Source organism: Phocoena phocoena, chromosome X, assembly GCF_963924675.1.
Source record: "Phocoena phocoena chromosome X, mPhoPho1.1, whole genome shotgun sequence".
NCBI classification, from domain to species: Eukaryota; Metazoa; Chordata; class Mammalia; order Artiodactyla; family Phocoenidae; genus Phocoena; species Phocoena phocoena.
The window spans coordinates 125,148,385-125,286,268 of record NC_089240.1 but is presented as its reverse complement, the minus strand read 5'-3'; the positions used below and the strand labels follow the sequence as shown (position 1 = coordinate 125,286,268).

The following is a 137,884-nucleotide window of genomic DNA, read 5'->3' as shown; positions in this document are numbered from 1 at the left end:
ACTGTGGAGCAACTAAGCCCATGCGCCACAACTACTGAGCCTGCGCACCACAACTACTGAAGCCCACGTGCTGCAACTACTGAAGCCCATGCGCCTAGAGTCTGTGCACTGCAACAAGAGAACCCACCACAATGAGAAGCCCGCACACCTCAACAAAGAGCAGCCCCCACTCACTGCAACTACAGAAAGCCTGTGTACAGCAATGAAGACCCAACGCAGCCAAAAAAAAAATTGGACAAAAACTGATACTACTGAAAGAAGAAAAGGACAAATACACAATTACAATCAGACTTCAACACTCCTATCTCGGCAACTGACAGAACATGTAGGCAGAAGATTAGTAAAGCTATAGGTTACCTGAACAGCACTATCAACCAATCTGACTTAGTTGATATGTGTGTGTGTATAAACGCCACTCAACACATTATTCTCAATTGCACATGGAACATTCATAAGGATCAATCATATTATGAGCCACTAAAAGAAAAAAACCTCAATGAATTTTAAAGAATAGTGATCATTAAAAGTATGTTTTCAGAACATACTGGAAATCAATAAAAGATATCTATAAAGGATACTGCTAAAAATAAAACTACCATACGACCCAGCAATCCCACTACTGGGCATATACCCTGAGAAAACCATAATTCAAAAGGATACACGTGGGCTTCCCTGGTGGCGCAGTGGTTAAGAATCCGCCTGCCAATGCAGGGGACACGGATTTGAGCCCTGGTCTGGGAAGATCCCACATGCCGCGGAGCAACTAAGCCCGTGCGCCACAACTACTGGGCCTGCGCCCTAGAGCCTGTGAGCCACAACTACTGAGCCTGTGTGCCACAACTACTGAAACCCACATGCCTAGAGCTTGTGCTCCACAACAAGAGAAGCCACGGCAATGAGAAGCCCGTGCATGGCAACGAAGAGTAGCCCCAGCTCACCGCAACTAGAGAAAGCCCGGGCACAGCAACGAAGACCCAACGCAGCCAAAAATAAATAAATAAATTAATTTTTTTAAAAAAGATACATGCACCACAATGTTCACTGCAGCACTACTTACAATCGCCAGGACATGGAAGCAACCTAAATGTCCATCGACAGATGAATGGATAAAGAAGATGTGGCATATATATACAATGGAATATTACTCAGCCATAGAAAGGAGCGAAATTGGGTCATTTGTAGAGATGTGGGTGGATCTAGAGACTGTCATACAGAGTGAAGTAAGTCAGAAAGAGAGAAACAAATATCATATATTAATGCACATATGTGGAACCTAGAAAAATGGTACAGATGAACAGGTTTGCAAGGCAGAAATAGAGACACAGATGTAGAGAACAAATGTATGGACACCAAGAGGGGGAAAGCAGGGGTGTGGGTGGTGGTGGTGGGATGAATTGGGAGACTGGGATTGACATATATACACTAATATGTATAAAGTAGATAACTAATAAGAACCTGCTGTATAAAAAGTAAATAAAATTCAAAAAAAAAGATACATGCACCACAACGTTCATTGCAGCTCTGTTTACAATAGCCAGGACATGGAAGCAACCTAAGTGTCCACTGAGAGATGAATGGATAAAGAAGATGTGGCACTTATATACAATGGAACATTACTCAGCCATTAAAAAGGAACGAAATTGAGTTATTTGTAGTGAGGTATATGGACCTAGAGTCTGTCATACAGAGGGAAGTAAGTCAGAAAGAGAAAAACAAATACCGTATGCTAACGCATATATATGGAATCTAAAAAAACGGTACTGATGAACCTAGTGGCAGGGCAAGAATAAAGACACAGATGTAGAGAACAAACCTGAGGACACAGCGGGGTAAGGGGAAGCTGGGACGAAGTGAAAGAGTAGCATTGACATATGTACAGTACCAAATGTAAAATGGATGGCTAGTGGGAAGCAGCCGCACAGCACAGGGAGATCAGCTCGGTGCTTTGTGACCACCTAGAGGGGTGGGATAGGGAGGGTGGGAGGGAGGGAGATGCAAGAGGGAAGAGATATGGGAACATGTGTATATGTATAACTGAGTCACTTTGTTATAAAGCAGAAACTAACACACCATTGTAAAGCAATGGTACTCCAATAAAGATATTAAACAAAATAAAGGTCACTGTTAAGAGAATGAAAAGACACAGACGGGGTGGGGGGTAAAAATCTCTGCAAATCACATACCTGAAGAAGGACTTGTATCCAAAATAGATAAAGAACTCTCAAAAATCAACAATACAATAATCAAGACAGTGTGGCAGTAGAGGAGGTGTAGACACACAGATCAGTAGAACAGAACAGAGAACATAGAAATAGATCCACACAAAGATGCTCAGTTGACTTTTTACCCAAAAAAAAGTAAAAATTGATAAATTATACCTCATCAAATCTAGAAAATTTTGCTCTGTAGACCCTGTAGAGGAGATGTAAGGACAAATTATAGACTGGGAGAAAATTCTGCAGATTATATATCCCACAAAAGATCTGTATCCAGATTATATAAAGAACTCTCAAAACTCAACATCGAAAAAACAATCCCATTAGAACATGGGCAAAAGACATGAAGAGACATTTAACCAAAGAGGATATACAAAGGACAAATAAGGACGTGAAAAGATATTCAACATTGTTCGCCGTCTAGAAAATGCAAATGAAAACCACAATGAGATATTACTACAAGCCTCAAAGTGGCTAAAATAAAGAATTGTGGCAACACCAAATGCCAGAGAGGATGCCGGGAAAATGGATCACTTACATACGCTGATGGTTGAAATACAGAATTGTGCGGCCACTCTGGAAAATAGTTTGGCAGTTTCTTTAAAAACTAAAAATGAACTTATCAGATGTCCCAGCAATTGCACTTTGGGGCATTTATCACAGGGAAATCAAAAGTTACGTTAGTGCAGAAACCTGTACATGAATGTTCATAGCCACTTTATTCGTAATAGCCAAAAACTAGAAACTATTCAAATGTGTGAATGGTTAAATTGTGGTACATCCGTACTATGAAATAGTATCTAGCAATAAAAAGGAATGAACTACTGATACGGGCAACAACTTGAATGAACTTCCCGGGAATTATGCTGAGTAAAAAAACCAAAAATCCAGTATCAAAAAGTTGCACACTATAGTATGATTCCATGTATACAACATTCTTGGAAAAACAGAATTATACAGATAGATAGAAAACAAAACAGTGGATTCCAAAGGTAAGGGATGTGAGGTAGGAAGTGCTGGAGGCTATATAAAGGGGTGCGTATGAGGTGTGATGATCATATAGTGATGGTAATGATGTCTCAGTTTTTGTTTTTTTTTTTGCGGTGCGCGGGCCTCTCACTGCTGTGGCCTCTCCCCTTGCGGAGCACAGGCTCCGGACACGCAGGCTCAGCGGCCATGGCTCACGGGCCCAGCCGCTCCGTGGCATGTGGGATCTTCCCGGACCGGGGCACAAACCCATGTCCCCTGCATCGGCAGGCGGACTCTCAACCACTGCGCCACCAGGGAAGCCCAGATGTCTCAGTTTTGTACCTTGATTGTGGTGGAAGTTACACAAAGTCACATGTGTGATACAATTGTATAGAAACACACACTTGCATGTGTGACTCATAAAATCTGAATAAGCTCTGTGAACTACACCAATGTCAATTTCCTGGTCTAACGTTATATTCTAGTTTCGCAAGATGTTCACACTGGGGGAGGCTGAGTGAAGGAACGTCCCTGTAGGTTTCTTTGCAACTTCCACTAAATCTATAATTATTTCACAATAAAGTTTATAAATTTAACAATAAGAAAATAAGCACCTTTAGACTCAAGTTTGAGGAGTACTGGGTCCAGAGCGGGGAACAGGAAACTACGTTCTTCTGTAGACCAAATATGACCCACTGCTTGCTTTTGTAAGCAAAGCATTATTGGAACACAGCCATGCCCATTCGTGGCTGCTGAAAAGGAAAAAGGAAAGGAAAGGACCACTATTTTGTAAGTGGGCAAAAGATCTGAACAGAAAATTCACCAAAGAAGTTATACGGATGGCAAATAAGCACATGGAAAGATGTCCAACATAAGTAATCATCAGAGAAATGCAAATTAAAAACCACAGTGAGGGCTTCCCTGGTGGCGCAGTGGTTGAGAGGCCGCCTGCCGATGCGGGGGACGCGGGTTCGTGCCCCGGTCCGGGAAGATCCCACATGCCGCGGAGCGGCTGGGCCCGTGAGCCATGGTCACTGAGCCTCCGCGTCCGGAGCCTGTGCTCCACAACGGGAGAGGCCACAACAGTGAGAGGCCCCCGCAAAAAAAAAAAAGGAAAAAAAACCCCACAATGAGATACCACTACACACCTCAGAATGGCTAAAAAAAAGAAATTAGCAATACCAACTGCTGGAGCAACTGGCATCAGCAGGATGTGGAACAACTGGCACTCTCACAGCCTGCTGGTGGGAATGCAAAATGGTATAGCCACTCTGCAAGAGTCTGGCAGGTTCTTATAAAGGTAAACATTCACTTACCATGTAACCCAGCAATCCTGCTCCTAGATAGTTACTCAAGAGAAATGAAGACAAAAAACCTGTATACAGATATGTATAACAACTTAATTCATAAGAGACAAAAACTGGAAACAAACCAAACGCCCCTCAACTGGTGAATGGATAAACAAAATGTGGTACGTCTATACAGTAGACCACTATCCAACAATTAAAAGGAGTGACCTGCTGATACACACAACCACATGGATGAATCTCAAAGGCATTTTGCTAAGTGACAGAAGCCAGACCCAAAGGACTACATACCATATGATTCCATGTAATTGACAATCTGGAAAGGGTAAAACTATAGGGATAGATATCAGACCAGTGGCTGCCAGGGTTTAGGAATGAGGGAGGGGTGGAATACAAAGAGGCAGCACCAGGCAATTTGTGTGGGGGGGTGATGGAACTTTCTGTACCTTGATTGTGGTGATGGATACACGGCTCTGTGCTTCAGTCTGAAGTCATAAAAAAGTATACCATAGAAGTTTGCTCTATGTAACTAAATAAACCAAAATAAGATCCCCCTGCACACCCACCTAAGTGAGAGCATGTGCTACCAAGGATGTAACGGGAACTCACACACTGCTGGTGGTAGTGTAAATTGTTACGGCCACTACGGAAAGCTACTTGGCACCATCTGCTAAAATTAAACATGTACATCCTGCAAATCATCAATTCCACCTCTAGACATATATGTAACAGAAACATATATTTACCAAAGAAACTAAATACCAGGCTATTCATAGCAGCTTTATCTGTATTAGCAAAAACCTGGACACTACGCCAATATCCGCAAACAGTGGAATAGATCAATCAATCATAGTCCAGTCATAAAACGGAATACTGTATGGCAATGAGAAGAAAGGAAAGGCTGCTCACGAGACAACCTGAATGGATCTCAAGCAATATTAAGTATGAGAATCCAGACAATAATAAGAGTACGTAATGTAGGATTCCATTTATGTAATCAAAGATGTTACAAGTCAGAATAGTGGTTACTCTTGGGCAGAAGTAGTGACTTGGAAGGGATCACACGGGAGTCCTAGCAATGTTCTATTACTTAATATAAATGCTGCTCATTGGTGTGTTAACTTTGTGAATATTCATTAATCTGTTCACTTAATATTTGTGCATTTTCCCTGTTTGCAACGTGTACTATACTTCCATTTAAAAAGGTTTAAAAGCAGAGTATGTATATTTCATTTTCTTTCCTTTTTAAAATTTAGGTTTGCTGATCAAAGATTCTTTGATTCCAAAGGCAAGGACCAAAAATCAAACAAGAAAACCTTTGTTCCTGATTGGACAGAAGGATGGAAGCAACTTTTGATTACTTGCTCTATCATGAATCGTGCCAGGGGCTTCACAACAACCAGTAGAGGTGAGAATTTTATTTCCATTTTTAGAGATGGAGAAGACCCAAGGACAAGAAGATGAGTGGTTTCAACTATGATTTGTGATTCAGCATTTCTAGAATGATGATCTTTGGGAACATCAGAGAGAGAAAGGCCTCTAAAGAGCATCTAGTCCAGCCTCTTTATTTTACAAAAGGAGAAAATGTGCTCCAGAAGAGAAAGGGGTCATTCAAGATTATCCATCTACTGAAAGAGAAGGGACTAGAGCGTCAGTCTCCTAAGTGCCATCCAGTGTATGTCCAATGCATCATGGCCATCGTTTACAGACAAATCATCAAAACCCTTTAAGGAATGGAGGGAAAAGCATTAAATTGGGAGTTGAAAGATCTGGATCCTATCCCAGTTTTGCCAAGTAAGCTTGACTTCCCCCTTTGGGTTTTAATTTCCCCACCCGTGAAATACGAGGTGACAATACAAAATCAACAAGAGATAGCAAGTCTTGGATCCATGACAGAGGTAGATCCAGGTTTTGTGGGACCTGAAGCTTCATAACACTTGAGGCCCTCGTTAAGGATAAGAATACAAAATTACCAATACAAAATCAGGAACAAAAGTAAATATTTAAAATGAAAAAAGAAATACAATAGAGTACACATTTGAAAAAGTCGACGAATGTTAGACATATCTCAAAATTCAGGAAAAATGACAATAAACTAAAGCATATTTTTATTAATTGCCTGAGAAGCCTCTGTAATATATTATTCCCACTTTTCTGTTATAGTCGGAGACTCACAGGACTCAGCACATAGTTTTCCTCACAGCTAAGATTTAGTACAGCAATGTAGCAAGGACACAAAGGTGGATCACAAGGGGGAAAGATACAGGCAGAGCCTGGAAGAATCCACGTGCAGACTTCCTTATGCTCTCTCCTTCCCATGTGGAGCCACACAGAGGACACTCTTCCCTCAGCAGAGAAAATGCGGCGACGTGTGTGATGTTGCTGCCCAGGGCAGCCCAGATTCAGTGCCCACGGCTTTTCTTCGAGGCTGTTCACATAGACAGCGTCTGCCTAGCGTGCACCTTCTGGGAGAATTCCAGACTGCCAGAAGGAAAGCAGGGGTCCAGCGTCAAGCACACTGTATGTATAAACAGTCTAAGCACAGTGAGCCGTTCTCATCAGTTTTCCATTAACTGGGGACACTCTGAGAGCCATGATGCCAGATGCCAGCAGAAGGCCACCCTTACAAGCAGGTCTTCCTAAGCACGGCAGTCTCAGGCCTGCTACATTAACTTCTGCACACCACTCAACGTTTGGGCTCTTGTTTCGTGTCTGTGCTCACAATCTCAGGAATTCTGAAGAATGCCATTTCACACAACCTTGGTGTTCGTTGAGTTTACACATCTGATTCATGACTGGAAGACTTTCCCACAGACTAGCTTCTGGCTCCATATCTTGTGAACCTTGATGCTCTTCCACTGTCAACATACTTCTGGTACCTAGTGCTGTAAAGCACAGTGACATCACAACGTTCCCTCCAGCCTCACACCTCTTGTCCTGGTACCGTGCGCATTGGCTCGGTAAGCAGGAGTATTCCTGGAAGCAATTTCAATACAAGACGGCTAGCAATAACTTGGAACATGTACAGAATTGGTTGGGAGCCCCTTAAATATGTCTCTCCAAATCCAAACTAAGTGTATCCCAATGTAATGTCCCCTCAGCCAGATTCCCAATATGCCCATGGCCACTGTATTGTCACCCAACATAAGAGCAGGAGTGATGGAGACAGCAGAATGGAAACAGATGCTCTGAACCAACTGTGGCTAAAATACCTTTTGTAGATTTTACAAACCATACGACTAGCACATACCACAATGCTAGGGCCCCTTCCAGGCCTGTCAATGCCAGTGACTCTGAAGCTTGATCTTGAACTTCATTAGCTTCGCTGTGCATCTCTGGTCCAGAGAGTTACAGAAGGGGAACCAACACTGAGAAAAGGCTTGGGACCCAGATAACCAGGCAGAAGGGACGAGGGTACCTAACCAGAAGCAAAGATAAGGCAATCAGGATGAATTCCAGATAACCAGAGCGCAAAAGCACCTGGGAACGAGTGATTAGCATGTGACCTAAGGGATGGAAAGACAGCCTGAACTGGGACACAACACAAGGAACCCAAACTACAGAGCTGTCTTTCCTCCATGGCTGAGGCAAGAAATCTAGCATGAGGTTGGTAGACACTGAGTGGGCAGGACGAGGAAGCAGTTCAGGGGAGGCAGGCTTCTTGAACCACCAGCAGAGAAGAACTGTGCTGGGCCAGCACACAATCGAATTGAGCAACGCGGAAACCAACAAGATGGCTGAGAAAGACAACCCTGTGAATAGGTCAAGACTGAACTTCCAGATGGAACAGTCACAGCATCCAATGTTTCCTGAGCTTGAAAGGGCCTTCTAGGTCCCATGTTCCACCCACCCCCCTGTGGGGACAGGGAGCAGGTCAGCGGTGTAGGAGTCAGAAGGACTGGTTGAGTCCTGCCTCGGTCGCTTACTGTGCCAGCTGAGGTAAATCACTTCCCCTCTCTGATTCTCAGCTGCCTCATCTCTAAAACGAAGAGAATGATAACGCCTTCCCAGGAGCCCAGGGAGAATCCAGTGTGATACTAGGATGGGGAAAAGGATCTGGAGAGGCATTTTCCTGAACTGGAACACAAGGACCGGCAGGCAAGCCTGCTGTGAAGTGCAGAGCTTTGCAGGACCGTTAGCTTCGCCACTACCGCAGCGCAGACGGCAGCACAGGAGCTGTGCCCGCCCACCTCTCTGCAGACAGTCGGGTGGCTCGGAACACGCCGACTCTTGCTGACCCTCCCTCTCCTGAACGGATAAGCAATTTGAAACTGCGATCTTGGTGCTATTTAGTGGGAAATTGACAGCACTTCTTTGGGATTAACTTGATACGAATAACAGTCATTTTCCAAATAGGATGTATTCTGAGAAGTAGTTTTGCTAAGAAGGGAGAAGGAAGGAGGGAGAAGCATCGAAATGTCTGAAAGAGAGGGAGGAAAGCAAGGGCGGATTTGCTGTGATGGCAGACGACACTTTCACTCCCTCACGTCCCCACCGACCCTGGTCCACGCCCTACTCTATCCTGGCAGGAAGATGTATATGGAAGGGATTGGCAGCAAAGTAGGCCTTTTTCGAAGTCACATGGCTTTGGACTACACACAGGAACAAGTGACAGACTTGATGAAAACTCTGGTACCCTGGTTATTCTGGAGAATCCATCAGTGAGACCCTCAAGTGTGAGGACACATATAGCCGCTGGATTTGGCAGCACTCAACTGCAGTACCAGGGATTAAAATTTAAGGATGCTGCTTCTGGACGGCTGCGGCACACAGCAGGCCCTGAACCTCCCCTCTGATTCGGCCTCCCCTTACATTCAAGAGAGCACCAGCCCCAGGTGAGCGAGCTGACCCTTCGGGTGCCATCAGGAAGTATATATACCCTGTGAAACGCATACTCCTGGTTCACGTGCAACAGCTCCCCGCCCCGCAACCTGAAGGAAGCTGTGGACCTGCTCACGAGCAACACGATTCCAAGTTCCTAAGCCACACTGCATGGGAGCTGGAAGGAGGTGAAGTGGTCAAAGCAGTGAGGCTGAGCCCCTTGCCTTGGAGATGTGTAGCAAAGGGACTTGGCCAAGAACACATGCAGGGCACAGGGATGGCCCCACACTTCAGAAGCATAACTCAGGGCAGCAGCCAACAGCCTGGGCACCAGGCTCGGAGTGTCTATCCTGTGTCCCCACCCTGCTTGGTGGCCACACAGACCCTGGGTTGGCTGAACCTGTATTTGAATCCCATCTCTCCCTGGGCCAACTGGGAGAGCTCAGCCGAGTCCCTCGGCGTCTGCGCTCTTGGTTTCCTCATCTGCCCGGTGGGTCTAACAGCACTGGTCTTGCCAGGCTGATTCCAGGACTGAAGGAGATGAGATGTGGGCGGCACCTTGGCCCCAACTCCTCTGCCTGGGCTCTTCTTCCTCACCGCCTCTGATCTCCTGTCCTCCCAACTGAAAGCTCGCCTCTCAGGAGTGGACTCCTATATCACCTCCTTCCAAACCCTGCCCACTCCTCGGTGCACAGCTCAGAGCCCGCCTCCCTCTGGAGCCTTCCTCATCTGCCAGGGAGATGCATCCCGGACTCTCCTGAGGCCTCACAGCACTTCAGATGGTTCTGTGGAGAGGGTTTGGTCCTACCTGCAATGAGATTACTGACACACCCGCCTTGCTGACCCACCTCGCACATGCTGACCCCCAGGGCAGGGCCGATCTCATCACCTGCTGAGTCCAGGGCAGCACAGCAGCGTGTCGTGGCATCAAGCCTATGAGCGCCGCGTGGCGATGAACAGAACTGTTCATCACCACCATCTGTCAGCATCTAGTCAGTGTCTCCTCGGGCAGGGGCAGGCTCTGGGGACGGTACCAAGGTGACCTGGGTGGGATCGTTATCCTCAGAGGGATTGCAGTCCAGCTGGGGTAACAGGGCACACACACACACACATAAAACAGAAACCGCCCAAGGTAACCTTGCACAAAAAGAGCACAACAGACAGGGTTCTGGAAGGTTGGAGAGAAGGAACGGTCCTGAAGCCAGCCTCAGAGGCTTCAGGAGGACACAGAAAGTGAGGAGGGAGGGCACCTGCCGTGAGTGAGCAGCGTGGAGGACTGGGGACCGGGAGAGTCAGGCTGCGGGAGTGGACGGTGCGGCCACTACCAAGGATGCAGGAGAGGGCCGCCGTGAGGAAGGCCACGTTAGGGTCACAGCCTCGTGAAGTGTACAGAGCAATGGCTGAGCCCGGGCCCACTGAGGGCTCATCGTCACCCCACGAGTTGAGGACTATTTTTATTGTCCTCATTTGACAGATGGCAAGCTGAGGCCAGATAGGTGCAGGCATTTGAAAGCCAAGCTCTGGGAGCCAGGGGTTGCCCCGGGCAAAGCTGTGTTTTAGGAAGCCTGGTTATGCTACAGGGGAGGCTGGGGTGACAGGGGGCCGGAGAGGGATTAGAAATCTGCTTGTGTCACGTGAGCAAAGGCCCCAGCTTTAAGAGAGCTCAGGAAACACCAGAAGAACAAGATGTTCTTCCAGAAACTTCTTCTCCTTAAGGATTCTATCTGCGGCTCCTCTACTCCTCACTGCTACTTTTGTAACGGGGGTAGGGGTGGGAAACTGAGTGGGAGAGGGGTGACGGGGAAAAGAGATTCTTGTGCTTTGTAAAAGGTGTCCGAGGAAGGCTCAGGCACAGACCCTCCCGAGGTAACCATGGTGAACTGAATATTCTGGGGAAGAGTTCACAGCCCCAGCCTCACCATGCCCGGCCACAAGTTATGCCTCCCTCCTCGGAGATTCCAGAACCTATGAGATGCACCTTTCTTAAGGCCCCTCCTGCTTTCCACCTGTCTGTGGTTTGTCAGCAAGTTCCCTGTCTTCTCCATCTCTGTAGACCCAATGCCTGGCGCCAAGGAGGTGCTCACACACCAGAGAGTGAGGGGATCAAGGAAGGAAGGAAGGAAGGAACGAGGGTGTCCGATGGCCACTGACAGAGCTATTGATGGACGAGTCACCACATGGTCAGCTTCTGGAGGAGGGGAAGTTGGGCACACTCCCTCTTTGTTTCCCACCCGCCTGATGCTAAAGAAGCTCATTGACAAGCCCTTGGAACACACATCTACTATAGACTGTTCACCTCACCAACTGAGCACAAAAAGAACACCTCTGTGCTCGGATCCAGCCTCCCTGGCATTCAGTCTCCCCTCGCTTCCTCAGACGGTGCACGTGCCACCTCTGCCCCCACGGGAAAGCTTTCATCCTTCTTAATGAAGGGCTTGGGCAAAGCCACAAAGAACATTCTGGTCTTCTGCCATATTCCACATAGGACATGTGGCATTTAAACACACTCGCTACTCTAGCAGTTGAGCTTTCGTCTCGTTGCTGAAGTGGGTTCCCCACCTTAGCCATGACATTACTGAATTGAAACAAAGGCTGACAAGCAAAGCTCTATGGTCTGGTAAAGCAGCTGGTCTACTGGACACACACAGGAGGAGCCCCAGCAAGGAGTGCAGAAGACAGAGCACTCTACCAACACTGAACCTGGGGCACTCAACACAGCACTGGATAGAAAGGATGGAGGCCATTTACATGAAGGCTTCTTTCTAGGTGCCACGTCATTAAGATTATCAAGAAAGCACATGGATGCCAGACACACCGACAGCTGTCCACAATTCTAAACCTTCACTTAGACCTAGAGCGTGGAGACAGGCCTCGGCCAGGGTCTGAAAGCAGGTCATTTGTTTCTGCCAGAAGTTCCCTTAGAAAAGTGTCCATTAACTCTCAAAATGAGACTTCCTTATGATCCAGCCTGCAACCAGACCAAAGTGCAACTCTTCTTAACAAAATGCAACAGCTTCTTAACCCAAATTGTGCTCTTTACAAAATATTTTACAGAGGCTTCCATCACCCAAAGTTGGGAAACAAATACATTCTGTCTACTTCATCCTTCTCCTCCTCCATCCCAGGTCAGTTTCCACATCTGTATAATTGATAATTTTGCCCTCAACGGAAACCACTCATTCTACACAAATTTTCAATTTGTAATATAATCAGAGTATCAGTAAGTAAAGAACTCAGAATCAAAGGATGTGAAACATCAAAGGCATTCTGTGATCAGAGCCTTGCTTTTCAAAATGATAGCCATGGGCCAACAACTTAGGCATCAACTGGGACCTGCTGAGAAGTGCAGAATCTCAGGTCCACGCCAGAACTTCTGAATCAGAAGCCACATTTGACAAGATCACCGAGGGATTTGAAAGCACACTGAAGTTTGAGATCTAGATCACTGGGTTTCAAACTCGGTTCTGTGGAATGCTTCATGGGCCTCTGAGACGAGTGGGCCAGGAAGAGACTGGGAAGAAGGGGTATAAGGGTCCGGGGTGTCTGCCTCTGATCTCTTTGGGAGGTTGAACCCCCAGCCAGCCTAAGATATTCCATGGGCACAAAGGTTGGAGAATCCCTATTCTAGACCAATCATCTCATTTTCTACATGGCACAACTGAGATCTTCCAAAGAGCATAAGGGAATTTTACCAAGGGAATCAAGCAAAATCTTCATAGTCATTGTTGCCGGAATAACCTCTAACCTGCAAAAGTAGAAGCAAAGACAGACCCCAAGCCCCAGTGGAAGAGGACATGACGTCCAAGGCTGTGCCCTGGAAAAGCCCTGTGACATTAGTGGCATTTTGCGTCACCTGGTTTTCAGGAGAGGAGAGAGACACACAGAGATAGTAAGTGCCGAGGCTACACAGGAAAAGAAGAGCTGACATCCAAACGCAGGTCCCCGGGCCCCAAAGCCCAGGCTCTGGATCACATCATTCACATTGTGAGCACACACTGGCAGCCCCTCTGTGTGCCCCATGCACTGGCCCAGCCTATGAGCTACATGGACACACATCCACTCAAAAAACAGGGCAATCCATCCTCACGGACCCATAGGATACAAACAATGGGCTCCCTTGCCAATGCCTGGGCTCCCGGCATAAGCCCTACACACGGAAAATGCAAACTCAGTTGCTATATCTTCATGGTAACAAGCATTAAGAATCTGTTTTAATATACATTGTTATGTATCTGACATCTCTATGCCTTGGGAAAGGTAGAAAGATCAAGAAGGCAGAAATGGTCAGAGGGGGAAAAGGAGAAGAAATACTTTACAACGTACTGACATATTAGTTTCAGCACCTCGTTTTTACATTCATACCCCCCAAGCACTGCATAGAGCTTTCTGCCATGGAAGCTCTTATTACCGACCATCTTTAATTAAAACTGAAGTTGCAAAAAAAAAACAAACAACCCAATCAAAAAATGGCCAGAAGACCTGAATAGACATTTCTCCAAAGAAGATATACAGATGGCCAACAGGCACATGAAAAGATGCTCAATGTTGCTAATTATTAGAGAAATGCACATCAAAACTACGAGGTAACACCTCACAAAGGTCAGAATGGCCATCATGGAAAAAATCTACAAACAATAAACGCTGGGGAGGGTGTGGAGAAAAGGGAACCCTCCTACCCTGTTAGTAGGAATGTAAATTGCTGCAGCCACTATGGAGAACAGGAACAGTATGGAGGTTTCTTAAAAAACTAAAAATAGAGCTACCATATGATCCAGCAATCCCACTCCTGAGTATATATCTGGAAAAGACAAAAATTCTATTTTGAAAAGATACATGCACCCCAATGTTCATTGCAGCACTATTTACAATAGCCAAGATATGGAAGCAACCTAAATGTCCATCGACGGATGGATAAAGAAGATGTGGTACATATACACAATGGAATACTACTCAGCCATGAGAAAAGAATGAAATAATGCCATTTGCAGCAACATGGATGGACCTAGAGATTATCATACTAAGTGAAGTAAGTCAGAAAGAGAAAGACAAATACCATATGATATCACTTAAAAGATGATACAAATGAAATTATTTACAAAACAGAAACAGACTCACAGACAGAGAACAAACTTACAGTTACCAAAGGGGAAAAGCTTGGGGAGGGATAAATTAGGAGCTTGGAATTAACAGATACACACTACTATGTATAAAATAGATAAACGAAGTCCTACCGTATAGCACAGGGAACCATATTCATTATCTTGTAATAAACTACAATGGAAAAGATTCTGAAAAAGAATAGTTGCCGTACACCAGAAACTAACACATTGTAAATCAACTATACTTCAAAAAAAAGCTGAAGTTGGAAAAGCTGGCCAGCAGATGGCACAATGAGCACGCAGCACATTACTAGCGTCAAACCCTAGTGTTATTTCACCCAGAAAGCTGGCCCCTTTCCCAAAGCCTCCTCGGAGTATCATCTGGGAACATTCTAGTTGGGCGATGCAACACACCAAGGCCACCCTCCCACAATGTCTTGTCTTCACCGCCTGCCCTCCTCCTTCAAATGCGGTAGGTCCAGAGGCAGTAAGCGAGGGGCCCACATGGCTACTTCCTCCTGGCACTGGAGGCTGCCACAGCTCAGGCCATCGGTGAGCTGCTCTGGGGAAAACCCACACCACGTCTTCTTTCTCTGGGTCAGCAGCAGCAGCAACTCCGCTCAGCCTGGGCAACTCTGGGTGCCACATGGGGCAAATCAACCTTCTGGTGTGAGCCAGGAGAATCTGGCCCCAATGCCTGCACCCCCACTAAGAAATAACCCTCAGAACATAAAGACCTACCGGCGTCTCTCTAATCTTCTTTCTGAAGTCAGGAACAAGAATTGGAAACCTCATCACAAGCCAGGAAATGGAGGCCGCCTGCAGAGAAAGGCGCACGTGTCCAGATCGGCAAGGACAAGCACCTGTACACGGAGCGACGCCTTAGCCACCCGTGGGCCCCTCTTCTCTAACTGCTGCCTGGCCTGGGAGGCGCACAAACGTTTGTCAGATCATCGACTAACCAAATGAGTGAATCGACGAGTTCTTCTCAGGGAGAGAAACAGTGGTTTGCCTTTAAAACCGCAAGTGAGGGCATTGATCTACTGTACGCAGGGCACAGGCCTGGCTCCTTACGGTGGCCTCTGAGTTGAACCCAGTCTGCTTTCCCAGCTTCCTCTCCCATGAACTGGCTCCACAAGCACCTGGACTCAGTCCCCTGAACGTGTCTGGCCCTTCCAGGGGGCCCGTCCCCCATCTCCCAGCTAAGGAGAGCCTTCTCACTTCAAGACCCAGCCCAGACGGCCCTCCTCTCTGAAGCCCTCCGCAGCCCCTGGCTCTGAGTCAGGGGTTCCCCGCTCTTCACGTTCCCCTCCTTCTGCCTCGTTTCAGACTCTGTGCTTTACAGGTCTGCCTGGAAGGTGCCCCTCCCCCACCAGCCCTGAGTAACCCAAGGGTGAGTGGACACCTGTGTCCCTGCACAGTCCAGGACCCTCTCACAGCACGGACGTCTGCAGACTTAAATGGGCTTTGCCTTACGATGCCTGGTATCCAGATCTGCCCTCTCCCATCGAGCTGCGCTGACACCGATGACGCTAACCGACGGCCAGTCAGCCAACGCCCTGGAAGCACGTCCCCTGCCCAACCCAGCGGTTGTCTGATGCACAAGAAGCCAAAGCACCTCCCGCCAGGCCGGCCGCAGGGCAGAGCAAGGTGCTGCCCGGGCAAAGGCAGCGGGCGCCCCGTGCGCGCACGCAGCCACCCCTCGGGCACCACTTCTGGGTGTTGGTTCTCCCGGACAGTCGATGTGGATCGCAAGGCCTCGGGCACTGCGAGGGCCTGACCACTGGGGCCCACCGCGGGGACCTCTAATGCCCGTCCGTGCTCTGCAGCTCCCCGACGGGCTGGCAGAAACCGTCAGGTCGACATCGCAGGTTGAAGGGACACCCTGCCCGACCCTGCTTGCTCCCTGTCCCCTTAGTGGGTGTGAGTCCCCAGACAGCCTTTGGCACTAACCCTCTCCCGGGATCAGCTTCCCGAGGGACGCAACCCGAGCCGGCCGGCCCTGGAGTGGTCCAAGGAGCAGGTGATGAGACGGGGTCTTGGTACGGGATTGTCATCACCCGCCTCACTGGCCATGAGGGCCCCACCCCGGGGATGGGTGGTGTGCGGGCGGACAGCCCCGGCCACAAGGCCACAGCCCAGTTGCTAGAACTTTCATGCTAGAATTTTCGCTGGGCTGGCAGGGGGAGAGGAATGTCCTGGCAGGTGAGAAGATCCAAGCGTGCGGAACGTGGGGGGCACAGGGGGAGGTGACTTCTTTGCTTTGCCGACCATAGGGGATGAGCAGCTTAGGGTGAAGAGCAAAGTGAGAAAAAAGGGGGCCCCAGGGTCTCCCCAGTACCTTACAAAGGAGCCCCCATCTCAGGCAGCGGACAATCGTCCACCCCAGGATTCGAGAGAAGTGGCCGAACCTCAAAGACGCTGAATGTTCAACCAAGGCACGCCCGTCCCACCAGCATCGGAAGCCCACTTGGGCAAACCTGCATCCTTGACACGAGGACCAGGGAGACTGGGAGGAAGCCCCAGAAGAGCGGGACTCCCCAGATGTCTCTGAGCTTCTGAGCCTGAGGCAGCGGCACACCCCTCCCCCTAAAGAGCTGGCGTCCCCAACTCACCCCCGAGGGAGCAAACAGGACCCGTGTCCTTCCCCACAGGTGCCCTCCGTCCCAGGAGACAGGGTAGCCAGCCGCCCCGGTTTGCTGTGGGACCTGAAGCGCTACAAGCAGGAGAGTGCAGGAAAAATGGGGAGAGGTGGTCAGCCCACTGCCAGGCCCCCAAGCAGAGCGAAGTCACCTCACAACACAGGCCGGGCGCGCCAGGCCTGGTGAGGGAGGAAAGGGACGAGCCCCTGCCCTCCCCCGCCGCCCAGGGACCGCAGCAGAGGTCGTGGGGCGCCACTGAGCGGCCAGAAACCAGGGGCTATGACGATGGCCGCCACTGACCAGGAGGCCTGACCCACCGAGCGGGGCAGGTGGTCAGTACCACACGGCTTCCCGGGGACTCGATGGATGGGCAACCAACCAAGATACAGTCTAAGACGGACACTCAAAAGAGCAAGGACGGACGGCAGGAGGCCGAGGGCAGCCGCCCCAGTGAACAAGTCATGATCCCTCGCCCAGGTTCTGCCCCCGAGCCAGTTCTCAGACGTGGAACCGCGGACCAGGGACGTGGCGGGTCCCCGGGGGAAGGACGCTGCAGCACCACGGCAAGCAGGCACTGGAATGACCCCCCCAGACCCTCCCAAAGGGACCTCGGGCTCCGCGCTGGGTGACCCAACACCGGGAAGCGGGACAACCAGACAGCTGGAGGCTGGTGGACACCGGGCCCAGCTTGACCCTGATGTGGCAGACGCGATAAACTCTGTCTCTGCGGCCGCTTCAGGAGGACCCCTGGGCTGGGGTTTCTGAGCAGAGGCTGTCACTGGTCCAAGGTACGCAGGGCCGTTCCCGAGGGTTTGTCAGTTGGTCTTCAGCAGGGAGAGGCTGCAATCCAGTATCCTCCGGAACCAGGCGCAGGGCGTAGTGAGATGTCTGCCGAGGAATCCTTCAGAACCTGGGATAACCCTTAAGGGGAGTGAGAAAACGTAAGGCCCAATGGTAACCCTGCACGCACTCCAGCGAGTAAAGGAGAAACGTGTAGAAAAAGAGCAGGGGAAACACGCCCCAGTCGTGAACTCGTGAACCTTCTTGCCTCCAGGTGATGCCTTATGGGCGTCCCTTGCTCCTGACTCTTCACATCCTCTCTGTACTTTGTAAAGTCGCCACAGAGAGCACACGGATACTCAGGAGGCGGCTGAACGGGCCCTACAGGCACAGAGCACATCAGTCCTGTCACCCAAGCCCTGTGACCACGGTTACGGGATGGCAACACTCGCTCCAGACCCCCACCCCCGCACCCCGGCCCCACTCCTGAATCTCTCAAACAAGGAAGCTGGACCCATTCACTGGGCCACGGCCTGATGTCGGGAAGGCTCCCTCCAGCTGCAGAGGGCCTGGGGCCCGGGTCGTGGCTGATCTGCCCAGAGACTGAGGACGCTGAAGAGCACGTAGACCCGAGAGCTCAGGAGTGCCGCAGACGTGGAGATGAGCATCTCCCGCCCCCAGCCAAAGGCGATAGAACCGTCTGTAACGTGAATGCAAGTGGGGGCATCGCCAGAAGTGCACAGGAGGCCCCCTGTGCCGTGCCACGTTCCCTGCGCAGGCACCACCCCGAGCAGTGGCGGCCAAGTGGCTGCTCACGTCTGCAGGTCCCCTGCGTGCAGCTTCTCCCCGAGGTCCTGCAGCGCCAGTCACTAAGACAGAATCAGAAACACCTGCGGTTCTCAGGCTGGACCCCTCGATCTGGGCCGTGTGGAGAGGGACACGGCCAACAGGAGCTGCCCAGGGGACAGAGGGGAAGGAGGGGGCAGGGGAGCACGTCTTAGAGACAGGCCAGATGTGGGGCGGCAGGAGGTAAACCGGGAGCTGGGGCAGAGAAAACAAGGCCGGCCGTCCTCCTGCAGCTGCACGGCTGCCCCGGGGCTTGCCCTGCGTGAGTCCAGGGCAGGGACTAAAGCCAGGCGGTGACCGAGTGACTTACCCAGTCAAGAAGGATCCCTTTCTCACGGGCAGAGCGCTGGACGCCAGGGCACCGGCTCCTCGGGGACCACTAGCCCCAGGGGGCGGGCCTGGGAGTGGGCCGGCGGGACACGCCCTGACGTGTGGGGCACTTACAAGTCGGAGAGGGTGTAGGCGCATGCCGAGTCCAAAGCTGGCCTTCAAAGAGAGGAGGAAACCAGCCCCCAAGGGGCAGGAGGAGGCATCTGAAACACAAACAACCAGGGCGGGATTAGTACCCGGACCCCGAAAGGAGCTCCCACGACTCGGCACGAAAAGGACACGCAGCTCAGTGGAAAGATGGGCAAAAGGCGTCGCAGAGAGGAAACCAGCCCTACCAAGGAGGACACTAGGGAAACTGAGACTTTGGGTCGAGCCCGTCCCACACCGGTGGTGCCCCCAAACTGGAACCCTCTCCGGGCCTCAAAGACGCAGTTGGGGTGGGGGGCTGGAGGGACCCAGGCCACCGGGGACGAGAAGGGGACACAGCCGCCAAGGCAAGTGCCCAGATGGGGCTCAGGGACAGTGAGGTCTGCTGGTGCCACGGGCGGGGGGTCAGAAGGGGAAGTGGACTCAGAGCAGGTGCCCTGGGCTCCGAGAGGAGACGATGTCCTGGGGGCACCGCCCCCCAAAGAGCAGTGGCGCAAACGACGAGGACTTCCTAGAAGGAAGATGGGGTGCCTCACGGGGACAGAAGCGTGTCTGGGGAGGAAGCGGAGCTTGAGGAGGAGACTCCCTCCTGGGATGTGGGCTGCGGCCCAGTCACAGGGGCCGGGAGGAAGCAGCAGCCCGAGCAGCGGAAGGCGGGAGCGGCCAGGCTGGAGGCCCGGCTGACACCCAGGTGAGCAGACAGGAGGGAGAGAAGGCCTGTTCCTGCCCTGCCGGGACCTTGCTCCTGGAGGGTGTGGGAAGCAGCAGGTGGAGAAAGTGTCACCGGGAAGTCAGAAATCAGATGGTTTTAAGGCTCGGCGCTGACTTAGCTGTACTGAAGATCAAGGCTGAGCTGCAAAGGGGTCCCTCTCCCAGGGGCAGCCACACACCGTCCCACGCCCACCTGCAACACGGCCAGGCCATTCCTCCTGCGCCCGCCCACCCGGCGGCGAACCGGCCTGGCAGCCGCTACCCCGGACCTCCCCCGCCCCGGGGGACCCGGGGCTCCCCGCCTCTCAGCACACACGGGAGGGTCAGAGAAAGGAGTCCTTACGGAGCGCCGTCACAGCTGTCCCCCAACCAGCAGCCACCGATCGCGTGCCTCTAGCTCACTGGGCAAGTTCTAGTCCTTCAAAACCGGGATTCGGGAGGAACGCCAGCAGCCCACCCACCATTCCCGGGACCCTCCCTCACGATTTGAAACCACTCCGACGAGGTTCTGGGGTGTCTGGACGCAGCTCGCAACCACTCCTGGGGCGACGAGCCGAGGAGGGGACTCCGGCATGGAGGGAGTTGGACCTGCTGATCGCTCAGGTGCCCCGCAGCCCCGAGGCCTCACATCCACGAAGGCACCCTCTGCTCCTCACCTCGGGGCCGGCATTCCTGTTTCCTCAGGCTTCCGCGAGGAGAGAGGAGGCCAGCTCGCTGGAAGAGAGAGCAGTGCTCTGTTGAGCCAACGTCCCCTCAGCAGCAGCTGTGTCAGGCGCCCGGCTTAAAGGAACGAGTAAGAGCCTGTCCTTGTCTTCCCGGGACTCCTGGAGAGCAGCTCCAGCCCGGGAAGAAGAGCCCAGCGAAGGAAGGCAGCAGGAAGGCACAGGGCGCTGCCAGAACCCCGGACAGGAGCTCCTGACGCTCGCGGCGGGCGGAGAAGGGGACGTTACAGTTGTGCCTGGGAGGAGGACAGGAGCTTGCCAGGACAAGAGGAACCAGGGCTCCAGGAGCGGGAACCGCACGTGCCAAAGTGTAGAGACGCGCAGAGCGCGTGCGCGCAGCGTGCACGGACAGCACAGGCACCCAGGGTGTTGGGCGACAAGGACGGAGAGCTGGGGCCACTCGAAGGCCCTCCCAGGGCACCAGGGGGGTGTTGGGGCTTAAACAGGAGAGGGCTCGGCAGGGTCTTCAGCCCGGGCTTGATGAGGACAGATGTGCGGTGTGACACGGAACCGATGGCCTGTGGGGCACCCACTGGAGGAGGAGAGACAGGAGGCGTCCCGGCCGGTGGGGAGACTCAGGTGACAGCAGCACCGGCCCTGGGTCACGAGGCCTGAAGTCAGCCAGTAGCAGTGGGGACAGAAAGAGGAGCATTTATTCTCATCAGGCACTTGGGAGGCAGGGACACCGGACTTGGTCACCAAGGAAATGGGACGGAGGGCCGCCTAAGCAAAGCAAGGAGGAGCAGAGCCAGGTGGGCGGCACTGAGTGGGCTGAGGCCCCGCCCCCCGTCCCCCCACTGGGAGGAAGAGGACAGGAAACAGCTCTGAAGGGGAAGTTGGCTTTGTTTGGGACATGCCAGGTCCCAGGCGCGACAGGAAACCGAGTGAGAAATTTTCTTCTCACCTCAGAAAAGGCCAGATAAAGACTGTCCCTCAGGACTCGGCCAGCAGTCCCAGGATGGCTTGGACGGGAGGTGGCCTGGGCATTCAGCCCAGAGGTGCAAGACTCAGCCCAGAGGCCCCGCCCTCTCCCCCGCCCTCCCCTTCCCCTCTCCCCCCCCACCCCGCATCCCTGTCCCCTGGGGTCCATTCTGAGGCTCGGATTCGGTCGCTAAGGACCCTGGGTCGCTTCCACTTTGACCCTTGCCGACTGTTGCGGCGCGGACTGGACGCCTAAGGCAAGGGACTCAAAAGGGCACTGCCTGGCCTCCGCCACTGAGCTGGCCTCGCCCACCCTCCATGGGTTCCCAGGGGCCCAAGCTCCATCCCTGTCAGCTCCGCCCCCGCCCCGCAGCTGCCCGGCTTTTTCCTCAGCTCGGCCCCACTCCTCCTCAGTTCTGCCTCCTTCTCCAGAAGCTCCTCCGCACCCAGCTCTTTCCCACACTTCAGCCCCAAATACTCCTCCCCCCGTTCCTCCCACCTCCGCCCTGCCCCTCCCCCAGCTCCTCCCCAGCTATTCGCCACAGCCCCGCCCCTTCTCTTCCGACCCGCTCCCCCGCCCACTTCCTGGTCCTCCTCTGGGTGCCGCTCCACGCCGCCGGTCTCGGACCTCCGAGCGGCCTGGCCTTCCGCGCGCCGCATGGCCTGGCGCCTCCTACTCTGTCTCCTAGCGGCCGGAGCCTGCGGCAAATGCGCGATTGTTCGTAAGTGCGTGTCTACGTGCCTGCGTGCGTGCGTACGTGCGTGCGTACGTGTGTACGTGCATGCGTTCACCCCGGAAATAAGGAGCGTCAGCGCTTGCGGGCGCGGCTGCCTGTCACCGGTCCCGGTTCCCCGAGGCGGACGACCGTCCTTCCCGGTGGCCGCAGCCGGGCCGTCCCACCGCGCCCGCGACTCGCCCCGCCCACAAGGAGCCAGGACCCGCCGCGCCCGCGGACGGTACCTCCGGGCGGGGGTTTCCCGGGATCTGCGTCGGGGAGCGCGCGCGGGGCGGCCGAGGCTGCACCTTCCTGTCCCCTCCACCGCCACCGTGCCCGCCCGCCATCCTTCCACGTGTGCGTCCCGCGATGCGCTGGTCCACACGCACCAGCCGCCCGCAGTCCTGCCCTCCCGCCTCCCACGGGCACCGCCCCCACCCCCCAGCCCCCACAACCCACCCCCCACCCCCCACTCCCCACCCCCCACCCCACCCACCTCCCTGCCCTGCGGGGCTCAGCTGCTTGTCCGCGGCTCCCCTCTCGGCGGGGCCCACCCGGGAGTCCATTGAGGGTCACGGAGTATGGGGCTCTCCAGATCCTTCCCGCGTGGCACTGTGAGGAGAGGTGTCGTTTTCTCCTGTTGGATGCGGGAGCTGCTGGGCTGTAAGGTCACCATCACTCCTGTGGGATGGGCTTCTGTGCTGCGGGCTGAGGCATCGTGGGGTCCCCGACCCAGCCGGGCGGGGACAGGGCCGGGCCGTTGCCTTGATGAGCAGAACCAACCCTGAGGGAGGAGGCACGTGTGTTTCTCATCGGTTGGGCCCTCCTGGGTCCTGGTGGTCTCCGGTCCCTGCCGAGAAGAAGACCGTTGTGGTTCCTTGGCCGGCATTGCTGTCTTGTGGCTGATGACTTTTCTCCTTGTCCCTCTGGTTCTCGTGCAGGTGAAGACGCCCAGACAAGTGGAAGAGTGTTTTCTCCTCTGGCCACCAAGCAGGCACCCTCTGCGTCGAGAGGTAGGAGGGCACTCAGCCGCCTTCTTCCCGAGGGACTCTCCCCAGGGATTCCGCCCGCACGGTTCGGGTCCCGTGGTTGTGATCTGGTGGCGCCCGTGAGGAAGGGGCAGGCTGAGAAGCTGAGGGGCGGAAACCGCAGGCGAGCCTGGGATCCAGTCACACACCCCAGTAGGAGCCAGAGAAACGGCCAGGCCCCAGGGACTGGCCAGCCTCCCTCGTAACTAACCCCAATGCAGTGAGGAGGGCGACCCTTTGTCACCCGTCAGGTTGGCAGAGGTTAAGCGGGGTGATGATGCTCGGGGGCCCGCCAGTGCGTGAGGGCACGGCAGCCTCGCCCGTGGCTGGCAGAGTGTACGTGGGGGAGCCTTTGCGGAAGGCCGTTTGCTGGCGTGTGTCAGCATCTCGGGATGTGTGCCGTGTGACGCGGGCCTCCTCCGACCCGGGGCTTCAGTTAGCGAGTGTGTGGTCGTGTTGAGTGTCTAGAGGGGCAGAAAGTGCCAAGCAGTCTGTGAGTCCCCTTCGGCGGGGGAAGAGTCAGTAACCTGTGGGACAGCCGACGACGGGGTACCGTGTGGGCGGTGAAAATAGGACAGATGGAGACGTCCGGACGTGAAGCAGTGTCCCCGAGGTGCTGTGAGCGGAGAAGTCATCCCCCACCCCCGCGTGCAGAGGTGTCCAGGACAGGGCTGACCCTCTGTGATCGCTCGCCCGGGCAGTCGTGTCAGAGTCCCACGGCCTGGGTGGCTTGAACTACAGAACGTATCGCCTTGCGGTTCTGGAGGCCAGAAGCCCGAGATCTAGGTGCCGCCGGTGGTGGCTCTTGTGAGGGCTGTGGAGGGAATCTGTCCCATCCCGCCCCCCTCACTCCCGGGGCTTTGCTGGCTCTCCTGTGTGCCGGTCTGTCTCTAACTGGCCCCTTTTTATGGGGACATCAGTCCTGTTAGAGGAGGGTCGACCCTAATGAGCTCATCGGACCTTGATCACCCCTGTGAAGACCTTTGCTTTGTAGGTAGGGTCACACTCTGAGGAACTTGGGGTTGAGATTCCAGCACGTGAATTTCAGGGGCACGGTGTGACCCCTAACACTCTCCAAAGGCTCTGAGGTAGGAGCACACGTGGAACGTTCCAGGGATGGAAGGAAGGCCTTCATGGCTGCAGGGGGTGAATCCAGGGGCAAGGAGAGCAGGCAGCCAGGGGGAGGAGCCAGACCATGTGGAGCCTCATGGGCCCTGGAGAGAAATGTGTCTCTGCTCTGCTCGGGGAAGGAAAGCCCTGGAAGGTCCTGGACTGGCTGCCTTTGCGGCCTTGTCCCCCGTCCTCACAGCCACGTGGAAGTGGAGGCTCCGTGCGGTGCCGTGACCCGGCTGACTTTCAGGCCCGCGGCTCCCCTGCTCCTCTGTCCTCAGCGAGCAGGGACCCTCCCCCCAGCCCCCCAGGTACAAGGAAAGCGGGCGAGGACGGGGGTGCGTGGAGTCAGGTCCCCTGGAACCATGCGCTGTCTCTCTATCCTTCGGCGCCTCCTCAGCTGCAGAGCGGGGTGACGGTAACCTCCCGGGTTATTTGAGGATTGAATACTATGATCCCTGGATGGTGCCCGTCCCAGGTGCTGGCGTGGAGACGGAGCGCGCACCAGTGCCGGTAGTTCCTGCCGTCACGTATCCTTTCTCGGGCTCCGGGCCGGGGTGGAAGCGGTGGTGCGGGAAGGGGTGGGAGGAGGGTGGCTCCCAAGGCGCGCGGGGAAGAGACACCTGGCAGGGCCATGTGAGAGCCAGGGCATCCCGTCCCCAGGGCCGAGCCAAGGTTGGTTGCCAAGGATTTGCACTCAGCGGCCCTGGGGTAAGATGGGGGATCCGCGGAGCATGGGCAGCGGCAGGGCCAGGGAGCTGCGGGGCCGGGGGCAGGGGAGAAGCCAGGCCCAGGACTGTCCCTGTCTGTGCCGGGAGAGGGCCAGAGCCCGGCCACTGGGCTGTGAAGCCAAGGAGCCCTCCCTCCCTCCTCTCTGCCGCCCGGGGCCCAGTGCCCTCTGTCGTGGAATTGCCCACACGCCTCTCTCTCGCTGTCCCGGCCTCCCTTGTGAGCTCCCCGCGGACACCATCTGATGGACGGATCCCCCCGGTCGGCACCCCCTGTCAGCTGACGGGCGCGGAGACGGATGGAAGGGGCTGGCGCCCGGGGGGCCCACGGGGCTGAGGTCAGGCCCACGGGTCGTGAGCTCGGAGGCCGGCACGTCAGGCTGCTTGACCGTTCCGGTTCTGTGTTTCCACAGGCGCGTGAGGCCCTGGGAGCTCTGGGAGATGAAGTTCGGCTGCCTGTCCTTCCGGCAGCCTCATGCGGGTTTCATCTTAAATGGGGTGAAGACCCTGGAGACGCGGTGGCGGCCCGTGCTGAGCGGCCACCGGCACCGCACCCTGGCCGTCCACATCGCGCACAGGGACTGGGAGGACGCGGCCTGGAGGGAGCTGCTGGCCGAGAGGCTGGGGATGAGCCCCGCGCAGATCCAGGCCTTGCTGCGGGACGGGGAGAAGTTCGGCCGCGGAGTGATAGCCGGCAAGTGACTGACGATCGCCTCCCGGGGCTGCCCCCCAGGGTCTCACCCGGGGCTTCGGCGCCTCGTTTTCTTTTGAACCGGTCGGTGTGGGGTTAGGGTTCGTTTTCCTGAGGCACCTCGCCTTCGGAGGGGCCGGGAAGGTCCCCTCCCCGCCACTCTGGGCCTCAGTCCCCCTTTGTGCTCCGAGAGGCAGAGGCGGGTCCGGCTCTGCCCGTGGCGCTCGCCTCCGTGTGTGTACGTGTGCGCGCGCACGTGTACACGCGTGTGTGTGCGCGCCGTGGCAGAGCCCGCGGGAGGCAGCACGGCAGCCAGAGCTGCGTGTGAGGGGGACCTGGGGACTCGGGCTGCCCGCCCGGCTTCGCGGGCCCGCCTCACCCCCGCCGCCCGCGGCATCCTGAGGAAGTCCCCTAAAGCCCCCGGCGGGGGCAGGTCCCACATCAACCGCTGGCCCCCGGTGGATCGCTCAGGGACCTGATTGCCCGTAGGCTCCCCGCAGCGGCGGCCCGGGGCCCTCCTGACCTGTACCTGCTGCCTGCAGCGGTCGGGCCTTGGTGGGGTCGTGGGGGACCAGGCCTCTCCTTTTCATTGCTCTCTCCCTCCCTCCCTCCCTCCCTCCCTCCCTCCCTCCCTCCCTCCCTCCCTCGGCCTCGCCCCCAATTCCCTGAACCGAGGTTGGCGGGTGGGAAGTGCTCGGCCAGAGGGACCCAGTTCACCCCGGGTCCCCTCGATGACGTGGTCTTGGTCTCTAGCGGTCGTGATTTGAATCACCTTGTTCTCCATCTGTGTGCTTCTGCCTTTGTGCACAGGGCTGGTTGACATTGGGGACACTTCGCTGTGCCCGGAAGACTTAGGTCCCAACGAGGTCGCGGAGCTGGAGAATCGAGCCCTGCTGCTCAACCTGCAGCAGAAGTACCTGACTGCGCTTGCCAACCCCCGCTGGCTGCTGCGGCCTGTCCCCGGGAGAGGCGGGAAGGACGTCTTCCAGGTGGACATCCCCGAGCACCTGATCCCCTTTGGGCAGGAGGCCTGACCAGACTGGGCTCTCGAGAGGAAGGTGACCGAGAGACCGGCTCGTTGTGCCACCGTCCACTCACCTTCACGCCCTGGACGTGCACGTCTGGTTCGGTCCGAATCGGCCCTGCCCCGGGGAGCGCTGCCCGCTCCGTGCTGTTCACGGAGGCAGACGTGCCCACCTGGTGCAGGGGCGGGGGTCGGGCCTCTCCTTGTGCGATGCCGCTCTGGGCTCAGGAGCAGAGTCTCGAGGACTCTGACCTTTAGGAGAAGATCGCAGTGCCACTCGTTTTGGCCCTGCTGGTTCTGGGTGGTTGAGAGAAATGTGTTTTGAGGGGACCGGTTAGCGTTCTCCCCTCTTTGGCCTGGTCAGAACTCCCAGATGTTTGGACTGCGTCTGGGGAACGAACGATGGGGGAAGGCCAGTGGCGGGCCTCGTGCACGCGGGAGAGGACCACAGGCCCAGAAACAGGGCGCGGTCTGTCCTTGCAGGTGACCCTGGCCCTGTTGTAAAGCGTCCCTTGGCTCACGAAGCGTGTGTGTTAGACGTGCTGCCCGGCCACTTCACGTCCAAAGACAGGCTCCTAAATACAGCTCTGACGGCAAAGTGAAAAGGGCTGGCGCTCGCTTTGTGGAAATCTCTTACTTCTCTGTGGGGTTTGGGGCCATTTGTCAGCAAGCTTTCTAGGGGTTGTCACCTCTGAAGGTGCTGGGCTGTCCCCCAGGTGTCGGCTGGGAAGGGCCCGTCTCTTCTGAGGCAGACGGCAGTGTGCACGCCTACCTTGGTGGGTGGGATGGCCCTCCTTTCCGGCGGGCCTCTTTGGGAGGCCCCTGGATGGTGGGCTGGACACACGCTCAGCTGCGGATCAGAAACTTGTGGCATCGTAGGGGGACCCAGGAGGAGGCTCCTTCTGCTTCAGGATGCATGACTAATGGAAGGTGACACCCCTGAGGTCAGGAGCCAGGCTGCGCTGCCTCCCGACTAGCAGGCAAGGCCCAGGGACCAGCCTGTCCTGGGCTGGCCTCAGCGCTCCCGAGCCGCGTCCCTGGCTGAGCGTGGGAAATGCTGCTGCTTCAAACGAAAGGGGACGGCGGGGACCAAAGCCTGCCGGGGCTGTGGGTTTCCAGCCTCGTCGGGCCCGTCCACTGAGATGTGTGAATAGTACGGACAGTTAGAAAGGACACAAGACTCGCACTTCTCGTTCGATTCTTCATTTACTCCCGTGGACTTTGGCTTTTCTTTATTAGAGACAAAAGTAGATTCTTGGTTATGAGATGGGGCTTTTTGTGTGTCCCCAGGGGCCTGCGAGCTCAGGGATCGCAGTGGTCCTTGCACTGTTCGCGGAGAGCACGCCTGCAATCTGAGGAGCCCCCCTACTCCTCGTCCACCTCAGGGACCTTGTTTGGGGACGTAGCTAAAAGGGCCCGCAGCAGGAGGGAGAGACAGCTGTTGTACAGAGACATCGCCGAGCCATAAGCCGGGTAAAGCGTGGGGCTGGCGGGCAGTTCCCTGGTGCCATACCGGGGGCACAGAAGTGACATTCCAGGGAGTGCCCTGCCCACTCAGGCCGCCCTGCTCACTGGGGGGATGGTGTTCCCTGGCCCATCGCGCTCCACCGCTCGTAGAGCACGTGCTAGAGGACAGGAAAGACTGGGTAGCGCTGGGCCCCTGAGCACCCGGGGCTTTCTTCTGGGTGGTGGAATCGTTGTAAGGGATCTGTGGGGAGCGTCTAGTAGCAGCCACCGGCTTCTTTCCCTCTGGGGCTGTTGCGCTGGTCCCGGGCTGATCAGTTGCTCCCAGCTTGCATTCCCTCTGAATGTTCTCGATGAGCAGAGGCTTGTCTCTCTGAAAGTTGGAGTTGCAGAAGATCTGAAATGAAACGAATCACTTTAGCCATTCTGGGAGAAAATACCCACTCCTCCCCGCCCACCCCCGTCCATCATAATGGTCTTATCTGACTGTGGAGAAAAGGTCTCTTTAAGTTCCTGGCGGGTTATTCCGCCCTGGAGTGTGCGCTCCCTAGAGCTCCCCGAGGCGAGCCTCGGTCGAGGTGTTACTGTCGCTACCTGACATCTCGTGGCCTCTCGAGAGGGTCTGTAGGCACACCTGCAGGTCCCCTCTAAGGGGCTGTGGCTGAATACCACAGGCTCTACTTTCTCATCTTTCCTTAACTACCTTCTCACGTGAGGAAAGTTACTCTCCGAAATGAAACCCGTTCAGCACGTGGCCCATCTGGCCTCCCCGGGAGGTGTTCGAGTAACAAGAGAACATGGGCAATGGAAGGGCTTTCTACTTTACCATCAGCCTCTTTTTCCCTGGAGAGTGGCTGGTCAGGCATATTTTGCTGAATCCGTACCGGTTCATTTGGCGGATGAAAGTCGTCAAGCTGTCTGTGTTGAAAATCCTGTCTGCGCCTCTGCGGTGAAGAACCTCCCTCTGGAAGAGGTCTTCCTTGATGATCACCATATCTCCCTTGTCATTCCAGCGCACAGAGGTGAAGGCGGGATCCTCCACCATCCTCCAGAGCTTTCTTGGGAGGGAGAGCTGAAGAATACTCTGGTTGGCCACACCGTAGTCTGCGCCCTGTGGTGGCGGGTTGTCTTGGGAGCCGGGATCTGGGCTCTCGGCTTGGTCACCCTGCTTCTCCGAACTCTCCCTTGAATCCACATTGGGATGCGGAGACGCACGAGAGGGGACCCACGTTGCTGGCTCTGCGTCAGCCGATGGGCCCAGCATGGCTGTACACAGCTCATCGCTACTCTGACTAGCCATGGAGCCAGTCTCGATTGGGAGCATTCTCCACCCGAGACCGTATCACTGAACTCTCAGGGCAGAAATGCCTTGGACCAGAGCGGGGATGCCCAGTAAATACTGTCCGCAAGATTCTAGAATCTCGGTAGTGGGGCAGCCAGCCACTCAAGTCGCAGTCTTCTTTATTGGTCGCGTGATGTCACCGAGGCGGTCTGGAGAGGGAGCCCTGGCCAAGTGTAGGGGAGGGGATGGGGACGGGGTCCCAGGCGCCTGGCTGTTTTTCTAAAAGTCTCGAAAAGCGTGGTTCAAGTTCCCGGGAAAGACTTCCGTCTGCCGCCAGGCACCTTGTTTCAAGGGGCCAGGCCCCGGATGGGTTGAGAAACGTGATCCTGTCTCCACTCCCATCCCTTGATGCTGGCTTCCGATTTGCTCAAGGGCCAGGCCCTGGCGAGGCGTAGCTTGGCTGCCACTGAGGCCACAGGGATCACGTGGGCCCCTGGCGACTCTCCCTCCCAGAGGATGGGGCTCCCTAGCGGGCTGGTTGGCCTAGCCTGAGTCGGTGCCCATCCCCCTTCCGGCTCTGGTCGCTTGCAGCTGCTCCTGCCAGCTGGTCGGTCCCGCTCAGATGGGCCCAAACAAAGGGTCCTGATTTCCTGCCTCCCAGGTCAAGCTGTCCCCAGAGTAGGGCTGTGCACGACCTCACATTCAACTCGAGTGTTCCCCAAGCACCTCAGACACAGCCCTGCCCACGACGCCGCGTGGGAGGGCATAGCCACGTGCCCTCCGCTGGGCATCGAGCCTCCTTTTGGGCTCTGCCTGCCCCCAGACCTCATCCCTGTGCGGATCACAGAGGGATTGTCTTCAGCGTCCATTTCTTCCCGTAGAAGCCCTTCTCGTGGCCCAAGAGCCCTCACTTTTGGAACACCTGCGTGCGTCCTTCTCCCATCGCCTTCCCAGACCGTCGGATTCAGCCTCCCTGGAGGCTGCCTCGAAAGCCCTGTTTCCTTTCCGCAGTGGGGTGGTTTGGCTTCTGCTCCCCTCGATCCTGGCCTCCCACGTCCACCTTGGGTCTCCGTGGGTACTTGCCCTTTGAAGGACTTGATCTGGGGCTTCGGCGTGTAGCCTGTCCCATTGAAAGCAAGCATTTCACTGGTGCGCGCCCAGGCCAGCCCTGCTCTCCTTCCTCACGCCCGCCCCTGCCCCCCTCCACCCCCACCCCCCGGGGCCCTGTCCCTGCTGTTACCTTGAGGATACATAGAATGATCTTGTTTGCTTTCAGCTTCGACGCTTTTGAACGGGCCTACGTGACACAGACTCAGTCCCAAGGTAATTTCCTACTTGCCGACCTAGACGTGACCGGGAGAAGCCCCCGTCCACGTGCATTTGGAAATAGATGAGGGTCTGGGTGTCGGACGCGCCGAAACCCGAATGAGAGTCGTCTGTCTTCACCGCAGGTGGGAGGATAGGATGGTGGGTTTGGTGATGCGTGTTCTCTGGCCGTTGTGGGCGACTTTGTCCTTCATAGTCACTGTGTAGGGGACAGAGCGGCACCTTGGAAAGGCCCGTCTGCGAGGATCCTAGGTCCCTGTCCCAGCTCCGCCACTAAGCAGGGTCATCTGCCCTCTGTGAGCGCCGCTGCCCTATTTCTGAAAGGGGAGAGCTAAGAGGGTGTGCGGGAGGATCGCCCGAGGTGCCTTTCAGCCTAAGGACTGGCATCCTGGATGGAGCTCCCGGGCCTAGATTCGGGCCTGCTCCCTGGTCTTTATGCTTCTAAACTGGTTTACAAAGCATTCTTCAGGTCAGTTCCTCCTGTAGGGACATGACCTCGGAGGCTGCGAATTTTGGCGGAGGCCGTCGGTGGCTCCTCGGAAGGGGCCCAAAGGCTGGGGCCTCCTCGGGCCGAGCCTGCCTGTGTGGCCTTGCCTGCTGCCCCCCTCCTCGGGCCCTCCCTCGCCCCCTGGGTCCCGTAGGAACTGCCTCCTTCCTGGTCCCCCTCCCTCCCAGGTGCCAGCTGGGCCCCGGCGGTGGGTTTGTGTGGCACCGTGGGGTCTTTCTCAGCCGGGTCTCGGGACCCTTCAGCTGGGCAGGCACAAGCCCTGGCGACGTCCAAGGCCTGCCTTTCCCAGCCTCGCCCTCCAGCCCCTGCCCTTGGCTTCCGTGCCCTGATGCCCCCAGCCCAGAGGCCCCCCAGCCGCTCCCCTCCCTCGCTGCCGCCAGGGTCTCGGGGTGTCTGCCGGCGTTAACTTCCCTCCAGTATCTGAGGAGGCTGCTGCAGGGGCCTTATCCCAGTAGGCACTGGGGCCTTACAGTCAGTCCCAGGCAGTCTCAGTCCCTCCCTCCCCGTGGCTCAGCCATGAGCAGCTCAGCAGGCCAGGTTCCCGTTGGACAGGAGGGCCCCAGGGCAGGAGCAGGGACAGGGCGCCGTCACACGGGAAGGTGCCGGGACTGGACGGAAATGCCGGCACCTGGCGGTGTCAGATCTCAACAAACCACAGACGAGCCCCACACTGTCTCTGCTTCTCCTTGGCACCTTCCTTTCTTGGGCCTGCTTTTTGTCAACTGAAAGACGCCGTGTGACACTGAGAAGAGCAATGAATCGCCAGTCAGAAGGTCAGCCACGGGCTGGGGTGGGTGGGAACAGCGTGTGCTCGAGAGGAATTCAGACCAGGGCTCTGGTCCCCACGCCGTCACTTACCAGCACGTGATCCTGGGAAGATTCCCAAGCCCCGTGGCCTCAGGTTCCTCACCCGTGAAGCGAATGGGTGTGATGAGCCCTGTCTCGGGCTGCAGGGATGTGTGTGAGCTACGTAGAGCGGCTCACAGGGCCTGGCGTCTGTTGGAACTTCGATGATTGGCAGGTATCTCTCATATTGTTCGGCCTCAGACCCTTCCCCTCTCTCCTCTGGCGTTTGGTTGGGCGGTTTCTTGTCCCGGTCATGTCAGAGAATATGCAGCTCAATAGGATGTGGAAAAGCTAATGAGCCAAACAAGATGTTTCATCAATAAAACTAAGGAAATGTTCCCAGTTAGAGGGTGTGTTAAATTCGGGCGCGGAGGGGTGTTCCCAGCGAGATACAACACGGAGCTCCAGGAAATAGAATCAAGGAACAAGGCTTTGCATCCCTCCCAGATGCTCTTCCATCCAGACCGTTCCTTTGCTTCATTTCAGCCCCGCCAGACATCGAGTCCTTGATTACAATTGCCAAAGTACAGTCACGATAACGATTAAAGCTAATTAGCACCTTGGGTTCTGGTTCCCCCAAGAACAGGGAAAAGAGGGCCTGTCCACGGACTTCTGGGCATCACGTCAAGGGAGTGTGACCGCGTTTCTCCAGCTGTTGCATATATAACACCTACTTCTTCACTATGGTCAAGTGCAATGCGACCAGAGCCGGGACCCCTTCCTTCCTGCCCGAGTATGAGATTTCTCTCGGGTTCATCCGTGCTCCAGAAGGACACCTCACGGTAATGTCGCATTTCAGACTTTCCCCCCAAACCCAAGTCACACCGCCTGCAGGTCTGGCTGCTGCCACCACCCAGCTTCATCACCGTCACCTCCCCACAGAAGGAAGCCCCGCTTCCCAAAGCCCCAAAGTGCCCTGGCTCGGGGCACTTAACACTCCAGGGCTCGCTCCTGGAGCCCCACCGCCTCGTCCCATGTGGACTTGTTCTGTGGGACTTAGGGGACGTCTCACCACCTTCCTCATGAGACAGCGGCTCCTAGACCATCACTCTACGTGTGAGTGTGTCCTGCTTTTCCTAGCGTTCCCGCTAGTAACACAGGGCCTTCCGGAGAGCAGAGGCTCCGTGGAGGTCTGCCGAATAAATAAGCCAGAGAGCAGGGGCCTTACTTACTCAAATCAGTTTTTTCATACTTTCGTAAATCACCATGCAAATCCAACTAAACAGAGATAGCTTAGTTTTACAGAATGACAGACAGGCAGGATAAGAAGCAAAAACTCACTACGATTACTTTTATTTTTCTAATTCTTCCCCCATCTACATTACTGCTAAGTACTTTCACATTTCCAGAGCAGTTCTGATTCCAATTCCGTGTTATCTGCTTCAGGGTCACAAAATGAAATGGGAGATTTCCCAGTCTCTTTTACAAAACAGCAAAACTCTTGTTCTTAAACTGGGTAATTATAAACACATTCTAGTCAATGTCATTCACAAAGTTAGACACTGAAGCTTGTTTACTCTTCCATTAAACGGAATACCATTTTAAAAACTCCTAAAGAAAACACAGATGATATTCCATGTCATCTTACACAACAGGAACCCAAAGATGCTACACACCATGTTCCCCCCACTCGCAGGGGCCCTCACTACTTGGAAACTCGACCGCTCTCTCTTCAGACTCAGAGTGAAGGACCAGCCTCACTTGCTACCAGTGAACTTGGGCCTGGAAGGAGCCTGGCTGCTGCTCTGGCTCAGGCTCCCTCTTCCTCGTCGCTCACACCCTCTGCACACAGGGATGGGAAGGACCTGGGATCCAAGCTACTGACCCTGAGCAGATGCTCCAGGACCTGCCACTTGCTGGTCTCCGCGTAGGCCCGGGCACCCCACAGGAACTCGCAGCGGGCAGGGTCGCTGTGGGGCACCTGCCGGTCCTCCAGGTAGCCCTCCTGCACCCACACTTCGGTGAGCAGCTCCCCGGGCTCCCCATAGATGCAGCCCTGACGAAGGCCACTTACAGGTCTCCTCTTAAGGGCTGCCCTCGGGCCTCACAGGGGCGCTCCTATTGGGCAGCCTGTCCCCTGCCAACCTGAAGAAGGAAGTGAGGGGGTTCCTCAGGGTGCAGCCAGCACGGCCCCAGGTTCTGGGGCTGACAGGGCAGTGGGGTGACTTGGGTGTAGTGCGGTCCCCTCTGTTCTGGGGGGGAGCCCCTGGGTACACACTCAGGGCACGCACCTCCCCTTGACTCCTGGCACTGCCTGGGCCTCCTCTGCTCTGTACCCCGAGGACACGGTCCTCAGACCTGGGCCTTCGCCTCCCGGTTCCTGGAGCCCCTGTAAGAGGAATGGAGGGCGCACCTCTTGTGTAGACTGTGGCACAGCTCTGGGCCTCGGTGCTGGTAGGAGGATTGGGCCGGACTCTGTGAGGTCCCCCCAGTTCTGAGTTCTGGGGTGGGTGGTCCCCTCGGGGCTCGCTCGAAGTGCTCACTGTTCCCCTTAAGGGCCTGGACCCTCCCCTTTGCAGGCCGGAGGAGAAACTCAGAACAGGACCCCGAATCTGAACAGAAAGCAGTGAGGGGGCCCCACAGGTGGCCGCACCTGCCCAGGACCTCCCGACGGTCCTAGGACGGGGAGATTCTGGGTCCTCACCTCCTCCTCACATCCTGCCTGGCCTCCCAGCGCTGACCACAGGGGCAGGTTTCTGTTGAGGCCCCTGTTCCAGGGCTGGGGGTCTGCTCAGTCCTCCCTCGGGGTCCTGGGAGTCCACCCTCTGCGGACCTGAAGGCTCACCCCTCACACCAAACACCTGACCTCCTGAGGACCCCGACCCAGAGGTCAGGAAACATCTCATCTGCTGACCGCGCTCTGGCGCTTCCAAGGCCCCCGCGGAAGGGCGAAGGATCCCTCCCTGTGTTGGGGTCTAACGTCCTCAGTCCTTCCTTCCTCGCGTGCAGGCTGGACTCTGGGCAGGACCTGGGATTGTCCCGTCTGCCAGTGTGAGTCCCTGCTCCTTATACCAGGTCTCCAGTCTGTCAGAGACCCTGACGTCAGGACAGGCCTACCGTGCTCATCCCGCCCCGGGGCCTCCCACGGCCACCTGCAAGGGTGGTGATCTGGTGGGTCCCTTTTCTCCTCCCTCAGAGTCCCCTCAGTCCTGCCTAAGGGCCCTAACCTTAGTCCACCAGGGACCTGACATTTTACCCTCTGCGCTCATGAGACCCCGCCCCTTATCCCAGGTCCCCAGCTTCTCTGAGACCCGGAAGTCAGGAAGTGCTGATGTGTTCATCCCGCCCTATGACCTCACTGGGCCAACTCTGTTCTGGGGTCCACGTTTTCCTCAGTCCTCCCTCAAGGCCCTCACCTTGAGTCCACGCAGGACCTGGGGTCTAGCCATAGCACACCTGAGACCGGACGCTTATACCTGTTCCTAAGCCTCTCTGAGACCCGGATACGTAAGTGAGGACTCGCTGCCAAGTGCTCATTCCACCCCAGGGCCGCCCAGGGCTGAAGGCAGGGAAGGGTATAAGGGTCAGGGTGTCACAGAGACTGCGGTGCGGGTATAAGGGGTGGGGTCTCATAGAGGCTACGGAGGGGTATAAGGGGCGGGGTCTCAGGCAGGAACAGGAGAGAATCCCAGGTCCTGCGTGGAGTCAAGGTGAGAGCACTTAGGGAGGATTGAAGGGAGCCCGGATCCCAGAACAGAGCTGGTTGTTGGAAGCTATACAGTGGGATGAGCACATGTAGCACTTCCTGACATCCGGGTCTCAGCGACCCTGGGGAGGGGGTGTAAGGGGAAGGGTCTCAGAGAAGCTAGGGAGGGGGTATAAGGGGCGGGGACTCAGGCGGGCACAGGAGAGAATCCAGGTACTACGTGGAGCCAAGGTGAGGGCCCTGAGGGAGGACTGAGGGGACCCTGGACCCCAGAACAGAATTGGCCCTGGGAGGACATACGGCGGGATGAGCACACGCAGCAGTTCCTGACATCCGGGTCTCAGAGACGCTGGGGAGAGGGGGCACGGGGCGGGGTCTCAGAGAGGCTTTTGTGGCGGTATAAGGGTTTGGGTGTTTCGTGGGCATGGGAGAGAATCTCAGGTCCTGTGTTGATTCAAGTTGAGCGCCCTGAGGGAGGACTGAGGGGAGTCTGCACCCCAGAACAGAGTTGGCCCTGGGAGACCATAAGGTGGGATGAGCACGTGCAGCACTTCCTGACATCCGGGTCTCAGAGACACTGCGGAGGGGGAGCACTGGGCGTGGTCTCAGAGAGGCTGCGGTGGAGGTATAAGTGTCTGGGTGTCTGGTGAGCATGGGAGAGAATCCCAGGTCCTGCGTTGAGTCAAGGTGAGCACACTGAAGGAGGACTGAGGGGAGCCTGGATCCCAGAACAGAGTTGGTCCTAGGAGCCCACAGGGCGGGATGAGCACGTGAAGCACTTCCTGACATCCGGGTCTCAGAGACTCTGGGGAGGGGGAGCACGGGGCGGGGTCTCAGGGAGGCGATATAAAGGTCCGGGTGTCTCGTGGGCTCGGGAGAGAATCCCAGGTCTTACGTTGAGTCAAGGTGAGTACCCTGAGGGGAGCCTGGACCCCAGAACACAGTTGGCCTTGGGAGTCCAAAGGGCGTTATGAGCACGTGCAGCACTTCCTGACATCCGGGTCTCAGAGACGCTGCGGAGGGGGAGCACGGGGCGGGTTCTCAGCCTGGGGAGGTGGTATAAGGGTCGGGGTGTCTGGTTAGGACGGGAGAGAATCCCATGTCCTGCGTTGAATCAAGGTGAGCGCCCTGAAGGTGGACTGAGGGAAGCGTGGACCCCAGAACAAAGTTGGCCCTGGGACGCCATAGGGCGGGATGAGCGCACGCAGCAGTGCCTGACATCCGGGTCTCAGAGACTCTGGGGAGGGGGAGCACGGGGCGGGGTCTCAGGGAGGCGATATAAAGGTCCGGGTGTCTCGTGGGCACGGGAGAGAATCCCAGGTCTTACGTTGAGTCAAGGTGAGTACCCTGAGGGGAGCCTGGACCCCAGAACACAGTTGGCCTTGGGAGGCCATAGGGCGGGATGAGCACGTGCAGCACTTCCTGACATCCGGGTCTCAGAGACACTGCGGAGGGGGAGCACTGGGCGTGGTCTCAGAGAGGCTGCGGTGGAGGTATAAGTGTCTGGGTGTCTGGTGAGCACGGGAGAGAATCCCAGGTCCTGCGTTGAGTCAAGGTGAGCACACTGAAGGAGGACTGAGGGGAGCCTGGATCCCAGAACAGAGTTGGTCCTAGGAGCCCACAGGGCGGGATGAGCACGTGAAGCACTTCCTGACATCCGGGTCTCAGAGACTCTGGGGAGGGGGAGCACGGGGCGGGGTCTCAGGGAGGCGATATAAAGGTCCGGGTGTCTCGTGGGCACGGGAGAGAATCCCAGGTCTTAGTTTAGTCAAGGTGAGTACCCTGAGGGGAGCCTGGACCCCAGAACACAGTTGGCCTTGGGAGTCCAAAGGGCGTTATGAGCACGTGCAGCACTTCCTGACATCCGGGTCTCAGAGACGCTGCGGAGGGGGAGCACGGGGCGGGTTCTCAGCCTGGGGAGGTGGTATAAGGGTCGGGGTGTCTGGTTAGGACGGGAGAGAATCCCATGTCCTGCGTTGAATCAAGGTGAGCGCCCTGAAGGTGGACTGAGGGAAGCGTGGACCCCAGAACAAAGTTGGCCCTGGGACGCCATAGGGCGGGATGAGCACACACAGCAGTGCCTGACATCCGGGTCTCAGAGACGCTGGGGAGGGGAGCACGGGGCGGGATTTCAGAGAGACGAGGGAGGGGGTATAAGGGGCGGGGATGTCTGGTGGGCACTGGAGAGTATCCCAGGTCCTGTGTGGAGTCAAGGTGAGGGCCCTGAGGGAGCACTGAGGGCAACCTGGATCCCAGAACAGAGTTAGCCCTGGGAGGCCGTAGGGAGGGATGAACAAATCAGCTCTTCCTGACATCCGGTTCTCAGAGAAGCTGGGGGTCTGGGATGAGGGGCGGGGTCTAATGAGGGCAGAGGGTAAAATGTCACGTCCCTGGTGGACAAAGTTTAGGGCCCTTAGGCAGGACTAAGGGGACCCACCAGATCATCACCCTTGCAGGTGGCCGTGGGAGGCCCCGGGGCGGGATGAGCACGGTAGGCCTGTCCTGACGTCAGGGTCTCTGAGAGACTGGAGACCTGGTATAAGGAGCAGGGACTCACAGTGGTAGACGGGACAGTCCCAGGTCCTGCCCAGAGTCCAGCCTGCACGCGAGGAAGGAAGGACTGAGGACGTTAGACCCCAACACAGGGAGGGATCCTTTGCCCTTCCGCGGGGGCGTTGGAGGCGCCAGAGCACGGTCAGCAGATGAGATGTTTCCGAACCTTTGGGTCGGGGTCCTCAGGAGGTCAGGTGTTTGGTGTGAGGGGTGAGCCTTCAGGTCCGCAGAGGGTGGACTCCCAGGACCCCGAGGGAGGACTGAGCAGACCCCCAGCCCTGGAACAGGGGCCTCAACAGAAATCTGCCCCTGTGGTCAGCGCTGGGAGGCCAGGCAGGATGTGAGGAGGAGGTGAGGACCCAGCATCTCCCCATCCTAGAACCCTCGGGAGGCCCTGGGCAGGTGCGGCCACCTGTGGGGCCCCCTCACTGCTTTCTGTTCAGATTCGGGGTCCTGTTCTGAGTTTCTCCTCTGGTCTACAAAGGGGAGGGTCCAGGCCCTTAAGGGGAACAGTGAGCACGACGAGCGAGCCCCGAGGGGACCACCCACCCCAGAACTCAGAACTGGGGGGACCTCACAGAGTCCGGCCCAATTCTCCTACCAGCACCGAGGCCCGGAACTGTGCCACAGTGTACACAAGAGGTGCGCCCTCCATTCCTCTTACAGGGGCTCCAGGAACCGGGAGTCGAAGGCCCAGGTCTGAGGACCGTGTCGTCAGGGCACAGAGCAGAGGAGGCCCAGGCAGCGCCAGGAGTCCAGGGGAGGTGCGTGCCCTGAGTGTGTACCCAGGGGCTCCCCCTTCCAGAACTGAGAGGACCCCACAACACCCAAGTCACCCCACTGCCCTGTCAGCCCCAGAACCTGGGGCCGTGCTGGCTGCACCCTGAGGAACCCCCTCACTTCCTTCTTCAGGTTGGCAGAGGACAGGCTGCCCAATAGGAGCGCCCCTGTGAGGCCCGAGGGCAGCCCTTAAGAGGAGACCTGTAAGTGGCCTTTGTCAGAGCTGCCCAGGGTGCCTTTCTCCGCCGAGGCCGCTCACACCCCCTCTCTTCCTCAGGTATGAGGTCCACGCCTGTCACCCGTGCCCACACTCCCGTGGGCGGCTTGACCCCAGTGATCAGGTCCCCGGTCGAGATGAGTGAGCTCCGCCAGCCTGAGGCCGACCCTCAGGCCCCAGTCCCGGCCCAGGGTCCGGTGGAGGCGTCGCTGCTGGGGGCTGCGGGGGAGGAGGCCGCATCCCCCTCGTCCTCCGCCTCCCCTGGCGCCCCCTCCGTCTCTGCCTATGCCGAGCCCTTGCCCCAGGAGGCACTTGGTTCGCTGATGGTTGACCTGGTGGTGTTCCTGCTCCTCAAGTATCGTAGCGGGGAGCCGACCTCCGAGGTGGAGATGCTGAGTACGGTCCTCCCGGAGCATCGGGACCACTTCCCCGAGGTCTTCCGCCACGCTTGCGAGTGCCTGCAGGTGGTGTTTGGCTTGGATGTGAGGGAGGTGGGCCCCCGCGATCGCACCTACGTCCTGGTCCCCACCCTGGGCCTCACCTGGGATGCAGTGCTGAGGGCCGGGCAGCGCACGTGCGAGGACGGCCTCCTGGTGATGGTCCTGACCATGATCACCCTGTTCGGTGAGCGCGCCCCTGAGGAGGAGTTGCGGGGAGCGCTCAGCAAGCTGGGGTTGCGTGCCAGGAGGGAGCTGCTCACCGAAGTGTGGGTGCAGGCTGGCTACCTGAAGTACCAGCAGGTGCCCCACAGCGACCCTGCCCGCTACGAGTTCCTGTGGGGTCCCCGGGCCTACGCGGAGGCCAGCAAGTGGCAGGTCCTGGAGCATCTGCTCAGGGTCAATAGCATGGATCCCAGGTTCTTCCCATCCGTGTCTGCAGAGAGCGTGAGCGATGAGGAAGAGGGAGCCTCAGCCAGAGCAGCAGCCGGTCCCACGTCCAGCAGCTTCTCCCGTGGGGCAGGAAGGGGGGCTGACCCTTCACTCTGAGTTTGAAGAGGGAGCGGTCAGCCTTCTAAGCAGTGAGAGCCGGGCGAGTTGGGGGAAGCCGGCGTGCAGCATCTTTGGGTTCCTGTTGTGTATGTTGACATGGACTTCCATGTCTGTTTTCTTTAGGAATTTTTCAAATGTTGGTTCTTTGAATAGAAGACTAAACAAGCTTCAGTGTCTAACTTTGTGTATGACGTTAATCCCACAGGTATTTGCACTAATTCAGGTCAAGAACAAGAGTTTTGCTGTTTGTAAGAGAGGTTGGGAAATCTCCCAGTTCGTTTTGTGACCGTGTACAAGATAACAGGGATTTGGAATCAGAACTGCTCTGGAAACGTGGAAGTACTTAGCAGTGATATAGATGGGGGAAGAAATAGAAAAATAAAAGCCATTGTTGTTCCAATTCTTGCTTCCCTGTCTTGTCTGTCATTCTGTAAATAAAACGAACTATCTCCGTTGAGTTGGATTTGCACGGGTATTTTAAGAAAGTAGGAGAAGGTTCATCTCTGTCAATAAGCCCCCTGCCCACTGGCTTGTTTGTTCCGCAGACCTCCACGGAGCCTCTACTCTCCGGAAGGGCCTGTGTTAGTAGCGGGAACGCTAGGAAAAGCAGGACACACCCACACCTAGAGTGATGGTCTAAGAGCCGCTGTCACATGAGGAAGGTGGTGAGACGTCCCCTAAGTCCCACAGAATAAGACAACATGGGACGAGGCGGTGGGGCTCCAGGAGCGAGCCCTGGAGCGTTAAGTGCCCCGAGCCAGGGTACTTTGGGCCTTTGGGAAGTGGGGGTTCCTTCTGTGGGAGGTGATGGTGATGAAGCTGGGCGGTGGCAGCAGCCAGACATGCAGGGGGTGTGTCTTGGGTTGGAGGGGAAAGTCTGAAATGGGACATTGCTGTGAGATGTCCTTCTGGGTCATGGATAAAGCCGAGAGAAATCTCGCCCTGGGGCAGGAAGGAAGGGGTGCTGGCTCTTGTTGCATTGCAGTGGGCCACAGTGAAGAGGTAGGTGTTTCATACCCGCCATCTGCGAGGATTTCCAGAGAAATGAGGGTCTTGCTCTTTGAAGCCCTGCTCGGTATTCCCGGGGCTGGCCCTCCTCTCCCTGCCCTGGGAGAGCCAATTACCAACCGTATGGAAACGACCATTTTAGTCACCTGGAGTTTACTTTGGCCACTTGTGAGCAAGGTCTAGATTTCAGTGGGATGAAATGGATGAAAATAGGGGGTTTGGAAGAAGAGAGGCTGCCAAAGTGGAAAGGAGTCGCCGTGTGACTGGAATCCTGGGAGCTTTGCGTGAGCTGCCCCCAGCTGGGGAAATCACCACCCTTCCCTCCATGCCGACAGACACACACACACACACACACACACACACATCCAAATTGAATAATATATCCTGCAGGAGTTAAACACACAGAACAGCAATTTTGACTGGTTTTCTATTCCGTTTCCTATGGAGCTGCAAATTCTCTGAGATGTCATGAAAAGAAAGCAACTTCCAGAGGGGAGAAGGACAGAGTCTGGGATCAGAATAATACTAGAAATAAGTCCTAGCCACTAAGGAGCAACGTCCGCCAGTGTCCCCGCGTTCAGGCAGGTGCAGAAATATGGCGGCATCAGAGACCCACAGGTTTGGGCTGTGACCTGGCATCGAAAGGAAGGAGCAACTTCTGGGCCTAATGGGATTGGGAGGTCACTGCAGTGGGAGGTGCAGACGGGGCCGGGGGCTAAAGAGGCGGCCCTCCCTGCTGAGCGCCGTACGACAACGTGAACCTTACGTGGGATCCTGGATTTGAAGCACCTGCCATATAGCAGGTGGGCACTTGGAAAAGGTGGAGAATTTCAGGGCCAATGTAACCTGCTCAGACACTCCTGCCGGAAAAGAAGGGGATTTTGTCATCACAAAAGGTAAGCCCTGCTTTTGTTGAGCCTCTACTAGGCAGTGTGGCATTGGAGAGCCGTCAGGTGCTCGTCCCCATCTTGTCTTCCTCTCCTCCCCGCACAAGTGGGGACACAGCACTGCCAGCGTCCTCTTCACTTAGGAGGGGTCAAGGGATGACCCTTTGCCACTGAATTCTGAGCAGAAGCAGTTTTGTCACGGCCATCTGTATCGAAGGCACACCGGGGTCGGGGGTTAGTCCTCAAGCCATGACAACACAGACACAGACCACTGTGCTTCCTCCCCCAGGGTCTTAAGTCCGGCGCCTCTGCCCCTTAGATGTGAGACGCCAGACTCTGTGCCTTTAAGGCCCTGGGCAGGGTTGGAGGTGCTCCAGAGAGAGGCTGCCCCACAGGGAGCTGGCGGAGGGCATTTCCCTCAAGCAACCCGCACCCATCCGTCCCCGCGGGGCTGTGCTGAGTCTGTCAGGAGGGCAGCCGCCAGCTGCCGAGCGGCCCCGTTGGGGTCGGGGGCGTCCTCGTGGGGCCCAGCCCCGAGTCCCCCTCAGGGTGACCCTGCTGCCCACAGCGCCCACTCTGTCCGGAACCTGTCCCCCGACTAAGAGCCGCTTAGGCCCCGGTCCTGATGACCTCGTGCATGTATGTGTATCTGAAAGTCCCAGAGAAGCATCCCCCACCCCCCCCACACCAATATCATGGTTCGGGTGGAGCTGGCAGGACGTGATGCAGCCACTCGGCGAGCCTCCTCGTGGTTGGTAAGTGATGATCATTGCCGCGGGGATGTGGGGCGAATCTCTGTGCTTCCGACTTATTTTGAAATCATTCCCTACGTAATGCCCAAATGTTTGAGTACACTGATGGCCTTCTGAATGTGACCGTGAGGTTTTGGTTTTTGAGCCTGAGTGCGAGAGGCACAGGCGTGTCCTGTCAGCCACCCGCAGAGCCGCCTAGGACTCTGGTGTCCCTGATCAGGGTGTTTGAGCAGAGGGACAGGCTGTAGCAGATGGCAGGGGTGGTCCCCAGGACGCTCCCCCAGGCCCCAGCCACCCGCAGACCCGCATGAAGGTTTGGAAAGGAGCCAGGCAGGAGAGGGCTTTGGGGTCCCGGTGATGCAGGCTGTGAAGAGGGTCCGCCGCCCCAGAGAGGTGGAAGGAGCAGCACCCACCAGATCCCATCTGACCTGCCCTGGGCTGCCCGGGGGAGGCAGGTGGGAGCAGATGCCTCTGCCGGTGAGCTGCAGCCCTGGACCCCAGCAGGAAAGGGGTGCTCTTGGGACAACGGGTGCTCCAGGACCAGAGCCCCGTGGGGCACTGCCGGGGGAAAGCAGGGATTCCTAGTGCCCGTTCGTGCAGTGAACTGACTGATGGGGGACAGTGCTAGCCCAGGGACGGCCGTGGCAGGCAGCGCAGCAGCGGCCGGGACACGCCAAGAGCGCCCCAGGGACATTCAGGGAGGCACTTTTCAGGGGGGCAGCAGCACCCTCCCCAGTAGACTCTGGACGAGCACACACCACCCCGGCACCCAGCCAGTCCTGACCAGGGCGGGGCAGGGCACACGGGAGCTGCTGCCCGTCAGCGGGAAGCTCTGACGTTCTCTACGTGCGCTGAGCCTGCCCCCTGAGGGGCTGGTGTGAGTTGTCTCAGCCGTGGCCCTGTTTCCCGAGAAGCCCCCATTCCCCAGCCCCAGCTAAAGTCTGCTCTGAGCTCCAGCCTCCTCGGCAAAGGGCTGACCTCCTGCCTGGCTCTCGCCTACCCTCCTGTGTGGCAAATATCGCCGGCTGCTGCTTTAGGGGCCTTTGTGAGCAAGCGCGGGGGCCCGGGCCTGTGCCTGTCCGTGGTCCCTGAGCTGGGGCTGGGCACAGGCATAGGGCTGGGTCGGTGGCGGGATGCAGGGTGTGAAGCCAAGTGACATTCAGAAGACAGCAGCAGGGTGTAAAGCCACGTGTGAGCAAGCATCCAGGAGGAGGTGCATCCGCAGGGCCCTGAAGGGCACAGACACTCACGCCCCGTGGGGATGTGGAGAGTCCGCCGGCCCGGCGGTCCCCGTGCTTTGAATGCAGGCTTGCCGCCTGCCTGACAGCCAGTGTGCCCGGGGAAGTGAGCCTGCAGGAGAACGTGGGGCCACCACGCCGCTGGGACAGAAGGGAGCAGAGTGGGCAGTGGAAGGAGAGAGCAGGGCCCAAGCCTGAGCATAGGAGCCGCCTTCAGAGGGCCGTGCCTCGGACCCCCACGTCCAAGACCCTTCTCCATCCTCACGCCCTCAGTCTTAGACCCTCACCCTCCTCCCTGGCCCTCGTGTCCATTTCACGAGAGATGGTGACCTGATGGGGCTGGGGAGGCCACGGGGGCAGAATCCAGTGTCAGGCTCTCATGGGCACTAATGCCTGGCTTCCCTGTGTTTTCTCCATTATGTGGTCTGAGGCATCAGCTAGTAGGACCCCGTGGAGGACAGCTGAATCCCCCTTGACTGTTGGGGAGACAGGTCAGGCCAGTGCGGGGATGGGGCTTTGCACGCATATGATGTGTAGCTTGAATAAGAGTCCTTCTAGTGACAAGCTGATCAAATCATGGAGACTCCCTATGCCTCGATTTCTCCATCTGTAAAATGGGCCTCCTAATAGTACAAGGCAAAAGCATTGGTGTGAATTTCCCCATGATGTGACCTGCTTGTAAAAAGCCTGGGCCAAATGAAGTGGTCGGTGGATGTAGCTCTTGTTACTGAGTGTGTAAGAAAGATGCGCCCTCCCCCATGTAGTGAAGGTTCCCAACCAGTACACGTCTTGTGATCCCCGCGTACGTAGATTAGCGCAGTTTTTCTTTTCTCGTGAAAATTTGTTGTCAGGATGCTTGGACTCACCTTCCTCTTCTTCTCGCTTGTCCCTCTTCAAGATGAGGCTGTTGATTTGAGGTGTCACCTCCATTGGAACAGGGGTGTTTGCAGCTTTAGGTCCCAAGTGCCTCTTTGGCCGTGTGCCATAAGTCCTGGGGGCTTTGGTATGTGTTTTCTTCATTTCAAAGTATTTTCTAACTTCCCTTGTGATGCCTTGTCCGGTCCCTGGGCTATTGTTATGGACTGAACTGCGTCCCCCCAAAATTTGCATGTTGAAGCCCTAATCTCCTAGAACCTCAGAATGTCACTGTGACTGGAGTTAGTGGTTCTTAGGTTGAAATGAGGCCATTAGGATGAGGTCTAATCCAAGATGGCTGGTGCCCTCGAGGGAAGAGCGGATCAGCACACACAAGGAGAGAAGGCAGGGGCTGGGGGTGCGTGCACAGAGGGTGACCACGTGAGGGGCGGTAAGAGCACGGCCACCTGCAACCAAGGAGGCCGGCCGCAGTACAAGCCACCCCTGCTGGACCCTCTCTCTCGGCCTCCTGGTCAGAACCACTGTGAGAATCTGTGTCTGCTGTTTCAGCCCCTCACCCTGTGCCGTGGGATTTGGCATCGTCCCAGACTAATGCGGGTATTTGGGGACGCACGGCTGAATTTCCCTCTCTTTGCAGATTTCCCACATTTCCTTCTGTCATTGAGGTCTAATTTCACTCTCTTTTGGCCAGAGAACATACTTTGTATGATTTCAGCCCTTTTGTTTGTATCCCCTTAAGTTCACTGGGGGATGCTGTGTGGCCTGACACGTGGAGTACCCTGGAGAACGTTCTAGGTACGCTTGACGAGCACGTGTCTATTCTGTTCTTGGGGCTAATAGTCTACACATGTCATGAGACCTAGTCTTTGCACAGTGCTGTTCAAATCTGTGATTCCCTTACTGCGGTGCTGTCTGGTCGCTGGACCCATAATGAAAGCAGGCTGTGCTAGTCTGCTTAGAGCTGCCATAGCAAGGTCCCACAGAGGAGGTGGCCAAAACTACAGAAATGTACTGGGTCCCAGTCCTGGTGGCTAGAAGTCCAACCTCAACTTGCTGGAACGTGCAGTTCCAGGTGAGGGAAGGCGTCTCGTCCTGGCTCGCACACAGCTGGTTTTCTCTTGGTCCCTCACTTGGCTGCTTCCCTGCACAGGTTGGGGGGGGGGAAGGGAGGGAGGGAGGGAGGGAGGGAGGGAGGGAGAGAGAGAGAGAGAGAGAGACAGGATGGAGGGAGGAATCAAAAGCAAGAGAGAGAGGGACGGCGGGAAGGAGAGAGAGAAGGGGAATGAGGGAGGGAGAGGCGGTAGGGAGTGAAGGAGAGAGGAGAGAGAGAGAGAGAGAGAGAGAGAGAGATGGAGGGAGTGATAGAGGGGAAGGGAGGAAGGGAGAGAGAGAGGGGAAGGGGGAGGGAAGGAGGGCAAGAGGGAAGAGGGGAGGGAGGGAGAGACAGGGAAGGGAGAGAGAGATAAGGAGCAGGGAAGGAGGGAGAGAGGGGGAGGGAGGGAGAGAGATAAAGGGAGGGGGGCGAGGGAGGGAAAGAGAGAGGGGGAGGAAGGTAGGGGGAGAGAGAGAGAGGGAGGGAGCGGGGAGAGGGGGGCAGAAGGGGAGGGAGGAATGGAGAGAGAGAGGGATGGAGGGAGAGAGAGGGAGGGAGGTTGGGAGGGTGGAAGAGAGGCTGAGGGAGGGAGGGAGGCAGGGAGATCTTCGGTGTCTCTTCCTCTTTTCCAAAGGACACCGCTCTTGTCGGACTAGGGTCCCACCCTTGTGACCTCATTTAACCTTACTGACTTCCCCAAGGGTGCTATCTCCAAATACATGCAGCTTGGGATTAGCACTGCAGCAGGTGGACTTAAGGGTTGGGGTGGGAGCTGGGGGATCCATTTGAATCCATCACAGGGGGGACCGAAGTCTCCCACTTCTATTGTAGACCGGTTTCTTCCATCCCTTCTGTCCATTTTTGCATCGTTCATTTGGGGCACTGCTGTTGGGCTGCTCAAGAGACCCCCATGACGTGCACTAGCTGTGGCATTGTGACAGACGGGAGCGGCAGATGGGACCACCCCTCACCCGGGCAGACCCGGGGCTCCTCTGGCTGCTGGTGCTTGGATCATTCCTGGTACCTTGGGTCTACTTCCCCTCCTCCCCCAACCCACCTTTTTTTTTTTCTTTTCTGTGTTTTTGGCCACCCCACAAGGCTTGGGGGATCTTAGATCCCCGACCAGGGATTGAACCCGGGCCACCGCAGTGAAAGCATAGAGTCCTAACCCCTGGAACTCCAGGCAATTCCCGCTCCCCGCCCCCTTCTTAGCAGTGTTTGGAAGGGGATGTCGCCCTATCGCTGTGACAGCCACAGAGTCCTGGCCAGGTCCCCCAGCACATCCCCCACACGTGGAGGCAGCAGCTGTGAGCTGGGGGTGTGCCCTGGCCTTCAGTGCTCTGTACACACCACTGGGCGCTGACCACAAGGACTCGCGGTATAAGCTCGACACCCCAGCGCCCAGAGGGTGGTGGAGCATGGCGCCCTTGAAGTGTTTAGCTCGAAAGGCAAGGAAAAGAGAAGCAGGAAAATGTCTCCAGACGCAGGACCCGCAGTGAAAAGCAAACCTCAATCCTGCTGTCCAGACACCAGAGAGCACCCCCAAACTGAACACCCGCAGGCCCCTGCCAGGGACCGTCACCTCCACACCTGTGCGTCTCAGGACAGGAAGGGCTCTTTTCAGACCTCTGACCGGGGAGGCCTGAGCTCTTCTCATCTGTCAAATCGAGACCCTGCTGGACACGATGCCCCCGCAACTGTGAAGCCGCGGGTGCCAGGGCCTTCCTTGTGCTCGTCCAGCCCTTCAAGGGTCTTTCTAGTGAGTGGACACAGGGCGTCTGAGGGGCTTCTCCAGGTGTCTGCTAGGTGCCCGCACCGTGCCGGGGGTGGGCTGTCACCTGTCATCGTTTCCTGCTGAGGGGAATCAACTGCTCAGCCACGCCCAGGACGGAGGCGCCAAACACGTGTTGGGTGGAACATCGCTCTCAAGTCCCCGTGCTCTTTATTGCCCTGCAAGGTTCTGGCCGCGTCACCACCTCCGTGTGTCTGCAGGGTCTGCCTGGTCAGGGTCCTCTGTGGGCCTGCCTGGAGGGGCCGGCTATTCCAGGAAAGAGCGGGAGCCCACGCAGCGATGGCAGAAGTGGCTCAGCGGCCAACGGATCAAGGTCAGGGGGGCGGCAGGCCTGGCGGCCACCTCAGGCATCCAGGGTGCGCAAGAGGCAGCAGCGCGGCCCCCGGGAGCTGCGCGGGGTGGGGGGGCAGGCTGAGGACTTGGCGGGGTGCGGCGGCCAGGCCCGGCACGGGCCAGGGAGGACTCATCTGGGCGGGAGGCCAGGAGCAGCAGAGCCAGGGGACCTCGGCTGGCTGGGCCACCTCTGCCAGGACAGGGACTAGAGGGACCAGAACCTGCATGCTGGGATGCGGCGCGGGGGGCTCGGCTGCTGTCCGAGGAGGGGCTGGAGCGACAGAGCCAGTCCTGGCCAGGGCGGAGGCATGGTCGACTTGCGGGTAGCTCGGGGTCCCCTGGATGTGCTCAGGATACGGTGGGAGGCCGTCCTGCGGCTCCGCGGCGCTGGGCGCCGGGAGGTGCCCCGGGGCTGCCGGCTCGCCGTCCACCGGCCCGGATGCTGGTTTAGTGCGCACTCTCGGCTTCATCCTCACCAGGAGGTGCGGGCAGTCTCTCTGAAACAGGGGACTGTGGTAGAAGTGTAACTGAGGTCGCAGTTGAGAGAGAAAAGGAAACCCCGAGTCACAAAAGAGTTGCTCGCAAGCAGCAGCCGCCTGGCTGGGCCCCTGGGCGCCCTCCCCCAGCCGACCCAAGGCCTCTTTGGAGAAAGCGGGACCCGGTCCCAGCAGGACGCTGTGCCCCAGCTTTTACATCCCCGAGACTCGCTCACTCACCATCACCTTTCGCCCTAGGAAAATGACTGAACATGGCCCCTTAGTATGAGTACAAGGCCCACGAAAGGGGACTTGGCGTTTGCAGGTACGAGACTGCAACAAGGTTCGGTAGCTTTTTAAGGAAGTGTCCGAATCGCCCCCTGGCCAGCACCTCCAGGGGCCAGATCGGGGACGCTGACTGCTTCCCAGGAAGGGACCTGCGCCCCAACTCAAGTGATGCTCTGGAGCTATGGGAGTCAAGGGGGCATACAGACCTCTGCCCTCCCCCCGGCGGGCCACTGTCCTCGAGCAGGAGGACGGGAAGGGCCAGCGTTGCAGCAGTGTCCTCTTGTTCCTCGGTGTGACTGCGTGTCAGGCGCGAGCGGCACTGCCCACGTGTCAGGAGTACAGGATGACGCCTTGCCCGCGTGTGCTGTGAAATGATCACCACAGGGGGTCCAGTTCACACGCATCACCTCACACAGACACACCAAAGGGAAAAGGAGGAGGGAGAGAAGTGACGTCCCTGTGCTGAGAACGCTTCGGGTCCCCCCATAACAACGTCCCAACACAGCGCGCGGCACTGCCAGCTCCGGCCGTCACGCCGGTCCCCAAGTACCACCTTTAAAGGAAGCTCTCCTGACACGCCTGCCGCCGTCCCAGGCGGCCCCGGGGTTGGCACCCGCCCCCCACCCCCACCCCCGGGCCCAGCGGCTCAGACCCTGGAGAGGGCTCCTCCCCCGCCATCCCCCGCCCTCCTTACCTCGCTCAGGACGTGGGCGGGCCGCTCCTTCGTGGACAGGTTGGTCACGCAGAGGGACGTGTGCATGTCCTGGTGCACTTTGCTGAATCCGTAGCAGTTAAGCTGGCGGGTGAAGCTCTTCATACATTCTGTCTTGAACACCTTGTCTAGGCCGTCCCTGTCCAAAACCTCCTTTTGAAACAGCGGCCTGTTGATGCCTATGCAAGTCCCGTCTTCATTCCACCAAATGGACGCAAAGCGACTGCTGTGGACGATCGTCCACAGCTTCCTGGGAAAGGGGTGGAAGAGCAGGCTGCCTTCCCACACGGCCTCGCAGGCGGTGCGGGGCCCTTTCAAGAAAGGCTCTTCCGTCAAATCCTGGAAAGCGGCTTCTCCAGGCAGCAGCCTGAGGTCGGGGTGTCCCGCGGGCACGGGCTGGTCCAGGGCGAGGGACTGGGGGGTGCAGCTCCCTGAGCCGAGGGCCGGAGCCGCTGTGTCGGGAGGAAGAGGCGCCTCGCCGAAGCCGGGCGCCCTGCCCGCGGCGGGGCCCTTCTCGTCCGCAGCCATGCGGAGCGCGGCGGGGCCCTTCTCGTCCGCAGCCATGCGGAGCGCGGCGTGTCCCTCCGCCACGTAAACGGGACAGTGCAGCGCGGCCGGCAGCACCCTGGGCTCACACTCCCGCTCAGCCCCTCACAGAAGTGCTCCGGTGGCTCGGGGGTGACATCACAGCCCAGCCAGCAAGTGACATCATAAAGGGCAGGCCCGTCAGCACGTCAGCCTCCTGCTTCACGCCCGTCATCGCAGGGGGCACGAAGACACTCGTGCACGGGTGCAGAGCCACGGGCCGAGCGCTCGTGCAAACCGGGCACGGCCTTCTGGTCCCGGAGCCCCCGGGCCAGGCAGACGTGCACGGACCCACGTGTGGCCCACGAGGTCAGAGGTCCTCCTGTGTGACCCCTGGCCTTCCGGGCCGTGCACAGCACCCATGATTTCAAGCACGAGCATCGTCCGAGACGCGGCCCACGGTCAAGGGCGCTAAAACTTTACAATTCACCTGTGAACTGGAAGAAAAACCCTCACGATGTCTGGGTCTGCAAAGTGCCTACCTTACCCTCTCCCTGGAGAGGTGTCCCATGGGTGCTGAGCAGGAATCGGACTCTGGACCCCCGCCCTCACCCGCAGCAGCCCTTTCCCTCCATTGCCCACAGCAGAGGCCAGACTCAGATGAAACGTTCAGGGAAATTTATTAAACAGAAACATTGACTGAAACCATTGAAAAGAGGGCATAACAACACACAGAGGAACTTCTAACGGCCACCAGAGCCCACGGGTCCCGCCCCCCCCCGGGTCCTCAAAAAGGTGCCTCCGCTACACCCCACCCGGCGGCCCTCCGTCTCCCCACAGTCTCCCTTCCTGAGGGCCCCGCGGGTGGCCTCTCGCCAGGAAGATGGGCGCCGGCCATGCCCGCTCCCCGCAGGGCAGACCCTCCATTTCCGGCCCACATGCCCGGGGCCCGGCCCTGCCCTATGGCGGCCACAGGACAGTCCCACAGCAGGGCACGCGCCACCGAGCCGGGGACGTGGAGTCCCGAGGAACAACGGGGTGGCCCAGCAGAACACAAGCCCTGGGGGGCCTCCCGCAGACCTCCTGCAGCCCCGGTCAAGGTCTTCCTTCCCAAGGTCCCAGGTGGGATCCCAGGTCCTGGGGTGGGTGCTGGCTGTGACCTCGTCCATCCCGTCCTTCCTGCCGGCTCCTGGGACTGGGCTCGGGGTCTCCACGCCGCGCAGGGCTTGGGGGAACTGCTCAGAGGAGAACACATGCACATTTCCACAACAACAGGCAGCGCTGGGCCTGAATCTATGCCCAGAAAGCACACGTCGAGCTCACGACACTGGCCCACAGAGACCAGAGCCTTGGCTGGCACGTGGCGCACCTCAGGGCTCTGCGGGGGGTCGATGGCTAGGGTGTGTGTGTTGGGGGGAGGGGAGCGGGGGCTGGGGGCTTCCTTGACACCTGGGTCCCTCTGGGGCCTACAGGGACACATTTGGGCTTGCCAGTACAGGGAGCAACCTGCCCCAGGGGATGACGAATAGGGGTCCCCTCTCAGGAGGGAGGCCCAGGCACCTTGAGTAGCCCCTAATATGGGGCCAGTAGGCTGCCGGGCCTGGCCTCCCCCTGCCTCCAAGCCTGGGGGCCCCGGGACCTGCTGAGCCTACTGGCCCGAGGTGGACCCCGGGGGGCTCATCTCTGCAGCCCCGTCTTCATTTCCCGGCTCTTCTGGGATGGGCTTGAGCCCCTCCTCGGGGCTCTCCTCGGCCTCCTGGCCTCCTGCCTGGGCGAGGCCCTCTGGCTCCCAGCCAGGACCTCCTGGGGCCACCGGGGAAGCACTGCCCATCCGGCCAGGCATGGGGACCCTGGGGGCATCTGAGGGTCCTGCCTGACCTAGGCCCGCAGGGGCGGCAGCACTTCCGTCTTCCTGAGTGGCCGCGGATGCCTTGCTGGTATCCCCAGGGCCAGGGGCTGCCCTGGCGGCACCATGGTCTTCAGGGCCCGCCTCGCCAGCCTTGGCAGTGCCGGCAACTGCCCCACTGGCCTCCTCACGTGCCGGGTGGTCCTCGGCGCTCCCTTCCTTGGAACGGGCGGCCTGGGCGGTGGTATCTTCACCGGCCGGGGAGGCCTTGGTGCCATGTGCAGTGGTGCCTGCGGTGATGGCCTCATGGGCCGCGGCGGCCTGGGCGGCTGCTGCCAGGCCTCCAACGTCCACAAGGGCCTCTTCCTGCCCTGGGAAGTGCTCCCTGCTAGCCGGGTCGGCCTCCCGGGCCTCGGTCTTCTGGATGAGCCGCAGCATCCCCGCAAAGCCGGGAGGCCTCCTCATCAGCCGCATCGTCCTCAGCGTGTCCCGGAGCGTGTCGTTCAGCCGGGCCCGCATCAGCACCTGCCGGGCGCGCGCCTGGTCCGCCATGGCCGGGTGGATGGCCCTCTTCTCCAGGGCCGACTGCAGCAGGCCTTCCAGGCGCATCACGTACGCAGAGAGAGTCTCCTGGGGCCGCTGGGCACAGGTCACGAACTTCAGCCGAGCACTCCCCCGGGGGTCCTTGTTCCCAAACACCTGCACCAGCGCGGCCAGGCAGTCCTGGGCAGCCAGCTCGGGATCTTCCGCCAGGAGGCCGCGCAGGAGGTCCAGCGCGGGGCCGCGCAAGCTCTCCACCAGCCTCCTCCTCCTCTCCCTCTCAGACACGTGGCGCCACAGGTGCAGCATGTCGTTGGCCTGCTCCAGCCAGCTCTCAGAGGACTCTTCCCCGTGGCCCGGCTCTTCCATCCCAGAGAAGGTTCCCAGCTCCTGGTAGCCCATGCTGTCTAGCAGGGGCTGCAAGGCCTGCCTCCACTGCTGGGTCCCGGGCCCTGCCTCACCCATGGCGCCTGCCGCTGTCACAACTGCTTCCTCAGGCGCAGTCATTGCCTCGCCCGTGGGTCCTGCCATACTAAGAAGTCCTGCCACGCCTGCAACATTTCTGTAACCTGCAGCTCCTTCCTCATCTGACTCAGCTCCTGCTTCACCTGCAGCTACTTCCTCACCTGCAGCTCCTTCCTCACCTGCAGCTCCTTCCTCACCTGCAGCTCCTGCCTCACCTGCAACTCCTGCCTCACCTGAGGTTCCGTCGTCACCTGCAGCTCCTTCCTCATCTGACACTCCTGCTTCACCTTCAGCTCCTGCTCGACCCTCAGATCTTTCCCCACCTGCAGCTCCTTCCTCACCTGCAGCTCCTGCCTCACCTGAGGCTCCCTCCTCACCTGCAGCTCCTTCCTCACCTGCATCTCCTGCCTCACCTGCAGCTCCCTCGTCACCTGCAGCTCCTTCCTCACCTGCATCTCCTGCCTCACCTGCAGCTCCCTCCTCACCTGCATCTCCCTCACCTGCATCTCCTGCCTCACCTGCAGCTCCCTCCTCACCTGCAGCTCCTTCCTCACCTGCATCTCCCGCCTCACCTGCAGCTCCCTCCTCACCTGCAGCTCCTTCCTCACCTGCATCTCCCGCCTCACCTGCAGCTCCCTCCTCACCTGCATCTCCTGCCTCACCTGCAGCTCCCTCCTCACCTGCAGCTCCTTCCTCACCTGCATCTCCTGCCTCACCTGCAGCTCCCTCCTCACCTGCATCTCCTGCCTCACCTGCAGCTCCCTCCTCACCTGCAGCTCCTTCCTCACCTGCAGCTCCTGCCTCACCTTCAGCTCCCTCCTCACCTGCAGCTCCCTCCTCACCTGCACCTCCCTCCTCACCTTCAGCTCCCTCCACACCTAAGGCTTCCTCCTCACCTGTGTCTCCCTCCATACCTGCGACTCCCGCCTCCCCTGCAGCTTCCTCCTCCCCTGCAGTTCCTGAGTGACCTGCAGTTCCTGCCTCACTTGCCCTGCCAACCACTGCTTGTCTCTGGGGCTGCGCAGGGAAATTGGGTCTATCCTGTGAATCAGCATCAGGGGCCTGGGGCAGGCAGACCACAGTCCAGGGCCCTCCCTTGCCTGGTATTTGGCGGGGGAGCAAGCTTCGATTTAAACACTCAGCAAACTCGACCAGGGCAACACTCGACCCCAGCTCCTTTCTGTAGACCTTGCCCAGCACTCGGTACCTGCCCAGGGAATGCAGGGCAGCCTGCACAGCCTCCTGGAATTCCTGGTCTTTGCAGTCATCTGGGATTCCCAGGATGAGCAGAGATCGCTGAGCGTTCACGACCATCGACCTGCACCAGTCCCGCAATACCGCCAGAGCCATCGCCATCTTCGAGGACCTGAGGGTGGGGGGAAGCGATCAAACAGGTGTGCACAGGCTGTTGAAGTGTGGGAACCGGCCTGTGGGTGCAAAGAGGAGAGAATCATGTTTGTGCCACACAGCCCACCCTAGTGCCCCTCACAGCAACAGCCTGGAGCACCTCCCTGCCCTGTTTGGTTTGTTTGACTTTAGGAAACTTTTTTTATAAATTACATTTATTTACAGGATAGAAGGCTAGGGACTTCCCTGGTGGCGCAGTGGTTAAGAATCCACCTGCCAGTGCAGGGGACGCAGGTTCGATCCCTGGCCCGGGAAGATCCCACAAGCCGCGGAGCAACTAACCCCACGCGCCGCCACCACTGACCCAGCGCTCTAGAGCCCACGAGCCACAACTACTGAGTCCACGTGACACGACTACTGAAGCCCACATGCCTGGAGCCCGTGCTCTGCAACAAGAGAAGCCACCGTGATGAGAGGCCTGCGCACCGCAACGAAGAGTAGCCCCCGCTCGCTGCACCTAGAGAAAGCCCGCGCGCAGCAACAAAGACCCAACGCAGCCAAAAGAAAGAATAAAATTTAAAAATAATAACAAAAGAGCACTTGTTGCGGACGACTCAAGAAACAATAATAAAATAAAATAAAATAATTAAAAAAAAAAGACAGATAGAAGGCTCGTCACCTTTTCTACATTTCTGGCCTCAGTTTTAGGAAGCTGCCTTTTTCCCAAGGAATTTCTCAAGTCTTCCAATTTGTTACCATAAACATTTCCATAATATCCCATAATATTCCCCTATATCCCCTTTTTTAATGTACATCTGATCCGTAACGTTGGCCCTCTCTCATTCCTCATATTGGTGATCAGCGTTCTTTCTATTTTTCCGTGATTCATCGTTCTAGGACTTTCTCGGTTTCCTTGCTCTTTTGAAAGAAGCGCATGGCTTTGTTCATCGTGTCCATAATTTGCTTTCTATCACTGATTTCCTCTCTTAGCTCTCTTATTACTTCATTTTATGTTTCCTTTGCTCTTCTTCTTCTAGCATCTCTAAATGGACTGTTAGCTCACTGATTTTATGTCCTGACTCTTTTCTAACAGAAGCATTTAGAGGAATGCAGTTTCCTCCTGTCGCTTTTTGCTGCCTCCCACTAATTTTGGTAAGTTGTGCTTTCTTAGTATTCACGTTGAGATATTTTCTAAGTCCCTCTGCGATTTTTTTCTTTGATCCATGGGTTTCCCAATATTTGAAGATATATTATCATTAGTACCATCAAATAAAATTCCCCCGTGACGAGAAAACTTATCATGTAAACTTGCAATACTGCTAAATTTATGGAGACATTTTTACAACTCTGGTACGGCGTGTCCGGGTGAATGTGCAAAGCACCCTCGTAAGGAATCTGTGTACTCTGTGTGGAGGCCAGGGCCTTGCCCTGCCCACCCACCTCTGCAATTCCTGTGCCACCCGGACAGAGGCGACCTGAAGCTCTCGATGCCTCATGCAGCGGGCCAGAGCCCCTCCCTGGACCCCCACAAATCCATCTGCCATGGCCAACAGCCTCCACCAGATCACAGCAGCCCCAGCGCCTCCCCCTCTCAGCATCACTTACGCCCCCCGTGGCCAGGCGGCTCCTCCCCGGCCCCTCGCACTACATCCCCTCCATACACCCTCCCCCACCCACCAGCTGGGGGCGCTCCGCTCTGGGCCCTGGAAGCCGGGCGCCCCGCCATGCGTACGGGCCAGACTGCCTCTCTCACCTCCCCACACCGGGGAGTCCTCCCCCGAGCACACTCAGCGCCGGGGGCTCTCGCTTCTCGTACTCCAGACGCACAGCCCACCCGTCTTGCCCCCGCCCACCCGGGAGCTGGAGCCCCCTAACTGCCACGAGCGTCCTCCCCCCCACCCCACGCCCCGCCCCGGCGGGAGCTCCCCTAACGCCTACCGCACCCACGCCCGGGAGTCCTCCCCATCGACCCCCGCCTCAGCCAGGAGTAGCTCCCCCTTCCTCCCGCCACACGCAGGAGCCGTTAGCCCTCCCTTCCGGTCTCGGCCCCGGGGGTGGGGGGTGGGGGGGGTTGGGGGGGTGGGGGATGGGGCCCGGCCGTCCCGTGCTCCCCACCCCCGCAGCCAGTCATCCTCTCCTCTGGCCCCAAAGCCGGCCCCACCCGACCGGCAGGAAGCCCTCCGCTCCGGCCCCCCCCCCCACGCTTAGCCATTAGCCCCACCCTCTGCACCCCGACTCCAGAACGCCCCCCACCAGCCACCCCGGAAACCAGCGGTCCTCCCCTCTGACCCACTCACTGGGGGACCCTTCCCTCAGCCCCCCTTCAGCCCGCTACCCTCCGCCGCCGCTCCCCCACTCCCAACCGAGCAGCCCGTAGCCCTCCCCCGACCTCCACTCCTTCCCAGGGCCCCCGGTACCTGCGGAGTCCAGCCCCCGGCAAAGCCCCCGCCTGTCTCCTGACTTGCTCTGACTCTGTGGATGGCTCCGGAGTCCCGCTCACGAGGGGCTGAAGAGCTCGTCTCAGCAGAGCAGCCAGGAACTGTGCTGCCGACTGTCCCAGGCACTCTGTGCGAACGCCACGTGCGTTTCCGGCTGCTCCCGGAAGCCCCAGGAAGATGAGGGAGAACGTTCTAGACGTCTCTTTACAGGGAAAGTGGTTGGATCAGAAGAGCACGTGAGGAGGGGCTTTGCTACGGAAGCACCAATAGCCACGCGCACTGAGGGCCTGAGGTCCCAAGGCTTGGCGCCTCCGGAAGCAAAAGACACGCCCATTGGCCTTCCACCAATAGGAAGGCCTCCCTGCAAGGCTGCGGAGTTGGGGGAGCAAACTTGGCGATGCAGAGCCCATTGTGGCAGGTACGTCCACTTGTCTTCACAGGTGGTTTTCTACTGTGATTGATAATGTCATAAACCTATTCTTATTTCTTTCGTTTGTTTTAATTTTTGAATTTTATTTTATGTATTTTTTTATACAGCAGGTTCTTATGAGTTACGCATTTTATACATATTAGTGTACATTTGTCAATCCCGATCTCCCAATTCATCACACCCCCCGCCCGCCCCCACCATTTTCTCACCTTGGTGCCCATATGTTTGTGCTCTACGTCTGTGTCTCTATTTCTGCCCTGCAAACCGGTTCATCTGTACCATTTATCTAGGTTCCACATATGTGCATTAATACACGATATTTGTTTCTCTCTTTCTGACTTCCTTCACTCTGTATGACCGTCTCTAGATCCATCCACGCATCTACAAATGACCCAATTTCGTTCCTTTGTACAGCTGAGTAATAAATAATAGTCATAAAGCTCTTCTTCGTATGGACTGATTTCTTGTCTAGTTGTATCAACTAGCCATCTTCTCACAAGGCACGAGAGAATGAGTCAGCCGTCTGGGGCCTCTTTTATAAGGGAGGTAATCTCATTCATGAGGGCTCCCCCCTCATGGGCTAATCACTTCCCAGGGCCCCACCTCCAAATCCCATCCCTTTGGGGGTTAGAATTTAACAGGTGAATGAGGGGCAGGGGTTTACAAATATTCAGTCCATAGCAGTGTCTGTCCAACTATTGTTGCTCCTATGTCCCCTTTTTCCTGCTGAGATAATCAAGGTTTTCATTTACATTTTAACTTCTCTACTGCCTTTTTAGGCAATTATCAGTTTTCACTAAAACTTTACAATTCACCTATGAAATGGAAAAAAGCGCTCACCATCTCTGGGTCTGCAAAGTGCCTACCCTACCCTCTCACTGGAGAGGTGTCCCATGGGTGCTGAGCAGGACTCCGACTCTTGACCCCCGCCCTCACCTGCAGCATCCCTTTCCCTCCATTGCCCACAGCAGAGGCCAGACTCAGCTGAAACTTTCAGAGAAATTTACTAAGAGAAACTTTGACTGAAACCATTGAACAGAGGGCATGATAACACAGAGAGGAACTTGTAACAGCCACCAGAGTCCGGGGGTCACGGCCCCCCCACCAGGGTCCCCAACAATGTGCCTCCACTACACCCCACCTGGCGGCCCTCCATCCCCCCAACTGCCTCCCTTCCTGAGGGCCCTGCGGGTGGTGTCTCGCCAGGAAGATGGGTGCCGGCAATGCCCGCTCCCCCAGGTCAGCCACTCCCCCTCTGGCCCACATGCCCGGGGCCTGGCCCTGCCCTATGGCTGGAACAGGAAAGTCCCACAGCAGGGCACCCACCACTGAGCGGACGACGGGGTGTCCCGAGGAACAACGTGGTGGCCTTCAGTTGTACTGCTAATTACTTTCACATTTCCAAGTAAATTCCTATTCCAATGCCATGTTATCTTGTTCACCATCACAAAATAATATGGGAATCTTACAATTTGTTTTACACAATTGCAAAACTCTTGTCATTGAACTGAACTAATGCAAATACATGTGTGATTAATGTCATTTGCAAACTTAGATACTGAAGCTTATTAAGCCTTCTTTGAAATGAGACAATATGTGAAAAATTCCCAAAGAAAACAGAGATGAAATTCCATGTCATCTTACACAACAGGAACCCAAAGATGCTACACACCATGTTCCCCCCACTCGCAGGGGCCCTCACTACTTGGAAACTCGACCGCTCTCTCTTCAAACTCAGAGTGAAGGACCAGCCTCACTTGCTACCAGTGAACTTGGGCCTGGAAGGAGCCTGGCTGCTGCTCTGGCTCAGGCTCCCTCTTCCTCGTCGCTCACACCCTCTGCACACAGGGATGGGAAGGACCTGGGATCCAAGCTACTGACCCTGAGCAGATGCTCCAGGACCTGCCACTTGCTGGTCTCCGCGTAGGCCCGGGCACCCCACAGGAACTCGCAGCGGGCAGGGTCGCTGTGGGGCACCTGCCGGTCCTCCAGGTAGCCCTCCTGCACCCACACTTCGGTGAGCAGCTCCCCGGGCTCCCCATAGGTGCAGGGCTCCCTCCCGGCACACAACCCCATGTTGCCGAGCACTCCCCACACCTCCTCCTCAGGGGTGCGGTCACCGAACCGGGTGATCACGCCCAGGACCAGCACCAGGAGGCCGGCCTCGGGCGTGCTCTGCCCGTCGCTCAGCACCGCATCCCAGGTGAGGCCCAGGGTGGGGACCAGGACGTAGGTGCGATCGCGGGGGTCCACCTCCTTCACGTCCAAGCCAAACACCAGCTGCAAGCACTCGCAAGCGTGGCTGAAGACCAGGGGGAACTGGTCCCGATGCTCCCGGAGGACCATACTCAGCATCTCCGCCTTGGAGGTCGGCTCCCTGGGGCGATACTTGAGCAGGAATGCCACCAGGTCAGCCATCAGCACAACAAGTGCCTCCTGGGGCAAGGACTCCGCATAGGTGGAGAAGGAGGGGGCTCCAGGGGAGGCGGAGGACCAGGGGGATGTGGCCTTCTCCCCCGCAGCCCCCAGCAGCGGCGCCTCCACCGGACCCTGGGCCGGGACTGGGGCCTGAAGGTCGGCCTCAGGCTGGCGGAGCTCACTCATCTTGACCGGGGGCCTGATCACTGGGGTCGGGCCGCCCACGGGAGTGTGGGCACGGGTGACAGGCGTGGACCTCATACCTGAGGAAGAGAGGGGGTGTGAGCGGCCTCGGCGGAGAAAGGCCCCCTGGGCAGCCCTGACGAAGGCCACTTACAGGTCTCCTCTTAAGGGCTGCCCTCGGGCCTCACAGGGGCGCTCCTATTGGGCAGCCTGTCCTCTGCCAACCTGAAGAAGGAAGTGAGGGGGTTCCTCAGGGTGCAGCCAGCACGGCCCCAGGTTCTGGGGCTGACAGGGCAGTGGGGTGACTTGGGTGTAGTGCGGTCCCCTCTGTTCTGGGGGGGAGCCCCTGGGTACACACTCAGGGCACGCACCTCCCCTGGACTCCTGGCGCTGCCTGGGCCTCCTCTGCTCTGTGCCCTGACGACACGGTCTCAGACCTGGGCCTTCGCCTCCCGGTTCCTGGAGCCCCTGTAAGAGGAATGGAGGGCGCACCTCTTGTGTAGACTGTGGCACAGCTCTGGGTCTCGGTGCTGGTAGGAGGATTGGGCCGGACTCTGTGAGGTCCCCCCAGTTCTGAGTTCTGGGGTGGGTGGTCCCCTCGGGGCTCGCTCGTCGTGCTCACTCTTCCCCTTAAGGGCCTGGACCCTCCCCTTTGCAGGCCGGAGGAGAAACTCAGAACAGGACCCCGAATCTGAACAGAAAGCAGGGAGGGGGTCCCACAGGTGGCCGCACCTGCCCAGGGCCGCCCGAGGGTCCTAGGATGGAGAGATGCTGGGTCCTCACCTCCTCCTCACGTCCTGCCTGGCCTCCCAGCACTAACCACAGGGGCAGGTTTCTGTTGAGGCCCCTGTTCCAGGGCTGGGGGTCTGCTCAGTCCTCCCTCGGGGTCCTGGGAGTCCACCCTCTGCGGACCTGAAGGCTCACCCCTCACACCAAACACCTGACCTCCTGAGGACCCCGACCCAGAGGTCAGGAAACATGTCATCTGCTGACCGTGCTCTGGCGCCTCCAACGCCCCCGCGGAAGGGCAAAGGATCCCTCCCTGTGTTGGGGTCTAACGTCCTCAGTCCTTCCTTCCTTGCGTGCAGGCTGGACTCTGGGCAGGACCTGGGATTGTCCCGTCTGCCAGTGTGAGTCCCTGCTCCTTATACCAGGTCTCCAGTCTGTCAGAGACCCTGACGTCAGGACAGGCCTACCGTGCTCATCCCACCCCAGGGCCTCCCACGGCCACCTGCAAGGGCGGTGATCTGGTGGGTCCCTTTTGTCCTCCCTCAGGGTCCCCTCAGTCCTGCCTAAGGGCCCTAACGTTAGTCCACCAGGGACCTGACATTTTACCCTCTGCGCTCATGAGACCCCGCCCCTTATCCCAGGTCCCCAGCTTCTCTGAGACCCGGAAGTCAGGAAGTGCTGACGTGTTCATCCCGCCCTATGACCTCACTGGGCCAACTCTGTTCTGGGGTCCACGTTTTCCTCAGTCCTCCCTCAAGGCCCTCACCTTGAGTCCACGCAGGACCTGGGGTCTAGCCATAGCACACCTGAGAGCGGACGCTTATACCTGTTCCTAAGCCTCTCTGAGACCCGGATACGTAAGTGAGGACTCGCTGCCAAGTGCTCATTCCACCCCAGGGCCGCCCAGGGCTGAAGGCAGGGAAGGGTATAAGGGTCAGGGTGTCACAGAGACTGCCGAGCGGGTATAGGGGCGGGGTCTCATAGAGGCTACGGAAGGGTATAAGGAGTGGGGTCTCAGGCGGGCACAGGAGAGAATCCAGTTACTGCTTGGAGTCAAGGTGAACACCCTGAGGGAAGACTGAGGGGAGCCTGGACCCCAGAACAGAGTTGGCCCTGGGAGGCCATAGGGCGGGATGAGCACGTGCAGCACTTCCTGACATCCGGGTCTCAGAGAAGCTGCCGAGGGGGCACAGGGGGCAGGGTCTCAGATAGGCTACGGAGGCGGTATAAGGCTTGGGGTGTCTGGTGGGCACGGGAGAGAATCCCAGGTCCTGCGTGGAGTCAAGGTGAGTGCCCTGAGGGAGGACTGAGGGGAGCTTGGACCCCAGTACCGAGTTGGTGCTGGGAGGCCATAGTGTGGGATGAGCTCTTGCATTTCCTGACATCCGGGTCTCAGAGACGCTGGGGAGGGGGAGCACGGGGCGGGGTCTCAGAGAGGCTGGGGAGGCGGTATAAGGCTTGTGGTGTCTGGTGGGCACAGGAGAGAATCCCAGGTCCTGTGTGGAGTCAAGGTGAGTGCCCTGTGGGAGGACTGTGGGGAGCCTGGAACCCAGAACAGAGTTGGCCCTGGGAGCCCACAGGGCGGGATGAGCACGTGCAGCACTTCCTGACATCCGGGTCTCAGAGACGCTGCGGAGGGGGAGCATGGGGCAGGTTCTCAGCCTGGGGAGGTGGTATAAGGGTCGGGGTGTCTGGTTAGGACGGGAGAAATTCCCATGTCGTGCGTTGAGTCAAGGTGAGCGCCCTGAAGGTGGCCTGAGGGAAGTGTGGACCCCAGAACAAAGTTGGCCCTGGGATGCCATAGGGCGGGATGAGCACACGCAGCCGTTCCTGACATCCGGGTCTCAGAGACGCTGGGGAGGGGAGCACGGGGCGGGATTTCAGAGAGACGAGGGAGGGGGTATAAGGGGCGGGGATGTCTGGTGGGCACTGGAGAGTATCCCAGGTCCTCCGTGGAGTCAAGGTGAGCACACTGAGGGAGGACTGAGGGGAGTGTGGACCCCAGAACAGAGTTGGCCCTGGGAGGCCATAGGGCGGGATGAACACGTGCAGCACTTCCTGACATCCGGGTCTCAGAGACGCTGGGGAAGGGGAGCACGGGGCGGGGTCTCAGGGAGGCTGGGGACGCGGTATAAAGGTCCGGGTGTCTCGTGGGCACGGGAGAGAATCCCAGGTCTTGCGTTGAGTCAAGGTGAGTACCCTGAGGGGGGCCTGGACCCCAGGACACAGTTGGCCTTGGGAGGCCATAGGGCGGGATGAGCACGTGCAGCACTTCCTGACATCCGGGTCTCAGAGACGCTGGGGAGGGGGAGCACGGGGTGGGGTCTCAGAGAGACGAGGGAGGGGGTATAAGGGTCGGGGATGTCTCCTGGGCACGGGCGAGTATCCGAGGTCCTCCGTGGAGTCAAGGTGAGGGCCCTGAGGGGAGCCTGGACCCCAGACCTGAATTGGCCCTGGGAGCCCACAGGGCGGGATGAGCACGTGCAGCGCTTCCTGACATCTGGGTGTCAGAGACGCTGGGGAGGTGGAGCACGGGGCGGAGTGTCAGAGAGGCTGGGGAGGGGGTATAAGGGGCGGGATGCTAGGCGGGCACAGGAGAGAATTCCAGGTCCTATGTGGAGTCAGGGTGAGAGCACTGAGGGAGGACTGAGGGGAACCTGGATCCCAGGACCCAGTTGGCCTTTCGATCCGTAGGGCGGGATGAACAGATGCAGCACTTCCTGACATCCAGGTCTCACAGACGCTGTGGTCGGGGAGAATGGGGCAGGGTCTCAGAGACGCTGCAGAGGGGGTATAAGAGGCGGGCTGTCTGGTGGGCACTGCACAGAATCCCAGGTCCTGTGTGGAGTCAAGGTGAGGGCCCTGAGGGAGCACTGAGGGCAACCTGGATCCCAGAACAGAGTTGGCCCTGGGAGGCCGTAGGGAGGGATGAACAAATCAGCTCTTCCTGACATCCGGTTCTCAGAGAAGCTGGGGATCTGGGATGAGGGGCGGGGTCTAATGAGGGCAGAGGGTAAAATGTCACGTCCCTGGTGGACAAAGTTTAGGGCCCTTAGGCAGGACTAAGGGGACCCACCAGATCATCACCCTTGCAGGTGGCCGTGGGAGGCCCCGGGGCGGGATGAGCACGGTAGGCCTGTCCTGACGTCAGGGTCTCTGAGAGACTGGAGACCTGGTATAAGGAGCAGGGACTCACAGTGGTAGACGGGACAGTCCCAGGTCCTGCCCAGAGTCCAGCCTGCACGCGAGGAAGGAAGGACTGAGGACGTTAGACCCCAACACAGGGAGGGATCCTTTGCCCTTCCGCGGGGGCGTTGGAGGCGCCAGAGCACGGTCAGCAGATGACATGTTTCCTGACCTCTGGGTCGGGGTCCTCAGGAGGTCAGGTGTTTGGTGTGAGGGGTGAGCCTTCAGGTCCGCAGAGGGTGGACTCCCAGGACCCCGAGGGAGGACTGAGCAGACCCCCAGCCCTGGAACAGGGGCCTCAACAGAAACCTGCCCCTGTGGTCAGCGCTGGGAGGCCAGGCAGGATGTGAGGAGGAGGTGAGGACCCAGCCTCTCTCCAACCTAGGACCCTCGGGCGGCCCTGGGCAGGTGCGGCCACCTGTGGGACCCCCTCACTGCTTTCTGTTCAGATTCGGGGTCCAGTTCTGAGTTTCCTCTCCGGCCTGCAAAGGGGAGGGTCCAGGCCCTTAAGGGGAAGAGTGAGCACGACGAGCGAGCCCCGAGGGGACCACCCATCCCAGATCTCAGAACTGGGGGGACCTCACAGAGTTCGGCCCAATTCTCCTACCAGCACCGAGGCCCGGAACTGTGCCACAGTGTACACAAGAGGTGCGCCCTCCATTCCTCTTACAGGGGCTCCAGGAACCGGGAGGCGAAGGCCCAGGTCTGAGGACCGTGTCCTCGGGGTACAGAGCAGAGGAGGCCCAGGCAGCGCCAGGAGTCCAGGGGAGGTGCGTGCCCTGAGTGTGTACCCAGGGCCTCCCCCCCCAGAACAGAGGGGACCGCACTACACCCAAGTCACCCCACTGCCCTGTCAGCCCCAGAACCTGGGGCTGTGCTGGCTGCACCCTGAGGAGCCCCCTCACTTCCTTCTTCAGGTTGGCAGAGGACAGGCTGCCCAATAGGAGCGCCCCTGTGAGGCCCGAGGGCAGCCCTTAAGAGGAGACCTGTAAGTGGCCTTCGTCAGGGCTGCCCAGGGGGCCTTTCTCCACGGAGGCCGCTCACACCCCGTCTCTCCCCCAGGTACGACGTCCCCTGCCCACACTCCCGTCGGCGGCCTGAGCACAGGCATCAGGGCCCTAGTCGAGATGAGTGAGCTCCGTCAGCCTGAGGCCGACCCTCAGGCCCCAGTCCCGGCCCAGGGTCCGGTGGAGGCGTCGCTGCTGGGGGCTGCGGGGGAGGAGGCCGCATCCCCCTCGTCCTCCGCCTCCCCTGGCGCCCCCTCCGTCTCCGCCTATGCCGAGCCCTTGCCCCAGGAGGCACTTGGTTCGCTGATGGTTGACCTGGTGGTGTTCCTGCTCCTCAAGTATCGTAGCGGGGAGCCGACCTCCGAGGTGGAGATGCTGAGTACGGTCCTCCCGGAGCATCGGGACCACTTCCCCGAGGTCTTCCGCCACGCTTGCGAGTGCCTGCAGGTGGTGTTTGGCTTGGATGTGAGGGAGGTGGGCCCCCGCGATCGCACCTACGTCCTGGTCCCCACCCTGGGCCTCACCTGGGATGCAGTGCTGAGGGCCGGGCAGCGCACGTGCGAGGACGGCCTCCTGGTGATGGTCCTGACCATGATCACCCTGTTCGGTGAGCGCGCCCCTGAGGAGGAGTTGCGGGGAGCGCTCAGCAAGCTGGGGTTGCGTGCCAGGAGGGAGCTGCTCACCGAAGTGTGGGTGCAGGCTGGCTACCTGAAGTACCAGCAGGTGCCCCACAGCGACCCTGCCCGCTACGAGTTCCTGTGGGGTCCCCGGGCCTACGCGGAGGCCAGCAAGTGGCAGGTCCTGGAGCATCTGCTCAGGGTCAATAGCATGGATCCCAGGTTCTTCCCATCCGTGTCTGCAGAGAGCGTGAGCGATGAGGAAGAGGGAGCCTCAGCCAGAGCAGCAGCCGGTCCCACGTCCAGCAGCTTCTCCCGTGGGGCAGGAAGGGGGGCTGATCCTTCACTCTGAGTTTGAAGAGGGAGCGGTCAGCCTTCTAAGCAGTGAGAGCCGGGCGAGTTGGGGGAAGCCGGTGTGCAGCATCTTTGGGTTCCTGTTGTGTATGTTGACATGGACTTCCATGTCTGTTTTCTTTAGGAATTTTTCAAATGTTGGTTCTTTGAATAGAAGACTAAACAAGCTTCAGTGTCTAACTTTGTGTATGACGTTAATCCCACAGGTATTTGCACTAATTCAGTTCAAGAACAAGAGTTTTGCTGTTTGTAAGAGAGGTTGGGAAATCTCCCAGTTCGTTTTGTGACCGTGTACAAGATAACAGGGAATTGGAATCAGAACTGCTCTGGAAACGTGGAAGTACTTAGCAGTGATATAGATGGGGGAAGAAATAGAAAAATAAAAGCCATTGTTGTTCCAATTCTTGCTTCCCTGTCTTGTCTGTCATTCTGTAAATAAAACGAACTATCTCCGTTGAGTTGGATTTGCACGGGTATTTTAAGAAAGTAGGAGAAGGTTCATCGGCGTCAATAAGCCCCCTGCCCACTGGCTTGTTTGTTCCGCAGACCTCCACGGAGCCTCTGCTCTCCGGAAGGGCCTGTGTTAGTAGCGGGAACGCTAGGAAAAGCAGGACACACCCACACCTAGAGTGATGGTCTAGGAGCCACTGTCACATGAGGAAAGTGGTGAGACGTCCCCTAAGTCCCACAGAATAAGACAACATGGGACGAGGCGGTGGGGCTCCAGGAGCGAGCCCTGAAGTGTTAAGTGCCCCGAGCCAGGGCACTTTGGGCCTTTGGGAAGTGGGGGTTCCTTCTGTGGGAGGTGATGGTGATGAAGCTGGGCGGTGGCAGCAGCCAGACATGCAGAGGGTGTGTCTTGGGTTGGAGGGGAAAGTCTGAAATGGGACATTGCTGTGAGATGTCCTTCTGGGTCACGGATAAAGCCGAGAGAAATCTCGCCCTGGGGCAGGAAGGAAGGGGTGCTGGCTCTTGTTGCATTACAGTGGGCCACAGTGAAGAGGTAGGTGTTTCATACCCGCCATCTGCGAGGATTTCCAGAGAAATGAGGGTCTTGCTCTTTGAAGCCCTGCTCGGTATTCCCGGGGCTGGCCCTCCTCTCCCTGCCCTGGGAGAGCCAATTACCAACCGTATGGAAACGACCATTTTAGTCACCTGGAGTTTACTTTGGCCACTTGTGAGCAAGGTCTAGATTTCAGTGGGATGAAATGGATGAAAATAGGGGGTTTGGAAGAAGAGAGGCTGCCAAAGTGGAAAGGAGTCGCCGTGTGACTGGAATCCTGGGAGCTTTGCGTGAGCTGCCCCCAGCTGGGGAAATCACCACCCTTCCCTCCATGCCGACAGACACACACACACACACACACACACATCCAAATTGAATAATATATCCTGCAGGAGTTAAACACACAGAACAGCAATTTTGACTGGTTTTCTATTCCGTTTCCTATGGAGCTGCAAATTCTCTGAGATGTCATGAAAAGAAAGCAACTTCCAGAGGGGAGAAGGACAGAGTCTGGGATCAGAATAATACTAGAAATAAGTCCTAGCCACTAAGGAGCAACGTCCGCCAGTGTCCCCGCGTTCAGGCAGGTGCAGAAATACGGCGGCATCAGAGACCCACAGGTTTGGGCTGTGACCTGGCATCGAAAGGAAGGAGCAACTTCTGGGCCTAATGGGATTGGGAGGTCACTGCAGTGGAAGGTGCAGACGGCGCCGGGGGCTAAAGAGGCGGCCCTCCCTGCTGAGTGCCGTACGACAACGTGAACCTTACGTGGGATCCTGGATTTGAAGCACCTGAGATATTGCAGGTGGGCACTTGGAAAAGGTGAAGAATTTCAGGGCCAATGTAACCTGCTCAGACACTCCTGCCGGAAAAGAAGGGGATTTTGTCATCACAAAAGGTAAGCCCTGCTTTTGTTGAGCCTCTACTAGGCAGTGTGGCATTGGAGAGCCGTCAGGTGCTCGTCCCCATCTTGTCTTCCTCTCCTCCCCGCACAAGTGGGGACACAGCACTGCCAGCGTCCTCTTCACTTAGGAGGGGTCATGGGATGACCCTTTGCCACTGAATTCTGAGCAGAAGCAGTTTTGTCACGGCCATCTGTATCGAAGGCACACCGGGGTCGGGGGTTAGTCCTCAAGCCATGACAACACAGACACAGACCACTGTGCTTCCTCCCCCAGGGTCTTACGTCCGGCGCCTCTGCCCCTTAGATGTGAGACGCCAGACTCTGTGCCTTTAAGGCCCTGGGCAGGGTTGGAGGTGCTCCAGAGAGAGGCTGCCCCACAGGGAGCTGGCGGAGGGCATTTCCCTCAAGCAACCCGCACCCTTAGGTCCTTGAGCTGCACCCATCCGTCCCCGCGGGGCTGTGCTGAGTCTGTCAGGAGGGCAGCCGCCAGCTGCCGAGCGGCCCCGTTGGGGTCGGGGGCGTCCTCGTGGGGCCCAGCCCCGAGTCCCCCTCAGGGTGACCCTGCTGCCCACAGCGCCCACTCTGTCCGGAACCTGTCCCCCGACTAAGAGCCGCTTAGGCCCCGGTCCTGATGACCTCGTGCATGTATGTTTATCTGAAAGTCCCAGAGAAGCATCCCCCACCCCCACCAATATCATGGTTCGGGTGGAGCTGGCAGGACGTGATGCAGCCACTCGGCGAGCCTCCTCGTGGTTGGTAAGTGATGATCGTTGCCGCGGGGATGTGGGGCGAATCTCTGTGCTTCCGACTTATTTTGAAATCATTCCCTACGTAATGCCCAAATGTTTGAGTACACTGATGGCCTTCTGAATGTGACCGTGAGGTTTTGGTTTTTGAGCCTGAGTGCGAGAGGCACAGGCGTGTCCTGTCAGCCACCCGCAGAGCCGCCTAGGACTCTGGTGTCCCCGATCAGGGTGTTTGAGCAGAGGGACAGGCTGTAGCAGATGGCAGGGGTGGTCCCCAGGACGCTCCCCCAGGCCCCAGCCACCCGCAGACCCGCATGAAGGTTTGGAAAGGAGCCAGGCAGGAGAGGGCTTTGGGGTCCCGGTGATGCAGGCTGTGAAGAGGGTCCGCCGCCCCAGAGAGGTGGAAGGAGCAGCACCCACCAGATCCCATCTGACCTGCCCTGGGCTGCCCGGGGGAGGCAGGTGGGAGCAGATGCCTCTGCCGGTGAGCTGCAGCCCTGGACCCCAGCAGGAAAGGGGTGCTCTTGGGACAACGGGTGCTCCAGGACCAGAGCCCCGTGGGGCACTGCCGGGGGAAAGCAGGGATTCCTAGTGCCCGTTCGTGCAGTGAACTGACTGATGGGGGACAGTGCTAGCCCAGGGACGGCCGTGGCAGGCAGCGCAGCAGCGGCCGGGACACGCCAAGAGCGCCCCAGGGACATTCAGGGAGGCACTTTTCAGGGGGGCAGCAGCACCCTCCCCAGTAGACTCTGGACGAGCACACACCACCCCGGCACCCAGCCAGTCCTGACCAGGGCGGGGCAGGGCACACGGGAGCTGCTGCCCGTCAGCGGGAAGCTCTGACGTTCTCTACGTGCGCTGAGCCTGCCCCCTGAGGGGCTGGTGTGAGTTGTCTCAGCCGTGGCCCTGTTTCCCGAGAAGCCCCCATTCCCCAGCCCCAGCTAAAGTCTGCTCTGAGCTCCAGCCTCCTCGGCAAAGGGCTGACCTCCTGCCTGGCTCTCGCCTACCCTCCTGTGTGGCAAATATCGCCGGCTGCTGCTTTAGGGGCCTTTGTGAGCAAGCGCGGGGGCCCGGGCCTGTGCCTGTCCGTGGTCCCTGAGCTGGGGCTGGGCACAGGGATAGGGCTGGGTCGGTGGCGGGATGCAGGGTGTGAAGCCAAGTGACATTCAGAAGACAGCAGCAGGGTGTAAAGCCACGTGTGAGCAAGCATCCAGGAGGAGGTGCATCCGCAGGGCCCTGAAGGGCACAGACACTCACGCCGCGTGGGGATGCGGAGAGTCCGCCGGCCCGGCGGTCCCCGTGCTTTGAATGCAGGCTTGCCGCCTGCCTGACAGCCAGTGTGCCCGGGGAAGTGAGCCTGCAGGAGAACGTGGGGCCACCACGCCGCTGGGACAGAAGGGAGCAGAGTGGGCAGTGGAAGGAGAGAGCAGGGCCCAAGCCTGAGCATAGGAGCCGCCTTCAGAGGGCCGTGCCTCGGACCCCCACGTCCAAGACCCTTCTCCATCCTCACACCCTCTGTGCTAGATCCCACCTCTCCTTCAGGGTCTCCTCTTCATTTCAGGGGAGGTGGGGTCTTGACAGAGTTTAGGAGAGTCCCCGTGGGCAGGGTCCGGCATCAGGGTCTCGGTGTCCTCATCTGTAGGATGGAGAGTGTAACAGTACAACTTCTGAGCCTTGATATGAGATTGTGTTCGGTTCCTGGAGCCGCCCAACAAGGTACCACAAATTGAAGTCGCCAGTGGGGTTTCAACTTCTCTCCCTTTTCTGAAGGCTCAAGTGAAAACCATCACGGTGCTGGCAGGGCCATGCCTCCTCTGATAGCTCTGGAGGAGGGTTTTTCTTCTTTCTTCCAACTTGTGATGTTCCCAAGTGTTCCGTGGTTTACGGCTGGATTACTCCCGTCTCTGTCTTCATTTTCACATGGCTGTCTCCCCTCTGGTCATGTCTACAGCCGATTTGCCCTCTTCTTTTAAGGATACCTGTCATATGGGATTAGGCCCAGTCTAATGACCTCATTTTTTGTTTTGTTTTGTTTTTAGCATCTTTATTGGAGTATAATTGCTTTACTGTGGTGTGTTAGTTTCTGCTGTATGACAAAGTGAATCAGCTATACGTATACATATATCCCCATATCCCCGCCCTCTTGCTTCTCCCTCCCTCCCTCCCGAGCCACCCCTCTAGGTTCTCACAAAGCACTGAGCTGATCTCCCTGTGCTATGCAGCTGCTTCCCACTAGCTATCTGTTTTACATTTGGTAGTGTGTATATGTCCATGCCACTCTCTCACTTCATTCCAGCTTACCCTTCCCTCTCCCTGTGTCCTCACGTCCATTCTCTACGTCTGCATCTTTATTCCTGTCCTGCCCTCTAGGTTCTTCAGAACCATTTTTTTTTTTGATTTCTTATATATGTGTTAGCGTACGGTATTTGTTTTTCTCTTTCTGACTTACTTCACTCTGTTTGACAGTCTCTAGATCCATCCACGTCTCAACAAATGACACAGTTTCGTTCCTTTTCATGGCTGAGTAATGTTCCATTGTATATATGTGCCACATCTTCTTTATCCATTCATCTGTTGATGGACACTTAGGTTGCTTCCATGTCCTGGCTATTGTAAATAGAGCTGCAATGAACATTGTGGTACATGTCTCTTTCTGAATTATGGTTTTCTCAGGGTATATACCCAGTAGTGGGATTGTTGTAATGACCTCATCTTAACTCGACTACATCTGCAAAGGCCCTATTTCCCAATAAGTTCCCCTCGCAGGTACTGGGGATGAGGGTTTCAGCATATCTTTTGGGGGGCATAATTTAACCCCTAGCAAATATGACACAAGGTGTCACCTGCATATGAAGTGCCTGACCCAGTATAGGTGCTCAATGCCAAGGGGCTATTATTACTGTGTATCCAAGATCTACCTTCCCCCACATTTTAATATTCCGGAATCTGTGTATGTCTTATTATTTACTTGTACATTGCTTGACGGATTTTTTCTTTTTCCATTTAAAATATGTTGTGAAATGTATGATCTGTCTCACATCTGTGCAAACATGGTATAACTTGTTCAAGAAGCCTCAGCGTGTCCATGCCCTGAGAGAACATGGTGCGGCTGCCCACAGATCTTGCCTGCAGCTTCTGGAATCTTAGGAAGCAGAGATCATGATTCCGGCAGAGGTGGTGGACCCAGAGTGAGGCCTGGGAGGAGGGGCAACTGCTTGGTAGCGGGGCTCTTGGGTGTGTCGGGCTCCCGAATTCATTTCCTGGACACTTGCTGAGCACCTATGGCGTACCGCGCTCCAGGGGTGCAGGCGGTAGCAGCAAGCCCAAGGGCCTCCTGAGCTGAGTCCGCAGGACACAGAGGCCCGGGAAAGCCCTCTCCTGCTGACTGCAGGGTGGCCAGGGCAGGATGGGGTGCAGTCCGTGGGGCTGGAGCAAACATTTTAGGCGGTGGAAGGATCCCAGTGTAGACCAGAGACCGTGACAAAGCAATCTAGCTGTCTGAGAAACGTATGGAGCTGCCTCACTGAGATGTCGCTTTGCAGAGGCCCAGAGCCTCCCTCTCCACCTGGGAAGCCTTCCTGGAGCCCATGGCGGCAAGAGAGGTCCAGAGTGGAAGCACAGGGACATCCTGGTGGCTCTAGACTCCCAGACAGACACCGCCTGCCCAGCGGCCTGCCAACAGGAAGTGGCCCGTGTTCCCTTCCTCCTGGGAAGCTTGCTCCAGGAGAGGCGCTCATCCACCCGCTCCCAGGTCCCAGTGACAAGATGGCCAGTGGGGCCTTGAGACGCCCCTGTCTCCCTCTTGTCTCAGCAGCTGCAGTTTGCAAGTCCCGAGGGAAGCATCCCCTGTGAGGGGTGGCCCCTTCTGGGCTCTGGAGGAAGATGGGGGCAGCTGCAATCCAAGCAGAACCAAAGATCCTCCTGCCTCAGTCCCTTCCACTGCACCCCAGCCCCTCCCCCAGCTCCTTGGGCCCCCAGACACAGCCCCTGTGTTCTGCCACACCCCCTGCCAGGCTCCAACCACCTGCCAGGGAGCTTTCAGGACCAGAAAGACGGCACACTTAGCAAGTGAAGCTAAAGTAGCCAGAAACCAGGGCCCTCTAAGGAAGCGCTGTGGGGAGGCACCTTGTAAGTGGAGTCTTGGGAACTCCAGGGACTCCAGGGATTTTCTCAGTGGTGGCATTACAGGTGTAGCCTTTCAGGAGCTCAGAGTGGAGACTTTCAGGTCCAGAGAGGGTCAGCCTGTAGCCACAGGCTCCCGGCTGAAGAAGCTGTCAAGCTGGTCCCCCAGGAACCCTAGGATAGGCCCCCCGGCATGGCCAGGGATTGGCTCCCAGCTGTCCCTCCCTCCAGTGAAGCGGCGGTGAAGCTGGTCTAAGTCCTCTAATTCCATGCCCCCTCCATTCTGCTGCTGCAGTGGCCCGGGGGCGGAGCCCTGGCAGCGCGGAGCCCTGGGCCCCAGCCACTTCCTCCCCTGGCCCAGTTCCTCCATGACGAGACTGTCTGAAGGCACCAGAATTCTCTCCTTTCAGGGCCCTGCTCTTCAGAAGCCCACCCTCCACCCCATCACATTGGAGTCAATATGAATGTTGAATTGGACAAGCCACCAACTGCTTTCTGGCTTATCTGGGGCTTGTGCCTTTTCAATCCAGAGCCATTTCATGCCTTTGTATGAAGATTGTCGGGAATCTCTAAATAAGGTGGCCCTGAAATTTGGTGGCCAGTCCGGGTTAGCTAGAGATGATGAGGGTGTCATCCTATGCATGGCTCAGGGTCTTTCCTCAATGTTTAGGTCCCTCATGGGTCTGTCCACACAGGGCAGGGAAGCTTTGGGCCACTGCCCAGGGTGGTACATTGAGCAAGGGGTCTGAGGTGGGCAGCAGATGGGCAATGGGGTCTTTTGTACTTGTTGGAGAGAGGACAAGAGGGAAGCCTGGATGTTCTGATTCTTATTTCCATGGGAGCACCAGGAGAGGACATGGCTGGGCCGCCAGTAAAGTTGAGGCAGTCTAGGTTCATCCACTTCTCGAAGGTTGAGGATGGGAAGCCTTGGGTCGTCCAATTCTTCCCATATGTCCTCGTGGACAGGCCTCTATGCTCCCTTGGCAATTTGGCTTGTCAGAGAAAAACAATACATTGACAGCTGGTCTGGTCATCTGTCCATGTCCATGTTGAGGGGGTACTGCAGGCTTGCAGAGCAGTGGGTCAGCTCTGGGACCCCCTAGGACCTCACCAAAGTAGTGCCTGCCCTTGAGGCTCCGGACCCTGAGCAGCCCGCCTGGTCTCTGTCTGTGAAGCTCTTGAAAGGGCGACAGTGTCTGTTATTCAAGTGTCTGAACTGACAAACAATCTCACTCTTAACGCCTATTTGGGGTGAGGCCACCAGTAATTAAGGTGGTGCTGGCCAATCTGGTCACTGGCAAGTACCTCTTTTTTGCAGAGTATGGGCTGCAGGTTCGGCAGGACGCCAAGTCCTACATCCTTAGTAGCTGGGCAGCTCAGGGCACATTATACAAGCTTCTCTGTGCCTCAGCTTTCTCTTCTATATTTATATGTTCATTGGGAACCTCCTCAGGGGTACACACCAGACTCCACTTGGAGGATGGGCAGGGGAGCTAGACCAAAACTCTGGGACAGGGTTCTGGTGCTTCAGCAGCTAACAAACTTGATTCAGGTTACTCATCCTTAGAAACAGCTCATATAATAATACCCACTTGGGCTTCCCTGGTGGCGCAGTCGTTGAGAGTCCGCCTGCCGATGCAGGGGACACGGGTTCGTGCCCGGGTCCGGGAAGATCCCACATGCCGCGGAGCGGCTGGGCCCGTGAGCCATGGCCGCTGAGCCTGCGCGTCCGGAGCCTGTGCTCCGCAACGGGAGAGGCCACAACAGTGAGAGGCTCGCGTACCGCAAAAAAAAAAAAATAAAAAAATAATACCCACTCCCCAGTGGGTTTGGGAAACCTAATTACTACTTGTGAAATGTTTGCAAGTTCACAGAAGAAAGGTGATACCATCATGGCAAAGTATGACTACCATAATCGTGATCTTCTCAAGCCGCCCCCAGGGCTAAGTCCTATAAAATTGCCGTTTGTGAAATTCTGCTATTGTTACAAACTGCAGCTATTATCCATAATGATACAGACTAATGTCTAAGGTATTGCTGTGCTCATGGAAAACTCTTAAATCGGCCGAAGTGAAGAAGGTAGACCAGGCCACCTGCCGTGAGCTTGTCCTGCTCTCTAATTCCAAAAGTAAACGGAATCCTTGAGGAGGTAGGCCCCTGAAGAAGCACCAGATAGCAACAGCATTCTCTGAGCACCTAGTGTGCACCAGGCAGTGTGTTATGCACGCTAGCTCATTGAATCTTCCCAACAAGTTTAGGAAGTAGATTTTATCATCTCCATTTTGCAGAGGAGAAAAAATGAGGCTCAAAGATGTTGACTTGCCCACAGAAAATGAACCTGGCAGTTATAAATAGCATGGCTTAGAGTGGAGAAAGAGCTGGGCCGGGTGGGAGGTGACCAGAGAGTCTGGGCAGGAGGCAAAGAGTCTCTGAACTAGGTTAGCAAAGCGAGGATGGCTTCCACATTTCCAGTTTGGGCACCCCTACCCTCACCCCCGCCAACCCAGTGAACAGGTCCGCTGCCAACGGAGAGAGGCAACCGAGGAGGGGAAGGCGGTAGGGAGGGCAGATGACTGGTGCAGGGTAGCCTGAGCTTGGGACTGCCAGCATATCTCCACGCGCTGGCCTGGGCCTTGGGAGGGAAGTTGAGACGCAGTCACTGACAGATTTGACAGGTGAAGGCCTGGGAGGAGATGGCCAAAATGCAACGTGTCACTCGGGGCCACTAGCCCCAAGGCTCAGTTCTCGCTGGAGGAAACCTCCAGAAGGCAGCGCGGGCCAAGGTGACAGGTGTCCGCGAAGACCTCCCCGCGGGACTCGCCGGCGGCGCGCTCGCTCCCCGCAGGCCTGCGCCGAGTCAGCGATCCCGCTCGGCTCTCCGCGCCCTCCCCCGGGTTCCCGGTCCCTCCAGCCTCCGTCGCCCCCGCCGTCTCCTCCTCCGGGCGCGGAGCCGAGGGCCGAGGCCTCCGCGCACTGTGAGCTGGGAAAGCGGCATCGCGCGCCGCTCGCGGCACTGCTCGGGCCTGCCGGGCGGGGCTCGGGGCGCATGCGCGGCGGCCTACGGAAGCCCGGAAGGAGGGGTGTGAGGTGCGGCTCAGGTTTCTCAGGGCGGCGGCGGCGGCGGCGGCGGCGTCGGCGACTGGGACGCGGCTCGCGCTGGCACCATGAACCCGCTGTAACGTGCAGGCTGCGCGGCGCGGGGGGCGGGGGGAGGAGGAGGAGGAGGACGGCGCGGTGAAGTTCTCCGCCATGAACCTGAGGGGCCTCTTCCAGGACTTCAACCCGAGGTGAGGTGCCGCCCGCACGGCTCGGAGAGGCACGGCGTCCGTGATGCTGTGGCGGGCGGCGGGGCCTGCCCGAGCTTCCCCGGAAAACCGATCGGCCTCGGCGCCGGCCCGCTGCCTCCTTCCGCGCCCGCTGCCTTCAGCCCCCGGCCCGCCGCCCCATCTAGAACCTCCCGGCCGCGGTCCCCGCCCCGCGGGAACCGCGCCTCTCCGCTTGCCCTCCCTCCCTCGTCGCTGTCCCAACTTCCCTCTCTCCGCTCCATCTTCTGGCACCCGCTGCCTGCCATGCGTTCCCCGCGCCAGGGCCGGTTCACTTGACTCGACACCTCTACCCACCACCCCAGCTGTTTCCTACAGTTCCTCCAAGCCCTTGAGGTTTCCCTTGGACGTATGCCCATCCCTCGCTTGTTTGCTTCTTTGTGGAACTGATGTCTGAAACACTGTTGAATCCTTGGAGTCCGTGTCAGGGTATGGCAGGACCTTACATAACGCTTTTGGGGGGTAAACCTGACAATTTTCCGTACACGTTTGCTCATCAGTCTTGACTATAAGTTTATTTGCAGGAAGCAGATATTGCTGTCCTGTTTCCCAGATGGGGACTAGCCAGTGGACTGGAGGGAAGGAACACTGGCTAAGGAATCGAGCGTCTGTCCTCGGACTTGACCAAGTGTTCTGTAACTCTCTTACCTCCCCAGGCTGTGAACTCCCTAAAGCAGAGACCGTCTCCTGCTCAAATCTCTATTCCCCGCAGCTCCCACTGTGTCTGACACATAGTAGGCACTTATCAAATGTTTGTGGAACTAAACTGAACCTAAAGACCTGGATTGGAGAGCAGGCCGTATGTAACTGGGGAATCCTCTGCTCGTCTGAAAAATAAGGAGTTGGCCGAGCTGATCTCCGAAGTCCACTGCTCTGTGAAGGGAGTGCCTAGCTCCCTTATTTGGTGGTGGAAGGCACGCACTCAGTAAACCTTTCCTATGCCAGGTCCCATGTCGTCTGCTTCAGCTGCTGAGAGGGCCCAGCGTGCGGGTGGAGAAGGGCAGGCCAGTAGATGATTGACAGCACAGTGCAGTGTTGTGCTGTGGGAGCCCAGTGGAGACCACCTTCCAGGCTGCTTGTGGGGCATGTCTTGGGAGAGAGAGAGGATGAGTGTGTGTGTGTGTGTGTGTGTGTGTGTGTGTGTGTTGGGAGTGCAGCCTCCTTAGGGACGCTGACATTTTAAGGTTCGAGCCATGGTGACTTACTGGGTGCTCTTACTGCTCTTTGAGCACTACCGAGTTCATGTTCTGTTTAGTCTGGAGGGCCAGTGTCCCCATCACAGTGCAGTCATTATCACTGTTGGCCTTGAAGGTGCTCTGCATAGAGGAGCTTGTTGAGAGCAGGTAACTGAGAACTGACTGCAGCGCCTTCCTCTGCTGTTCCTAGGGGTTAGGATTGGTCTCCAGGGTAGCAGGGCTGGTGCCGGAGTTGGATAGGCCTTGTGTATCTACATTGTTTGACGATGGTGATAAGAAAGATAAGTAAAAGCTGAATTGTTTTGTGTCCTTGGGCCACTCACTTATCTGTTTTTTTTTTTTTTTTTTTTTTTTGCGATATGCGGGCCTCTCACTGTTGTGGCCTCTCCCGTTGTGGAGCACAGGCTCCAGACACGCAGGCTCAATGGCAATGGCTCACGGTCCCAGCCGCTCTGCAGCATGTGGGATCTTCCCGGACCGGGGCACGAACCCATGTCCCCTGCATCAACAGGCGGACTCTCAACCACTGCGCCACCAGGGAAGCCCTGTCTGTCTGTTTTATAGGCAGAATGAGTATAATCTCTCAGCAGGATAGAGAGGCCAAATTAATGATTGATTGCAAAGTGCTTTACAAATAGAAAGTTCCAGGACAACTTTGCAAGGTGACAGATCATTCGGAAGCCACAAAGAGCTGCCTGGAGTGATGGAACTGGCTAACACTTGCTGAAACAAAATAGTGCTGCCCAGATAGCATCCTTAACCATTTTTTCCTGTAGTAGCTTCTTTCTGCCCCCCCCCCCCCCCCCCGCCACCCCGCCCCCGGAAATTGGCACAGGAAAATGACGATTAAATACCAGGTATCTAAACAGGTTTATAGTCAACATCAACGTACTTATCAACCCTTTTAACTCTATTGGGATTGAGATGCACATCTCCCTGAAAAGTTTGAAGGTCTTCTATAGGATGCCATTTTTGTTTTCATTTTCCTGATGCCGTGTTGAGTCAGTGGGAGAGAGCCGTGTTTCCTCACAGTGGGGACTCCTGAGACGGTGGCCAGCTGATGTCGGCAGGTGCCACTTCTCAGCTGGTGGTGTGTCATGTCTTGGGGGCACACCTCGTTTTCGACGTTGTTGTTTAGTTTTTGCTCCATGCTGAGGAGGACCTTCCAGACAGCTCGAAGAGCAAACGGAGGGCTGGAGACAGGAGGAAACCTTGTGCCAGGGCCTCAAACCTTGGTGCTGCTTCCTCGCTCCCCGCCTGGAATTCAGAGCCAGTTCAACACCTCCCTCCTAGCCCAGCACCTTAGCACATACTGTTCTCTTTGCCGGGAGTGTTTCCCTCTCTCTCCTCCTCTCCTCCTTACCTTGTTAGCTTCTGTTTCTCCTTGAGATCTCAGCTCACTTGTTGCTTGCCGAGGGCAGCTTTTCTGACTTCCCCGCCCAGCGCACTGCGCCCTGTTTGTACAGTCTGTGTAGTGTGCTGTGTTCCTCCATCATACACTCATCTGTACCCTTGTTTGACTAATGCCTGTCTCCCCTATGAAACTCTAAGCTCCATGGGGGCAGGGCCATGACTCTGCGTGTTATGGTACCCTGCATACCTGGAATAGTACCTGGCTCAAAAAGTATTTGTGGGATGGATGGATGAATGAATGAATGAACGAACGACTCACTCTCCAGAGTCACTGCCTTCCTCATGATCTGCGGCCTGGTTCTCTTTCCTCTCACCGTCTTCCCTCCTTCAGGGTGCAGCCATTCCATTGGAGAGCTGGGAACACCACGACACTAAGCAGACCATGGCTGCCTTGACTCTGTGGATTGTGTATGTCACAGGAATAGTCACTGTCATGGTTTGGTGGGCCCCAAGGCATGGGCCATGGCTCCAGATCTCCTTTCCAACCTTTTGATCTTGGGAGTCTGAATCCGCTGCTGTATTGCCAAGGCTCTGGAAAACTACACTGACAGAGAATGATTCACAGCTGTCAACACTCAGATGCCTATTTCCATCTGGCTCAGAACTGGTTGATCATGAGCTTCTTTTTAGTTACATAGGTTAAGCCTTGCTGAAACAGACACCCCGGACCCACCAAGTCCTTCCCTGAATGCCCAAGGCTTCCTAACAGCTAGGGAGCCCTATTTATTGAATAGGCAAACTCCTAGAAGTATACGGAATTGACAAACTTGGATCGTGAGGTGTTCCTGGGAGCTAGAGATCTGGGAGTAGGTGGCATTAAGCCGGCACCCTGTCCGCACCACGGAGCCTTGGGATTCTCTGCTTCCTTGTGCAGTTGCTGGCTCGGAGAAGGCCCTTCAGCCCTGGTAGCCAGGCAGTGCTCGAAGGCTGTGAGAACTCTGCTAGAACTTCTGAGTCAGCCGCAGTGAGCTCCAGATGGAGTGTGGTGTATCCCGCAGGTGTCCTGGACTGGGACAAAGGCTGAGGAGCGCTGCTCTGAGCATTCCGTCTTGTGGGGATGGAGTCCTGAGGTCAGTAGCATTTAGAAGCTTCCATATGCTGCAACATCTAAAGCCATTCTGGAGTCCGTGTGAGTGATCTTGTCTCTTATTTGAAGTCTGGAAACATGAATGTGATTGCGGGTAATTAACAACAGGCAGCTACCTGACCTTTAAGAGGCATTTGTAAAGTACATGTAAAGCATTACTTCATCACACATCTCCCTGGTTCCTACTGTGTGCCAGAGATGTGCCGGGTGCCCAAAGTACAAGAGTGAATGGGACGTGGTCCCTCCCCGCTCGAGCCCGGTGGAAGAAGCAGAAATGGAAACATTAAAATTCAACACGGGACAAGGCGTTCCAGGCACAAGAACCAAAGAACCCAATGCTGCAGGAACACAAGGGGCAGAGCCACTAATTCTGTCTAGCGTGGACAGGGAAGGTTCCACAGCTCGATTCTGAAGGATATAGTTATAGGCTTTCGTCAGACAAGAGGGCAGGAAAGGCATCTTAGAAGGGACAAAGTATGCAGAGGCGCGGGGTCATGGGAGGGCCTGGTGTGTTAAAACAGTACTGAGAGGTCGGTGTGGTAGGGGCCTTGCGGGCAACGCTTGTCATGTGACTTAAAAATACTACACGTAGTGTTAACAATTACTGTAAATGTTTTTGACACATTACTGTTTTTTTTTTTAAAGCAGGCTCCAGATCCATCAATAGTGAGTGTATGTTGGTACTGTTAATGAACTCTTCACCACCCAACTGTCTGTTTTTCTGTCATTCTGTCACCTCAAACTACCTATAGTAAGAAAAGCTTGTTGATTATACTGAGGCTATTAATAATAGCTGTGGCTTCCGGGACACCTACCACGTGCCAGGCACAGTATCACTGCTCTGCACCCATTATCTTGAACCTTCACAACAGCCCTCTGAGTTCGATATCAGCCTTGTTTCGCAGTCTTAGCTTGTGAATTCCCTGAAGTCACATAGGCGGCGAGGGGCCAAGTCAGGAGTCGAACAAGTTGGTTTCCTTCTGCAACCTGTGCTCTTTCCGGTATTCATATGCCCCCCTTCTGATTTAGTAGCATCTGCCCACCCCAGCCGTGGTATAGGAGGCCCGATATACGAAGGAGCCTTCTGTTTATGAGTTGTGATTGAGCAAAGCAAACCTTGTATTCGAGCTTACGCATCTAAATGAGTATGATCTTTCAAAGAAGTTCCGTAGGGAAAAGGTAAATATATACCTACTCCATTGCTCATACCCCTTGTTACTCATTTGAACTTGCCTTGGAAGCAAATCCTGTAAGAAAATCCATCTCATTGCTTTATAATCATATATCATTTTTTAACCAAAATAGTGCTGCCTAGTTTGATCACACATCCTATCCACTAAACTTGGCTCTGACTGACTTTTGGCCGTTTCCAAAAATCCACTCTCAGTGAAGATTCGGCACCACTGGGGGTATTCAAAAGAACGGACCGCAGGCTCTCAAGGTGATTCCAGGAGGAAAGCTCCAAAGATGGTTTGAGCAAGGAAGTGGAATTAGTGCATCGCCTCCCAGGGGGACTGTTTAAAGGAGACACGTCTCATTTGAATGCAGAATTTCTGGTTTCAAAACTGTCATTCCCATGACTTGCTAATTACACGCATGTTTTTCTTGGCTGTGAGTTCTTTGAAGGCCAGGATGGTGAGGTGTTCGATAAATGTGCTGAGTGAGTGGATGTTGAGTACAGATAGATGTGAGCCATTGGGGAACTCTGTTGTAGGGGAGAGACAGTGGATTGGAGGCATTTTAGGTAGTTTCCTAGGACTTTGGGAGTGAAGCTTCCCAGTATTGAGCTTGGGGTTTCTAATTGCCTTGCCTGATCATAGGCCATGCCTGTACGAGGAGACTAGAATTTAAGATGAAAGCCTTCAACTCTGGAGACAGGCTCTTTATAACTGACGATTCGTAGTTTGTCACCTATGACCTAATAGTGAGAAAAATGATGGCTAAATGAGATTGTTATAACTTTTCTCTTTTGTAATACTAGTAGCAGCTAAAATGGGTAAAATCCATCATTTACACAGGGCTCTCATATCCCCTTATCTCCATGAGTGGATATAGGAGCAACCCAATGAGGAGAGAGTGACCCACGCACAACCACACAGCTGGGAAACAGTTCCCACAGGCCTGGGCTCTGTCTAGTCCTCCTCAAGAGTGATTTGTTTTTATTTGGCTTTTGTACTTTCTTGTCAGTAAATGACTTTAAATTTTGTTCGTAAGGTTCTGCTCAGTGTAAGAGGTGCAGTTCCTTTAAAACGTTGGGAGAGTGTCAATTAGCAGTTTGTCAGTTGGAGCTATTCTCTAAAGTTGTAAACAGAGAGGCGCTCACAGGGATGTGTCACCCAGACCATGTGTGTGTGCATGTGTGCCTGCTCCAGTTAAAGCCAGCGGCTTTCACTGGAGAAAACTGATGGGTCTAAAAAGAGTCCAGCTGCATTCTTTTGACTCGCGGAAAACAAGATAATAGAACGTTTATACGCACAGTGTCATCTCTTTACTAGGTATATTCCCTCCCTCCCTAAATCCTTTTTCCCTTCCCCCCAAGGTGGAGAGAGGGAATTTGAGGCTCAAGCAGAAAGCTCTGTGTACATTTCAGAGAGGATACTAGCTTTGCAGTTTGACCCACGTGACGCTACTCAGTGATCTTGTACTGGCATTACAGACTCAGATGAAAGTGGGGTAAATTCACTTTTAAGGTGTAATTGGAAAAGTGAAATTAAGGAAGTAGTGGTTTGATGCCAGAATATCCATTGGAACCTCCATTTGCTGATTTGTGGAGAATTGAGCAGTCTCTTTCTATACTTGGATTCTGGTCTGAATGTTTCTTGAAAAGTAACTCATAGTAGTTTAGGCTTTTTTAATTTTTATTTTTAGTTAAAATTTTTTTTTTATATTTGGAGCTTTTTATCACTTTTTTTCTCTACAGTTATCATGGTTTATTTTATTTTATTTATTTTTTTGAGTTGCACTGGGTCTTCATTGCTGTGTGCGGGCTTTCTCTAGTTGCGGCGAGCGGGGGCTACTCTCCTTTGCGGTGCGAGGGCTTCTCATTGTGGTGGCTTCTCGTTGCGGAGCATGGGCTCTAGGCGCACGGGCTTCACTAGTTGCAGCACGCGGGCTTCAGTAGTTGTGGCTCGCGGGCTTCAGTAGTTGTGGCGAGCGGGCTCTAGAGTGCAGGCTCAGTAGTTGCGGCACACAGGCTTACTTGCTCCGTGGCACGTGGGATCTTCCCGGACCAGGGCTCGAACCCGTGTGCCCTGCATTGGCAGGCGGGTTCTTAACCACTGCACCACCAGGGAAGTCCCAGGTTAGGCAATTTTCAGTCTATTTTGTCAGTTTATTATGACTTGTGTAGAATTTCTGCCTCCAGTCTCTACCAACACACTCTCTACCTTACACACTCTTCTCTACCTTCTGTCACTCTTTTGCTCAGAAAATCTTCAGTGGCCCCCTATTGCCTAATAATAAATTCTAAGGACTTTACCTTGATATTCAAATCCCCCATTCTACCTTTCCCTTGTTTCCTCTGGTGCCTTTTCTCCTGTCTCCCCAGCACTCCCCACCCCAAGAGTTACAGAACGTACTCCACGTGTTCTAGTCTCCTGGGGTACAAAATACTGTCTCATGCTTTAAAGAATCGTCTTCCCTTTTTCTGGAATTCCCTATCCCCAAACCCCATCTCCTTTCCCAGCTCTCCCAGGGAAATGAACCTTCCATGTCCCAGTTTGCCATGATATATAGTTGCTTGATACCCCTCTGCTCCTCTTAGTCTTTGAGCATCTTCGGGGCAGAGACTGTTTCTTTCCCACACGCTCAAACAGTTTTTAAAGTTTTAAGTTAGATTTGTGTGTATTTTGTATTGGTGCCCCATGATCCTTTTTTTCCCTCTGGAAAAATTCTGTACACATGTAAAGAAAGCATCTTTTGTTTGCTTTGATAGAACCATGCTATTTTTATCAACTCTAGCGTTCATTTCCATAATTTCCTTAGGAACTTTGTCTGCTTTATCTGTCATGATTTAGTAGTAGCATGTAGAAGCCCACAATGTATATTTGTACAAGAAATATTGTCAGATTATTTCCATATTCTATGGTCATGTTGTTAGATTTTCTTTATTAGTCATTTTAATGCTTTTTGCTTTGAAGTCTAATTGATCAAATTACTGTCCTAGTAAACTGCTTCTCTTGTCCTTACTCAGTCACAATAAACCTGTGTCATCTCCTTTCTTCTAATTGGTTTGACTTTTTTTTTTTTTTTTGCGGTACGCGGGCCTCTCACTGCTGTGGCCTCTCCCGTTGCGGAGCACAGGCTCCGGACGCGCAGGCTCAGCGGCCACGGCTCACGGGCCCAGCCGCTCCGCGGCACGTGGGATCTTCCCGGACCGGGGCGCGAACCCGCGTCCCCAGCATCAGCAGGCGGACTCTCAACCACTGCGCCACCAGGGAAGCCCTATTTCTAGTTTTTTAAAGAGCTTCCATACTGTTCCACAAAGTGGCTCTGTCAGTTTACATTAGATAGATTAATAGATAGGCCAGGTTTACTGAAGTATGTTTTACATGCAGTAAATTTTACCGTTTTTTAGTGCACAGTCCTATGAGTTTTGATAAACCCGTTCACTTGTGTAAGCACCACCCAAAGACAGAGATATAGAAAAGTTCTGTCACTGCAAAGTCTTCCCTCGTGTGCTTTTGTAGTCATCCTTTCCCCCAACACAGCCACGGGTAATCACGGGTGATCTGTTTTCTGCATCTATACTTTTGCCTTTTCCGCAATGTCAAGTACGTTGTGCCTTCAGTCTGAGTTATTTTCCTTAGCGTAGTGCATTTGAGGTTATCCATGTTGTTGCATGCAGCCCTAGTTTGTTCCTTTTTCCTGCTGATTAGTATTCCATTTGAATAGACATACCTCAGTTGGTTTAACCATTCAGCCGTTTTTGGACACTTGGGTTGTTTCCAGTGGCTATTATAAATAAAGCTGCCTTGAACATTTGAACACAAGTCTTTGTGTGGACATATGTTTTCCTTTTTCTTAAGTAAATACCTAGGTATGGGATTGCTGGGCTGTAGAGTAAGGGTATACTTAACTTTATGAGAAACTACCAAAGTGCTTTCTAAAGTGGCTACACTGCATTCCTACCAGCAGTATATGAGGGTTCCATTTGCTCTACCTCCTTAGCAACGATTGTCATATGCTGCGAGGTTAAGAGTCTAGGTTCATTTTTCCCATCTATCCAGTTGTTTCAGCACCATTTATAGAAGCCCAGTTGTTTCTCTATTGAATTGCCTTGGCACCTTTTACCATGTATGTACAGGCATGTTTTTGGACTGTATTCTGTTCTCTGTGTCTCTCCTGATGCTAATCCTACATTGTCTTGATTATTGTAGCTCTATAGTAAGCCATGAAAACATGCAGTATAAGTATAGTTTCTCCAACTTTGTTCTTTCTCACAATTGTTCTGCCCATTTGAGGTCTTTTGCATTTTCATATAATTTTTAGAGCGAGTATGTCAATTTCTGCAGAAGGGGCTGCTTGGATTTTCATTGGCATTGCACTGAATCTTTTTTTTATATATATTTATAGCAGCTTTATTCATAGTTGCCAAAACTTGGAAGCAACCAAGATGTCCCTCAAAGGGTGAATGGATAAATAAACTGTGGTTTATTATTTATTCCAGTGGAATCTTGTTTAACACTAAAAGGAAATGAGCTATCAAGCCATAAAAAGACATGGTGGAACCTTAAATGCATACAGGCATACCTCGCTTTATTGCGCCTTGCTTTATTGTGTGTTTTTTTCCTTCCAGTTTCATTGGAATATACGTGACATACAGCACTGTGTAGCTTAGATACAGCATATTGATTTGACTTTACATACACCATGAAATTATTACCACAGTAAGTTTAGTGACCATTAATCATCTCATATAGATACAAAATAAAAGAAAAAGAAAAAATATATTTTTCATTGTGGTGAGAACTCTTAGGATGTACTCTCTTAACAACTTTCATGTGTAACATATGGCAGTGTTAATTACATTTATCATGTTGTAAAATACCTGTCTAATACTTATTTATCTTATAACAGGAAGTTTCTACCTTTTGACTGACTTCATCCAATTCCCCCTCCCCTAACCCTGACCTGGTAACCACAAATCTAATCTTTTTTTCTATCGGTTTGTTTGTTTTTGAGGTATAATTGACCTACAAGATTATGTTAGTTCCTGGTGTACAACCTAGTGATTCTATATTTCTATACATTCTTAAATGATCACCACAATAAGTCTAGTTACCATCTGTCACTATTCAAAGATATTATATTATTTTTGACTATATTCCCCACACTGTACATTTCATACCCATGACTCATTTATTTTGTAACTGGAAGTTGTACTTCTTAATCTCCCTCACTTATTTCTCTCCTCCTTTCCTCTCCTCCCCTCTGGCAACCACCTGTTTATTTTCTGTATCTATGACTCTGTTTTGTTAAGTTTGTTAATTTGCTTTTTTAGAGTCCACATATAAATGCACTTATACAGTATTTGTCTTTCTCTGTCTGACTTATTTCACTTAGCATAATACCATGTAGGTTCATCCATGTTGTCACAAATGACAAGATTTCATTCTTTTTTGTGGCTGAGTAATATTCCATTACACACACACACACACACACACTCCACATCTTTTTTAAACATTCATCTATCAATGGGCACTTAGGGTGCCTCTATATCTTAGCTACTGTAAATAAGGCTGCAGTGAACATAGGGGTACATATGTCTTTTTGAATTAGTGTTTTTGTTTTCTTCAGATAAATCTCCAGGAGTGGAATTGCTGGATCACATGGTAGTTCTATTTTTCATTTTTTGAGGAACCTCTATACCATTTTCCATAGTGGTTGCACCAATTTATGTTCCTGCCAGCAGTGCACAGGGGTTCCCTTTTCTTCACATCCTCACCAACACTTGTTATCTGTTGTCTTTTTTTTAATAATAGCCATTCTGACAGCGTAAGATGTTATCAAACTAGACTACTTTCTCATACCATATACAGAAATGATTAAAGACTTAAATGGATTAAAGACTTAAATGTAAGACCTGAAACCATAAAAATCCTAGAAGAAGACATAGGCAGTATGCTCTTTGACATCAGTCTTAGCAATATTTTTTTGGATATGTCTCCTCAGGCAGGAGAAACAAAAGCAAAAATGGGACTACGTGCATTGAATCTTTTGAATAATCTGATGAGTATGGTAGGCTAAATAATGTCCCTCAAAGATACCTACTTCCTAATCCATGGAACCTGTGTATATTACCTTCTGTGGCAAAAAGGTGAATATTATCTTATATGGCAAAAGATGTAATTAAGTTAAAGATCTTGAGATGGGGAGAGTATTCTGGATTATCCAGGCAGGCCCTAAATGCATTCATGGGTTTCCATATAAGAGGGAGGCAGAAGGAGATACTATTAGGAGGAGAAGGCAATGGGATTGAGGCAGAGAAAGAGATTTGAAGATGCTGCCCTTCTGATTTTGATGATGGAGGAAGGGGCCCAAGGTAGTGCAAGGAATGCAGCTCTAGAAACTTGAAAAGGCAAGGAATGGATTCTCTCCTAGTCTCTGGAGACATGGCTCTGCTGACACCTTAGTTTTAATGTAGTGAACCCCATTGTGGACCTTTAGCCTGCAGAACTATAAGAGAATAAATGTGTATTGTTTTAAACCATCAAGTTCATAGTAATTTGTTATAGCAACCATAGGAAACTAATAGAGGATGTAAATTTTAACAATATTGAATTTTTTAATCTATAAAAATGGTGTATCTCTCCATTTATTTAGATCTTTAATTTTTTGGTAGTGTTAGGTTTCAGAGTATGTCTTGCACATATTTTGTTAAATTTATCTCTAAGTATTTCATATTTTGATACTGTTGTCAATGGTAGTTTTTCATAAACTTTTAATTTTAAATATTATTAGGTTTATAGGAAAGTTGCAGTAAATGATAGTTTTTTTTAAAAAGTGTCCATTTTCTCATTGCTAGCATATAGAAATGCAGTACATTTTTTTGTATATTTACCTTGTATCCTGCAACTTTTGCTAAATTCACTTATTAGATTTAGTAGCTTCTTTGGTAGAGTACTTTTTTCTATGTAGACATCATGTTGTCTGCAAATATCAGATTTACTCCTTCCTTTTGAATCTTTATCCCTTTTATTTCTTTTCCTTGTATTATATTTGTGGCTAGAACCTCCAGTACAGTGTTGAATAGATGTATTGAAGTGGACATACTTGCCTGGTTTCCAGTCTTAGGGGGAAGGTATTTAGTCTTTAACCATTAAGCATTTTTGACTATGTTTTTTTCTAGATACCCTTCTAGCCCTAATTAGTTTAGAGCTTTTATCTTGAGTGAGTAGTGAATTATGTCAAATGTTTTTTCTGGAACTATTGAATAATCATATGCCTTCTCTTTTTCATTCTATTAATACAGTGAGTTACATTAACTGATTTCCAATGTTAAGTGAAACTTGCAATCCTGGCTAAAGCACACTTAATCATAATGTAATATCCTTTTTATATATTGCTGGATTCAATAGCCTGTTTTTTAGGGGTTTTGCATCTGTCTTCATGAAGGATACTGGTATGTAGTTTTCTTTCTTGGTCAGGTTTGGGTATCAGGGTAATGCTGGCTTCATAAAATACTGGGAAATGTTCCCCTCTCATCTTTTTCTGCAAGAGTTTGTGAAAAATTGGTGCTATTTCTTCCTTATGTGTTTGGTAGATTTTGTCTGGCCCTGACATTTTCTTTGTGAGAAGGAGTCCAACTGCAATTTCAGTTTTTTAAATAGATACAGGAATATGAATATTTCTTCTTGTGTGAACTTTAATAATATCTTTATTTCAAGAAATGTATGTGTATAAAATTGTTCATAATATCCACTTCTAATCCCTGTAATGTTTGTAGGATTTGTAGTGATGTCCCCGCTTTCATTCTTTGTATTGGTAATTTGTGTCTACTGGTTTTTTTCTGATAACTCTAGGTATAGGTTTACCAATTTTCTTGATCTTTTCAGAGAACCAGCTTTTAGTTTCATTGATTTCTTTTTTCTTATGTGGACCATTTTTACAGTCTTTATTGAATTTGTTACAATATTGTTTCTGTTTTATGTTTTGGCTTTTTGGCCGCAAGGCCTGTGGGATCTTAGCTCCCCGATCAGGGATCAAACCTGCACCCCCTGCACTGGAAGGCGACGTTTTAATCACTGGACTGCCAGGGAAGTCCCTAGTTTCATTGATTTTTCTCTAACATGTTTCTTACGTAGTTCATTGATATTTGTGTGTATATTTATTATTTACTTCCATTCATTTTTTAAAAATTTCCTTCTCTTCCTAGTTTTTTAAGGTGAATCATAGATCGTTGACTTGAGAACTTTTCTACTTAGCATTTGATGCTGTAAATTCCCCTTAAGTATTGCTTTAGCTATATCTCACATATTTTGGTTTGTTGTGTTTTCACTTTCATTTAGTCCAGAATTTTAAGAATTTTCCTTGTGTTTTTTTTTTCTTTTACCTATGGATTATTTAGAAGAGTATTGTTTAATTTGTAAATATTTTGAGAATTTTTCAAATATCTTTAAGTTATTGATTTTTAGTTTAATCTCATTGTGCTTAGAGATTTACTTTGTATGATTTCAGTCCTTTTACATTTGTTGAGGCTTGTTTTATGGCCCAGAATTCAGTCTGTCTTGGTGAATGTTCCATGTGCACCCGAATTTGCACTTGAATTTGTATTCTGCTGTTGTTGGGAGGAATGCTTTATCAATATCAATTAGGTCACGTTGGTTGATAGTGTTATTACAAACTTGTATATCCTTAGTAATTCTCTATGTGTTCGATCAGTTACTGAGAGAGAAGTGTTAATTTCCAGTAACAGTTGTGGATTTTTCTGTTTCTCCTTAATGTTTTAATTATTAATGTTTTCTACGTGTATTTTGAAGCTTTGCTATTAGGTACATAAATATTTACAGTTGCTAGATCCTCCTCCAACACAAATCACCTCTTTATCATTATGTATGCTCCTGTTTGTCCCTGGTAATATTCCTTGTTCAAAAATATATCTTAGGGCTTCCCTGGCGGCGCAGTGGTTGGGAGTCCGCCTGCCGATGCAGGGGGCGTGGGTTCGTGCCCCGGCCCGGGAGGATCCTGCGTGTCGTGGAGCGGCTGGGCCCGTGGGCCATGGCCGCTGGGCCTGCGCGTCCGGAGCCTGTGCTCCGCAATGGGAGAGGCCACAACAGTGAGAGGCCCGCGTACCGAAAAAAAAAAAAAAAATATATATATATATATATATATATATATATATATATATATTAACCTTATATTGTGGTAGGCAGAATGGTTCCCCCAGAGACATCCAGGGCATTAAGCCCTGGAACCTATGAATATGTTATGTTACACGGTAAAGGGGATTTTGCAGATGTCTTTAAGGTTACAGTATTAGTTTTTATTGCATCCGTGACAAATTACCACAGATTTAGTGTCTTAAAACTACACAAACTTATTATCTCATAGTTCTGTAGGTCAGAAGTACAGGTACAGCATGGCTCAGTTGGATCTTCTGCTTAGAGTCTCCCAAGGCTGGAATCAAGGTGTCAGCAGGGCTCTGTACCTTTCTTGAGGCTCTGGAGATTAATCTGCTTCCAAACTCATTTGGGTTGTTGTCAGAATTTAGTTCCTCGTGGTTGTAGTGCTGACGACCCCATTTCCTTGCTGGCTGTCAGCTAGGAGTTATTCTCACCTTCTAGAGTCGGCTTGCATTCCTTGGCTCATGACTCCCGTCCTCCGTCTTCAAAGCCAGCAAAGGCAGGTGGAGTCCTTCTCACTTTTGGAATCTCACTGACTTCCCCTTCTGCCTTATCTCTCCTCTTCTGCCACATCTCTCTGACTTACTTGTATGCCTTCCTCTTCTGCTTTTAAGGGCTCATATGATTACATTGGACACAACTGGATAATCTGGGATAATCTCCATATTTTAAAGTTGGCTGATTAGTACCCTTAATTCCATCTGCAGAGTCCTTTCATGGTAGTACGTAGATTAGTGCTTGACTGAATAACTGAGGACAGGAATCTTGGGGAACATATTTAGAATTCTGCCTTACCACAGTCGTGGACTTTAAGATAGGAAGAGTAGCCTGGATTATCCAGGCGGACCCAATCTAATCACATGAGGTCTTAAAAGCATAGCACTTTCTCTGGAAGCAGGAGCCATATGGCAAAAGAAGTCAGAAGCATGAGAAAGATTCGATATGCTGCTGCTGGCTTTGAATGTAAAGGCCTATGTTCTTCTCAGAGAGAGAACCCTAGGACCTGAGGGCAGCCTCCAGCTGACAGCCAGCAAAGAAACTAAGATCTTAGCCCTACAACCACAAGAAACAGGATTGCCAACAACCTGAATGAACTTGGAAACAGATTCTTCCCAGAGTCACCTGAGAAGAGCCCAGTCAACTGACATCTTGATTTAATTTATGAGACTCTGAGCAGAGAAACCAACTAAACCTGTCCGGACTTCTGACACACACAGCTGTGAGATAATAAATTTGCGTTCTTTTAAGCTGCTAAGTTTGTGGTAATTTGTTATAGCAGCAGTAGAAGACTAAAACAGATATTAGTAAAGTCACTCTTTCTTCTGGTTAGTGTTTGCCTGGTATAACTTTTTCTGTCCTTATTATCTATCTGTCACTTTGTAGATAGATAAAGTAGGTTTCTTATAGATAGCATATAGTTATCTTGCTGTTTTAAATCCAGTCTGACAATCTTTGTCTTTTAATTGGTATTTAGACCATTTATATTTCATGTAATTGTCAATGGGGTTGGGTTTTAACTGCCTTCTTACTGCAGTCTGGAAATTGCCTCCAGGCAGTAAGCTGGGGCATTGATAGAGTTTATCTCCTTTGTTTTCTTTCTTTCTGCCATCAGGGTCCTTCACTGCCTGTTGTTCACTGTCTGAAAACTGTTGTTTCATATATTTTGTCCAGTTTCTTGTTTAAGGTGGGAAGGAAAACTCCATCCCTCTTACTGTATCAAAGCTGGAAGTAGAAGTCCTCGACAATGTAATTTCTAATTAATATTTTAAAAACATCCTCTTCATGAAGTCCCTTTTATGTGAAATATGAGTGTATGTTTATATGTATAATTCAGTCACAAAAAGGATAATACATATACTAAAATATTACTATATATGAATATGGCAGATGGCTACCTGTTTAAAAATAGAATCAAATAATTAGTCAGTGACAGAACTTGACCATATCCTGAACCTGTCCACTTTTTTCAGTCTCCATGTCTTGATGGCTAGTTCCTTCCGCTTGGAGTGCTGCCTCAGCTCCTATCCTTTCCTGCCTGGCAGCTTTCCATGTATCCTCCAGAACCAGCTCCAGGGTCATCACCTGTCTGCTTCCCAGTCCCCCCAGACAGAATCCGTATTTCTTCTTCTGGGCTGCCGTCACACTCCACCCATAGAACCATTATGGCACATGCCATGCTGTGTTGTAAGTAGATGTTTCTGTGTGGACTCCCTCCTACCAGGAAGCCCTGGGAAGCAGGAAACTTATTTTGGTCTTCTTTATATTTGTCTTATCCTCTAACAACAGTATATCTTCTACATAGAATTTTTGATATATGATTATTGTTAGTGACTCATTACTCCTCATTTTAATATCACATATTTGTAAGTGTGAATCCTCTTTAATCATTTTGCTTTTCTCCTAGTAAATTCCTCATCTATGCCTGTCTGCTGCTGTTCTCTGTGTTGCTGGCCCTTCGTCTGGATGGCATCATTCAGTGGAGTTACTGGGCTGTCTTTGCTCCAATATGGCTGTGGAAGTTAATGGTCATTGTTGGAGCCTCAGTTGGAACTGGAGTCTGGGCACGAAATCCGCAATATCGGTAATACTGCTTTATAAAACCTTTTGGTCTCTACTCTGAGCCGGGGGGGTGGGCAGTATCTTGTTTTTCACTTTATCAAAAGTCAGGACTATTTTCTTTTCTACCTCTCTGAGGTTTTATAAGAACTATAATATAGGCAAGCTGAGTTCTGTTCTAAGTTTTTAAAAATTAAGTGTTTGCTATCCTCTTTTTAACAAATGCACTCTTATTTTAGGCGCTTAAGTTCCTAGCCAGCCTACAAAAGTTTAAGTAATCTAACATGCAGGCAAAGTATAGAACTGTTATACCATGCTAGACAAGGACGTATAAAACCATCATGTTTGTAGGAGCAGTTCTACAAACCACAGGTCTAGCTTTGGCCATCAGGGATATATCCTTCTCCACTCAGTCCTGGAACTGGGTCTCCCCTTGTCCCAATCTCCTAGTCCTGGGGTTTTAGGACTGTTAGTGTGGAGGAGGCAGCTTGGCCAGGAAACAGTTAGGTCCTAAGACAGGAAAAGGTGACACCCAGATGCCGTGAAGGAGAGCAGAGCCTTGGGGGCCGGACAGAGCGTACCCTTTACCTTCACCCCCACCTCCCCTCACGCCTTTCTTCTTGGACGGTGTTCTTCTGGTCCAAGTTCCTGTCGTGAGCTCACTCCAGTGTGCAGCCTGGTTCTGCTGGGGCCCACAAGAGTCTCTCTGCTCTCCCTCACAAAGTTTGGAACTTTGGAAAGGAAAAAGGGGGACTTGAGAGTGAGGGGCTGTTCTAAACCATCACCAGGAAGATGAGGAGTGAAGAAATGCCGGGTAGGCAGGTGGGGAGAGAAGAGGGGGGCAGTGCAGCTGCTCATGTGAGAAAAGTGTAGAAGTGGGGACCATCTCAGCTTGTTTAAATCTTTGTTATGAACTTTCAAAACGAGATTTAGATCGAGTGAAATATGTTACCGCATACGTATCTAAGAACTTGCAAACAGCTACACAAAGAGCCCTGGCAGATGGGGGACATTCATGTGTAGCTTAGATTTTTTAAGTTCTTAGGTTTTTCTTTTTTAAGATTACCTGTGTGGCCATAAATTTTTTATTTTTTGTGAGGTATTTTCAGATATCTAATGTTTGCTACTCAAAGAATGAAAAGTTACATAGCTAAACATTTTAAGTTCCACTAGTTATTTAGAAGCTATCTGAGCTTTTCTCTGTTGGTTACATTTAAGATTCCTTTCAAGATTCCCTTAAGAAAAGGAATTGTATGTGCGTGGTTGAATGTCCTGGATGTACAGACATGGTCATTCTAGTGTCAGTACTGTCCAATGGAACATTGTTGGGTCCTATAGAAATAACCACTGACCTCATTTTCTCTGTGTCCTAAATTTACAAGTATTTATCACCAACATGACACATCACAAATGTTCATCTATATTTTGAATGAAGCACAGTCAGCCTTGCAAACGCATTGTTAAGCATTTTCCTGATTAGTGGCCTTATTATTTTTTTAATTGTTAACCTATTAAGTCCAAGCATGATCCTTAAGCAGCTTTAACTGATTTAAAGAACAGTTTTAATGGCTCTTCTTTATCATCTGCAGGTGTCAATTCATCCTAATGGAATAGAAAGGAAAATAAAAAGGCATTCACAATTTTATTTGCATTTTAAAATAGCATCTAACAACAGTTACTGTATTTTCTTGAAATATAGCACACACTTATTCATAAAACTAGAGTTATTTTGACAGTATTGCACGAAGTGTGATTTACATGGTTTTTAATTCATTGAGAGACAGGGATCGTGAGATTTAAGGGATATTTCAGTTTTTAGCAGTGGAAGCAATCAGCTTAAATAATCTTGGAAGTAGTTGAACTTAAAGTTATGAACCAGAGTGTTTATGTGCACCGTGAGGAAATAATAACTGGGGCTGTTGCTTCTGAGAATATCTTTATTCCGTTCAAAGTCTAAGTCTGGTTTGGTTGTAAATGTTCATTTCTTGTCCTGTAGTGGTTCTTTGATGTTTGAAAGATTGCCTATTAAGGAGGAATGTTGATTTAGCTTTCTACCTGATTTTCCTTAGCCTCTTGTTAAATTTACAAATACAGTCCTTAGTATCCACGGAAGTTGGTATTTGCCCTGAGCTGCTTGCTTGTTATGGAGACTCCAAACTGAGGGTGTTTTTCTTCTCCTTCTGTCCCTTTCCAGAGCAGAAGGGGAGACGTGTGTGGAGTTCAAGGCGATGCTGATCGCGGTGGGCATCCACTTGCTGCTGCTGCTGTTCGAAGTGCTGGTGTGCGACAGGATCGAGCGAGGCAGCCACTTCTGGCTCCTGGTCTTCATGCCGCTCTTCTTCGTTTCCCCAGTGTCTGTGGCAGCTTGTGTTTGGGGCTTTCGACATGACAGGTCACTGGAGGTGAGCTTTCGTATGTTTAAGAAGGTTTTAAAATGCAAAATCGTCTGGTCAGTTATTGTAATGGAGACTTTTTGTCCTTGGTTAGGAAGAGGTTGATGACTAACGCTAGATCATGGTACATAAGGAAACGAAAGATGATGGAAATAATCATGTTTCTCTTTCTTGACTTAGAACGCTGGTTTTTCACTGAGGCCATCAGGCTTCTTCCAGCTTCACGTCTTTCCCTGCCCACCTGGATCAGCCAGCTTCTCCTGAGAAACAGAACAGTAGGATAGATGTAGATGTAGATGTGCAGGTAGATACACACATGGGGAGGTTTATTTGAAGGAGCTGGCAAGTCTGAAATTGATGGCGCAGGCTGGCGGGCCGGAGACTCAGCAGGATATCTCCCTCTCCAGGAAACCTCAGTTTTTGCTCTTCAGGCCTTTTAACTGATTGGATGAGACCTACCCACATCATGGAGGGAAATCTCCTTTTCTTAAAGTCAGTACCCTTACAGCAATACCTAGATCATAGTTTGGTTAAATGACCGGGTACTACAGCCCAGCCAAGCACAGCACCTCAGACCCCATGACCAGCACTTTGTCTGCTCCCTGGTTAGCTTATCCTGATGGGCCTATATGTTCATTTAGTAAGCATTTATCAAGTATTTACTATACGCCAAGCCCTCTTGGCCTAAACGTAAGGGATACACACACCAATGAAAGAGCAATGCTAGCAACGCTAATAGTAGTGATGAAAATAATAGCAGATAATATTTATTGACCGCTTGCTGTGTACCAGGCCTGGGGCTGGACGCTTCCATGCAGTAGGATCTCATTGAAGATCTGCAGCAACCCCGTGACGTGGCTGCACTTGGCACCCCTGGTTTCCAGAAAGGGTAGGGAATTTGTTCCTGGCCGCTTATCCAGGGGCAGGGCCAGGATTCCACTGCAGGCAGCCCGACTCCAAAGCCCGTGCGCCGAACTGCCCAGAAGCTGAGGGCCCACAGCCGGGTCCAGAATGGCTCGAGGGGGGGAAACTGGACACTGTGGATGCCGTGTTGAGCTGTGCGGGTCGAGAGCGGAGGAAGAAGACCGCAGTTGGTCAGAAGGGAGAGTGGGAGCTGGTGGGTGGCAGCTCAGGGTACGTGAACCTGGCGAGGGAGGTACCCACAGTGGGAGAGTGATGGAGCCAGGCCCCGGGGCACCACTGGGCACAGGGCCCTGAGCGACAGGAGCGGCTGTGCCTGGCACGGGGAGAGCGACCCCTCAGCCCTGGTCCGGGCGGCCATGGAGGGAGGGGAGCCCTGGGGGCCTGCTCTCAACCTCCCTGCGCTTGCCCTCCCGCTTCAGACCCTCTGCCCCGTCGGGTCCTCCAAGAATTTGCTCTTGAACTGGTCCACTCTCCGGCGACCTCGCTCTCTCATCTGAAAGGGAAAACGGAAAACAGCGGCAATAACCCCTCAGGCCTCTGTTTGCCTCTCGTGCGTCTTCCTTCCTCACAGAAAGGCTCTGGGAAGCAGTGCGACAGGGACCCCGCATTCCCTGCTCCAGCACGTGCTCCCCGTGGCCTGTGGCCTCATCCGGGGGCCTCTTGAGCCCCCATCTTGTCTGGCCGCTGGCCGCGCCGTAGCTCCTGACACCCCTGGTCCCTCGACCAGTCTGGCCACCTCTGCCTGCGTTCAGCTCCTTCTCTGAAGTATTCTTCCTCCGTCCGCTCCTTGCACGTTGCTGTTCCACAGGATTCTAGTCCTGGGCGTTTTCTGTCCTCACTGCGTGCACTTCCTCTGAATGATCTTGTTCACACGTGCTCTCACTTCCTAAATTCGCATTTGTAAACTCCGATTTCTACACGAGCTCCAGACTCATCCAACTTCCCCTGAATCTGTATTCCCTGTATTAGTTCGAGGCACCATTTCCACCCAGTCACACTTACCTGTCTACTTTGTGCCTCTGTTACTTTGCATTTTTCTCTATTATCTGAGCAAAATGAAGTAAAACCAAGCTTTAAAAATCATTTATAAAAGCTTACATTAAACAAGATCACTGAGATCAAAGCTTCTTGATTTTAACTATTTGGGGCCGTGTTTCTCAGTGGGGCTGGGTATGCTCTCGGCGTTTTGGATAGGAAATGTTTTGTTGAACAGGACTGTGCCCTGCATTTCAGGACACTTCTCCCTGGCCTCTGCCCACTAAACACTAGCGGAGGTGCTCCCTCAAGTCACTGTGGCAGCCATTAGGGCCTGCGCATGTCCTAGCTCTTCCACAGGTGAGCAGCATTACCCAGGTTGAAAAGCACTCAGAAAGTTCTGTAAATACTGTCGGATGAGGGCTGAGGAGGAGGTTTAAGAAAACTGAAAACTTGGAACTTTGTTTCTTAGAAAGTAAAAGCGTACACAAGGGCTAGGACTATACTGGGCACGAAGCCGTATTTTCCTAATGCAGTGTGGTCACACTCTTGGCAATCTACCTACGAGAAGAAAGTACATGCCAAGAGTTGAGCTCCCTCCTGATTCTTGTGTCCCAGGTGGAGTACCTACGTTGGCTAGGGGGTGACTGGGGCTAGGTTCCCCCAGAGCCCTGAAGGAGGAGTCCGGGTGAGCCAGGGTGCCCTGTGCAGGTAGGAAGGGGATGGTATTTTTCAGGCAGAGGAAATAACACATAAGAAGCCGTAGATGCAGAAGAAAGTCTGTCATGTTGAGTGGACCAGTGACTCAGATATGACTGGAGCACAGTTTTGTAAGATGCAGAGAGTCCTAGAGGTGGAACATGGTGATGGTGTCACAGCCACAGTCATATGGTGGTAATATGAATGAACGTACTGAACACCATTAAACTGTACCCTGAAAGACGGTCAAGACAAAGAGGGTAAGTTTTACATTATGTGTATTTTTCCACAGTAAAAAGAAAAAAAATGCCTGGAGCATGAAGTATAAAGGAGGGAGCCGGGGAGGACGGGGTCTGCATAGAGGGATTCGGCTGAGTAAGGGCCAGTCCTCAGTCCTCAAGGCGTTGCTGAGCTTCCCAGGACACCATAATGAGCTCACAGGGGCACCATGGGATACCAGACATTTCTGAGGGAAAAGCAGTGATCCCTGACATCTGTAGGGACACCCTACGAACTACTAGCTCCGTGTAGTTTACGGCTTTACTATTAGGTCACACTACATTCATTTCGATAGTGTCATGGAAGAGTCTAAGTTGTTGGCAGTCGCTGGGATGAGAAGGCAATACTGTGCAAAAATCCATACGGAGAGCAGGTGATGAGGGCGGCAGTGTCTTGAGGAACGGTGCAGTGCCGACTGGCACACACGTCCCACCAGGAATTACTTGTCGTTAGTTAAGAATGGGACACACATAACATTTTTCTTTCAATTAACGTGAGGTGATTTTTTTTTTTAGATGGCTACTTAGGATAAGTACTCAGTTTAGATCTAATGACTTAAATCAGTGGAACTGTTAGGTGTTTCTTTTGGCCCAGAGGCCTCAGAAAGAATTGCTGAGTCGCTAAATGCCCTGGGAACTGGGAACTTTGGGGCAGCTCTGGGCCAGGTCACGTGGCGTCCTGTGACTTTCATCCTGTGGGCAGTGATGAGCCCTTGAAGAGCAGTGAGTACTGCAGCCAGAAGGAGGGCTGCCTGCGGGGCATTCGGGAGCACGAGGGCCCAAGGAAGCAGGAGTAGTCGGGATGGGGGCCGGGCTAGGGATGCTAGAGAAGTCTGCACAGTGGAGGACAGGGCCAAGTGCCTGAGCCCGAGGGTGTGGGAAACAGAATGCGGGCTGCCCTCCTGTGTCCTGATTTGGGGAAGCAGGCCGCAGCGGTAGCTCCCAGTGAGACAGGGTGAAGGCAGCAAGGTGCGGGAGGTGGGGTAATGAACTCAGGGGGCAGAAGGGCTTCCTCTGAAGTGCCTCAGGGAGGTCGGCTCTGGGCCACAGCAGGAAGGCCAAGGTGGAGACAGGTTGGAGAAGCGAGCAGTAGGAGGTCGCGCGGGCCAGGGATGTGGAGGCTGGCTCTGCTCCCCACCCCAGGGCAGGGTGAGGGAGTGAAAGCACATGTGTTTGTGTCTGAGTGAGTCTCTACAGTGGGGAGAGAGGCTGAGTTTAAGGCTTTGGGGGGCATCACCATTTAAGGAGAGGAAAAGGCACATGAAAGGGAAGTGTCAGAGACCAGGAGGATGGCGAGACTGCACGCTGGGATTCTCGGAGGAGGGAGGAGTGGTGGGCAATCTCCCACGCTTCAGAAGTGGTCCGACGCTGCAGAGCTGATCAGGTGACCTTGATGAAAGCAGTTTCCTGGTGGTCCTGAGGGTGGAGGCCGGGCCACAGTGGGTGGAGCTTGGAGTGGCAGGGGTGGCCGTAGGGACTCGAGTGTCCATGGTGTCTCACAGAGCTTGATGGTTTGGGGTTATTTTGTGTTGAATGGGAATGAGTTGAACATGTTTCTGTGCTTCTGGGAAGGATCGCGGAGTGGTGGGGTTAAAGATGCAATAAAGAATCCATAATTGATGTCTTGATGTGACAGGGTCCTCGAGGAGCCAGAAAGGAAGGGGTGGGATGCAGGCTGAGTTCCAGGTACAAGAAGAAAGCAGTACAGGGATGATTAAGAACAGAGATGTTTGTGGGTAGGCGCAGAAAGGAAGCTGGGGGAGACCACCAGAGATTGCGTCTCTGCAGATCGCGAGCCTGGAGACGGGCCATTGCCTGGATGAGCATAAAGGGCCGAGCAGCCACTGAGCAGAGGACGAGGCACAAGGCCAGGGCCAGGTTTCTCCTTGACACAGCACTGCTTTGCTCCTCCGGTGCTGAGAATCAGGAGGTTGCGACGTGACATAATAAACTTTTGCTGCATTATAATTTGCATTGCCTTTAGCGTGTTAACCAAACAATTGTGGTATTGAATGCAGCCGTTATTTTGTTTAACTGATTCTTCTCTTCATTTTTAGTTAGAAATCCTGTGTTCTGTCAACATTCTCCAGTTCATATTCATTGCCTTAAGACTGGACAAGATCATCCACTGGCCGTGGCTTGTATGTAACTTTTTAAATCCTTAAATAAACTTTTCTTTTTATTATAAAAGTTATTCGTGTTTATTGTAGAAATGTCGGAAAAGACAGGCAAGCGAAGGTAATAGGATAATAATCACCCATAATCCACTGGGAGATAACATGGTTAGTGTTTTTTGTTTCCTTGTTTGGGGGTTTATTGTTTCATAAAGATAATTGAGATCATACTGCATGTATAATTCGGTATCCTGCTTTGTTGTTCTAATGTTGTATTATAAGCATTTTTACATGTCAATAAAAGGTTCTTATAAGCATGACTTTTCAAGTTTAATTGATGCAAAATATTCTTCAAATACATTTATGAGACTGTCCCCTCATTTCCGAATATTGAAGTTGTTACCGGTGTTTTACAATTATAAATCATGCTGCAGCATATAATTTTGTGCATAAAAATCTTTGCCTGTTTTTTTTTTTTCCTTGTTTTCCTAGGAAGGACTACAGAAACAGTATTACTGGGCCAGAGGGTGGGAACTTTTTGAGGTTTTGAAATACAAACTGCACTGCCAACTCCCTTTTCAAAAGAGCTGTGCCAGTTTACACTCCTGCCAGGGGTGAAGTCTGAGTCACGCGAGTGACCTCTTGCTTCCGTTAATGGGTGTTCGGTTAAAACTGATCGTGCATAGACAGAAGAATGGATGGAGAGAGAGATATATATGGCAAGCTGCAAATTAGAGAAAACAGTACGGTTTCAACTAGTAACGCATAGAAAGAAGATGAGACAAAAGGTAGAAGAATTATCTTGCCTCTGGGAGGCGAGGTCTTGCCAGGGTTTGGGGTTTTCTCCCCGGCCCCACCCTGCTTGATGTGTACTTTTGTACATAAGACATTGTCTGTGATTAACATGGTTTACCTTTAAAAAAAAAAAAGGTAAAAAATATAGTTAAAAAAAAGAAAATATTCGTTTGGCGACAAGGAAGAAAATATGGGAACATAAGTTACCTCTCTAGTGAATAAAGACAAGATCCATCCCTTCTGCCTAAAATCTTTGATAAAACATTCATAATAAAAAATACTGTTCAGGCACCCATCTTACATCTTCAGGGTGCTGTGTCTAGAGAACAATAATTGGGTTCAGAGCTTTCTGTTGTGCCATGGAGGAAACAAATCTGGGTAAGACCAAAATTTTAGTGTAAGGTGAAATCAGAAGAAAAAAAAAAGATTAGGAATTGTGCATGTTTTCTAAAGATGAACAGAGGAATTTTTCCAGCCCCAATCCTGTGCAAGTCCCAGCAGATGCAGCAGCCAGATTGCAGGTTTCCCACAGTGTTCAGGAGAAACCAAGTGAGGCTGGTCGCTAACATTCCACCCACGAGGGCCAGGCCTCTAAGTGAGTCTGTTCCCAGACGTGCTTTAGGACGAGGGACGTAAGGGGAAGCTGTGCACAGCAAACATCCAGTCAGGAGCTCTGAGCTCCTCAGAAGGATTAAAACTCATATACCAACTCAAGTCCTGGGTCTAAAAACGAAAGGTAAAAACTAAAGAACTGTTAGAAGAAAACATAGGAGAAAAATCTTAGGGATCTGGAGTTAGGTGAAGAGTTCCCGGAAGTGGCACCAACAACATGGTCTATAAAAGAAGCTCAAAATTAAAATGAAATTAATGAAAAGACAGGTCCCAGACCAGGAGAAAATATTTGCAAAGCAGATGTCTAACCAAGGACGTGTATGCAAAGCATCAAGAGCTCTCAAAACTCTAAAAGCTCAACAACCTAATTTTAAAATTGACAAAAGGCTCGAACCGACTATTCACAAAGAAGATAGACATATGGCGAATAAGCACATGAAAAGGACATCATTACCCATTCGGGAAAAGCAAATAAAAACCAGGATGAGGTACCACAGCACACGCATCAAAATGGCAAAGATAAGAACCACAATACCAAGTGCTGGGGCAGACCCGAGGGACCCGGACCCTCGCCCGTCGCTGGTAAAAATGCCAAACTGGGTGGATGCTCTGGAAAACGGCTCGGCAATTTCTTATAAATTAAACATGGAGTTACCATGTGACCTAGCAGTGCCAATCCTGGGTGTTTCCCCTGGAGAAATGTAAACGTACAGCCACACAGAAACCTGGGCACAGATGTTTATAGCAGCCTTATTTGCAATTGCCAAAAGCGGGAAAGCACCAACATCTCCTTCCCAGGGTGACTGGATAGCAGGCTGGGGTGCATCCACCCAGTGGAGCAGCGCTCAGCAACAACCTGCAGGCATCTCGGAGATGTTCTGCTGATTGGGAGAAGGGAGCCTCAGAAGGTTACATGCTGTATGAGTCCATCTCCATCACGTTCTTGAAGAGACAAAAGTGTCGTGATAGAGGACAGAGCAGCAGCTGCCGGGGGTTATGGGTGGGGCGAGGGGGTGACACAGTGATGGGAGAGCACGAGGGAGTCTGGCAGGGTGAAGGAGCTGTCCTGTGTCCTGCCCGAGGCTCCACAGACCTATACGTGTGTGCGTGAAAAGTCATAGAACTGGACACCAAAGGATAACAGTCAATTTTACTGTTTTGTAAGAGAAGACAAAGGGACAACAGATGTACCCAAGGGGGCCATGCAGAAGGGAGAAAAGGCCACACGGGAGGAGCCTGCTGAGGCCCCCAGGACTCATCGTGTGGGCTTGTGTGTGAGGGTGAAACAAGCTCTTTCTGGTATGACAGCAACTGACACAGAACCCACCTGGGCGAGGCAGCGGAGACCGAGTGGCGGAAGCCTCCCAGCCTCAACTTGCAAGTTCATGGAGGGCCTGGGCCCCCTGCGCAGCCCGGGTTGCCAAGGAGCCTTTGGCCACAGTGCCTCTGGCAGGATGGGAAATGACTAGGAAGAGGGGATGTCCGGGTGAGCCAGGGCGCGGGTGGAGGGGAGGCGGGCAGAGCCCGGGGCCCGCTGAGCGAGCTCACGCCTCAGGGCAGTGGCCGGGGCAACGGCAACCCCAACAGTGAGCAGCAGGTCCTCTTCCCACGCTGGCCCCATCCAGGCCTGGCACCGTCTTAAGCGCAGAGATCCGGGAAGGAGTTGGCTCTGCCTACCCTAAAGACCTTTCTTCTCTCCTCCTCCCTTCAGGTCGTGTGTGTCCCCCTGTGGATTCTCATGTCTTTTCTGTGCCTGGTGGTCCTGTACTACATCGTGTGGTCTGTGCTGTTCCTGCGCTCCATGGATGTGATCGCAGAGCAGCGGAGGACACACATCACCATGGCGCTGAGCTGGATGACCATTGTCGTGCCACTCCTTACTTTTGAGGTAAGCTTTCGGCAGAACTCTTGAGGCCCAGCAGCCTGCGCTTCCCCAGCACGGCAGCTCCCCGGGCGAGCCTGCCAACAGAGGACCACAGGACAGTCAGAGCGGCCTTTCTCTGGGGGCCTGGGGGCTGGCAGTGAGAAGTGTAGCTTTCTAGCCACCACGCATCTGAATGTATTGATTTGTCGTCTTCTGTTTTTTTTAATTTATTTATTTATTTATTTATTTATTTATTTTGGGCTGTGTTGGGTCTTCATTTCTGTGCGAGGGCTTTCTCTAGTTGCGGCAAGCGGGGACCACTCTTCATTGCGGTGCACGGGCCTCTCACTATCGCGGCCTCTCTTGTTGTGGAGCACAGGCTCCAGACGCGCAGGCTCAGCAGTTGTGGCTCACGGGCCTAGCTGCTCCGCGGCATGTGGGATCCTCCCGGACCAGGGCACGAACCCGTGTCCCCTGCATCGGCAGGCAGATTCTCAACCACTGCACCACCAGGGAAGCCCCGATTTGTCGTCTTCTCGAAAGAGAAAGTTGGATGTGGTATTTTTGTGTTTGAGCCCTGTGGAGAATTATAGAGTGGGCACTGTTGACTCCTCCAACAAAACAGCAGCAAGAGTTTCCCAGAACAGTCCTGATGTTGGAAATGTTGTAGGTGGATGGATTTTGCTTAGTCCTGAAGAGCCATATGAAAGCTCTTCTTGTCCTTTCCCCCAGAGTGGAGGGTTACCGTTGCCTCCTGTGGAGCGAACGTCCCCCTTATGAGACCTGACGAGGGAGGGGCAGTGCCGTCTGGCTTCAGAGAGGGTCTGTTTTCAGATGCTCCATCGACAGAACCTCAACTGTTTCTCTTTCTTTAGATCCTGCTGGTTCACAAGCTGGACGGCCACAACGCGTTCTCTTGTGTCCCGATATTTGTCCCGCTCTGGCTTTCCTTGATCACTCTCATGGCAACCACATTCGGGCAGAAAGGCGGAAACCACTGTATGTACGCAGCATTTCCGAAGCGCTTGAACTGTGTGTGTGCGTGTGTGTCTGTGTGCCTGATGCGTGGCTGTGTGTGTGTGTCTGTGGCCCCGCTTTATGAAAAGACGCGCCTAAGGACCCCAATCAGGGAGTTTCCCTGGGAAAGGTAGGACTGAAGAAGGCCTGGAATCTTCCAGGGGAAGGGCGTGCCGTCAGCCTTGCTTTCGTGGCCCTATGACCGGAGGGAGGCCTGAGCGCGGCAGGCAGCCTCTCTGAGCCCATCCCCTCCGCTGCAACACCGGGACCAAGATTCCTTTTTCCCAGGGGCTCCTGAGGATGAGATGAAAATCCACATCATCTGCCAAACCCTGAGCGTCCTCCCAGTGTCTGTTTTGTCCTCGCTCTTGCCAGCGTCATTCCTGAGGTCTCCAAGTCTTGTCAGTGGTGCCCGGCTTCTCTCTCTCCCCCTCCACCTGTGTGCTGTGATAGCCCGTTCTGAAGTGCTCTTTGATGAGGGCCCCTTTCCTCACTAGACTTTGAGCTCCTTTGCATGTAGCCCCAGAGCACGCCCTTCTGGAAACTAATGCCACCGGGGGTTTTGCCCCAGGAGAGCCAGCACTGAGCTGACGGTTTAGTGGTACCCAGACCAGAAGAACGGGCCTTGGAGAAGGAGCTTTGAGGCCTGGACCAACACACGCCTGCCATCTTCCCGGACTCCAGAGGGTGATGGAGATCCTTTTCTTGGGTGACATTCTTTGTCACACGTGTGTTTCTTCTGGGCCGGGAAGACTGGAGGATGTTGACATAGTCCAGACACCGCAGATATTTGAGGCTCGTGAGAGCAGTAGTTCACATACTGGAGGACCCATCAGAATCCCAGGACTGCCCCCCGCCACCCTGCCACAGTTTCTGGTTCAGGAGGTGTGGGCTGGGGCCCAAGATCACATCCCTAACAGGCCCCAGGGAGACATCTGGTAGCTGCCAGTCCAGGACTGCCACCTGCAGAGCTGCAGAGCTGCAGGGCTTCCTTCTTACCCTTAGTTGGTACTGAGGCCTTGCTCAGGCTTCATTCCCAAGACATCAGGATAAAGCACTACAGTGTACAAGGAAAAGTTCTCATTCATGAAAGAAAAGTAACCTGAAGTTCAATGGAGACTAGTGTTTGAGAAAGTACATTTCTTCCTTTTCAGGGTGGTTTGGGATTCGCAAGGATTTCTGTCAGTTTCTGCTTGAAATCTGCCCATTTTTGAGAGAATATGGAAACATTTCCTACGACCTCCACCGTGAAGGTAATGAGGAAACTGAAGAAACGCCAGTTCCAGAGCCTCCTAAGATCGCTCCTATGTTTCGAAAGAAGACCAGGGTGGTTATCACCCAGAGCCCTGGAAAGTATGTCCTCCCACCTCCCAAATTAAATATCGAAATGCCAGATTAGACAGCCCCTTCCAGGGCAGATCGTGAGAGGACCTGGCCCGCACTCTCCCGCCTTCCTCTGCCTCTCCGTTCACCTCCCCCACCCCCAGAACTGGAGCTGGAGCTGGGTCTCCGGGGACTTCCATCTCATGCCTTGTTTGCACTCAATGCCTACCAGTGACTCACCGCGACAGGACACGCAGGTGACAGGGGCCTGGAACACGCAGCATGGTGTGGGGTGCGTGTCAGCGGCTGTGGATCTGATGGAGGGAGCCTGTGGAGAGGGAAGAAGTGATTTCCCCCGGGAAGGTGCCTGTGGAGCTGGCTTGGAGCCATCCTGGGTGGCTGATTCGGGCTGAGCCGGAATGGCTACACAGCTGGTTTTCAAAGTGTGAAAATTCCCATCAAAAGTGTTATTGAAAAATTATTTTTGAACCAGGCCGGCCTGGCCACGTAGCTCAGATGCCCCTGTTGTGGCATAGTTAGGGGACTGTGAATAGGCCTCGGGCCCCGTGTGCACCCATGCTGCCTCAGCTGGCCATGCTCCTGCCGTGGACGTCGTTTCTCTCTGGGTTTTTACTGGCCCCATTGGTGAGCCCTTTCTAATGGAGTGACTCCGTGCCTGTATAGTATTTATACAAATATTTTAGCGTTGTAATATACCGTGTTAAATCCTAGTTCTGTACAGTATATTCTGTTAAAGTATTTTTTTACAAGCTTGTACTGAAGACATACGTGTTCTGTTGCAGAAGTAGAGGCCAGTGGCACCCCTGTCCTGCCCATCGGGGTGCCACCCCTTCATGGGACATTGCCATTTCCCCTTCAATTTCTCCACAAACATAGTAGCTGCTACTGCCAGAACGGCCACAATAAGCAAGAAACTGCTTTTTTCTAACATGCTGGGAATACTGACTTGCAGAAAGCCATAAAGCACGACTGGAAGCTGGAGCACTGGAGAAGGGTGCCAAGACTAAACGTGGCCATCAGAGTGTGTGCGTTGAGGTCTGGGGCTTTGTGTCTGCCCCCAAGCTGGGCCCATGCTTTTAGCTAGGAGGACCACGACTCCAGGAGCTGGGGGTACAGCCACAAGTCAGAGGGAAGAAAGCAGATGCGATGGGAACAAGCAGTAAAAGAAGGTAAAAGGAGCCCTGGCATTGTCACCTGGGAGCAGGGGAGAGGGGGAGAGGGGGCAGCTGATACCTTGTCTAAACCGGGCTCCGCTGGCATCTACCACGCCCACCGCTCCACCCTGGCGCCAGCCTGTAGGAAGCCTGTGCTATCTGAAGGGGGACACTTGGGATGGTGCCAACTTTCCTGCTTGGTGTATAGCAAATGTAGCCCAATCCACTCCTTTCTTCCCCTTTAGCTGTTCAATAAACTGGTTCATCATTTTCCATGTGCACTGTGCGGGTCTTAATTTGGATATGGTCCAGGATGCTGGAAGTCCTGTCAGCGAGCACAAAAGGGAACCTTGAGCCGCCACCAGCAGCCGAGGGGAGCAGGGGTGGGTGAGCATCTCTCAGGAGTCTCCAGGGACAGCCAGAATATGCACTACAGAGAGGAAAGCGGGAGGCCCAGGGATTCGGCTGTTGGCGGGGGAGCACACGGCCACAATGCTGACAGCTGAGGAGGTGCCCGAGAGTGTTTGCGAGTTCCCAGACATTCTAAAGTGGAACTCGGCTTTTCAGTGGTCCTGAGGCATTGCCCAGTCACGTGGGCACCGAGTACCACTTACATCTATGCCAAATGCACTGTGATTTCTGGGTAGCTCACCCTAGCTGTCTCTAGAGACAGTAAACTCAGGTGGCGTTTCAGCCCACGGTTTGCAAGAATCGACAAGGAAGGCCAACTTTTGCTGGTGATGGAAGGCTTCCTGCAGGTAGCCAAGGGCCACCGATGGACCATTGCTTAAGCTCCTTAGATTCAAACTCGCTGTGAGACAGCACGCTTCTCCGTAACCACGGTAGCTGTGAGTTAAGTGGCAGGTACCTTGCCTCCTGCTGTATGTCCCCCTGATTCCTCAGGACCCCATGAAGCACGTGCTCCTACGAGTATCCTCGTGGGGAAGCAGAGGCTCTGAGGGCGTGAGCCAGGCAGCTGGGGATCAGCCGGTCTGTGGTGCCGGCCTTGGCATCTTCTGGCCGAGCCCTCGCTCTCACCCACTGGGCTGGGCGCCTGGGCCGTGGGAAGGTGACGTATTGGGTTTGGAGGCATTTCTTGGTCGTGGAAATCTCAGGAAGATCCTCGAGCCCGTGACCAGAGTAGGGTGGGGGGCATCAGTGGAGGTGGCCGCACACGTGGGGAGAACGTGCCAGACGGGCGGTTGTGCGTGGCCGCCTGTCTGATGTCCGAGCAGCAGGTCCCAGAGCAGGATGGCAGCACTCACGGCCTGGGCAAACCCAGACGGGGGTCCCGTGGACAGCGGTCGGCAGAAAGTGAGCCGCACCATGGGTGAAGGCTCAGGGCGACCGCCCCGTCCTGGGTGATGGGAGACTAGGTGTGCAGAGTGGGACCAGCCTGGGGTGGACACGTGCAGGCTGAGGAGCCGCAGGGGACAGCGGCCTGACCTCCTCTGTGCCCAGGAGCTCACCCATCACCGCTGCAGCCCCTGCTCTGCAACTCCTGTGGACCGACGGCAGGGCCTGGAGAGGGTCTCTGTGGAGGACCAGCTGCACGGCCTGTGACGGTGCCGAAACGGCAGGGTGCCTGCACCCTTGACCGTGGGCCCCGTCCCGGACGTTGCTCGTGCTTGAAATCATGGGTGCTGTGCACGGCCCGGAAGGCCAGGGTACACACAGGAGGACCTCTGACCTCGTGGGCCACACGTGGGTCCGTGCACGTCTGCCTGGCCCGGGGGCTCCGGGACCAGAAGGCCGTGCCCGGTTTGCACGAGCGCTCGGCCCGTGGCTCTGCACCCGTGCACGAGTGTCTTCGTGCCCCCTGCGATGACGGGCGTGAAGCAGGAGGCTGACGTGCTGACGGGCCTGCCCTTTATGATGTCACTTGCTGGCTGGGCTGTGATGTCACCCCCGAGCCACCGGAGCACTTCTGTGAGGGGCTGAGCGGGAGTGTGAGCCCAGGGTGCTGCCGGCCGCGCTGCACTGTCCCGTTTACGTGGCGGAGGGACACGCCGCGCTCCGCATGGCTGCGGACGAGAAGGGCCCCGCCGCGCTCCGCATGGCTGCGGACGAGAAGGGCCCCGCCGCGGGCAGGGCGCCCGGCTTCGGCGAGGCGCCTCTTCCTCCCGACACAGCGGCTCCGGCCCTCGGCTCAGGGAGCTGCACCCCCCAGTCCCTCGCCCTGGACCAGCCCGTGCCCGCGGGACACCCCGACCTCAGGCTGCTGCCTGGAGAAGCCGCTTTCCAGGATTTGACGGAAGAGCCTTTCTTGAAAGGGCCCCGCACCGCCTGCGAGGCCGTGTGGGAAGGCAGCCTGCTCTTCCACCCCTTTCCCAGGAAGCTGTGGACGATCGTCCACAGCAGTCGCTTTGCGTCCATTTGGTGGAATGAAGACGGGACTTGCATAGGCATCAACAGGCCGCTGTTTCAAAAGGAGGTTTTGGACAGGGACGGCCTAGACAAGGTGTTCAAGACAGAATGTATGAAGAGCTTCATCCGCCAGCTTAACCGCTACGGATTCCGCAAAGTGCACCAGGACATGCACACGTCCCTCTGCGTGACCAACCTGTCCACGAAGGAGCGGCCTGCCCACGTCCTGAGCGAGGTAAGGAGGGCGGGGGACGGCGGGGGAGGAGCCCTCTCCAGGGTCTGAGCCGCTGGGCCCAGGGGTGGGGGTGGGGGGCGGGTGCCAACCCCGGGGCCGCCTGGGACGGCGGCAGGCGTGTCGGGAGAGCTTCCTTTAAAGGTGGTACTTGGGGACCGGCGTGTCGGCCGGAGCTGGCAGTGCCGCGCGCTGTGTTGGGACGTTGTTATGGGGGCCCCGAAGCGTTCTCAGCACAGGGACGTCACTTCTCTCCCTCCTCCTTTTCCCTTTGGTGTGTCTGTGTGAGGTGATGCGTGTGAACTGGACCCCCTGTGGTGATCATTTCACAGCACACGCGGGCAAGGCGTCATCCTGTACTCCTGACACGTGGGCAGTGCCGCTCGCGCCTGACACGCAGTCACACCGGGGGGCAAGAGGACACTGCTGCAACGCTGGCCCTTCCCGTCCTCCTGCTCGGGGACAGTGGCCCACCGGGGGGCAGGGGGGAGGTCTGTGTGCCCCCTCGACTCCCATAGCTCCAGAGCATCACTTGAGTTGGGGCGCAGGTCCCTTCCTGGGAAGCAGTCAGCGTCCCCAATCTGGCCCCTGGAGGTGCTGGCCAGGGGGCGATTCGGACACTTCCTTAAAAAGCTACCGAACCTTGTTGCAGTCTCGTACCTGCAAACGCCAAGTCCCCTTTCGTGGGCCTTGTACTCATACTAAGGGGCCATTTTCAGTCATTTTCCAAGGGCGAAAGGTGATGGTGAGTGAGCGAGTCTCGGGGATGTAAAAGCTGGGGCACAGCGTCCTGCTGGGACCGGGTCCCGCTTTCTCCAAAGAGGCCTTGGGTCGGCTGGGGGAGGGCGCCCAGGGGCCCAGCCAGGCGGCTGCTGCTTGCGAGCAACTCTTTTGTGACTCGGGGTTTCCTTTTCTCTCTCAACTGCGACCTCAGTTACACTTCTACCACAGTCCCCTGTTTCAGAGAGACTGCCCGCACCTCCTGGTGAGGATGAAGCCGAGAGTGCGCACTAAACCAGCATCCGGGCCGGTGGACGGCGAGCCGGCAGCCCCGGGGCACCTCCCGGCGCCCAGCGCCGCGGAGCCGCAGGACGGCCTCCCACCGTATCCTGAGCACATCCAGGGGACCCCGAGCCACCCGCAAGTCGACCATGCCTCCGACCTGGCCAGGACTGGCTCTGTCGCTCCGGCCCCTCCTTGGACAGCAGCCGAGCCCCCTGCGCCGGATCCCAACGCGCAAGTTCTGGTCCCTCTAGTCCCTGTCCTGGCAGAGGTGGCCCAGCCAGCCGAGGTCCCCTGGCTCTGCTGCTCCTGGCCTCCCGCCCAGATGAGTCCTCCCTGGCCTGTGCCGGGCCTGGCCGCCGCACCCCCCGAAGTCCTCAGCCTGCCCCCCGCGCAGCTCCCGGGGGCCGCGCTGCTGCCTCTTGCGCATCCTGGATTCCCGAGGTGGCCGCCAGGCCTGCCGCCTCCCTGACCTTTATCCCTCGGCCCCTGAGCCCCTTTGCTGCTGCTGCATGGGCTCCTGCTCTTTCCTGGAATACCCGACCCCTCCAGGCAGGCCCACAGAGGACCCTGACCAGGCAGGCCCTGCAGACACACGGAGGTGGTGACGCGGCCAGAACCTTGCAGGGCAATAAAGAGCACGGGGACTTGAGAGCGATGTTCCACCCAACACGTGTTTGGCGCCTCCGTCCTGGGCGTGGCTGAGCAGTTGATTCCCCTCAGCAGGAAACGATGACAGGTGACAGCCCACCCCCGGCACGGTGCGGGCACCTAGCAGACACCTGGAGAAGCCCCTCAGACGCCCTGTGTCCACTCACTAGAAAGACCCTTGAAGGGCTGGACGAGCACAAGGAAGGCCCTGGCACCCGCGGCTTCACAGTTGCGGGGGCATCGTGTCCAGCAGGGTCTCGATTTGACAGATGAGAAGAGCTCAGGCCTCCCCGGTCAGAGGTCTGAAAAGAGCCCTTCCTGTCCTGAGACGCACAGGTGTGGAGGTGACGGTCCCTGGCAGGGGCCTGCGGGTGTTCAGTTTGGGGGTGCTCTCTGGTGTCTGGACAGCAGGATTGAGGTTTGCTTTTCACTGCGGGTCCTGCGTCTGGAGACATTTTCCTGGTTCACTTTTCCTTGCCTTTCGAGCTAAACACTTCAAGGGCGCCATGCTCCACCACCCTCTGGGCGCTGGGGTGTCGAGCTTATACCGCGAGTCCTTGTGGTCAGCGCCCAGTGGTGTGTACAGAGCACTGAAGGCCAGGGCACACCCCCAGCTCACAGCTGCTGCCTCCACGTGTGGGGGATGGGCCGGGGGACCTGGCCAGGACTCTGTGGCTGTCACAGCGATAGGGCGACATCCCCTCCCAAACACTGCTAAGGAGGGGGCGGGGAGCGGGAATTGCCTGGAGTTCCAGGGGTTAGGACTCTATGCTTTCACTGCGGTGGCCCGGGTTCAATCCCTGGTCGGGGATCTAAGATCCCCCAAGCCTTGTGGGGTGGCCAAAAACACAGAAAAGAAAAAAAAAAAGGTGGGTTGGGGGAGGAGGGGATGTAGACCCAAGGTACCAGGAATGATCCAAGCACCAGCAGCCAGAGGAGCCCCGGGTCTGCCCCGGTGAGGGGTGGTCCCATCTGCCGCTCCCGTCTGTCACAATGCCACAGCTAGTGCACGTCATGGGGGTCTCTTGAGCAGCCCAACAGCAGTGCCCCAAATGAACGATGCAAAAATGGACAGAAGGGATGGAAGAAACCGGTCTACAATAGAAGTGGGAGACTTCGGTCCCCCCTGTGATGGATTCAAATGGATCCCCCAGCTCCCACCCCAACCCTTAAGTCCACCTGCTGCAGTGCTAATCCCAAGCTGCATGTATTTGGAGATAGCACCCTTGGGGAAGTCAGTAAGGTTAAATGAGGTCACAAGGGTGGGACCCTAGTCCGACAAGAGCGGTGTCCTTTGGAAAAGAGGAAGAGACACCGAAGATCTCCCTGCCTCCCTCCCTCCCTCAGCCTCTCTTCCACCCTCCCAACCTCCCTCCCTCTCTCTCCCTCCATCCCTCTCTCTCTCCATTCCTCCCTCCCCTTCTGCCCCCCTCTCCCCGCTCCCTCCCTCTCTCTCTCTCCCCCTACCTTCCTCCCCCTCTCTCTTTCCCTCCCTCGCCCCCCTCCCTTTATCTCTCTCCCTCCCTCCCCCTCTCTCCCTCCTTCCCTGCTCCTTATCTCTCTCTCCCTTCCCTGTCTCTCCCTCCCTCCCCCTCTTCTCTTGCCCTCCTTCCATCCCCCTTCCCCTCTCTCTCTCCCTTCCTCCCTTCCCCTCTATCATTCCCTCCATCTCTCTCTCTCTCTCTCTCTCTCCTCTCTCCTTCACTCCCTACCGCCTCTCTCCCTCCCTCATTCCCCTTCTCTCTCTCCTTCCCGCCGTCCCTCTCTCTCTTGCTTTTGATTCCTCCCTCCATCCTGTCTCTCTCTCTCTCTCTCTCTCTCTCTCTCTCTCCCTCCCTCCCTCCCTCCCTCCCTCCCTTCCCCCCCCCAACCTGTGCAGGGAAGCAGCCAAGTGAGGGACCAAGAGAAAACCAGCTGTGTGCGAGCCAGGACGAGACGCCTTCCCTCACCTGGAACTGCACTTTCCAGCAAGTTGAGGTTGGACTTCTAGCCACCAGGACTGGGACCCAGTACATTTCAGTAGTTTTGGCCACCTCCTCTGTGGGACCTTGCTATGGCAGCTCTAAGCAGACTAGCACAGCCTGCTTTCATTATGGGTCCAGCGACCAGACAGCACCGCAGTAAGGGAATCACAGATTTGAACAGCACTGTGCAAAGACTAGGTCTCATGACACGTGTAGACTATTAGCCCCAAGAACAGAATAGACACGTGCTCGTCAAGCGTACCTAGAACGTTCTCCAGGGTACTCCACGTGTCAGGCCACACAGCATCCCCCAGTGAACTTAAGGGGATACAAACAAAAGGGCTGAAATCATACAAAGTATGTTCTCTGGCCAAAAGAGAGTGAAATTAGACCTCAATGACAGAAGGAAATGTGGGAAATCTGCAAAGAGAGGGAAATTGAGCCGTGCGTCCCCAAATAACCGCATTAGTCTGGGACGATGCCAAATCCCACGGCACAGGGTGAGGGGCTGAAACAGCAGACACAGATTCTCACGGTGGTTCTGACCAGGAGGCCGAGAGAGAGGGTCCAGCAGGGGTGGCTTGTACTGCGGCCGGCCTCCTTGGTTGGTTGCAGGTGGCCGTGCTCTTACCGCCCCTCACGTGGTCACCCTCTGTGCACGCACCCCCAGCCCCTGCCTTCTCTCCTTGCGTGTGCTGATCCGCTCTTCCCTCAAGGGCACCAGCCATCTTGGATTAGACCTCATCCTAATGGCCTCATTTCAACCTAAGAACCACTAACTCCAGTCACAGTGACATTCTGAGGTTCTAGGAGATTAGGGCTTCAACATGCAAATTTTGGGGGGACGCAGTTCAGTCCATAACAATAGCCCAGGGACCGGACAAGGCATCACAAGGGAAATTAGAAAATACTTTGAAATGAAGAAAACACATACCAAAGCCCCCAGGACTTATGGCACGCGGCCAAAGAGGCACTTGGGACCTAAAGCTGCAAACACCCCTGTTCCAATGGAGGTGACACCTCAAATCAACAGCCTCATCTTGAAGAGGGACAAGCGAGAAGAAGAGGAAGGTGAGTCCAAGCATCCTGACAACAAATTTTCACGAGAAAAGAAAAACTGCGCTAATCTACGTACGCGGGGATCACAAGACGTGTACTGGTTGGGAACATTCACTACATGGGGGAGGGCGCATCTTTCTTACACGCTCAGTAACAAGAGCTACATCCACCGACTACTTCATTTGGCCCAGGCTTTTTACAAGCAGGTCACATCATGGGGAAATTCACACCAATGCTTTTGCCTTGTACTATTAGGAGGCCCATTTTACAGATGGAGAAATCGAGGCATAGGGAGTCTCCATGATTTGATCAGCTTGTCACTAGAAGGACTCTTATTCAAGCTACGCATCATATGCGTGCAAAGCCCCATCCCCGCACTGGCCTGACCTGTCTCCCCAACAGTCAAGGGGGATTCAGCTGTCCTCCACGGGGTCCTACTAGCTGATGCCTCAGACCACATAATGGAGAAAACACAGGGAAGCCAGGCATTAGTGCCCATGAGAGCCTGACACTGGATTCTGCCCCCGTGGCCTCCCCAGCCCCATCAGGTCACCATCTCTCGTGAAATGGACACGAGGGCCAGGGAGGAGGGTGAGGGTCTAAGACTGAGGGCGTGAGGATGGAGAAGGGTCCTGGACGTGGGGGTCCGAGGCACGGCCCTCTGAAGGCGGCTCCTATGCTCAGGCTTGGGCCCTGCTCTCTCCTTCCACTGCCCACTCTGCTCCCTTCTGTCCCAGCGGCGTGGTGGCCCCACGTTCTCCTGCAGGCTCACTTCCCCGGGCACACTGGCTGTCAGGCAGGCGGCAAGCCTGCATTCAAAGCACGGGGACCGCCGGGCCGGCGGACTCTCCGCATCCCCACGCGGCGTGAGTGTCTGTGCCCTTCAGGGCCCTGCGGATGCACCTCCTCCTGGATGCTTGCTCACACGTGGCTTTACACCCTGCTGCTGTCTTCTGAATGTCACTTGGCTTCACACCCTGCATCCCGCCACCGACCCAGCCCTATGCCTGTGCCCAGCCCCAGCTCAGGGACCACGGACAGGCACAGGCCCGGGCCCCCGCGCTTGCTCACAAAGGCCCCTAAAGCAGCAGCCGGCGATATTTGCCACACAGGAGGGTAGGCGAGAGCCAGGCAGGAGGTCAGCCCTTTGCCGAGGAGGCTGGAGCTCAGAGCAGACTTTAGCTGGGGCTGGGGAATGGGGGCTTCTCGGGAAACAGGGCCACGGCTGAGACAACTCACACCAGCCCCTCAGGGGGCAGGCTCAGCGCACGTAGAGAACGTCAGAGCTTCCCGCTGACGGGCAGCAGCTCCCGTGTGCCCTGCCCCGCCCTGGTCAGGACTGGCTGGGTGCCGGGGTGGTGTGTGCTCGTCCAGAGTCTACTGGGGAGGGTGCTGCTGCCCCCCTGAAAAGTGCCTCCCTGAATGTCCCTGGGGCGCTCTTGGCGTGTCCCGGCCGCTGCTGCGTTGCCTGCCACGGCCGTCCCTGGGCTAGCACTGTCCCCCATCAGTCAGTTCACTGCACGAACGGGCACTAGGAATCCCTGCTTTCCCCTGGCAGTGCCCCACGGGGCTCTGGTCCTGGAGCACCCATTGTCCCAAGAGCACCCCTTTCCTGCTGGGGTCCAGGGCTGCAGCTCACCGGCAGAGGCATCTGCTCCCACCTGCCTCCCCCGGGCAGCCCAGGGCAGGTCAGATGGGGTCTGGTGGGTGCTGCTCCTTCCACCTCTCTGGGGCGGCGGACCCTCTTCACAGCCTGCATCACCGGGACCCCAAAGCCCTCTCCTGCCTGGCTCCTTTCCAAACCTTCATGCGGGTCTGCGGGTGGCTGGGACCTGGGGGAGCGTCCTGGGGACCACCCCTGCCATCTGCTACAGCCTGTCCCTCTGCTCAAACACCCTGATCGGGGACACCAGAGTCCTAGGCGGCTCTGCGGGTGGCTGACAGGACACGCCTGTGCCTCTCGCACTCAGGCTCAAAAACCAAAACCTCACGGTCACATTCAGAAGGCCATCAGTGTACTCAAACATTTGGGCATTACGTAGGGAATGATTTCAAAATAAGTCGGAAGCACAGAGATTCGCCCCACATCCCCGCGGCAACGATCATCACTTACCAACCACGAGGAGGCTCGCCGAGTGGCTGCATCACGTCCTGCCAGCTCCACCCGAACCATGATATTGGTGGGGGTGGGGGATGCTTCTCTGGGACTTTCAGATACACATACATGCACGAGGTCATCAGGACCGGGGCCTAAGCGGCTCTTAGTCGGGGGACAGGTTCCGGACAGAGTGGGCGCTGTGGGCAGCAGGGTCACCCTGAGGGGGACTCGGGGCTGGGCCCCACGAGGACGCCCCCGACCCCAACGGGGCCGCTCGGCAGCTGGCGGCTGCCCTCCTGACAGACTCAGCACAGCCCCGCGGGGACGGATGGGTGCAGCTCAAGGACCTAAGGGTGCGGGTTGCTTGAGGGAAATGCCCTCCGCCAGCTCCCTGTGGGGCAGCCTCTCTCTGGAGCACCTCCAACCCTGCCCAGGGCCTTAAAGGCACAGAGTCTGGCGTCTCACATCTAAGGGGCAGAGGCGCCGGACGTAAGACCCTGGGGGAGGAAGCACAGTGGTCTGTGTCTGTGTTGTCATGGCTTGAGGACTAACCCCCGACCCCGGTGTGCCTTCGATACAGATGGCCGTGACAAAACTGCTTCTGCTCAGAATTCAGTGGCAAAGGGTCATCCCATGACCCCTCCTAAGTGAAGAGGACGCTGGCAGTGCTGTGTCCCCACTTGTGCGGGGAGGAGAGGAAGACAAGATGGGGACGAGCACCTGACGGCCCTCCAATGCCACACTGCCTAGTAGAGGCTCAACAAAAGCAGGGCTTACCTTTTGTGATGACAAAATCCCCTTCTTTTCCGGCAGGAGTGTCTGAGCAGGTTACATCGGCCCTGAAATTCTCCACCTTTTCCAAGTGCCCACCTGCTATATGGCAGGTGCTTCAAATCCAGGATCCCACGTAAGGTTCACGTTGTCGTACGGCGCTCAGCAGGGAGGGCCGCCTCTTTAGCCCCCGGCGCCGTCTGCACCTCCCACTGCAGTGACCTCCCAATCCCATTAGGCCCAGAAGTTGCTCCTTCCTTTCGATGCCAGGTCACAGCCCAAACCTGTGGGTCTCTGATGCCGCCATATTTCTGCACCTGCCTGAACGCGGGGACACTGGCGGACGTTGCTCCTTAGTGGCTAGGACTTATTTCTAGTATTATTCTGATCCCAGACTCTGTCCTTCTCCCCTCTGGAAGTTGCTTTCTTTTCATGACATCTCAGAGAATTTGCAGCTCCATAGGAAACGGAATAGAAAACCAGTCAAAATTGCTGTTCTGTGTGTTTAACTCCTGCAGGATATATTATTCAATTTGGATGTGTGTGTGTGTGTGTGTGTGTGTCTGTCGGCATGGAGGGAAGGGTGGTGATTTCCCCAGCTGGGGGCAGCTCACGCAAAGCTCCCAGGATTCCAGTCACACGGCGACTCCTTTCCACTTTGGCAGCCTCTCTTCTTCCAAACCCCCTATTTTCATCCATTTCATCCCACTGAAATCTAGACCTTGCTCACAAGTGGCCAAAGTAAACTCCAGGTGACTAAAATGGTCGTTTCCATACGGTTGGTAATTGGCTCTCCCAGGGCAGGGAGAGGAGGGCCAGCCCCGGGAATACCGAGCAGGGCTTCAAAGAGCAAGACCCTCATTTCTCTGGAAATCCTCGCAGATGGCGGGTATGAAACACCTACCTCTTCACTGTGGCCCACTGTAATGCAACAAGAGCCAGCACCCCTTCCTTCCTGCCCCAGGGCGAGATTTCTCTCGGCTTTATCCGTGACCCAGAAGGACATCTCACAGCAATGTCCCATTTCAGACTTTCCCCTCCAACCCAAGACACAACCTCTGCATGTCTGGCTGCTGCCACCGCCCAGCTTCATCACCATCACCTCCCACAGAAGGAACCCCCACTTCCCAAAGGCCCAAAGTGCCCTGGCTCGGGGCACTTAACGCTCCAGGGCTCGCTCCTGGAGCCCCACCGCCTCGTCCCATGTTGTCTTATTCTGTGGGACTTAGGGGACGTCTCACCACCTTCCTCATGTGACAGCGGCTCCTAGACCATCACTCTAGGTGTGGGCGTGTCCTGCTTTTCCTAGCGTTCCCGCTACTAACACAGGCCCTTCCGGGGAGCAGAGGCTCCGTGGAGGTTTGCGGAATAAACAAGCCAGTGGGCAGGGGGCTTATTGACAGAGATGAACCTTCTCCTACTTTCTTAAAATACCCGTGCAAATCCAACTCCACAGAGATAGTTCGTTTTATTTACAGAATGACAGACAAGACAGGGAAGCAAGAACTGGAACAACAATGGCTTTTATTTTTCTATTTCTTCCCCCATCTATATCACTGCTAAGTACTTCCACGTTTCCAGAGCAGTTCTGATTCCAATTCCCTGTTATCTTGTACACGGTCACAAAACGAACTGGGAGATTTCCCAACCTCTCTTACAAACAGCAAAACTCTTGTTCTTGAACTGAATTAGTGCAAATACCTGTGGGATTAACGTCATACACCAAGTTAGACACTGAAGCTTGTTTAGTCTTCTATTCAAAGAACCAACATTTGAAAAATTCCTAAAGAAAACAGACATGGAAGTCCATGTCAACATACACAACAGGAACCCAAAGATGCTGCACACCGGCTTCCCCCAACTCGCCCGGCTCTCACTGCTTAGAAGGCTGACCGCTCCCTCTTCAAACTCAGAGTGAAGGATCAGCCCCCCTTCCTGCCCCACGGGAGAAGCTGCTGGACGTGGGACTGGCTGCTGCTCTGGCTGAGGCTCCCTCTTCCTCATCGCTCACGCTCTCTGCAGACACGGATGGGAAGAACCTGGGATCCATGCTATTGACCCTGAGCAGATGCTCCAGGACCTGCCACTTGCTGGCCTCCGCGTAGGCCCGGGGACCCCACAGGAACTCGTAGCGGGCAGGGTCGCTGTGGGGCACCTGCTGGTACTTCAGGTAGCCAGCCTGCACCCACACTTCGGTGAGCAGCTCCCTCCTGGCACGCAACCCCAGCTTGCTGAGCGCTCCCCGCAACTCCTCCTCAGGGGCGCGCTCACCGAACAGGGTGATCATGGTCAGGACCATCACCAGGAGGCCGTCCTCGCACGTGCGCTGCCCGGCCCTCAGCACTGCATCCCAGGTGAGGCCCAGGGTGGGGACCAGGACGTAGGTGCGATCGCGGGGGCCCACCCCCCTCACATCCAAGCCAAACACCACCTGCAGGCACTCGCAAGCGTGGCGGAAGACCTCGGGGAAGTGGTCCCGATGCTCCGGGAGGACCGTACTCAGCATCTCCACCTCGGAGGTCGGCTCCCCGCTACGATACTTGAGGAGCAGGAACACCACCAGGTCAACCATCAGCGAACCAAGTGCCTCCTGGGGCAAGGGCTCGGCATAGGCGGAGACGGAGGGGGCGCCAGGGGAGGCGGAGGACGAGGGGGATGCGGCCTCCTCCCCCGCAGCCCCCAGCAGCGACGCCTCCACCGGACCCTGGGCCGGGACTGGGGCCTGAGGGTCGGCCTCAGGCTGGCGGAGCTCACTCATCTCGACCGGGGACCTGATCACTGGGGTCGAGCCGCCCACGGGAGTGTGGGCACGGGTGACAGGCGTGGACCTCATACCTGAGGAAGAGAGGGGGTGTGAGCGGCCTCGGCGGAGAAAGGCCCCCTGGGCAGCCCTGACGAAGGCCACTTACAGGTCTCCTCTTAAGGGCTGCCCTCGGGCCTCACAGGGGCGCTCCTCCTGGGCAGCCTGTCCCCTGCCAACCTGAAGAAGGAAGTGAGGGGGTTCCTCAGGGTGCAGCCAGCACGGCCCCAGGTTCTGGGGCTGACAGGGCGGTGGGGTGACTTGGGTGTTGTGGGGTCCCCTCTGTTCTGGAAGGGGGAGCCCCTGGGTACACCCTCAGGGCACGCACCTCCCCTGGACTCCTGGCGCTGCCTGGGCCTCCTCTGCTCTGTGCCCTGACGACACGGTCCTCAGACCTGGGCCTTCGCCTCCCGGTTCCTGGAGCCCCTGTAAGAGGAATGGAGGGCGCACCTCTTGTGTACACTGTGGCACAGTTCCGGGCCTCGGTGCTGGTAGGAGAATTGGGCCGGACTCTGTGAGGTCCCCCCAGTTCTGAGTTCTGGGGTGGGTGGTCCCCTCGGGGCTCGCTCGTCGTGCTCACTGTTCCCCTTAAGGGCCTGGACCCTCCCCTTTGTAGACCAGAGGAGAAACTCAGAACAGGACCCCGAATCTGAACAGAAAGCAGTGAGGGGGCCCCACAGGTGGCCGCACCTGCCCAGGGCCTCCCGAGGGTTCTAGGATGGGGAGATGCTGGGTCCTCACCTCCTCCTCACATCCTGCCTGGCCTCCCAGCGCTGACCACAGGGGCAGATTTCTGTTGAGGCCCCTGTTCCAGGGCTGGGGGTCTGCTCAGTCCTCCCTCGGGGTCCTGGGAGTCCACCCTCTGCGGACCTGAAGGCTCACCCCTCACACCAAACACCTGACCTCCTGAGGACCCCGACCCAAAGGTTCGGAAACATCTCATCTGCTGACCGTGCTCTGGCGCCTCCAACGCCCCCGCGGAAGGGCAAAGGATCCCTCCCTGTGTTGGGGTCTAACGTCCTCAGTCCTTCCTTCCTCGCGTGCAGGCTGGACTCTGGGCAGGACCTGGGACTGTCCCGTCTACCACTGTGAGTCCCTGCTCCTTATACCAGGTCTCCAGTCTGTCAGAGACCCTGACGTCAGGACAGGCCTACCGTGCTCATCCCGCCCCGGGGCCTCCCACGGCCACCTGCAAGGGTGATGATCTGGTGGGTCCCCTTAGTCCTGCCTAAGGGCCCTAAACGTTGTCCACCAGGGACGTGACATTTTACCCTCTGCCCTCATTAGACCCCGCCCCTCATCCCAGACCCCCAGCTTCTCTGAGAACCGGATGTCAGGAAGAGCTGATTTGTTCATCCCTCCCTACGGCCTCCCAGGGCCAACTCTGTTCTGGGATCCAGGTTGCCCTCAGTGCTCCCTCAGGGCCCTCACCTTGACTCCACACAGGACCTGGGATTCTGTCCAGTGCCCACCAGACATCCCCGCCCCTTATACCCCCTCCCTCGTCTCTCTGAAATCCCGCCCCGTGCTCCCCTCCCCAGCGTCTCTGAGACCCGGATGTCAGGCACCGCTGTGTGTGCTCATCCCGCCCTATGGCGTCCCAGGGCCAACTTTGTTCTGGGGTCCACGCTTCCCTCAGTCCACCTTCAGGGCGCTCACCTTGATTCAACGCAGGACATGGGATTCTCTCCCGTCCTAACCAGACACCCCGACCCTTATACCACCTCCCCAGGCTGAGAACCCGCCCCGTGCTCCCCCTCCGCAGCGTCTCTGAGACCCGGATGTCAGGCACTGCTGTGTGTGCTCATCCCGCCCTATGGCGTCCCAGGGCCAACTTTGTTCTGGGGTCCACGCTTCCCTCAGTCCACCTTCAGGGCGCTCACCTTGATTCAACGCAGGACATGGGATTCTCTCCCGTCCTAACCAGACACCCCGACCCTTATACCACCTCCCCAGGCTGAGAACCCGCCCCGTGCTCCCCCTCCGCAGCGTCTCTGAGACCCGGATGTCAGGAAGTGCTGCACGTGCTCATAACGCCCTTTGGACTCCCAAGGCCAACTGTGTTCTGGGGTCCAGGCTCCCCTCAGGGTACTCACCTTGACTCAACGCAAGACCTGGGATTCTCTCCCGAGCCCACGAGACACCCGGACCTTTATATCGCCTCCCTGAGACCCCGCCCCGTGCTCCCCCTCCCCAGAGTCTCTGAGACCCGGATGTCAGGAAGTGCTTCACGTGCTCATCCCGCCCTGTGGGCTCCTAGGACCAACTCTGTTCTGGGATCCAGGCTCCCCTCAGTCCTCCTTCAGTGTGCTCACCTTGACTCAACGCAGGACCTGGGATTCTCTCCCGTGCTCACCAGACACCCAGACACTTATACCTCCACCGCAGCCTCTCTGAGACCACGCCCAGTGCTCCCCCTCCGCAGTGTCTCTGAGACCCGGATGTCAGGAAGTGCTGCACGTGCTCATCCCGCCCTATGGCCTCCCAAGGCCAACTGTGTTCTGGGGTCCAGGCTCCCCTCAGGGTACTCACCTTGACTCAACGTAAGACCTGGGATTCTCTCCCGAGCCCAGGAGACACCCGGACCTTTATATCGCCTCCCTGAGACCCCGCCCCGTGCTCCCCCTCCCCAGAGTCTCTGAGACCCGGATGTCAGGCACTGCTGCGTGCGCTCATCCCGCCCTATGGCGTCCCAGGGCCAACTTTGTTCTGGGGTCCACGCTTCCCTCAGTCCACCTTCAGGGCGCTCACCTTGATTCAACGCAGGACATGGGATTCTCTCCCGTCCTAACCAGACACCCCGACCCTTATACCACCTCCCCAGGCTGAGAACCCGCCCCGTGCTCCCCCTCCGCAGCGTCTCTGAGACCCGGATGTCAGGAAGTGCTGCACGTGCTCATAACGCCCTTTGGACTCCCAAGGCCAACTGTGTTCTGGGGTCCAGGCTCCCCTCAGGGTACTCACCTTGACTCAACGTAAGACCTGGGATTCTCTCCCGAGCCCACGAGACACCCGGACCTTTATATCGCCTCCCTGAGACCCCGCCCCGTGCTCCCCCTCCCCAGAGTCTCTGAGACCCGGATGTCAGGAAGTGCTTCACGTGCTCATCCCGCCCTGTGGGCTCCTAGGACCAACTCTGTTCTGGGATCCAGGCTCCCCTCAGTCCTCCTTCAGTGTGCTCACCTTGACTCAACGCAGGACCTGGGATTCTCTCCCGTGCTCACCAGACACCCAGACACTTATACCTCCACCGCAGCCTCTCTGAGACCACGCCCAGTGCTCCCCCTCCGCAGTGTCTCTGAGACCCGGATGTCAGGAAGTGCTGCACGTGCTCATCCCGCCTTATGGTCTCCCAGGGCCAACTCTGTTCTGGGGTGCAGACTCCCCTCAGTCCTCCCTCAGGGCGCTCAACTTGAATCAACACAGGACCTGAGATTCTCTCCCATGCCCACGAGACACCCAAACCCTTATACCGCCACAAAAGCCTCTCTGAGACCCCGCCCCGTGCCCCCTCTCCCCAGCGTCTCTGAGACCCGGATGTCAGGAACTGCTGCGTGTGCTCATCCCGCCGTATGTCCTCCCAGGGCCAACTCTGTTCTGGGGTCCAGGGTCCCCTCAGTCCTCCCTCAGGGCCCTCACCTTGGCTCCACGTAGTACCTGGATTCTCTCCTGTGCCCGCCTGAGTCCCCGCCCCTTATACCCCCTCCCTAGCTTCTCTGAGACCCTTCCCCTTACACCCCCTCCCCAGGGTCGCTGAGACCCGGATGTCAGGAAGTGCTACATGTGCTCATCCCACTGTATAGCTTCCAACAACCAGCTCTGTTCTGGGATCCGGGCTCCCTTCAATCCTCCCTAAGTGCTCTCACCTTGACTCCACGCAGGACCTGGGATTCTCTCCTGTGCCTGCCTGAGACCCCGCCCCTTATACCCCTCCGTAGCCTCTATGAGACCCCACCCCTTATACCCGCACCGCAGTCTCTGTGACACCCTGACCCTTATACCCTTCCCTGCCTTCAGCCCTGGGCGGCCCTGGGGTGGAATGAGCACTTGGCAGCGAGTCCTCACTTACGTATCCGGGTCTCAGAGAGGCTTAGGAACAGGTATAAGCGTCCGCTCTCAGGTGTGCTATGGCTAGACCCCAGGTCCTGCGTGGACTCAAGGTGAGGGCCTTGAGGGAGGACTGAGGAAAACGTGGACCCCAGAACAGAGTTGGCCCAGTGAGGTCATAGGGCGGGATGAACACGTCAGCACTTCCTGACTTCCGGGTCTCAGAGAAGCTGGGGACCTGGGATAAGGGGCGGGGTCTCATGAGCGCAGAGGGTAAAATGTCAGGTCCCTGGTGGACTAAGGTTAGGGCCCTTAGGCAGGACTGAGGGGACTCTGAGGGAGGAGAAAAGGGACCCACCAGATCACCACCCTTGCAGGTGGCCGTGGGAGGCCCCGGGGCGGGATGAGCACGGTAGGCCTGTCCTGACGTCAGGGTCTCTGACAGACTGGAGACCTGGTATAAGGAGCAGGGACTCACACTGGCAGACGGGACAATCCCAGGTCCTGCCCAGAGTCCAGCCTGCACGCGAGGAAGGAAGGACTGAGGACGTTAGACCCCAACACAGGGAGGGATCCTTCGCCCTTCCGCGGGGGCCTTGGAAGCGCCAGAGCGCGGTCAGCAGATGTTTCCTGACCTCTGGGTCGGGGTCCTCAGGAGGTCAGGTGTTTGGTGTGAGGGGTGAGCCTTCAGGTCCGCAGAGGGTGGACTCCCAGGACCCCGAGGGAGGACTGAGCAGACCCCCAGCCCTGGAACAGGGGCCTCAACAGAAACCTGCCCCTGTGGTCAGCGCTGGGAGGCCAGGCAGGATGTGAGGAGGAGGTGAGGACCCAGAATCTCCCCGTCCTAGGACCGTCGGGAGGCCCTGGGCAGCTGCGGCCACCTGTGGGGCCCCCTCACTGCTTTCTGTTCAGATTCGGGGTCCTGTTCTGAGTTTCTCCTCCGGCCTGCAAAGGGGAGGGTCCAGGCTCTTAAGGGGAACAGTGAGCACTTCGAGCGAGCCCCGAGGGGACCACCCACCCCAGAACTCAGAACTGGGGGGACCTCACAGAGTCCGGCCCAATCCTCCTACCAGCACCGAGGCCCAGAGCTGTGCCACAGTCTACACAAGAGGTGCGCCCTCCATTCCTCTTACAGGGGCTCCAGGAACCGGGAGGCGAAGGCCCAGGTCTGAGGACCGTGTCGTCAGGGCACAGAGCAGAGGAGGCCCAGGCAGCGCCAGGAGTCCAGGGGAGGTGCGTGCCCTGAGGGTGTACCCAGGGGCTCCCCCTTCCAGAACTGAGGGGACCGCACTACACCCAAGTCACCCCACTGCCCTGTCAGCCCCAGAACCTGGGGCCGTGCTGGCTGCACCCTGAGGAACCCCCTCACTTCCTTCTTCAGGTTGGCAGGGGACAGGCTGCCCAATAGGAGCGCCCCTGTGAGGCCCGAGGGCAGCCCTTAAGAGGAGACCTGTAAGTGGCCTTCGTCAGGGCTGCATCTATGGGGAGCCCGGGGAGCTGCTCACCGAAGTGTGGGTGCAGGAGGGCTACCTGGAGGACCGGCAGGTGCCCCACAGCGACCCTGCCCGCTGCGAGTTCCTGTGGGGTGCCCGGGCCTACGCGGAGACCAGCAAGTGGCAGGTCCTGGAGCATCTGCTCAGGGTCAGTAGCTTGGATCCCAGGTCCTTCCCATCCCTGTGTGCAGAGGGTGTGAGCGACGAGGAAGAGGGAGCCTGAGCCAGAGCAGCAGCCAGGCTCCTTCCAGGCCCAAGTTCACTGGTAGCAAGTGAGGCTGGTCCTTCACTCTGAGTCTGAAGAGAGAGCGGTCGAGTTTCCAAGTAGTGAGGGCCCCTGCGAGTGGGGGGAACATGGTGTGTAGCATCTTTGGGTTCCTGTTGTGTAAGATGACATGGAATATCATCTGTGTTTTCTTTAGGAGTTTTTAAAATGGTATTCCGTTTAATGGAAGAGTAAACAAGCTTCAGTGTCTAACTTTGTGAATGACATTGACTAGAATGTGTTTATAATTACCCAGTTTAAGAACAAGAGTTTTGCTGTTTTGTAAAAGAGACTGGGAAATCTCCCATTTCATTTTGTGACCCTGAAGCAGATAACACGGAATTGGAATCAGAACTGCTCTGGAAATGTGAAAGTACTTAGCAGTAATGTAGATGGGGGAAGAATTAGAAAAATAAAAGTAATCGTAGTGAGTTTTTGCTTCTTATCCTGCCTGTCTGTCATTCTGTAAAACTAAGCTATCTCTGTTTAGTTGGATTTGCATGGTGATTTACGAAAGTATGAAAAAACTGATTTGAGTAAGTAAGGCCCCTGCTCTCTGGCTTATTTATTCGGCAGACCTCCACGGAGCCTCTGCTCTCCGGAAGGCCCTGTGTTACTAGCGGGAACGCTAGGAAAAGCAGGACACACTCACACGTAGAGTGATGGTCTAGGAGCCGCTGTCTCATGAGGAAGGTGGTGAGACGTCCCCTAAGTCCCACAGAACAAGTCCACATGGGACGAGGCGGTGGGGCTCCAGGAGCGAGCCCTGGAGTGTTAAGTGCCCCGAGCCAGGGCACTTTGGGGCTTTGGGAAGCGGGGCTTCCTTCTGTGGGGAGGTGACGGTGATGAAGCTGGGTGGTGGCAGCAGCCAGACCTGCAGGCGGTGTGACTTGGGTTTGGGGGGAAAGTCTGAAATGCGACATTACCGTGAGGTGTCCTTCTGGAGCACGGATGAACCCGAGAGAAATCTCATACTCGGGCAGGAAGGAAGGGGTCCCGGCTCTGGTCGCATTGCACTTGACCATAGTGAAGAAGTAGGTGTTATATATGCAACAGCTGGAGAAACGCGGTCACACTCCCTTGACGTGATGCCCAGAAGTCCGTGGACAGGCCCTCTTTTCCCTGTTCTTGGGGGAACCAGAACCCAAGGTGCTAATTAGCTTTAATCGTTATCGTGACTGTACTTTGGCAATTGTAATCAAGGACTCGATGTCTGGCGGGGCTGAAATGAAGCAAAGGAACGGTCTGGATGGAAGAGCATCTGGGAGGGATGCAAAGCCTTGTTCCTTGATTCTATTTCCTGGAGCTCCGTGTTGTATCTCGCTGGGAACACCCCTCCGCGCCCGAATTTAACACACCCTCTAACTGGGAACATTTCCTTAGTTTTATTGATGAAACATCTTGTTTGGCTCATTAGCTTTTCCACATCCTATTGAGCTGCATATTCTCTGACATGACCGGGACAAGAAACCGCCCAACCAAACGCCAGAGGAGAGAGGGGAAGGGTCTGAGGCCGAACAATATGAGAGATACCTGCCAATCATCGAAGTTCCAACAGACGCCAGGCCCTGTGAGCCGCTCTACGTAGCTCACACACATCCCTGCAGCCCGAGACAGGGCTCATCACACCCATTCGCTTCACGGGTGAGGAACCTGAGGCCACGGGGCTTGGGAATCTTCCCAGGATCACGTGCTGGTAAGTGACGGCGTGGGGACCAGAGCCCTGGTCTGAATTCCTCTCGAGCACACGCTGTTCCCACCCACCCCAGCCCGTGGCTGACCTTCTGACTGGCGATTCATTGCTCTTCTCAGTGTCACACGGCGTCTTTCAGTTGACAAAAAGCAGGCCCAAGAAAGGAAGGTGCCAAGGAGAAGCAGAGACAGTGTGGGGCTCGTCTGTGGTTTGTTGAGATCTGACACCGCCAGGTGCCGGCATTTCCGTCCAGTCCCGGCACCTTCCCGTGTGACGGCGCCCTGTCCCTGCTCCTGCCCTGGGGCCCTCCTGTCCAACGGGAACCTGGCCTGCTGAGCTGCTCATGGCTGAGCCACGGGGAGGGAGGGACTGAGACTGCCTGGGACTGACTGTAAGGCCCCAGTGCCTACTGGGATAAGGCCCCTGCAGCAGCCTCCTCAGATACTGGAGGGAAGTTAACGCCGGCAGACACCCCGAGACCCTGGCGGCAGCGAGGGAGGGGAGCGGCTGGGGGGCCTCTGGGCTGGGGGCATCAGGGCACGGAAGCCAAGGGCAGGGGCTGGAGGGCGAGGCTGGGAAAGGCAGGCCTTGGACGTCGCCAGGGCTTGTGCCTGCCCAGCTGAAGGGTCCCGAGACCCGGCTGAGAAAGACCCCACGGTGCCACACAAACCCACCGCCGGGGCCCAGCTGGCACCTGGGAGGGAGGGGGACCAGGAAGGAGGCAGTTCCTACGGGACCCAGGGGGCGAGGGAGGGCCCGAGGAGGGGGGCAGCAGGCAAGGCCACACAGGCAGGCTCGGCCCGAGGAGGCCCCAGCCTTTGGGCCCCTTCCGAGGAGCCACCGACGGCCTCCGCCAAAATTCGCAGCCTCCGAGGTCATGTCCCTACAGGAGGAACTGACCTGAAGAATGCTTTGTAAACCAGTTTAGAAGCATAAAGACCAGGGAGCAGGCCCGAATCTAGGCCCGGGAGCTCCATCCAGGATGCCAGTCCTTAGGCTGAAAGGCACCTCGGGCGATCCTCCCGCACACCCTCTTAGCTCTCCCCTTTCAGAAATAGGGCAGCGGCGCTCACAGAGGGCAGATGACCCTGCTTAGTGGCGGAGCTGGGACAGGGACCTAGGATCCTCGCAGACGGGCCTTTCCAAGGTGCCGCTCTGTCCCCTACACAGTGACTATGAAGGACAAAGTCGCCCACAACGGCCAGAGAACACGCATCACCAAACCCACCATCCTATCCTCCCACCTGCGGTGAAGACAGACGACTCTCATTCGGGTTTCGGCGCGTCCGACACCCAGACCCTCATCTATTTCCAAATGCACGTGGACGGGGGCTTCTCCCGGTCACGTCTAGGTCGGCAAGTAGGAAATTACCTTGGGACTGAGTCTGTGTCACGTAGGCCCGTTCAAAAGCGTCGAAGCTGAAAGCAAACAAGATCATTCTATGTATCCTCAAGGTAACAGCAGGGACAGGGCCCCGGGGGGTGGGGGTGGAGGGGGGCAGGGGCGGGCGTGAGGAAGGAGAGCAGGGCTGGCCTGGGCGCGCACCAGTGAAATGCTTGCTTTCAATGGGACAGGCTACACGCCGAAGCCCCAGATCAAGTCCTTCAAAGGGCAAGTACCCACGGAGACCCAAGGTGGACGTGGGAGGCCAGGATCGAGGGGAGCAGAAGCCAAACCACCCCACTGCGGAAAGGAAACAGGGCTTTCGAGGCAGCCTCCAGGGAGGCTGAATCCGACGGTCTGGGAAGGCGATGGGAGAAGGACGCACGCAGGTGTTCCAAAAGTGAGGGCTCTTGGGCCACGAGAAGGGCTTCTACGGGAAGAAATGGACGCTGAAGACAATCCCTCTGTGATCCGCACAGGGATGAGGTCTGGGGGCAGGCAGAGCCCAAAAGGAGGCTCGATGCCCAGCGGAGGGCACGTGGCTATGCCCTCCCACGCGGCGTCGTGGGCAGGGCTGTGTCTGAGGTGCTTGGGGAACACTCGAGTTGAATGTGAGGTCGTGCACAGCCCTACTCTGGGGACAGCTTGACCTGGGAGGCAGGAAATCAGGACCCTTTGTTTGGGCCCATCTGAGCGGGACCGACCAGCTGGCAGGAGCAGCTGCAAGCGACCAGAGCCGGAAGGGGGATGGGCACCGACTCAGGCTAGGCCAACCAGCCCGCTAGGGAGCCCCATCCTCTGGGAGGGAGAGTCGCCAGGGGCCCACGTGATCCCTGTGGCCTCAGTGGCAGCCAAGCTACGCCTCGCCAGGGCCTGGCCCTTGAGCAAATCGGAAGCCAGCATCAAGGGATGGGAGTGGAGACAGGATCACGTTTCTCAACCCATCCGGGGCCTGGCCCCTTGAAACAAGGTGCCTGGCGGCAGACGGAAGTCTTTCCCGGGAACTTGAACCACGCTTTTCGAGACTTTTAGAAAAACAGCCAGGCGCCTGGGACCCCGTCCCCATCCCCTCCCCTACACTTGGCCAGGGCTCCCTCTCCAGACCGCCTCGGTGACATCACGCGACCAATAAAGAAGACTGCGACTTGAGTGGCTGGCTGCCCCACTACCGAGATTCTAGAATCTTGCGGACAGTATTTACTGGGCATCCCCGCTCTGGTCCAAGGCATTTCTGCCCTGAGAGTTCAGTGATACGGTCTCGGGTGGAGAATGCTCCCAATCGAGACTGGCTCCATGGCTAGTCAGAGTAGCGATGAGCTGTGTACAGCCATGCTGGGCCCATCGGCTGACGCAGAGCCAGCAACGTGGGTCCCCTCTCGTGCGTCTCCGCATCCCAATGTGGATTCAAGGGAGAGTTCGGAGAAGCAGGGTGACCAAGCCGAGAGCCCAGATCCCGGCTCCCAAGACAACCCGCCACCACAGGGCGCAGACTACGGTGTGGCCAACCAGAGTATTCTTCAGCTCTCCCTCCCAAGAAAGCTCTGGAGGATGGTGGAGGATCCCGCCTTCACCTCTGTGCGCTGGAATGACAAGGGAGATATGGTGATCATCAAGGAAGACCTCTTCCAGAGGGAGGTTCTTCACCGCAGAGGCGCAGACAGGATTTTCAACACAGACAGCTTGACGACTTTCATCCGCCAAATGAACCGGTACGGATTCAGCAAAATATGCCTGACCAGCCACTCTCCAGGGAAAAAGAGGCTGATGGTAAAGTAGAAAGCCCTTCCATTGCCCATGTTCTCTTGTTACTCGAACACCTCCCGGGGAGGCCAGATGGGCCACGTGCTGAACGGGTTTCATTTCGGAGAGTAACTTTCCTCACGTGAGAAGGTAGTTAAGGAAAGATGAGAAAGTAGAGCCTGTGGTATTCAGCCACAGCCCCTTAGAGGGGACCTGCAGGTGTGCCTACAGACCCTCTCGAGAGGCCACGAGATGTCAGGTAGCGACAGTAACACCTCGACCGAGGCTCGCCTCGGGGAGCTCTAGGGAGCGCACACTCCAGGGCGGAATAACCCGCCAGGAACTTAAAGAGACCTTTTCTCCACAGTCAGATAAGACCATTATGATGGACGGGGGTGGGCGGGGAGGAGTGGGTATTTTCTCCCAGAATGGCTAAAGTGATTCGTTTCATTTCAGATCTTCTGCAACTCCAACTTTCAGAGAGACAAGCCTCTGCTCATCGAGAACATTCAGAGGGAATGCAAGCTGGGAGCAACTGATCAGCCCGGGACCAGCGCAACAGCCCCAGAGGGAAAGAAGCCGGTGGCTGCTACTAGACGCTCCCCACAGATCCCTTACAACGATTCCACCACCCAGAAGAAAGCCCCGGGTGCTCAGGGGCCCAGCGCTACCCAGTCTTTCCTGTCCTCTAGCACGTGCTCTACGAGCGGTGGAGCGCGATGGGCCAGGGAACACCATCCCCCCAGTGAGCAGGGCGGCCTGAGTGGGCAGGGCACTCCCTGGAATGTCACTTCTGTGCCCCCGGTATGGCACCAGGGAACTGCCCGCCAGCCCCACGCTTTACCCGGCTTATGGCTCGGCGATGTCTCTGTACAACAGCTGTCTCTCCCTCCTGCTGCGGGCCCTTTTAGCTACGTCCCCAAACAAGGTCCCTGAGGTGGACGAGGAGTAGGGGGGCTCCTCAGATTGCAGGCGTGCTCTCCGCGAACAGTGCAAGGACCACTGCGATCCCTGAGCTCGCAGGCCCCTGGGGACACACAAAAAGCCCCATCTCATAACCAAGAATCTACTTTTGTCTCTAATAAAGAAAAGCCAAAGTCCACGGGAGTAAATGAAGAATCGAACGAGAAGTGCGAGTCTTGTGTCCTTTCTAACTGTCCGTACTATTCACACATCTCAGTGGACGGGCCCGACGAGGCTGGAAACCCACAGCCCCGGCAGGCTTTGGTCCCCGCCGTCCCCTTTCGTTTGAAGCAGCAGCATTTCCCACGCTCAGCCAGGGACGCGGCTCGGGAGCGCTGAGGCCAGCCCAGGACAGGCTGGTCCCTGGGCCTTGCCTGCTAGTCGGGAGGCAGCGCAGCCTGGCTCCTGACCTCAGGGGTGTCACCTTCCATTAGTCATGCATCCTGAAGCAGAAGGAGCCTCCTCCTGGGTCCCCCTACGATGCCACAAGTTTCTGATCCGCAGCTGAGCGTGTGTCCAGCCCACCATCCAGGGGCCTCCCAAAGAGGCCCGCCGGAAAGGAGGGCCATCCCACCCACCAAGGTAGGCGTGCACACTGCCGTCTGCCTCAGAAGAGACGGGCCCTTCCCAGCCGACACCTGGGGGACAGCCCAGCACCTTCAGAGGTGACAACCCCTAGAAAGCTTGCTGACAAATGGCCCCAAACCCCACAGAGAAGTAAGAGATTTCCACAAAGCGAGCGCCAGCCCTTTTCACTTTGCCGTCAGAGCTGTATTTAGGAGCCTGTCTTTGGACGTGAAGTGGCCGGGCAGCACGTCTAACACACACGCTTCGTGAGCCAAGGGACGCTTTACAACAGGGCCAGGGTCACCTGCAAGGACAGACCGCGCCCTGTTTCTGGGCCTGTGGTCCTCTCCCGCGTGCACGAGGCCCGCCACTGGCCTTCCCCCATCGTTCGTTCCCCAGACGCAGTCCAAACATCTGGGAGTTCTGACCAGGCCAAAGAGGGGAGAACGCTAACCGGTCCCCTCAAAACACATTTCTCTCAACCACCCAGAACCAGCAGGGCCAAAACGAGTGGCACTGCGATCTTCTCCTAAAGGTCAGAGTCCTCGAGACTCTGCTCCTGAGCCCAGAGCGGCATCGCACAAGGAGAGGCCCGACCCCCGCCCCTGCACCAGGTGGGCACGTCTGCCTCCGTGAACAGCACGGAGCGGGCAGCGCTCCCCGGGGCAGGGCCGATTCGGACCGAACCAGACGTGCACGTCCAGGGCGTGAAGGTGAGTGGACGGTGGCACAACGAGCCGGTCTCTCGGTCACCTTCCTCTCGAGAGCCCAGTCTGGTCAGGCCTCCTGCCCAAAGGGGATCAGGTGCTCGGGGATGTCCACCTGGAAGACGTCCTTCCCGCCTCTCCCGGGGACAGGCCGCAGCAGCCAGCGGGGGTTGGCAAGCGCAGTCAGGTACTTCTGCTGCAGGTTGAGCAGCAGGGCTCGATTCTCCAGCTCCGCGACCTCGTTGGGACCTAAGTCTTCCGGGCACAGCGAAGTGTCCCCAATGTCAACCAGCCCTGTGCACAAAGGCAGAAGCACACAGATGGAGAACAAGGTGATTCAAATCACGACCGCTAGAGACCAAGACCACGTCATCGAGGGGACCCGGGGTGAACTGGGTCCCTCTGGCCGAGCACTTCCCACCCGCCAACCTCGGTTCAGGGAATTGGGGGCGAGGCCGAGGGAGGGAGGGAGGGAGGGAGGGAGGGAGGGAGGGAGGGAGGGAGGGAGAGAGCAATGAAAAGGAGAGGCCTGGTCCCCCACGACCCCACCAAGGCCCGACCGCTGCAGGCAGCAGGTACAGGTCAGGAGGGCCCCGGGCCGCCGCTGCGGGGAGCCTACGGGCAATCAGGTCCCTGAGCGATCCACCGGGGGCCAGCGGTTGATGTGGGACCTGCCCCCGCCGGGGGCTTTAGGGGACTTCCTCAGGATGCCGCGGGCGGCGGGGGTGAGGCGGGCCCGCGAAGCCGGGCGGGCAGCCCGAGTCCCCAGGTCCCCCTCACACGCAGCTCTGGCTGCCGTGCTGCCTCCCGCGGGCTCTGCCACGGCGCGCACACACACGCGTGTACACGTGCGCGCGCACACGTACACACACGGAGGCGAGCGCCACGGGCAGAGCCGGACCCGCCTCTGCCTCTCGGAGCACAAAGGGGGACTGAGGCCCAGAGTGGCGGGGAGGGGACCTTCCCGGCCCCTCCGAAGGCGAGGTGCCTCAGGAAAACGAACCCTAACCCCACACCGACCGGTTCAAAAGAAAACGAGGCGCCGAAGCCCCGGGTGAGACCCTGGGGGGCAGCCCCGGGAGGCGATCGTCAGTCACTTGCCGGCTATCACTCCGCGGCCGAACTTCTCCCCGTCCCGCAGCAAGGCCTGGATCTGCGCGGGGCTCATCCCCAGCCTCTCGGCCAGCAGCTCCCTCCAGGCCGCGTCCTCCCAGTCCCTGTGCGCGATGTGGACGGCCAGGGTGCGGTGCCGGTGGCCGCTCAGCACGGGCCGCCACCGCGTCTCCAGGGTCTTCACCCCATTTAAGATGAAACCCGCATGAGGCTGCCGGAAGGACAGGCAGCCGAACTTCATCTCCCAGAGCTCCCAGGGCCTCACGCGCCTGTGGAAACACAGAACCGGAACGGTCAAGCAGCCTGACGTGCCGGCCTCCGAGCTCACGACCCGTGGGCCTGACCTCAGCCCCGTGGGCCCCCCGGGCGCCAGCCCCTTCCATCCGTCTCCGCGCCCGTCAGCTGACAGGGGGTGCCGACCGGGGGGATCCGTCCATCAGATGGTGTCCGCGGGGAGCTCACAAGGGAGGCCGGGACAGCGAGAGAGAGGCGTGTGGGCAATTCCACGACAGAGGGCACTGGGCCCCGGGCGGCAGAGAGGAGGGAGGGAGGGCTCCTTGGCTTCACAGCCCAGTGGCCGGGCTCTGGCCCTCTCCCGGCACAGACAGGGACAGTCCTGGGCCTGGCTTCTCCCCTGCCCCCGGCCCCGCAGCTCCCTGGCCCTGCCGCTGCCCATGCTCCGCGGATCCCCCATCTTACCCCAGGGCCGCTGAGTGCAAATCCTTGGCAACCAACCTTGGCTCGGCCCTGGGGACGGGATGCCCTGGCTCTCACATGGCCCTGCCAGGTGTCTCTTCCCCGCGCGCCTTGGGAGCCACCCTCCTCCCACCCCTTCCCGCACCACCGCTTCCACCCCGGCCCGGAGCCCGAGAAAGGATACGTGACGGCAGGAACTACCGGCACTGGTGCGCGCTCCGTCTCCACGCCAGCACCTGGGACGGGCACCATCCAGGGATCATAGTATTCAATCCTCAAATAACCCGGGAGGTTACCGTCACCCCGCTCTGCAGCTGAGGAGGCGCCGAAGGATAGAGAGACAGCGCATGGTTCCAGGGGACCTGACTCCACGCACCCCCGTCCTCGCCCGCTTTCCTTGTACCTGGGGGGCTGGGGGGAGGGTCCCTGCTCGCTGAGGACAGAGGAGCAGGGGAGCCGCGGGCCTGAAAGTCAGCCGGGTCACGGCACCGCACGGAGCCTCCACTTCCACGTGGCTGTGAGGACGGGGGACAAGGCCGCAAAGGCAGCCAGTCCAGGACCTTCCAGGGCTTTCCTTCCCCGAGCAGAGCAGAGACACATTTCTCTCCAGGGCCCATGAGGCTCCACATGGTCTGGCTCCTCCCCCTGGCTGCCTGCTCTCCTTGCCCCTGGATTCACCCCCTGCAGCCATGAAGGCCTTCCTTCCATCCCTGGAACGTTCCACGTGTGCTCCTACCTCAGAGCCTTTGGAGAGTGTTAGGGGTCACACCGTGCCCCTGAAATTCACGTGCTGGAATCTCAACCCCAAGTTCCTCAGAGTGTGACCCTACCTACAAAGCAAAGGTCTTCACAGGGGTGATCAAGGTCCGATGAGCTCATTAGGGTCGACCCTCCTCTAACAGGACTGATGTCCCCATAAAAAGGGGCCAGTTAGAGACAGACCGGCACACAGGAGAGCCAGCAAAGCCCCGGGAGTGAGGGGGGCGGGATGGGACAGATTCCCTCCACAGCCCTCACAAGAGCCACCACCGGCGGCACCTAGATCTCGGGCTTCTGGCCTCCAGAACCGCAAGGCGATACGTTCTGTAGTTCAAGCCACCCAGGCCGTGGGACTCTGACACGACTGCCCGGGCGAGCGATCACAGAGGGTCAGCCCTGTCCTGGACACCTCTGCACGCGGGGGTGGGGGATGACTTCTCCGCTCACAGCACCTCGGGGACACTGCTTCACGTCCGGACGTCTCCATCTGTCCTATTTTCACCGCCCACACGGTACCCCGTCGTCGGCTGTCCCACAGGTTACTGACTCTTCCCCCGCCGAAGGGGACTCACAGACTGCTTGGCACTTTCTGCCCCTCTAGACACTCAACACGACCACACACTCGCTAACTGAAGCCCCGGGTCGGAGGAGGCCCGCGTCACACGGCACACATCCCGAGATGCTGACACACGCCAGCAAACGGCCTTCCGCAAAGGCTCCCCCACGTACACTCTGCCAGCCACGGGCGAGGCTGCCGTGCCCTCACGCACTGGCGGGCCCCCGAGCATCATCACCCCGCTTAACCTCTGCCAACCTGACGGGTGACAAAGGGTCGCCCTCCTCACTGCATTGGGGTTAGTTACGAGGGAGGCTGGCCAGTCCCTGGGGCCTGGCCGTTTCTCTGGCTCCTACTGGGGTGTGTGACTGGATCCCAGGCTCGCCTGCGGTTTCCGCCCCTCAGCTTCTCAGCCTGCCCCTTCCTCACGGGCGCCACCAGATCACAACCACGGGACCCGAACCGTGCGGGCGGAATCCCTGGGGAGAGTCCCTCGGGAAGAAGGCGGCTGAGTGCCCTCCTACCTCTCGACGCAGAGGGTGCCTGCTTGGTGGCCAGAGGAGAAAACACTCTTCCACTTGTCTGGGCGTCTTCACCTGCACGAGAACCAGAGGGACAAGGAGAAAAGTCATCAGCCACAAGACAGCAATGCCGGCCAAGGAACCACAACGGTCTTCTTCTCGGCAGGGACCGGAGACCACCAGGACCCAGGAGGGCCCAACCGATGAGAAACACACGTGCCTCCTCCCTCAGGGTTGGTTCTGCTCATCAAGGCAACGGCCCGGCCCTGTCCCCGCCCGGCTGGGTCGGGGACCCCACGATGCCTCAGCCCGCAGCACAGAAGCCCATCCCACAGGAGTGATGGTGACCTTACAGCCCAGCAGCTCCCGCATCCAACAGGAGAAAACGACACCTCTCCTCACAGTGCCACGCGGGAAGGATCTGGAGAGCCCCATACTCCGTGACCCTCAATGGACTCCCGGGTGGGCCCCGCCGAGAGGGGAGCCGCGGACAAGCAGCTGAGCCCCGCAGGGCAGGGAGGTGGGTGGGGTGGGGGGTGGGGAGTGGGGGGTGGGGGGTGGGTTGTGGGGGCTGGGGGGTGGGGGCGGTGCCCGTGGGAGGCGGGAGGGCAGGACTGCGGGCGGCTGGTGCGTGTGGACCAGCGCATCGCGGGACGCACACGTGGAAGGATGGCGGGCGGGCACGGTGGCGGTGGAGGGGACAGGAAGGTGCAGCCTCGGCCGCCCCGCGCGCGCTCCCCGACGCAGATCCCGGGAAACCCCCGCCCGGAGGTACCGTCCGCGGGCGCGGCGGGTCCTGGCTCCTTGTGGGCGGGGCGAGTCGCGGGCGCGGTGGGACGGCCCGGCTGCGGCCACCGGGAAGGACGGTCGTCCGCCTCGGGGAACCGGGACCGGTGACAGGCAGCCGCGCCCGCAAGCGCTGACGCTCCTTATTTCCGGGGTGAACGCATGCACGTACACACGTACGCACGCACGTACGCACGCACGCAGGCACGTAGACACGCACTTACGAACAATCGCGCATTTGCCGCAGGCTCCGGCCGCTAGGAGACAGAGTAGGAGGCGCCAGGCCATGCGGCGCGCGGAAGGCCAGGCCGCTCGGAGGTCCGAGACCGGCGGCGTGGAGCGGCACCCAGAGGAGGACCAGGAAGTGGGCGGGGGAGCGGGTCGGAAGAGAAGGGGCGGGGCTGTGGCGAATAGCTGGGGAGGAGCTGGGGGAGGGGCAGGGCGGAGGTGGGAGGAACGGGGGGAGGAGTATTTGGGGCTGAAGTGTGGGAAAGAGCTGGGTGCGGAGGAGCTTCTGGAGAAGGAGGCAGAACTGAGGAGGAGTGGGGCCGAGCTGAGGAAAAAGCCGGGCAGCTGCGGGGCGGGGGCGGAGCTGACAGGGATGGAGCTTGGGCCCCTGGGAACCCATGGAGGGTGGGCGAGGCCAGCTCAGTGGCGGAGGCCAGGCAGTGCCCTTTTGAGTCCCTTGCCTTAGGCGTCCAGTCCGCGCCGCAACAGTCGGCAAGGGTCAAAGTGGAAGCGACCCAGGGTCCTTAGCGACCGAATCCGAGCCTCAGAATGGACCCCAGGGGACAGGGATGCGGGGTGGGGGGGGAGAGGGGAAGGGGAG

At 55.8% G+C, this 137,884-nt stretch overlaps 10 protein-coding genes across 10 annotated transcripts; 6 read left to right on the top strand and 4 right to left on the bottom strand.

Annotated features, from left to right (window-relative positions):
- Positions 1-25,534: 25,534 nt before the first annotated feature.
- On the top strand, positions 25,535-26,818 carry EOLA2 (endothelium and lymphocyte associated ASCH domain 2). The gene is made up of 2 exons (XM_065900290.1): positions 25,535-25,787; positions 26,595-26,818. Exons 1-2 carry the CDS (start codon positions 25,535-25,537, stop codon positions 26,816-26,818), a joined length of 477 nt encoding a protein of 158 aa, XP_065756362.1.
- A 1,355-nt stretch (positions 26,819-28,173) lies between these two features.
- Positions 28,174-29,572, bottom strand: HSFX4 (heat shock transcription factor family, X-linked member 4). Its single transcript, XM_065900289.1, has 4 exons — positions 29,099-29,572; positions 28,544-28,669; positions 28,381-28,433; positions 28,174-28,309 (listed from the first exon to the last, which is right to left on the bottom strand). Exons 1-4 carry the CDS (start codon positions 29,570-29,572, stop codon positions 28,174-28,176), a joined length of 789 nt encoding a protein of 262 aa, XP_065756361.1.
- Positions 29,573-56,139: 26,567 nt separating this feature from the next.
- On the top strand, positions 56,140-56,974 carry LOC136142294 (uncharacterized). The gene is made up of 2 exons (XM_065900288.1): positions 56,140-56,651; positions 56,839-56,974. The coding sequence occupies exons 1-2, from the start codon at positions 56,140-56,142 to the stop codon at positions 56,972-56,974; spliced, it is 648 nt and encodes a 215-aa protein (XP_065756360.1).
- A 2,297-nt stretch (positions 56,975-59,271) lies between these two features.
- Positions 59,272-60,069, bottom strand: LOC136142293 (melanoma-associated antigen 10-like). Its single transcript, XM_065900287.1, has one exon. It carries the CDS (start codon positions 60,067-60,069, stop codon positions 59,272-59,274), a length of 798 nt encoding a protein of 265 aa, XP_065756359.1.
- A 975-nt stretch (positions 60,070-61,044) lies between these two features.
- On the top strand, positions 61,045-65,957 carry LOC136142292 (melanoma-associated antigen 8-like). The gene is made up of 4 exons (XM_065900286.1): positions 61,045-61,110; positions 61,221-61,316; positions 61,437-61,524; positions 65,044-65,957. The coding sequence occupies exons 1-4, from the start codon at positions 61,045-61,047 to the stop codon at positions 65,955-65,957; spliced, it is 1,164 nt and encodes a 387-aa protein (XP_065756358.1).
- A 9,946-nt stretch (positions 65,958-75,903) lies between these two features.
- On the top strand, positions 75,904-107,098 carry TMEM185A (transmembrane protein 185A). Its single transcript, XM_065901030.1, has 7 exons — positions 75,904-76,021; positions 92,501-92,677; positions 94,847-95,054; positions 99,979-100,062; positions 103,154-103,330; positions 104,182-104,305; positions 105,478-107,098. Exons 1-7 carry the CDS (start codon positions 75,984-75,986, stop codon positions 105,720-105,722), a joined length of 1,053 nt encoding a protein of 350 aa, XP_065757102.1. The 5' UTR covers positions 75,904-75,983; the 3' UTR covers positions 105,723-107,098.
- Positions 107,099-108,645: 1,547 nt separating this feature from the next.
- HSFX2 (heat shock transcription factor family, X-linked 2) lies at positions 108,646-110,894 on the top strand. The gene is made up of 3 exons (XM_065900285.1): positions 108,646-108,698; positions 108,781-109,423; positions 110,355-110,894. Exons 1-3 carry the CDS (start codon positions 108,646-108,648, stop codon positions 110,892-110,894), a joined length of 1,236 nt encoding a protein of 411 aa, XP_065756357.1.
- Positions 110,895-118,874: 7,980 nt separating this feature from the next.
- Positions 118,875-119,723, bottom strand: LOC136142290 (melanoma-associated antigen 8-like). Its single transcript, XM_065900283.1, has one exon. The coding sequence runs from the start codon at positions 119,721-119,723 to the stop codon at positions 118,875-118,877; it is 849 nt and encodes a 282-aa protein (XP_065756355.1).
- A 10,217-nt stretch (positions 119,724-129,940) lies between these two features.
- HSFX3 (heat shock transcription factor family, X-linked member 3) lies at positions 129,941-131,402 on the top strand. Its single transcript, XM_065900282.1, is given in 3 exon segments — positions 129,941-130,414; positions 130,844-131,193; positions 131,195-131,402. Coding segments are annotated over 3 exon segments (1,032 nt in total).
- Positions 131,403-132,694: 1,292 nt separating this feature from the next.
- EOLA1 (endothelium and lymphocyte associated ASCH domain 1) lies at positions 132,695-133,978 on the bottom strand. Its single transcript, XM_065900281.1, has 2 exons — positions 133,726-133,978; positions 132,695-132,918 (listed from the first exon to the last, which is right to left on the bottom strand). Exons 1-2 carry the CDS (start codon positions 133,976-133,978, stop codon positions 132,695-132,697), a joined length of 477 nt encoding a protein of 158 aa, XP_065756353.1.
- Positions 133,979-137,884: the final 3,906 nt, after the last annotated feature.

Bases quoted from the DNA above. Each gene is read 5' to 3' on its own strand.
- TMEM185A (XM_065901030.1), top strand. From the start codon at position 75,984: ATGAACCTGAGGGGCCTCTTCCAGGACTTCAACCCGAG. The intron at 100,063-103,153 runs GTATGTAACTTT...TCCTCCCTTCAG, and splicing joins TCATCCACTGGCCGTGGCTT to GTCGTGTGTGTCCCCCTGTG. The intron at 104,306-105,477 runs GTATGTACGCAG...CTTCCTTTTCAG, and splicing joins GCAGAAAGGCGGAAACCACT to GGTGGTTTGGGATTCGCAAG.
- HSFX4 (XM_065900289.1), bottom strand. From the start codon at position 29,572: ATGGCTAGTCAGAGTAGCGATGAGCTGTGTACAGCCATGCTGGGCCCA. The intron at 28,434-28,543 runs GTGGCTGCTACT...CCTGTCCTCTAG, and splicing joins CCCCAGAGGGAAAGAAGCCG to CACGTGCTCTACGAGCGGTG. The intron at 28,310-28,380 runs GTGAGCAGGGCG...GTATGGCACCAG, and splicing joins CAGGGAACACCATCCCCCCA to GGAACTGCCCGCCAGCCCCA.
- LOC136142293 (XM_065900287.1), bottom strand. From the start codon at position 60,069: ATGAGTGAGCTCCGCCAGCCTGAGGCCGACCTTCAGGCCCCAGTCCCG.
- HSFX2 (XM_065900285.1), top strand. From the start codon at position 108,646: ATGACGGGCGTGAAGCAGGAGGCTGACGTGCTGACGGGCCTGCCCTTT. The intron at 108,699-108,780 runs GTCACTTGCTGG...GTGTGAGCCCAG, and splicing joins ACGGGCCTGCCCTTTATGAT to GGTGCTGCCGGCCGCGCTGC. The intron at 109,424-110,354 runs GTAAGGAGGGCG...CTGCGACCTCAG, and splicing joins CTGCCCACGTCCTGAGCGAG to TTACACTTCTACCACAGTCC.
- EOLA1 (XM_065900281.1), bottom strand. From the start codon at position 133,978: ATGAAGTTCGGCTGCCTGTCCTTCCGGCAGCCTCATGCGGGTTTCATC. The intron at 132,919-133,725 runs GCAAGTGACTGA...CTTTGTGCACAG, and splicing joins CGGCCGCGGAGTGATAGCCG to GGCTGGTTGACATTGGGGAC.
- LOC136142290 (XM_065900283.1), bottom strand. From the start codon at position 119,723: ATGAGTGAGCTCCGCCAGCCTGAGGCCGACCCTCAGGCCCCAGTCCCG.
- LOC136142292 (XM_065900286.1), top strand. From the start codon at position 61,045: ATGTCATCTGCTGACCGTGCTCTGGCGCCTCCAACGCCCCCGCGGAAG. The intron at 61,317-61,436 runs GTGGGTCCCTTT...CCCTTATCCCAG, and splicing joins CCTGCAAGGGCGGTGATCTG to GTCCCCAGCTTCTCTGAGAC. The intron at 61,525-65,043 runs GTCCACGTTTTC...TCTCTCCCCCAG, and splicing joins TGGGCCAACTCTGTTCTGGG to GTACGACGTCCCCTGCCCAC.
- EOLA2 (XM_065900290.1), top strand. From the start codon at position 25,535: ATGAAGTTCGGCTGCCTGTCCTTCCGGCAGCCTCATGCGGGTTTCATC. The intron at 25,788-26,594 runs GCAAGTGACTGA...CTTTGTGCACAG, and splicing joins CGGCCGCGGAGTGATAGCCG to GGCTGGTTGACATTGGGGAC.
- LOC136142294 (XM_065900288.1), top strand. From the start codon at position 56,140: ATGGCCAACAGCCTCCACCAGATCACAGCAGCCCCAGCGCCTCCCCCT. The intron at 56,652-56,838 runs GTGGGGGGTGGG...CCCCGACTCCAG, and splicing joins TTCCGGTCTCGGCCCCGGGG to AACGCCCCCCACCAGCCACC.